Here is a 123,800-nt window from a genome sequence, read left to right as displayed (position 1 = left end):
TCACCAAAGCATTCATTGGCCATGTGGGCATATATAAACATTTAGTAGGGAGATACCTAAATAGGAAACCACAGGTTCCTAAGGCAGATTAGAATTCTGGATTGCAGGCCTTATATTTGCTACCTTCAAGGACAATTTGCACCCCCAAAGCTTCTTTTCTTCCCATCCTTACCACCTGGTTTTGGGCAAAGATGATGCTCTTGCTCTCAAGCAAACTGGGCAGTGAGAGCCCAGTACCCTAGAAGGGCACTGAAAAAAGGGGTTAGAATCTTTCCCAGATGAGAACTGCCAATCTCCATAGAGAAGCAAATATGGATTCTGTTTTGTCCTAATAGCTGCAAAACAGATTTAGAACAGGTCTGGCCTGGTCTGTTTCTCCTTCTCAAATCATAAAGTTTATTCTCCTTGGTGGTCCTAACGAGCAACTGCTCTAGTTGCCCTTCACTGGGCAGTAGGATTCATCTCTCAGTCAATGGATTTCCATCAGTTAGGCTTTCTTCAGACAATGAACAAAGCAAAGGTCAACTATCTTAACTGGAAACTTTTTATGCCTTCTGGCTCCAGCTGGCTTTGACTCCAGTGCTTAATCTTCTGTACCTTCTTTTTGCCTCATTTTATAACTTTTCCCCCAAACTTCCCTGGTTCTGGTTTTAACTGCCCTTAATCTCTCTAATCAGATCTTCCAAATGGTGACTCACCTTTATTTCATTAGGTTTTAATGCCAAAAATCCTGTCAAGTATGAACTCAATAATCCTTCTATAAATCTCTCACAGTTAGTTAATAATGTCAAAACTTTGAAGCAGAGCTCCTTGAATTTGGTCTATTTGAAATATTTTCTTAAATGTATTTCAATATAATTGATTTCCTTGTTCAGTGCTGACCCCTTTTGGGGTATTCTTGGCAAAGATACTGGAGTGGTATGCCATTCCCGTCTGCAGCTTATTTTACAGCTGAGGAAACTGAGGTATACAGAGTTAAGTGACTTGCTCAGGTGGACACAGCCAGTGTCTGAGACTATATTTGAATTTAGGAAGATGAATCTTTTTGACTCAAGAACTAGAGCTACTGCTTTCAAGAAATGTTTTCTCCAATTTATTGTCAATTTAATAAATTAACATTTAGGGACAGCTCAGAGTTACCTGATTAATAGGGCAAAATATTCGTTAAGAATTTACTGTGAAATGGCTTTCCTCAACAATGAGATGATTCAGGTCAATCAGCACCCAGAGATAGGACAGTGGGAAATGAATGTAGATCACAAAATGGTGATTTGCTTGCATTTGTTTTCTTGTTTTCCTTTTTGATGTGTTTTTTCTTGTGCAGCATATTTGTGGAAATATGTATAGAAGAATTGCACATATTTAACATATAATGAATCACTTGCCATTTAGAGGAAGAGGTAGAAAGAAGGAAGGAAAAAAATTAGAATTTTGTAAAGGGTGAATGTTGAAAATTATTCATGTATATATTTTGAAAATAAAAAGCTTTAATTAAAAAAAATTTACTGTCAAGTGCTGTGCTAAGCATTGGGAATATAAACAAAAACAAACCAGAGTGATAGATAGTACTATGTACGAATTCAGCAGCAGGATCAGTGGCGAGTTCCACAGAGCTACTTCAATTTGCACTATTGGCACAGCAAGATCAGGGTAGAGTTTAGGAAGGTGGGATTGGTAAGAGAAGGGCAAACGGGTCCTTTCAACTACTTGTTTGGAATAGCGCTCTTTTTATAAAGTTCCCAAACAAAATGGAAATTATATGGCATTTTTTTTTTTAAGAAACAACTTTTAAAAACCAATCAGTTCAATGAAACTTTTCAAAAATTAGAAGAAAACGACTGTTTACGCTGTGAAATTTGTAGGTCAAAAGACCCAAGTCTGAACTTCTCAATGTTTTATTATTTGGAAACTCAGAAAGGCCCTTATCCATTATGGCAATAAACGTGTAGAGAGGAGCGCATTATTCCCCTCTTTAGGTAAATATTGCAGTTTTATGACCCTCAGCCCGGCGATTAAAGAGGTAGAATAAATCATCGGCTATCCATGGCTGAGAGGCATAACGCAAAAAAGGAGCCCTTCACAGGAGCCAGCGCGCTTCCGTGCAACGGACTCGGGCCAGGGAGGATCGTCCGGCATCGGGGGCAAAAGCTCTGCTGGCGGCCGCCCCGCGGGGAGCCGCTCCCCGGAGCTCCTCCGAGACTTAAGCCACGCCTCCTTTATCGGGAGAAAAGCCTCGCTGTCAGAGAGGTCCGAGAACACCGAGAGAGAGAGAGAGGCCAGCGCGGCTTCAAGCGTCAATATTTGCTCGACCTCAAGCCGGGGCGGAGGTTGGACGGGCAAAGGGCGGCCGAATCGCCGGAGGGCGAAGGGCGGGTCAGCGGGGGGGCGAAGGGCGGGTCAGCGGGGGGCCGCCTCCCAGCGCTCCCAGGCCAGGGAGCGGGCGGCCGGCCGCGCGTGCGTATCGGGGGTGGAAGGTGGGGCTTGGCCTTATTCGGCGGCCTCGAGGGGAGGAGTCGACGCGCTCGGCACCGCCCCATACCGCGCTTCTCCTCCCTTCCGGGGCCTCCCGAGTGGCAGAAGCCTGTGTGGTCACAGTGCTCTGTTTCTAAGCCGGCACGGAGCGTGCGCCGTGGCCAAAGTACCCTTCCAATCCCTCTAACCCCCGCAGGGCCGGGGGCGGGTCTTCTTGGGCCCCGGGAGAGGCGGGGCTGTGGCGGGTACTCGTGGGGTTCGTTCTTTCCTCTCTCCTTTAGGGCGCGCGGAGGGGTGAGGGGCTGACTCGGGTGGGCGTTTGTAAGTAAATAGCTGTGGGCGGTGGCTATAGGTTCGGGACCGGAAGAAGCGGATCGCAGGCCACGTCATACCCCCAGGGGGGAGGGGAAAGGGGGAAATCCTCTCCTTCCGTCCTTCCAGCTCTCGGACACCGCCCCTCGCGCTTACCGGCTCCCCGCCGTGCGCGTGCGCAGCTCCGCCCCTTTCCGCCAGGCTCTACTCTAGCGGCCTCCGACCCTGGGTGCCGCACTCTTGGTTAGAGGTGGGCTCGCGCTGCTCGCTGTGCGTGTGCAAGGGGAGGAAGGCGTGAAGGAGAAAGAAAAGGAAGGAGGTAGAGACAGTGAAAAAGGGAGGGCGCGTGAGGGTGTAAGTGTGCGCGGCGGGTGCGCGTGTACGCGCGCGGCTGGGAGGGGCGGGGTCGCGGCCGCGGGCGGTTAGCGCTCGGTCCGGCGCGTGGGGCAGGGGGCGCTCTCCCACACCCGGCGCACACGCACACGCCTGGCTCACACGCACGCGCGCACATTCACGCGCAGAGCGCTCCGCGGGAGAGAGACTGAGTGGGCGGCGGCGGACCGTGCCGGGCTGTATCCGGTTCTCTGGTCGAGGCCGGGGCCGTTTGTGACCCAGGCGGGGCGAGGAAGCCGGGCGGCGGGCGGGCGGGCCTGGGCCCCGACGGGGCGGGGCGGGACCATGTCTGCTGAGAGCTCCGTCCCCCCGCCCGAGGAGCCGGCCTCAGCGGCCGAGCTGGGCCTGCCCCCGCTGCGGGAGCGGGAGCCGGGGAGAACCGGAGCCGCAGTCCCTGGCGCCCGGGGGGAGCCGCCGCCGGCACCCAACGCCGTCGCCGCGCCCGCGCCCCTGGGCCACAGCGTGCCCCAGGCGGCCGTGGCCGTGAAGCCCCTCGGACTGCCCTTGGCCCACAAGCCTCCGGAGCCGGGGAGCCCCCCGGGGCCCGAAGACGATGAAGACGACGCTGACGGCGACGAGGGCGATGAGGACGACGGCGACGGAGCCGCCGCGAGGGAGCGGCCCCGGGCCCTGCCGCCCAAGGAGAACCCTTGGACCAAGAAGCCACCTCCGCCTCCGTCTGCGTTGTTGCCGCCGGCCGTGGTCGCCGCCGCGCCCGGCCCGGCCGCGGGCCAGACCCCGGCGGCCGCTGCCGCCGCGCCGCCGCAGCTGCTGCTGCTGGCCGAACCCACCGAGCCAGGTGCGTGTACGTGTGCAGGCGGGATGGGGGGGCTTTACACGCGGGACATCTGCCTCCCAGGGAAGGGCAAGGGACGGGGCCCGGCCTTTAAAGGGAAAGGTGATCCCGGGACCGAGTAGTTCTTGGTAGCGTAGGGTTCTTGGTCTCGGACTCCTTCCGATTGACTGGCTCGCTTTACGTTGCTGACCGGGCCCGGGTCGGCGGTGCACACGGGCGCAGAGTCGGGAGCTTTAACGTGCCCGTGATCCCACGTTTGGCTGAGCGGTTCTTTTCTTTTGACGCGTTTGTCCGTGGATGGCGATGAGAGTAGGATGACTAATTCTAAGTCGTTTTTGTCCTTTTATCTCATTGCAGCAAGTGGAGATTTTAAAATTGAAGTAGTTGCATCAAAATAAGAATCGGTGGAAAACTAAACATTTTGCTTCAAATTAAAAAACCCTTTCTTTCCTAATTGAAGGCATATTCAATTAGTTGGCTAATTTAGATGTTTTTACAAGTTGTGTTGAAGGATTGAGGAAAAGAATGGAATTTTATGTATCTGAAGAGATAGTATTTAACTGTATTTTTCTGTTGAAATCTTTCTAGAAGGAAATTCAGTCGTTTACTTTTCCTACAAACCTTGAAATTCACTTTGTACTGTCACATACTTGCAAAAAGCTTCCAGGGCCTCAGATACAGCATAGCTGTCATAGTTAACTCTTACCAAGGTTGTGCTTATGTGCAGATGAAGAACTCCATCTGAAAATTTTTTTATAAATCTTATTAAATTGATGGTCTTTCATTGACCTGTGGATTTTTTAGATTTAGTCTATGCTTGATATTTGTAATTGGAGTATCAAGAAGGCAATGGATATAATTCTTTCATTATCTCTGAAGGTATTTTAAAAGTTTAACATATGGCCAATTTTTAGAAATTTTCCTTTAAGCATTCATATGATTCATAGATGATTTTAGGTAGATATTTCTAGGGAAATGTTTATTATCAACTCTTTTAAGTCCCAAATGGTTCCTGGACATTTCTTCTATGGCCTCAAAGCCCTATGAAAACCTTTTTTGGTTTTTAAAAAAATCCTTTAGCATTAGCTTAACTTGCAGCTTGTATCCTCAGTGTAACACTTTATCTTAGTTTTCTGTACAATTGCTTGACTTAATTAAAATAGCACTGGGTAAAGATTTGGCTCTTGTCTCAATAACTCGTGAACTTGGACAAACAACCTTGCTAGGTGGTCACTTATCATTTGTAAATAAAGGGATTTGTTCTTTATTACTTTGTTTCTTACGTTTTTTCACCCAGCAATCAAGGCTGCAACTGTATGTAACTCAGGTTTAGTTGACTTTCCCTTTAACTTTAGTTTGACTTTTAGTTGACTTGATCAGTCTATTAACAAATAAGAGGGAATGGAGTTGATATTCAGATATTGACTGAAAATTTCCTTCAACCTCCAGAAATGGCAGAAGTGAACCCAAGCATTGCAGCAGTTGATGTAGTAGATTGAAAACATGATAGTTTTATTAATGAAGGGATCTCTACTCACTGCCTACTTTGTTGGGAGAGTAAGGAATTGTTTCTTTGTATTTGCATTCCTGACAACTACTACTGTGTGTGGCTTATTGGTAGGGCTTATTTATACATTTAGATTGACTACAAGTATGTTTTAGAAAGTATATTTTTGGCCACACTGTGCCTTGGTAGATTTTGCCCTTTTTCCCCCCGTTTAGACCAGCCTGCTTTTAAAAAGTTCCCTAGTTTATTTTTTGTTTTTTTTTTTTGGAAGATTGTGACTCTGCCTAAGGAATGTCTTCTCCCCTTGTTAGGTGATTAGAGACTGAAACAGGCAATCTTATTAATAAAACTTCTGCAAGACCTGAAAAGCTACTCTTTGGATTTAGTCAAGTCCAAGCCCTCCCTATTCCTGGCCTACCTTCCTACGAGACTGTCTGAAATATGACTACTTGACTGCTGCTGATTCTCTGGCGATGAAGAGACCAGAACTTCAAATTCACTAGATAACTAGGGAGTATTAAAAAGAAATCTTTGAAAGATTTTTGGTGAGGTACCATCGTATACATGTAATTTGTGGTTGTGTTCTGCCTGGGCTCAGTAATATGTCATTTTGTTTGGTTGCAAAGTCCATGCTTGTTTAAAGCCAAACATGGTGGTTCTCTGTATGTAGAGGTCAATAGATGGATTGGAAAAGGTGTCCACGGTATTATATGAATCCTGAAGATAGATCTGCTTGCCACAAAACACATAGGATTTGGCGCTCTCACAAAAAGAAACCCTTACCATGAAACTGAGGAATGCTACTGCAGACAACTTCATTTTTTAAAACGTACCATTTCATTTATTTACTTTATACAGGGTAGGTTTGTAGTAATTGTTTTTAACTACAAAGTGTCGTGATTAACAATGGGCAACAGATGCATTTTGCTGCTTTTTCTTCCTTAGAATCCCTATCCCCTTACCAATGCAACCTTTTTCCTACCACCATACCCAACGGCTTTTCTCCTCTACATTGGTTGTGTTCATCAACTCCTTTGGTATCAACCTGCATTTCTATGAGGCTGGCTTCCATTTCTATATATACAGCCCTACTCTGCTGAACTCCAATATCACATCACCAACTGGACAGGTTCCATCTGACTATCTCAGGTATCTCAAATATGATATGTTCAAATCTGAGCTTGTCTTTATCTTCCAAACTTTTCCCTTTTTCTAATGTTCCTTTTTCTGACATTTCCTATTTCACCACCATCTTTACAGTAATCCAGCTTTGCAACTGGGGAACCAGCCTCAATTCTTTCTTTTTGCCTCTCATATCCAATCAGTTGCCAGGTCTTGTGGATGATTCTTCCATAAGGGCTCATATCCTTCTATCTGCATGACCACCATTCTAACCACCCTTGCTGTGGAAGTATTTTAATAGCTTCCTGATTGTCCTCAAGTTTCCCTCTCCAGTTTGTTCTCCACTGCTGTCAAACTGATATTTCAAAAACACAGATTTGACTGTGCAAGAAGTTCCAGTGAATCCCTGTTTCCTCTAAAATAACACTCTTTTGTCTTTTAAAGCCAGCTGTTTGTGACCTACCTTTCTAAGGTATTTCCTTATTAGTCTTCTTTAAACCATTTTTTATTTCAGGTCAGCTTGCTTATTCTTTTCCTTAGACATATTCCATCTGTTAGGCTCTGTAACTTTCTTAAAAACTCTTTAGTGCTATCTCCTGTTGTTCTTGTCGAACTCTTTGTGACCTTTTTGGGATTTTCCTGACAAACTGGAGCAGTTGGCAATTTTCTCCTTATTTTACAGATGAGGAAACTGAGGCAAACAGTGCCTGAGGCTTGAGTTGAAGATATGTTTTGTTGTTGTTGTTGTTTTTTTTTTTTTTTGACTCCAGACATAGCACTCTATCCACTGAGCCACCTAGCCATCCTTTATACTACCTCCTACAGGAAGTTTATGATCCCATTTGGCTAATACCCATCTTCTCCAACCAAAATAACTTTGTAGTCAATCAAGATATTTCTTAAGATCTCCTAAGCCCTGAAGATAAAAAGAAAAATAGAATTCCTGCTCTCAAGGAGTTTACTATCTACTAGGGAAGACTGAGGTCGTCTTAGAGTTGAGGGATAAGGCAGTAGTGGGCATTTGGAGAGGGGATGGGAAAGGAGGATATAGTGGGGTGAGTATTAGCTGAAGCTTTGAAAAGAGCATCTAATGGTAAGGAGAGAAGGTGACTAAAGAAGAGGCATCTCCTTTCCAGAAAGTTCTTGGGATAGGAGGTGTGGAGTCTTTGGTGAATAGACTAACACTCCATTCACAATGGCAGCTGATTTGATCTTGATTCTTGGTTCCAGAATTGGAGTGGGGCCTGATCTGACTGTGGGAGCTGGAGTGGAGGGCTTGAAGGATGAGTAGGGGGCTTACCTGAAATTGGAGTATTGGGCCCCAGAATTGGTTAATAACAAATGATTATCGAATTGAATCAAACCCTGTCATTGGTTCTCTTGCCTGGGTGTGGGGGATGAGCCCATGCTTTTCTTTCCTTAAATGGCTGTTTCTAACTCAGTTCTTGACTCATCCTCAAAATTGACATTTCCTTTTACCTTTGACCTCTTCCTTTTTCCTTTTCCATACTCCAATTTGAGGATTTGATTTCAAATAGAGGAAACTTGTTACTATTTGGTAGAAGGCTCCAATTTAAAGTGACAAATTGAAATTGGATACATTACTGAGACAATTGTTAGTATAACAGACTTTACCTTTGTGACAAAGAGCTTGAATAAAGGCTGTGGGTCAGTCAACCTGGTCACAATCTTATAATGAATACGATGGGGCCTTTCTGGGTTGTTTGGCTTTTTAGTTTTGTGAAAAATTAGGCATTTTCTCCCTCACATTGTCTATCCTTTATAACTTCTAAATTACTCTTTTCCTTTTAAATTTGAGTACCTCATAGATAAATCTATGTAGAGTTTAAAACTCAAGCATAACTTTTTTGGGGGAAATTAAGATATCAGATAATATAGAAATTTGTTATTCCTTATTCTGGGAGTTGAAAATCAGTTTTAATATAGGCTGTTAATACAGGCTGACCCTACATATAGACTTTTAAAAAAAAATTTGTGTAGTATTGTAAGAGTAAACAAATCTATGGTGATAGTGTTGAATTCTGTCTAAGTAAAATTTGGAGGTTTTGCAAGGGCAGAGTTGTCAAACTTGAGTTAAAATGTAATTTTTTTTCCCCCTGAGGTAATTGCAGTTAACAGCTAGGAAGTGTTATGTGTCTGAGGCCAAATTTGAACTCAGATCCTCCTAACTTCAGGGCTGGTGCTCTATCCATTGTGCCACCTAGCTGTCCAAAATGTAATTGTTCAACAAAGAAAATAAATTTTTTTTTTTTGTACAGTATTGATAGTGTTAATTTGTGGTTTTCTATGTCAGTATTTGGGTTTCAGAGTTTGGTTTCTATTTGAGTTTGACACGATTTATTTTGTCTAATTTGTGTCTGTATTCAATGTCTAGAACAGGGGTCCTTAAACTTTTTAAAAAGGGGGCCAGTTCACTGTCCCTCAGACTGTTGGAGGGCTGCACTATAGTAAAAACAAAAACACTGTTTTGTGGGCCTATAGTAAAGAAACTTCCTAGCCCTGGGTGAGGGGGATAAACGTCCTCAGCTGCTGCATCTGGCCCATGGCTGTAGTTTGAGGACCCTTGGTCTAGAATGTTAACATGAGTAGATGGATGTGTTCAGTGGATGAACTATTTTGTATGTCTCCTTAACTCTTAGGCTTAAATGAAAAGAATCGCTAAAAATATGGATTTTCAGTGACTTTTTCATGATTTCCTTAAGATTTTGACTAGTAAATTAAAATTTTGCACAAGTTTTAAGCACCTGTTTGATTTAATTCACTTAAATGTGACAATATGTGTGTTCCAGGTATTGGTTTAAGCATTAGGAATGCAACCCTTACTACCCTCCAAATAGTCCTCTATCCTTGAGGAACTCATACTTTATTTGGAAGAAATATGTATAGAGAGAAGTGAATATAAAATATATACAGAGGAGTTTGGGGCTAGTGGAAAAGGTAGTTTGGGGAGGACCAAGAAAGTCGTCTTCTAGTCAATAGCCACTATTAAGCTTTTATGGTGTCCACAGCACTGTTAAGTACCAGGGATACAGATCTTTCCCTCAAGGACATAGCAGTGTAATGGGGTCATGTCAAGACTACACAGAAACAATATGTACAGGATAAATTGGGTGGATTTAGACGGAAGGCATTGAGATTAAGAACTGGAGTTTTATGAAATTTGAATGATGCCAGGGAAGCGGGGAAGAGAGGAGGGAGAGCATTCCAGGTAGAGCCATTGAAAACTCTTCAGACTTGGCAGTTTGGACATGAATTGTCCAGTGGAAGAAACAGCCAAGAGAGATCACTGGATCATATATAATGAATGGGTAGGGAGGAAAGTGTAAGAAAGAGCGCAGTTTTGAAGAACTTAGTAAGATTTTATGTTGGATCCTCAGAGGATCAGGGAGGCTCAAGAAGGTGAAAGAACAGGGAGGTGATATGGTAAGAAAGACTTGAGATTCAGGAAAATCAGCTTGACAATTGAATGGCTGGGAGACCCCACTAACAGGCTAATGTTCAGGTATCAGATGAAGTGTTTAACCCGGGTGGCTTGTGGCAGTATCAGAAGAGAATGGGATTTAGATAAGTTAAAAATAGAATAATTTGGTAGTTTATTGGAAATGGGGAGTGAAGGAGCAAGCATTTAAAGATGACACTTAGGTTGGGAGCTTGAAAGGTTAGGGAGGATAGAATGGGTTCTTTGATAATTATAAGACCAGTAGGATTTACGGGAAGGATGAATTCACTTTGAAACATGTTGAAATTAAGATGTCTACAAGACATCCAATTTGAAATGTCTAGACTTGAGGTCTTGACAAATAGATTTGAGAATCATCTGATCAGAGATGGTAGTTGAATCCATGGAAGCTGATAGGGTCACCAAGTGAAGTGTATATGGAGAAAAGAAGAGAGCCCAAGGTAAAGTTTTGGGGGACCCCTGGCTTTAAGACGTGGGACTTGGATGAAGATAAAGATGACCATATAGACTATGCTATGTGTGCTATGACTTGAAAGGAGGTTGCTAGTTAGCCTACAGACTGTATTAGACATCCCTTTCCTGAGATAGGATATGGATTACTGTGCCTGGGCAGGCGTAAGTAAGCTACTTTGGCTGAAAGAGATGAACTGACTAATGTGAAATTATTCTGGGAAAACAAGGTTAAAGCCTGACTTTTTTTTTTTTTTTTTTTTTTTGAAGTGTCAGCATACAAAATTTACTTTTTATAAAATCCCTTCTAGACTTTAGCTAGTTGAATCATTAGCATTGACAACTGGTTCTCCCACTTCCTTGATTGTACCTCTTAATTTTTGAGGTCAGATTTTATAAAGCTTTAAATGTTTGTATTTTATTCCCCAACTTTATTTCAAACTTTTTGCTTCAGAAAACCTATACTAAGCTCTTGCTACATAAAATTTGATTTTATGTATTACTAATATAACAACTGTTTAAATGAATTAAGTATAATTTTTGGAAGAAAGTTTACTGAAATGTTTTTGCATATCCTTTTGATGCATTTTTCTCTTTCAAATAATTAAATTTGAAAATAAAGAACTTGAATACTTAAGTTGATTATAAGAACATAATTTCCTGTTGATTATCTCTCAGTGAAGTGTCATCAGACACAACCACCTAATATTTGTTTTTTTAACTTATGTTTTTTTTTCAAATTACAAGTGAAGATTATCTTTATTATTGTTTTTGTTATTAAGGAAGTTCTCTAAAAAATTAGTATGTGAGGTTCAAAGGAGTAAGTCGATTTAGAGTTTTGGTTTAGAAAGCTTAGGGGGAAAAAAGGTCAAACAGTAGATTTGTGATGAATCTTTTTGGGATGGGGAGAACCCATGCTTGTCTTAAAGCATTATTTTCAGTTCAAAATTCTCTTCTTACTCCATTGAGAAAGCAAAAAATATGATACTCATCATGCATATGCAAAAATATTTCCAGTTTAGCCTTATGGGGGGGGAGGGGAAGAGATAGGAAAAGTGGAAAACTTTTATTTGGCACTCAGGATTAATCAGAAGTGTGAATCTTGAAGCAAATTAGTTTTTCTTTATCATATTGCCTTGAATTTTGGAGTCTGGGTTAAGAAAACCCTTTTATAGATGTTGGAAGAAGCTTGGCTTATAGAAGTTTGAAAAACATCAGAGCTAAGGTTAGTGGACTTCTGAACTAAAAGATCAGCAGGAGTCCACAATGTCATCTGGCAGCCAAGAAAACTGTCAGTTTAGGTTTAGGTTGCTTTAAGAGAGGAAGAGGTTTAAGTCCACAGTTGGAATTTTGTGTTCAATTCTAATTGCTACATTTTAGAAACAGTAGTATTGAGAAATCGGAGCATCCTGAGAACCAGAATGTCTTTAAGTTTATGACAAAGGAGAATTCTGGAGAAGAGAACAACTTGTGGGGCATGATAACTGCTTTCAATATTTCAAAGATTGTCTTGTGAACAGAAAACATTACTCTTGCTGTGGTCTAGCAAGCCTCAGAAAGCAAAGTTAGGAGTGATAAGTAGAAATTGTATAGGCAAATTTGGGTTCAAAGTAAGCAGTTCTATCATTCTTAGAAGTTAAGCTGCCTTTGGAGCTTAAGTTTTCAGTCCTGCTACACAGTAGAGAGTACTTTGATCACAGGCACTTCTTATGATTGCTTGTTATCTGTTAGGGAAAGGATTCAATCTTGTTTTAGGTTTGACTAGGGAATTGTTGAAATTTGCCTCTTCAATATTAAAATTATCAATCTGTGAGAATGAATGGAAATTTAAGTGGTGGTATGATATTGTAGAAATGTATTGTTAGAATGATTCAGGAGAGTACATGCATTTATTTATAGGAAGTAAAAATGAAGGTTTTTTATTTCACTGAAATCAGTAAAAAAAAAAAAATAATAATTAAATTTAAATTAAAAAAAAATTGTTCAAATCTCCCAGAAACAAAAAACACACTTATAGCTATATGTATATTGAAAGGGTATACAAATACTGAGTGATGGCATTTAAAAAAAATCTTCCTTTTTTGTTTGCACAAAATCTGTACATGCTTTAACATTTCTTTATAGAGAAGCAGTATTTTTTTTTGTTTGTTTGTTTTGTTTTTTTGGCTGAGGCAATTGGAATAAAGTAACTTGTGGGGGGTAGGAGAGGCGGGGGTATGGAAGGGGTGTCACAGCTAGGAAGTGTTAAGTGTCTGAGGCCAGATTTGAATTGAGGTCCTCCTGACGTGTCAGGGTTGGTGATCTATCCACTGTACCACTTAGGTTCCCTAGATGAGCAGTATTTTTTTTTTTTTTCATTTTTATTTATTTATTTTTAAAAAAAAATTTTTTTTTAATAGCCTTTTATTTACAGGATATATACATGGGTAACTTTACAGCATTAACAATTGCCAAACCTCTTGTTCCAATTTTTCACCTCTTACCCCCCCACCCCCTCCCCTAGATGGTAGGATGACCAGTAGATGTTAAATATAAATTAGATACGCAATAAGTATACATGACCAAAACGTTATTTTGCTGTACAAAAAGAATCAGACTCTGAAATATTGTACAATTAACTTGTGAAGGAAATCAAAAATGCAGGTGTGCATAAATATAGGGATTGGGAGTTCAATGTAATGGTTTTTAGTCATCTCCCAGAGTTCTTTTTCTGGGCATAGCTAGTTCAGTTCATTACTGCTCCATTAGAAATGATTTGGTTGATCGATGAACAGTATTTTGGTAGCATCATTTGTCAAGATATTTTCTGCCTAACTCTGGTTTCACTCTGTTGCCTATTTTATAGAATAAAAAATTGAGAGTTTTTTAGAGGTGATAGTGCTAGTGAAGAAGGCATTACTGTGCATTTATGCACAGTATATATATATATATATATATATAATGATTTTATATATATATATATAATCAATTGCATAGTAGTTTTTTTTTTTCTGTTAGTGCTCAGTGCTTTTAGCTACACTTGGCCTTCCTGCCTTTAATTTCTTTTCACACAAGTTTTTAGCACAAGATAAATCTGTATAACCTTACTAGAACTCATTAGACCATTGTCCTGTTTTGCAGAATCTATATTCACAGATCTAAGTTTGTCTCATTTTGGTCCTGTAGGACCAAATCTTTGTGTGTAAAGCAGTATAACGGAATGGAAAAGTTTATTGGGGTAGAATTTAGGCTACTTACTATTGTCTTAATTCAAGAGATGACTTGCATAATTGTAGGTATAACCCATGTTGTTCAATTTGTATTTTTAGAATGTTTTTCAAGCTTTGGATCTGTTCTCCAGGTGTGTGTGTATTGTTTTCCTTACATTTATCCTTAGTGAAGCCATTTGATTACATGAAAATGTAGAAACAAACTGCATTTTGAGGACACAAACTTTATTGATGTTTTAAAACAAAAAAACCAATGTTTTTTTTGTTCTTTATATCAACTACGTCTCTCCCTATATTTTGTCCTTTTCTCCTTCCAGAGAGCTATTTCATAACAAAGATTTATTTTTTTAAAAAAAGAGGAAAAAATTATGTAAAACAAATAACCAAGTTGAAAAAGCATCTGTGTTTTGTACCAGTGGACTCTAACCTTGGTAAAGGAAAAAGAAGAGAGGGGAAAGTGCTTTTTCACATTTATCTTATATGAGACCAAACTTAGTCTTAACAATTTTGCAACATTCAGCTTCTATTTTTTGTGGGATTTATTTGTGGTGTTGTAGTTATTTATTATTTTCTTGGCTTTCATTTCAGCTTGTTTTTAACACCTTTGTTTTTCCTTATTCAAGATATATTAAATTTTATTTTAGCAAAAGTTTTTCAATAATATGTAATCAAAATTATATATTTTGTCATTGCTTCTATCTCGTTTGCATAAAATTTATCCCTTGCCCATTAGCTGTGTTGGGTGGGTATGGTCTGCTTGTCTTCTCATCTTTAATGTCATGATCTTTAATGTTTAGTGAACAGAGCCATTTTGAGTTTCTTTTTTTAAATATTCTTTTTAAACTAAGAATTAGGAAAAAAGAAAACGGTTAATCAGCTCATCTTTCAAGTTATGAAATAAATGAAATAAATCCCTCATCTCTGGGGAAAAGAGTGAAGTACAATCTTAAATTTCTTTAGCATAAAGCTTGGTCATTATATTTTTAATTAAAAAAATTATTCTTTACTTTTTGTCCTTGGCATTGTCTGTACTACTTTCCTGATTCTTTCATTTTCCATTTCTTTATATAAGCATATATAAACATATATAAAAATATATGTTGGTGTCATCATTCATAATACACAATCATCTTTGGTTACATCCAGGTCTGTAAATCACTTATTTAGCAATTCTCGAACTGATGAAGACATTTACTTGAATTGAAGTTTTTTTTGTTTCTACCAGAAATATGGCTATAAATATTTGTGTGTATGTAGGGCCTTTATTTTTATCTTTTACTTCCTTGGGGTGGGATTTCTAGGCCAAAAGATACATAAACCTTTTAGTCTCCTTTTAGAGGAGTATCAAATTGTTTTCCAGAATGATTGGATCAAATTGATCCACTTTTTACACTTAAAATGTTTAAAGTTTTTTTCTTTTGAAGTGGTTTGTATTTTTTTGGACAAATTATCCTGTACTTTATCAGTTTATAAGTGGTTTATGAATCTATTGAAAAGTTATGTTAGGTTCAGGGGGAGTAAATGCTCACTTCTTGTGGTCAGTCCTTCCTATGGATGCCGAGGCTGGTGGATGACTTGTTTTAGCTTTGGAATTTTGAGTTGCACTTAGGCTTAGGCAATTTGTTGTCTGTACCTGAGATCAGAATCAATGTGGTGAATCCCCCTGGGAGTGATTGGGTGGATGGATACTCTAAGGAAGAGTGAACCTGCCTAGGTAGGAAATCGGTAAAATTGGTCTATGAGAGCTCCTGTACTAAGAGACATTCTTATTTTGAAAGTTAATTGGTAAGAATGCTTTAGTTATTCTAGTTTTTATATATATATATATATAATATATATATATATATATATATATATATATATATTATATATATATAGTTTTATAGTCTATCAAGATACTGTTGGTTTTAATGCTTTAGAAGAAAAATTATAGTGGACCTGTTACCAGAAAATGATATTGTGAACCATGTGATTTCTTAATGGGAGAAATGAGTATAATGAGTGTTAGTGTCATGTTTTTGCATATGAAAAAATTCAAGTTAAGAGTCATAAAAGTAATAACATCCTTTTTTTTTCCCATAGAACTAAGTTCCACAAAAATTATAAAAGCAGGAAAACCCAAGACAAAGAAAACCAACAAGGTATGTCTTTTTTCAAGAAATAAATTGAAATTGATCACGTTAAGAATGTCTGGATCTAAATTTATAGTTATAAATTTAGTTATTTTTGTGATTAGTGTAGCAGTCTCCCATTCCCCCCAAATGCCATTTGATAAAACATAGTATTAATGGGTATATGGAGAGAGAAAAGATGAGATTTTTCAGTGTCCTGTTCATCTGCCTCCTAGTTTGGCTCACAACTCAACAATTATATTCAATAATTAATACTCAACAATTGTTTTGAAAGAGTTTTTTGATCTTTGGCAGCTTTTTTCCTGTTTATGTATTAAATGCTTGTATGATTGAAAATTGCTTGATTTTATTTGTCTTGGATATCTACCAGTGATAACTTTTCACACACTTTATTTACTATATGGATTTTTATAGCATTTCAGAGTAATTATTTTGTTGCTTTGCAGGCTAGTGATTTCAGTGACATCACAAATTGGCCAACACCAAGTGAATTAGTGAACAATGAAGTAAGTAATTTATATTTTGGAACTTATTAAAAAGAAAAAGGCTATTATATTAACTTAGCATGATTTTCATATTGTTTAGATAACGTCAACTTTTAAACGTCAAGTCTACCGTCATAGGATTTAGAACTAGAAGGTATATAGAAATCAAGTAGTCCTTTAACTATCTTGGCTGAGATGATAACAATATGTATATACTAAAAGTGCTTTATAGATATTTCATTTGCATCTCACAAAGTTCATATGGATAGTAGCTGTTAGGGTGAGAATTGGAACCTTTAGGTTATTAACTACTGTTAATGCAAAGTGGAATTTAATTTTGTTACAGTGTCAAAGTTTTACACCATTTATTATCACATTTACCAAGATCACAATCTGTGAATATCTGATGTCAATGTTAATAATATAAAGTTCCTTTATGTTAAAAGAAATTAAGGTTTAATATTGTCTGAATTTTAGTAAAAGATTAATACTTGTCTAGTTTCTTTCAAACAGTAGATCTGTGCTGGTAGATCTAGGATTGGGAACAAAGCATAAATCTCTTAAAAGAGATTAAATTTTCTGATAGGACATAATGTGTAATACAGACTTAAAGAATCTGATTTTTGTCAAGATGAGGAACTTGAGCCCAAACTGAGTCTGAGACAGTGACTTGCTTAGGGTTTTACTTAGTAAATATCAGAATATTTGAACACCCGAGGCTTTTTCTTCCAGCTCAACATTGTTGCACATATGTACACTTAATTTGTGTATTAACAACTCAGGTAATAGGGAAAGACTTTGTCCTAGAAGACAGCATCTGACCTGCTGTATTAGGAGGAAGCTAAGATTTTTAAGAGAATGGGACACGGATGGAAATAAAATCTAGAAATGGAGGAAAATCCACCCAATAGGTGGGAAGTAGAAAGACCTGGTAGAGGAATAGCAAGTTAGAGGCTTGTTTGACTAAAATAGAGTCCTTAAAGGGGAATAATTTGAAGTCTGAAGCTGGGCTATGAAAAGCTTTAGATATCAAATTGAGGAGTTGATAGTTAATTCTAGAAGGAATATCTCCTGTTTTCCTGTGTAAACATCAGTAATTTCTGGGAGAAAAGACCGTCCCTTACTCTTCTGATAAATATAAATAAGTAAAAACATCAGATGTAATGACTACATAAGACAATTTATCCAACATTCTCCATAGAATCCCACTTTCCCTCTGAGGAGAGAAAACTTGTACCATTATCCCTTTGCAAGGACCGTTATAGATTTTAAATATTAATCAGTTTGGTTTCATTTTAATCTTTTTGTTTACATTATCTCACTAGAGGTTATTGATTAGAATTAACAGTTCATTGTTAATGATTTTAGCATTATGACAAATGTGTGAAGTCTGCCTACCAGGTGTTCCAGGGTTTTTGCTAACTTAAATTTTTGTGTTGTAATTTGTAATTTCTAAGTATTAGGTGTTTACTTCTGTACATTCTGAACAAATGCACTGTTCTGTGACATAAATCCAAAAAAAAGTTATTCATTATAGTATTTTAACTGAAAGCCACGGATCCTGGTGGGCTGGCACCTAGCATTCTTGGGAAGGGTTATTATCTTAATGAAATTGTGCTTGATAAAGTAGAAACTTTATTTGAATCTGTAGGTTGTTACTTTCCTAAGCATTTGCCTGAGAATTAGGACAATTCTGTGGTAGGAGAGCTTTCTTTTTCCTTTTTTGGGTTCAAACCTGTGATTTCTTGAGTATAGGACATTTCTAATGTAAAACTCCCTTAACTGATAGCAGATAAGCCATTTGCATGTAAATTGGAGTCCAGCCTGTCATAAGTTTCTAAGGTCATATCATATCACTTCTAAGGTCAGATCACTTGTCATACAAAGCTCTATGCATTTGGACTTTTAAAATAAGAAGTACAGTTAGAATTGTGTTGTATAGTTTAATCTCCATATAGACTTAAGAAAACTGACCTTTATAAAAAGCCAAGGTATTTTAATCATCTAGTGAATATTTCACGTTGGCTTAGCATATGATAATTTCATCCAAATGTTTTTAAGTTGACTCTTTAGATTTTTCAAAAGCTTAAGTAACTTAGGGCATTATTATGATCTTAGCTCTTGATGGCTTTTTTTTTTATGATTTATTGATTTTCATTTTAAATATATTCTCATTTTTAATATCTAATTACAATGGTCAGTGTTATGATAATAAATCAAAAATTTTTACAGTGCCAGAATGTCACCAGTCAACCAAATAAGAAGCCCCAAAACAGAAAAGAAAAGGAAGAAAAGGTTGAAAAGAGAACCAACAGTGAAAGTAAAGAAAACCGTGAAGCAAAGCTTGATGGCCCTGGAGAAAATGTCAGTGAGGATGAGGCCCAATCAAACAATCAAAGAAAGAGAGGTTGGTCTAGATTCTTTTGATAATTTACTGAAGAATAAATGTTAATGAAGAATAAGCTGTACAATTACTGCTTAGGAGAGAATGCTTTTGAGTGAAACATGTGCAAGAGCAACTCATTTGAGATTTTCCTTGAGGCCAGCATATCCAAAATTTTGATTTCCATGACACTTATCATCATAGTATCTATTTGTGAAAAGGAAGATACTACGATGAAAATGGAAATAAAATGGAAGGAACTCATTCCTTTCTAGTCATAATTTAAAATTGAAGGGACCTTGAAAATCTAGAGCTGGTTCTTAATCTGAAATAAGTGAACTAGTTTTTTAAATATTTTGATAACTTTCAAAAAATTGGTTTCCTTTGTATTATTTTATGCATTTAAAAACATACTAAGAAATGTTGTAAGGAATGTCTTTACTGGACTGCCAAAAGGGTTCCATGAGACAAAAATGGTAAGGAATTCCCAATCTAGTCCAGTATATATCTTAATGAGAATCTCTGCCTTTCCTTGAAAACTTTCTTAGGTGAAAATCCTATCGTCTTCTGAGACACATCTCATTTCATTTTGATAGTTGTATTTAATTGTTAGGAAGTTTTATCATATCAAGCACAAATCTACTTCTGTTCCATTTTAAGCCATGTTCCTTAGATGTACCTTGTTTCTAGGTCTACCTTCTAGTGCCTGACAGAACAAGGTTAGTTCCCTTTTCAAATTTGGACTTTCAATACTTGATGACAACTACTGCATTCTACCCCTAAGTTTTCTGTTCTGCATCTTAAATTTCCGGTTTCTTCAGCTAACCTTATGGAATCTTGTTGAGGCTTTTCACTATCATAGCATTTCTTTGGTTATTCTCTAGTTATGTTCAACAAACCGAGTGCAGTATTACAGATTGTTTGACAGGAGAGGAAAAAAAAGTTAATGCTTGATTCATTCTGTTTATTCTATCTTTGGACTGGTTACCTTGTTGGGATGCCATGCCACATTGTTGAATCATTTTGAGTTTACTGAAAAATCCTGAAATCTTTTCAAAAGGATTACCCTCTAGCCATGCTTCCTCCATCATGCACTTGTGAAATAGAAATTTTGGAACTCCAGTATAAAATCTTAGGCATATAACATTTTCTCATTTGATTCAGCCCAATTTTCCAGTTTCTCAAGGCTTTGGATCCTTCTGTGGTGTTCTGTGTGTTACTTGTCATTCCCAGTATTTTTCAGCTACATGTAGCTCTTTAGACTTTGATCTAGGTTGTCTAAAACATATAGCAGAGCAAAGGACAAGCACATATCCTGGGGGCATACTATTACAAACGTCTGCTAAGCTGCTGTGGAACCATTAAATAACTTTGGGTCCATACATTAGTCGTTCTGAGCCTATTGGTCAATTCATATCCCTCCTTATTTACAAGGATAAATATGAAAATTTATCACATACTTTTCTATCATCTAGATAAAGTATATCTGTGTAACTCCTGAATCAGTTTTAATGACCCAATTAAAAAATAAAGTGTTAAGGCTGATATGAAAGCCCTGTTGACTCTTGATGATCATACTATCCTATTGTAGTTTAAATTTTTGAATATGTATCCTATTATTTTTTATAGCAATCAAATTGAGCTTGTAGTTTTCAGATTTCATTTTTTTTTATTTTATGCATTTTTTAAAAATCAAGGGCATTTGCCTTTTTTTGGTCCTGAGACATGCATCCAGTTCTACATGGTCTATCAGCACTGACAGTTGACTGGTTCTGGCAGTTAAATTGGTTAGTTTTGTATTTGAAGTAAAAATTGAATAGTAAAACTGAATATTGAAATTTAGTCCATCATTCTTTGATAGGCTATGAGGTAACTTTCTACCTTCATATTCATCTAGTCCACCTTCTAATGAACAAAAAATTCTCTGCTACATACTTAACAAGTGAGCCGTTTTTGAAGATTTCTGGAAAGGGGGAGGTGTCACTTTCCTTAAAAGTAGCTCTTTCTACTTTTGGATAACTTTAATTGTCAGCAATATTTTTTACCTTAAGCCTAAATTTGATTTTGTAATTTTCTTGTTCCCATTTCTGCCCTCTGGAGCTAAGCAGACTCTCTCTGACGATTCTTCTAGATGTTGGTCATTTACATACATACTAGGGTAGCTCTTGAGGTATCTGAATTCTCTTTTCCTCCCTTGAAGTCTTCTCTTCTCCAGATCACATTTGTCTAAATTGCCTGTTGGCTCTCCAGCTGACCAGGAATGATCCTCTTGAAGTATGATATCCAGAACATGGAGGTATTTTAGACCTGATCTGACTGGAAAATAAAATAAGAATTCATGAGACTGTTAACCTCTTTCTCCTGGCACACAAAGTTGCTTCAAATGCAGTCTCTACTCATTTTCAACTTTTTTTTTTTTTTTGGCACACTGTTAGGACTTGAACTTTTTTTTTCCTTCAGAAAAAATATTTTAGGAGTTTAAAAATCATAATGTTGTTGTTGCTATGAATATTAAAAGATAATATCCCATTGTCATGTGGTACATGGTCTAATGGACCTTAAGAGTTCTCTGTAATGTTAGGTAAATTCTGGACGTATTTTTATAGCTGAGGATTATCCTCAGCTAATGTGGTGCATAGAAGTGTCTGAGGTCACAAAGGTCATTAATGGCAGAGTCAGGAGCAGACCCAGGAATCCTGATTCTTCATCCATAGGACATCTCTGAACCATGCTCATCACCTCACTCTTTGAAAGGGGTTAGGCTTTTTAAGGGGAACTTTTGTGAAGCAAAAGCTACTCTTGGAAGTAAATGGAGATGAAAATCTAAACAAAGAAGAAAGAAATATCGGGAACATTTTCTTCTTTTCTTGGAACTCTTTAACCCCCCCCCCAAAAAAAAACAAAACAAAACAAAACAAAACAAAACAAAACCCAGACACATTGAGAATTGTCATTGATCCCATTTGTGTGTGTAAGTAATGGAAAGGGAGGTATGTAAATATACAAATGGAGGGTTGGGATAAAATTGATGGTGTCTGGTAAAGCTGGGGGTATAGATCCCAAAGTTTTTTATAATAATATACTAAGAAAGATACTTAAACAGTTGTATGGGCTTTTAAAAATTATTGAAAACATTCTTGGAAAAATAAGAGTTGAATATAGTCTAGAAAGATGCAGAAATAGTTATAGTAATAAAAATAACATTAGCTGGCAAGTCTTTTCCCTTTTCAGTTTCTCTGCTTCCTCTCCTTACTCCTCATTAAAAAAAAGAAAGTTGTTAGGAATATGCTTTTATCCAAGTCATTCCTAGGGAGAACACAACCCCTCCTCCTTCCTCCAGATTGAATTATTCCTTGTGATGAAACAATTCCAAAATGCATAAAAACAGCAATATTGTACAAATGTTTTGCCCCCAATCTGTTCTACTTGGTTAAAGGAGACTTTTCAGGGACCTTAAGGGCTTTTTACTTATTTTGGCTTTTGAATATGCTGCCCAAATTTTATTGGTAGGAAGTTGAGGTTGTGTACCCCAACCTTTCCTTCTCTAAAAAACCCAAATTCAGTTTTATTAGTAAACTAATTTGTGAGTAATATTAGTCCATAAAGGAAACTGAATAATTATCATGCACTGCAATAGTAATTTTTCCCCTTTGTAGAATTTCTAAATTTATTAGGTATTTGACAGTCCCAAAGATTACAGGTATTTGGTTAATCCTCAATTTTGGTCAGTATCAAGTAATAGATAGCACTAACCTATCTTAATAACAAATAAAGCTATACTATAACTATAAGAATAATCATTTACGATATTATAAGTTGTGTTTCAAATGTTAAAATCATTCCATTGCAGTACTGGAAAAGATCTTGAAAAGTATTTAATCTAGCCTTTAAAAAAAAAAAAGGCCTTTAAGAAATTGAGAAATGTTTCAGAGATATGTTACTGGTGCTGACACAAAAAAATGGAGCCTGTGATTCTCTGTGTAATGCTGTTTGTTATAGCACTCTTTATCCTTGATAATCTGTAAAGTGGGCACAGAAGCACCACTCATTCTTATTTATTTGCAGTCTCACTTTATTGTAAAATATTTTTCTGTGGTACTTAAAAGTTACAGTGCTACTAAATTGTAAATTTTAACTCTAAAATAGTCTAACCATAATGTGGTTATTGAATATTTAATAAGAGTTTGAAGCATTATTTGGAGACGATTTAAGGCTTCTGGCCATCTAGGACATCTGTAACAGATACATTATTATTTTTTATAAGATCCCTGCATTAAAAAGTAGTTATTTAAAAATAAATAACATTGTAGCACTTCTGCTTGATAGTATTCACAAAGACTTAAGTTTTGAGCATGTGCAGAACAAACACATTTGAATCTAGGCCTTCTGATTACTTTTGTATTCTTTGCTCTGCTCCCCTTCACCCCATAGTAGCCTTAAAGGAGAAAAATGCTGGAAAATACATACAAACATACATACAGACAGAGAGAGACAGATTGTGGAAGGAATCCAGGTAGCCCTATACTTTTAAAACTAAGGGTGTTTAAAAATTTGTCCAATCATCCTGAAGAATTTTTTTCCCCTCCCAAATGCTAAATTGCAGGAACCATTTCCTTCTTAGATTCCTTTAGAAGCTATTATCTATCTGGGGCCCTTCTATAGCTGTAGATAAATAAGTTAGTGAAGACTTTGGGAATTTTTATAATAAATTTGAATAAGTAATGATTAAAGCTTTGTGAAAAAATGGTACTACCTGAATATGGGTTGCAAGTCAGAACTTGGAGGAAAGGACTAAGTTATGAGCTTGAGTTCACTTAGTATCACCTGCCAGTTTGGAAGGTAAAGGATGGAGCTGATGTGTTCTTGGTGGCTTGCTCCACCCTACAGGAAACCTGCCATATTCTGTATCCTGTGTGAGGACTTCTTTGTCAATTTCAGGTAAATCCATTATGGTTTTGTTATTTATAATTATAAAAGTATAATAAAGCTCTACATATTCTGAGGCAAACTTCTTGATTATAGGAAGGAATTGAAAAGCCTCTTAAGTTTCTCATTTCAGAGCTCTGCCCCTTCCTCTGTTGGGGAAGTCTGAATGAGTGATCCTTCAGAACTTCCCCTGACTACTTAGATCAGAGCAGGATAGAAACAGAAGCTCCAGGAAGCAGGAATATTAAAAAGGACACCTTTGGATGGCAAGGAAAGGAAAGATTTAGGATATGTTTTAAGGGATCCTGGACAGTAATGACTAATACAGAAAGAAAAGAGGACCAGGTGAGCAAGACTCTATTATTGCTATCACCTTTATCCATTTTCATCTCCAAGTGGATGAACAGTAGAAATTAAAGCCATCGTCAAACTGAATGGGACTTGTTTATGGCAGGGGGTTTGAGTGGGACTGGAATAAGTTAGTATTTATAGTCTGATTCCAAATAGGTTCTCCTTTTCCCATCACCATTGGTAACTTTTAATACCATTAGATTAGCCATTCTAGGGTATTTAATAAAATTGGAAGGAAAAAAAAAAAACATTTTGTTTTATTCCGTGTCCCTTCTTGGACTTTTCCTCTATTTTCTGCCTTCTTTTTTCTTTACCATTCAGATAACTACCCAGTGTCTGCCTAGGACCTTAGGGCCGTTTCAGATTCCTTAGTACAGGCCAAATGCTGATCTAAGATGCCTATTCTCTTACAAAATGTACAATATATAATTCACCTGGACTCTGATAGGTTGATTAAACTGATTAGCAAGGAAGCGTTCATTTGTAGTATTTTTAGAAAGAGTTTGTTAATTCTGCTGAGATTCTTAAGTATTCCTTGCTGCTTTTACTTATGTTATATATCTGGTTTGTCAAGGAGTAGAAGGTAGGGACATAGTGGTGTTATTCCACATTTTTTTACTTAATTTTTCCCAATCTTATCTATTGCTTGTGGTGGAAATATGGGACGGCACAGAATGATGCTGATCTTGAAACTTTGTCTCAGTTTAAAGGACCTCTCTAATAATGTACCACAAGATAGTTAGTGGTCATAGTAGTCACCCAGAAGTTAAATATGATACTTAGTATGTATCCTAGGCATCAGTGTGTACACATACACGACATATATATAAATAATATAGGTGGTAGGTATGAGAAAAGAAAGAACTGTGTGATGTAATTGTGTATACTGAACTGATTTCCCTATTTTTATTCTTTGAATTATATCATACTGGTCTTTCTGTATTACTTTGTTATTAATATTAACAATATGCCTCATTTCATTCCTAGATTACAATTCTGCTATTTCTCAAACATAAGCATTAATGGTTTTTCAATATTTGTTTGATTCAGTTTTAGAAATACTCCTATAAAAATAATAATAAATAAAATAAAAATAAAAATAATCAAAATTAAAATGATAAATTAAAAAGTAATACCTCATTCTTTAATAATTCCTTGGCATAGATGAGGTATTAATATTGTATCATGATAAAGTAGTATAAAACAGACAGCATTTTGAATTTTTGGATGTTTCTTTACTTCATTTAGGATTATCATATATAGTAATAGCGAAGATGGCAGGTGTCTTCAATAGGTTGGGTGAGAGGGAAATCAGTGTTTTTAATCTTTCATAATAGTTTGTCTTTAGACCATATTTTTCTCAGGGCAACTCAGTACAAAAGAATGGAGTAATTTTATGGATCTAAAAGTAAAGTCACTGATATCCATCCTCCTTTACAAATACTTGCCTTTCTTGTGAAGATGCAAAATGTTTATTTGAATCATTAAGAGAGACCTTATTAAGCAATTCAGAACTTCATAAATACAGAAGAAAAGATAATTAAATGTCCCACAATTATGCCCTTAAGAGTAGATAACCATTGTTACTTTTGCTTTTATTCTTTTTCATGTTTCACATGTAAATAGATTTTTTATTTTCAGAATTGCTTATTCATTTTTTGTTTTGTTTTTAAATGTTGTTCAGTGATTTCAGGTGATATTGTTAACAAAAGTTAAAAATATTTTCTTTTTAAAATCTCAGCCTTATGATTAAAATATCAGCCTTATGATTTTTCAAATTTTTTTTTCAAATTTTCTTTTTAAGTATTAGGAAAACAGTAGTAATTATTATTCAAAAAGATTCTGTTTTGTATTCTTTAAGCTAATAAGCACAAGTGGGTACCACTTCATTTAGATGATGTAAGACCTGATAGCCAAGAAAGACCAGGATCTCGGAATAGCTCAAGATCTCAACCAGAAGCAAATAAGTCTGCACATAACAACCGACGAAATGATTCACGAAGTAAGTAACTGTCTCATGGTAAAAAGGGCTAAAGCCAGACTCACTGGATGTGGGAAAGGTTTTTATTAAATGTTTATCTTTTCAATAAGATAACATAATAGCTGGAGAGACGGCATCCCTTTCTGAATGGAGAGGGAAGAAAATCTGGATTTTAGAATTCTCTTGACATTGTGGCTATGGACTAGTTGGGGAAGGGCGTTTCTCAGCATTCTGGTCAGGATACTTGCTAACTACCCCTTGTTCTAGGCAACTCACTCGCCACTGAGAGATTTCTTCACATTTGAAATGCCTGTTCCAGGGAAATCATGGGTCTGGTCCCTGTCCTCTTAAGAGTAACTGATCTCCTCTTGAAGTGAAGATTTGCAAAATGCTTTACATAGATGAGGGTGTGTAAACCTCATAATATGGCTCTAGTTCTGTTGCTAAGATGAGTACTTTTTTATTGATGAGGAAACAAGTCCCACTGCAGAATTGGGACCCTTATTACACTCTTCGAAGTCTAGACATTTAATTAAGTAGTGTTCAGTAAATATTAGCAGGGATAGGATGATTTCAAGAACTCTCAATAGTCATAGTAATCAGCATTATTCTTTTTATGCTTCACTTGTAAACAAAGCAAATGAATTTATTCTAAGGGAACGAATGAAAGAAAAAGCATCTATCACATTCTTATTGTGTTGTGTGCCAAGCACTGCTAAGGGACTGCATGTCGAGGATGTTTATGGGTTTTATTTCAAGTTTTAATTACTTTTGTAATGATTGGTACAGTATATTGTGACTATTTGAAATCTCCTGTCTTCTCCCATAGTTCACACCATACAAAGAAAACTTCTTGTGTCTAGCATGGTGTTAAATAGAGTGATCACTGACTAGGCTTTTCTGGTAACTAAAATAATTGTATGTTTGGTTTAAGTCATTTAAAATATCAGTACAGATGTAATAAAATTTAAAAAAAATTTATGCTAAGTAATTGCAATAATTCCAACCTCCTCTCTGAAAAACTCTACCCTTTTCAACATTCTAATATTCATTCAATGTGACTTTATATTAGAGAATATTATAAACTCTGCAGAATAAAAAAAATCAATAGTGGGAGTTAAGTGATCAAATGCCATGCATAGAAGGCATTCTAGAGACGAGAAGATGTGCCTTGCACATAGTAAACCTAAGGGATAATACAGATAGGTTAGCTCATGGCTGCTGTTGATACCACATAATGCCAAGAGCTCTGAAGAAAACCCTTGGCATGGTAAGTGAACTCTGTAGAGAGGTGGGTTTTATAGGAAAATATACATTCAAGTCATAGGAGAAGGAAGTCTATGGCTCTCAATGCTGCCTGTCTATTACGGACTGGAATATGTGACTTTGGGGTTTGTATAAACTACCCTTTAATTAGAAAGTTCATAGGAATGACCAACTAACTGTATAAGATGAATTTTTTCTATCTTTCTGGTATATAATGGTAGTTGAAAATAGTTTGATAGTGAGGCAACAGCTAACACAATTCTCTTTATAATCTTATCCCTAAAGACCCTGTTGTTAATATTGAAATTATCCTCATTAAAAAACAGGGTTTAGGTAAGAAGTTCATTGTTTCTTAGGTTTAGAACACATTTAATCCAATGCTTCCTTATTTTATAGATGAACTGAATACTACTGCAAATGTTAAAGTCACTTTTCCCAAGTTATAAATGAAAGAACTTGGATTTTGAAGGCAGAATACTTGTCCTTCTATTGCACCAAATTGACTCCTTTAGTTGAATGAAGAAAAAGCCATACATTTTTTAAAAAGAATGAGGCCTTTTTCATGCAGCTTACCTTTTATCATTGGCCACACAATTCAGGCACATTAGGCATAAAATGGACATTTTTTATTGCCAGCAATTGATTCCTGTATAGTAGATTACAGATCTTCAATTTATGGGTATCTACTTAATACCAAATTTAAGTTAGAGTAAATGGCTAATTGTGAGACTTAATTGTCAGGTATAGAGTGTTAATTTCTTCCATAATTTAAAATAGTCTGATTGTGGTACAGGGAAAGGGGTAACAGCACCAAATTAGAGGTTTTTGAGATTATAATCTCTGGGATTATGTTTAGTTCTGTTCAAGTATATAAAGAAATACAGTGATAATGTTTATGTGATCACTGTGTCATGCTTGCTTTGCATTTTATTTTTAAAAATACATTTTTTTTAATAGACATGTCATTTGTTTTTTGTTTTATTTCTACTCATAGATCCCTGTAGAATCTCCTTTGTAACCCCCTCCAAAAAATAATTAATCAACACAATGACCTATTCTTTTGAAAGGTTGGAGACGTGATAGAGAGAAGAGAGATGATCAAGATGAAGTTTCCAGTGTGAGAAGTGAAGGTGGTAATATTCGAGGTTGCTTTAGAGGTCGAGGAAGAGGACGTGGCCGGGGAAGAGGACGTGGCAGAGGAAATCCTCGAAGTATGACTGAAGTGTTTTGTTTTCTTTAGAGTGGACTAAAATTATTTCTGACTTTTATTAAATTGTTTCTCCTCTTCTGTTTTTACCCAAAATATTTAAATGAGTATGTTTTTACTGAGTGTCATAATAGTGTAAAATTAGACATTTGTGTGTTACTTTATGAATATTTTGCATTATAATATTGAATAATTTTTCCTTTCATGTTTTTTGAAGTGAACTTTGAATATTCGTATGGTTATCGAGAACAACATGGTGAAAGAACTGATCAGCCATTTCAACCAGAACTTAACACTAGCATGATGTATTATTATGATGATGGTACAGGAGTTCAAATGTATTCTGTGGATGAAACATTGCTCAAAGAATACATTAAGCGGCAAATGTAAGTAGATTGTGCATGTAAGTAGATGGACTCATAAACTTCTATGACTTAAATGTTGGCATTTTTTGTTTTTCAAAAAATACATTGGTAAAGTTGTGAAATATAGCAACTTTCCATTTATAATTTTTTTGTTGGTGAAAGTATTTTTATTCTAATAAAGTAGACTGTGGTTGACTCAGTCTTTGTAAAATGGTCTTTTTTTCTCCCAATATTGGAATATTTTTGTACCCTGTGAAGATATGTTATATGCAAGTTAATATGAGAGGATGTCCTATTTATATTTTTAAGAAGAATTGTTAGAAATATCAGAGGAACATACTTTCAAAGCATAATTTCTCATAAGTGATTAAAGTAAGAATGTAAATTGTTTCCAACTCAGTTAAAATTGGTTAGCCCACTTTAATTTTATAAATTGAATGAAAAGTGAAAGGAAATGGTTGTGATGATCTTATGCATCTATCTGTTGAATATGAATTCTAAATCCGGTCTTGTTGACTTGTTTTTTCTCTTTTATTTTGACCTTTCGAGATTGGGTGTCTGGCTCCTGTTGGCAGCAGTGTTTGGGTTGTCTTTGTGATGTTGTCACTAGAGTGAGTTCAGTAGCTCCTTTCCCTGTTAACATTATAACTTAGAGGCTCTTTAGTCTGTTTGTATATTGAAAAAAAATAGTGGTTGTACTGTTTTTTTTTTTTTTTTTTTCTGCTTTATTTTATGGAAGAGAGATAGCACTAGGACTATGTTCCCAAAAGATCTGTATTTAATTTTCAGATATGTGAAATACTTTTTAATGCAAAAAAACATTCAGGAAGGCTATTTATGAAAGGGTTAGTAAAAAAAATTTCATCCTACTAATAAAAAGAAAAGCAGACTTTGCCTATTACTGGCAAATATTTTTCAGCACCAACTGGATGCTCTCCTGAGATGCCATCATGACAGATTTAATTTTCCTGATAATATGTGAAAGCAGCTTGTTTATTTTGTTCTTGCTTTTTTGTTTTTACAGTTGTCACAGAAAAAGGCCTTTTTATGAGCAGAAAGTGTCTGGCATTTGGCTTTTACTCTCAAACCACTTAATTTCATTTTGTTTTTTTGTAACTCTTGCTGCCAGGCCCCTTCTGAGACCTGACAGTGGACATGCAGCTCCCTGTCAGGATAATCGGCCTCCACTGTCCTCAGACAAGTGAGGGAGGAGCAGAGCCACTCCAGGGTTGGCAAAATTTCTGGTCATGCAGTGTAGAATCCAGAGCTTCTAAGGTAGGACATGATAATGTCCCCTCTGACACTCAGCACAAAGTCAGACACAGTGTTGTTCGTGATTTCTTGGACTTAATTTAATTTATATTTTGTGGTTAGCGTCAGATTTTGGCAAGTTTTAGTACAAGGCTTAAGACAGCTTGTTAACTTGATTTTATTGATCTTTGGTTGTTGGAGGACATAGAGACATAGTTTGGTGGAGTATTACTAAAGGCCTTTGCCTCCTGGAAATTTCTGCTAAGTGTTTAGATTTTTTTGCCCTAGAAACCACCAGAGATGTAATTTTAATTTCCCTCTTGCATTTGAAGGAAGGAGGAAAATGCGGTTAAATCAATCTTTAAAATTTTGTTTTAATGAGACCAAGTCAGGGAAAAATCCAGAAATGCTACAGAATAGCAAGGAATAAAAAAGTTTTAAAATAAACATAGATCAAATTCTTAATTATTTCTAGCCATGACTAGTGGTTTCAAACTATTCTCTGTAATCATTTCAAATGTGGTCATGTCATGATTCAAAACTTTATACCCATGACAGTGACTACATAGTACCCCTCTGAGAATTATCATGGTTAACCAGTTCTGTGAAGATCATTTCATGACACTAACAATTTTTAAGTGAGAATAGAATTTTTCATTGCAGAATTTTGAAACATGAATTGTTTTAGATTTTTCAAAAAAGGAGAAATCCTAAATACTTTTTGGGTTCCAGTTAAAAAGTTAAAAGCATATTCTAAAAAAAAGCATATTCTAGTGCTTTTGTTTTTGGTAGAATAGTTGGCAGATAATCAGACTATAACTACCACCAAATTGTTCTAAAGATTAAAACTTGCAAAATAACTGCTTTTCATTAAAGATTTACCAAAGGACTCCCAAACCACTGTTCTCGGGAACAAGTATCATTGTTATTTATTTTTTTTCTTTGTATTTAGAATGACTTTTTTGAAGAAATATCTCTAGACACTCAAGTGTTTTTAAGTATTCATATATATATATGCACATATGTGTGAATTTCAGGCTGTGAGCTTTGTCTGTAGCCCAACTTGGAAAATTTCTGTAATTTTAAGTTGCTGCTTGTTTCTCCCATTAGGGAAACATGCTACAGAAGACTTAATTTCAAGTCTTTTTATCAGTGAAGGGGAAATACTTGCTTTGTTGGTATTTTGAAACTTGTATTGAATTTTTTTTTCCTCCCTTCTGCCCCTTTAATTTTAAATCTTTATCTTAGGCATTTGCCTACCTTTCATATGAGGCTTGCTGTTTGAAAGGTTTCATTCTCAAAGGCTGTGGCAAATTTGTCTTTCATAATGTCTGTGTTTTCTGTTTATTCTTCTGAATATGTCTGATTCTTATCAAGAATTTATTATTGGGTGAAAGTCCTCATGGGTTCAGGGATATTTCCAGAAGATCTATTAGCCTTTAAACTGTGCCTGGTTCCTTCACTCTTGGAATGATAACCTTGAAGACCTTTGTTCTTGGCTGTTCCACTCAGTCTTGTCCTTCAGGCTTCTGCTGTACTTCATACAGAGGAGTGCGGGGGACATTGTTAGCAAATGATTTTTACTGTCTTAGATTTATGAAGTATTTTTTTGTCTTTTGCTAGATAAGAAAGGAACTTAACTTGTAGACCTTGCTTTTAGGTGGTAGAACAGTAAAGTATAACTTGTTCTTTGCTTGTTAAGTAGAATACTTCTGTTTTTATTTTGAAATAACTTAGAAAAGGTATCTACCTGAAGTTTACTTGGGAAAATGTCTAGGAAAGAGAAAGGAAGAATTCTTTTGCTGCTACTCTCAGTGCTTGAGACAGTCTTGTGAGTTTAATTCTAATAAAATGTTTAATTCATTGATAACAAATGAGAGGCTAGTTAATTATTGGTACTGGCAAGACTGATATATTCTATCACACATCTTTTTAGAAAATGCAGATTCACCCATTTCCTTCCACCTGCACAATTAATTTCATTGCAAAGTATTATTTATTTTCCTATTGAAATGTGATGGCATGGAAATTTTTATGAGATTCCTTAGATTTCATAGCCAGACTACGTGACTTTTATGATAAGCCATTTTTCTCCTGTTGTTGCAGTTTACTTAGTATTTTGCCTATAACTATTAACATATGATTTTTGTTGCTAACCATAGCTAAAATGTGTTTTGTGGCAGATGAAACATGGCAAAGAACAAACACATTGCTTTTGTTTTTTTAAATAAAAGAATTAAGCTTATGTTTACCTCCTTATTTCTTTCTTCAGTGAATATTACTTCAGTATAGAAAATTTGGAACGGGACTTCTTTCTTAGGAGGAAGATGGATGAACAGGGTTTCTTGCCTATTTCTCTGATTGCCAGTTTCCACCGTGTTCAGGCCCTGACTACAAATGTTAATCTCATTTTAGAGGTAATCATACTATTTAAAACCATTTTGTTGGATTATATGTTTGATATTTCATTTCTATTTTTATGGGAGAAACTTGAACATTTTTTTTACATGTCCAAATGATCAGTACTTTGAAATCCTTGACAGACTGCTCCTAACAGCAAAATATTTCCAGTAGACTTTACTAGTATTGAGATTCATATTTAGGAGTTGTGTTGTGTTTGCCTGCCTTCTTCTCTCCTCTCTTCCCTTCCCTCTCCCCCACAATAGGATTTTAATTCTGCTAGCAGGTCACCTGCTATAGGTGAAACACCTAATGTACAATAATTTGGCTTGTTTGGATATAGGTACCACTTGATTTTATTCATTGAGTTGCTTGCCATTGATTGTTAACAGCAAGATTTCTGATACCTCTCAAAGAGTCTGGCAAGCTTTGTTTGGAAGAAATTTTTCTTCATAGGCACTATGAACTGCTATAATAGAACATATAACATTGACCTATGGGCACATCTACTTAAAAGAACAAACAAAAAGGGAGAATACAGTAAAAGAAGAATACATGTAATAAAGATGGACAGGTCACTGAAGTGGATGGGAGGTGGGAGGCAGGTAGAGAATTACAATGGGAGCTAAGATAGTTGAGAAAGATGTTAGGTACTCGGTCAGAAAAGAGCCTGACATTAGAATTCTTACCATCTTTTTTTTTTTTTTTTTTTTTTTTTTTTTTTAACTTTGCTAAAAAAGTATTGGGAATAAAATAATAAATTTCAAATTAAATATATAATTACATTTAGATTTAACCTTGGAGTGCAGTGATGAATAAAAATTAAATTGTAAGTGCGGAATTTCATGCTTTTGTTACCTAAATTTAATTTTTTTTTTTTCAGGGAAGAAATTATGTTAAATTATGTTAAAGCCTTAACATAACACTGAACTTGGTGTAATGAAGTAATGAATTTATATTTTAGGCACACTTCCTTCAATCTTACTTCTTCTTTCCACTTTCTTTTTGAATAATCTTTGCTAGGCATTCACTTAGGATCAAGATTCTGGAATCCTTGTGACCCTTAAGAAATGATTTCAAGTTTTATATTATAAACTTTAACTGTGGCAAACGTGAACATTTTAATATACAAGAAAATGAAAAGAGGGATGTACATGAAATAATGAACTTGTGTTATTTTTCGTTTGCTTTTATAATGAAAAACTTAACATGATAGTTGGGAAAGAAATTTGCATCCCCTTCTGAACTTATGTTCTGTTACTTATATTTAAAAAAAAAAATTGATAGAAAGGATATTCTGTGACGACCTTGTTATCATTGTATACTTTAATTCTATTTCATATTTTGTAGCAAAAATTCCAAGGATCTCATTACTATTGGGGTATAGTCTAGATATTTAGAACCAAAAGTGTAATATATTCACCTGTGAAGATTTCATCAATTCTTTTTTTCCCTTTCTCTGCCTTCCCACTTCTCAAATTGATTTGTTTCCCTCCTTCCCCATATTATAGGAAGGAAGTGGTCATGTTTCATCACTTAATATTATAAAATTATTTTCCTTCAAGATTGTTTTATATAGTAAACATCAAAACTTTTCACATTTGAGATATTAGGCTGTATATAGGGAAAAACTAAATTCTGATTACTACTTATTTTATAATTTGTTTGGATACTTATGGTATGGAATGTATGGGTACATTATATGTATGGAATGCTGGGGTAAGCCTAGTGGCACAGTGAAAAGGAAACCTCAAATGGAATCACAAAGAATCAATCAGCAAGGCTGAAAACAGTACTGTTCCTGGTGTTAGGAAAACTCAGTCTTCCTGAGATTTGACACATAGGAACTCTGTGACTATGAGCAAGTCACTTGACCTTTGCCTACCTTCTCAATTGTAAAAATGGGGATAATCATAGAACCTGCCTTCTAGGGTTATTGTGAGGATCAAGTGAGAGATTTGTAAAGCACTAGCAAACATTAGCTATTACTGAAGAACTGAAGAGCATTTAGCAACATTTAAATTAAATGTCCAGGCAAAAGAGAAATTCTACATAGATGCATGAAGACCTTCAGAGTTTCCTTTTTATAGGTAACATGTTAATTATATAAACATTCAGATAAGTATACAGAGGAAAAGCTTAAGTGATAAATTATTTGGATGGACAAGTTACAGAGCTGGCATATCCATACAGTGCTCTTAGACATACTTTGCAGATGACAACAATCTGGACCTTGAATTTAAAAGTGGCAGGTGTTAGGGTGGGAGCAAAGATTGTCCTGGCTGACATTTAGGAATTGTGCAGATTCATAATAAATATAAATAAATAACTTAAATTTATATAGAAGGTTGATTTGCCAATCACTTAAACTGTGTATCTAATTAGCTGTATAGTGCAATGATAAATAAAAATTAAATTGTAAGTGCAGAATTTAAAATATTTAACAGTATCTTTTTTCAGGTGTAGCATGGATAGATGTATAGTACTTGTGGATTGACTGTTGCGCATTACCAATTTTGAATTTTGCATAACAACTTAAAAGTTACATACAAATGAATGTCAAGGAAAGGAAATGAATTCAGTCATTGAATGAGAATGAAATGTTGACACTTTATAAATAAAATCCTTGATGGTTCTGAATGAATTCTGTTTTAGGAGGAACTTGTTATGTTTAAAAGTCCTGCCTCATCAGAAGGTAGAGTTGGTGATTTGTTATATAGTTACCAACAATGTGTGATACTGTCTAGCAGACTGGGAGTAGGGGATGTAGCTTAGTGAATCTTAGCATCCTTGCCCAGTATCTTGGGTAGAATTCTGTGCTCATGGACCTTTTTTTGCACATCTAGACAATGTTAAGCACTGTGTTGGGGGATGGGAGCTCATTTCCAGGTCAATTTCATTTAGTTATTCATTCAATTCAATAGACATTTATTATATTTGCAAGGAGCTATGTCATGTAACAGGAATACCATCAAGAAGTTTACATGGTTGTGGAGAAGTGTGAAGATGGGCTGATAGGACAATATCTATGACTCATAAATTTACCAGAAGACCTGATAGCAAAAGCTATGGAAAACCCTGGAAAACAAATGGAAAACCCTGTGAAATGTGAGAAAAATACTAGGATCAGAGAAAGTTACATGGAAAATCAGGTGGTTGAACTGAGCCTTGAAGGTAAAGATAGGTTGTGAGGAGCAGAAATGACAATGTCTCTTCTAGACTTACGTGATAGCATATTAGGTTAGTCATTTTGGAATTGTAGAGAAAAACACTTCTAAGACATAAAAGTTGGGCGAGACTGTTAACATGTTAACCAACATGTTGTTTGTTAAAAAAACAAAAACTAATAACTAAAACTAATAATAAAATAATAAATAAATAAATAATAAATAAAATAATAAAAATAAAAACTAATAATAAAAACTAAAAAAACAAAACTAATAACATGTTGTACTTCCAATTTGGGAGGTAAAGGGACTTAAAAGTTGACAAGTGAATAGTTTACCAGGGCTTTTGTGCCCTTAGAAGCAGGTGTCACAAAACCTATTAAAGTTCATTTATGTCAGATGTGGGTAAGACCCTCAGTTTATTTTCACTTTGTATTTAAATGTAATAGATATTGCCAAACTGGTATCCAAGCTTACAGCCAATTAGAAATAGAGGATTTTGAACAGATAGATGGACTGGTGTATATAAGTACACAGAAATGACCACAGCAGGCTTGGCTGCAAAGTGTGAGATACATATCTATACATGCTTGTTTTTAAACTTTTAAGTGTATGGAGCATGTAGTCCAATATGTATGCCTTATGAAAATATTGTATTTTGAATACAAGCTTGAGGATATTTGGTTAAAAAAAAAAAGGCGTAATCCTTCAATTTCTGGAGTGCTCTTAAGAACAAGAAAGTAAGCAAAAAATGTTTCTTAAATAATAGCCTTAATGTTTTAAAATTGTACCTGAACTTGGTATGTGAAGGAATTAATACCCACGTTATTTTTGAAAGGGCCTAATTGTGTTTGAGTTTCCATGTAGATACTATATAAATTAGTGACAGAATGTGGTAGGGGATATTTTATCTTTTGGGGCATAGTCAAAATTATAGATGTCCCACTCATTGGATTCTCGAAGCAAATATTGGGTTTTCAGTCTGTGCAGTGAAATGTGAAGTTGGGTACATGTTCTGGCTAAGCCTGTGAAGTTAAAAGGCCTTCAGGCCTAAGTGGAAAGTGGGAGATGGTACTGTTGGTGATATAGTAACATTGACCAATTGTTAGGAATTTAGTAATGTTAAACTGATAATATACAATTTGTTTTTCATCTAGGCTTTGAAAGATAGTACAGAAGTGGAAATAGTGGACCAGAAGATGAGGAAAAAGGTGGAACCAGAAAAATGGCCCATTCCTGGCCCTCCTCCACGTAATGTGCCACAAACTGACTTCTCTCAGCTCATCGACTGCCCAGAGTTCATACCAGGCAAAGCCTTTGGCTCACATACTGGTAACGGCTTTTCTTTTTCCAGAACAGACAGTTTAGCAGTAGGAAAGGCTATGTGGCCCAATCTTCCTGTCCCTTTTTTAGTTTCTTTTTTTGGATTCAATAGAAAGAATAAAGTTCACACTATGACTTTCGATGCCCTGAATTTTATTCATGTAATTCCCATAGAGAGCTACAAACTACCAAAAGCAGGGATCTGAGAGTTAAAGTTGCAACTGTATTCTTCACTCACCTCTCATTCTTTTAGATTGTTTTCATACTTTTGTAGGCATGAAGTTTCTGCCTAATTGATTTTGATTTTGATGATTATTTAATCATATTTTTGTAAATGAATAAGGAAAACAACTAGAGGATTTTCAGATACAATATGCCACTTTTTTTCCCCCCAAGTAAATTTAATATTGGAATATTCCAGGTGTTCATCCTTGGAAAGTATTCTTTTATCCACAATACAGGTATAGTAGAGCACACGCAATTACAATGCAAGCTTCCCTTAATTTCCCTGCCAATGTGCTTCAACCTTGACTTGAAGGGACACAGACCTTGTCTACACTCTGGTTAAAGCAGAATTAGGGCCTATCTATAAGGTTATTCTCACTTTGTGGATTAAAAACTGGTTGTGACTTCCACTTCACAAACTGCTTTGTGTTAGATGGTTTCCTGGAGCATCCTTAAGGCATGCCGCCTCGGGAAAAATGTGTACTAGAACTTTTTTCAGTCAGTGGGATGATCTCCTGATGTACTTGGATGTCATGTGAACGGAATATGCAGTGGAATGGGTGACTCATTGAAAAGTCAATCTAATCACTTTTGGAGCTATGTGGTCCAGCAAATCTGAAACTGGGACTGTCCTCATCTGCACAAGAAAGCCTGCTTTCTGACTCCTATTGCAGGAGCGTGGTTCAACACTACAATGGAGAGTCTGCCTATGAGATGATGTTAAGGTGGACTAGAGGACTGCTGTTGTCTTAAAAACTCTGCCCATCAACATGGAAGTGGGCTGCATGGGCTACTCTTTCCAGGATGAGGGAAAGTCTACAACTATCATTCTGGAAATCTAGCAAGTGTGTGTGTTTTTGCTGCCAGGCTTGTGTGCATCAGCAGTGTTACAGAAATAGGTTTGAATGTGAAGGCATTTTCCAAACTATGAGGCTGTTTGATAATTGATCTACCCTTCATCAGCTGCTCACTACTGACAGAAGTTATGTATGTAATTAAATGTAGACTGATGGACTCTTGCATCTTGCATCTATTCGTGAGTGTTCATTTGCTAAAGAATGTCTTACAATTAAATTTTTAAAATACAGAAAAGGAAAAAGAAGGCACCTTTTCCACTCATGAATTGTATTATTGATGGTTTTTCAAGGTACTTGAAATACCAATGCAGTCAGCAGTGATGTTGGGCAGTCTCAAGCGTTATTTTGACTTTTCTGATCTACTTTTGATTGTCCTAGCTGTTGATTTTCACCTCTGTGCCTCTCTAATCCCAGAAAACACCCATTGTAACATTATTTTATAGGAGTTAAAATGGCCAGGTGATTTTTCAAAAATTGAAGGAAAGATGACACTGCCTCCCGACAAGTAATTAATGTATGTTGTTTGTGCATGTCAGAGATTACTTTTCCTTTATTATGTAAAAACATCATGGGATTCAAGATGGAAGTTCTAACCTGACCTAAGAATAGGAATTTCAGAGTTAATAGTCCGATAATGTTGCCATGGAAAATACATTTGCAGGGCAGATGGGAAACAGGTCAGCCAGAATGGAGATGCCATTAGTCTATTAATCATCTTTGCATTATTAATAAAAAATAAGATAATAAAAATCAGAATGCCTTGTATATTTTTTGTGTGTGTTTTTATAACTAGCACTCAGACACATGCACATATTAATTTAATGCCTCTGAAACAGTCCAAGTGTGTTCAAACACATTTTTACCATTTTCTGGTTATTTCTAAAATAAGAAATTTAATTTAATCTTAGCTTAATGAATGAATACTAGAGAAAGGAGCAGTCATGTAATTTTCTGAAGCTGTTAAGTTTCCTTGAAATTTGAGGATTAAATCCTTGATAAATAATATGTGCTATATGGCTGTTTTCATTTAAATTCCATCTTTGTTAATTTACTGCCCAATTGGGGGTTGGGGGGCAGGATTCTAATTGAAAGAACTTGATTCAGCTCCCCAGTAAGTCTTGGTCACTTGAACTTGGTCTGCTAAGGTGGTAAAAATATGCCTTTAAAAATGTAATTCTGGATCCCTGACTCTGTCTGTATAAACCTTTTTCAGATCAAACAATATGGTGGAGACTTAAAGAGCATAAAGACAAACCCTTAATTTGCCCTTTTCTGAGAAATTTGGGGGAGGGAAGGGAAAACATTTATTTCTCAAACATTTCGCTCCTCTTTTCATCACAGAAACAAATCTTTTCTTTTCCTTAAGGGAAAATCCCTGATCTTTTTTTATAGAATCTTTCTTAAATCAGGTTGACTTATCTAATGTTGATTGGCCTTTGCAACGAGCAGAGGACTTTATTGCATCAGGAAAGCTTAAAGAGCAACTTGATTAGAAGAGGAATGGTAAGATAGAATTCTTTTTCAAAAACACATACAGTGGTCACTCAGGAGGGTACTTTATGAACTCCCCCAGAACTACCATGTATATTTAAGTATGCTACATACAATATATTACATATATTTAACATTTAAGTATGCTACATATTACTTGTCAAGTAATCATAGCGATACCTGAATATCTTCTAGTAATGGACACTGTTATTCATCAGAATTAAACATTTTGAAAATGGAAGAGGGCTTGACTGCTAGAGCTTGCCTTTGGACTCTTATTGTTAGCAAGATTTTATTTCTTTTGGCACGTAGTTTACCTATTTGATAAGGTCTTTGACTGCATGTCCATTGTGAAATTATTGATATAGGTATATGTCTATAAAGACATGTATTTTGATAGGTGAATTATAGTTAGGTGCCATGTCAAAGGTTAGGTTTTTAATTATATTCAAGTTTATTCATGCCCCAAAGGCTGTGGTTCTCTTAACATGGATAAAGTCATGTCAGCAGGTGTAATGGGGAGGTGACATGATGTACTTTGGAGAACCAAGTTTATTGGTAAGTAATTTTGCCTTTTAGATACCTTTTTCTTCTCCCCAAAAATGTAGTGTGGGATATCTCCATTAAATCCTGTTTTGAAGCCTTTTTATAGCGTGAAAGTAAAGTAGGGTTTTACTAGTTATTTTGCTCCCTTGTGAGTGTGATCTGGTAGGCCTACCTAGGGGGAAAGGCTTTAAGTGTAGATAGCCATATGTGTCTGGCAGTTGACCAGTCTAGCTAGTCTCATCAACAGGTGGTGAGCAGTCACCAGGTTAGAGTTCTATTGTCCAAGGCTTCTTATGATACCTTCTAGTCTAAGCTTAGAGGGGAGGGATTGACATCTTCATTGGTGGATGAAGCACCCAAACACTGATGAAATCTCAGTTGTTTTGATAATACAGAATTAGAAAAACCTGCGCCTCTGGTATAGGGCTGCATGGCATTTGCCGGCAAAATTTTTACTGGAATTATCTGAATAAGTGTTAATTAAAATTTTAAAGTAATGAAGCATTAGTTTAAAAAAAGTCTAGGTTTTAACTTTTTTAAAGGAAGCTTTGTTTTCAGTTTAAGAAATATACCATATAGAAAGCTACCCAGAATCAATTGGGCAAATCTGTAAGTTTCCAACATTTAAATATGTAAAAATATGGTATGTCTCGTTTGAGAGAGAATTATGGGAATTATTGGGAATTATTTTTCTTAGCATTGGAACCATGGGAAAAAATGGGAAGGAAATGGTTTAAGATTTTGGGAGAAGGCAATGCCTTTTAAATATTTCATATTCTGAATTATAGTATCCAGTTATAGACTTAGAAAGATTTAAAAAATTTTTAATTTATACTGACACTTGTATTGACCTAGGAGTGTGTGTCTCCATTTAGAGTTCACATGATCTTCAATAGATAGACATCAATTTGTTCAGTGTTGGTATTGAGTATAAGAATCTTGCACTTTAAAATTTCTAAAATATAGTAATTTGTAGTAGTTTTTAAAAATTTCTGCTATATTGTATATGTCTTGTTTAAAAGCATTTCATTGCTTTTTCAGACCAAAAATGTCTTTGTACTTCCAGTATTTGTATTTTTAATTTCCAAGAATATTTGTTTCATAAAAATGAATTTGGCATCATCCGAAAAATCCCATGTAGAACTTTAAGGAATAGCCTATGTTCCATATTTTATTTTTTTCTTCAAACAATTTTACATTTCTACATAGATTTGCATTAATGGTTAAAAAAAAAAAAGTAGTTTTATATTCATAAACTTGCTGGACACAGCAAATCTGGCAAGCAGGGTATATCACCTGTTTTACAAATGAGGAAACCAAGGCCAATAGGATAATTTGCTTATAACTATTTAGTGGTAGAATTGAAATTAGAACTTGGGGCTCCTGATTGTCTATAGGATTTTTCTATTATGACTTTTCTGTTTTACTTTTATTTTTTCCCCTGCTAGAGATAATAGAGAATAGAGAAAATGGAGTCATCTCTAGCAATAGTAGTTCCTTTTATGACTTGGGATTCCATCTTTTAAAATTGATTTGCTTGTGCACTTTTATTGTTTATGTATGTCCTATAAATTATTTCATTATAAAATCATATTTCTCATTTTTAAATGTGTGGTAGTTTCTCTTCTCCACCTGCCATTTTCCTTTCAAACTTGGTGTATTTCAATTTAGTCCCACATGATTTTGTAGAGTCACAGAAATGTTTACCTTTCTAAATTAATAGCTAGATGAGTTAAAGTAGGTGATATTGTACCCTTTTAAATCTAGTAAACATACTTTGCCCAAGGTCTTATAGCTAACATGTACAGTAGATAAGACATTAAAACTTGAAGTACTCTTGACTCCAAGATGTAGTGTCTACTTACTATACTACACTGTATCCTTTATTGTGAATTTTAACTATTTAGGTATCTCACCTATTTAAAAAAATGCAATTTCTTCACCATACTTTACCAAAAATAGATGTGATATTAATTCAATGAAATATTCAGGAAAATGTGGTTATATGGATCAAGGATCAAACTGAAATATCATAACTTGAACATATTTACCAGTGCAGTTCCATAGAACTGAAGTTGCCTGCCTTATAGACGACATAGGACATGTATAGAAACCTAAAATACTTTTTAGAAGAGATAACTCACCTTTGAAAATGTCTTTTTCTAAAGGAAAGATCATTTGGAGAGATAATTAGGTAATTTGCCTTCATACTTGAGGAAAATACTCAAAATAGGATTGTTTACTTTTTGCATAATGGTAAAATCATGGAATTCTGGCAAATAACTATTCACAGATTCATTATAATATGGGCCAGGATAATGAAAGAAAGTTAATGTTCCCTCTTAGAATTTCACAAGAAATTATTTTATCTGCAGATTTCAATCCAGTTTTTCATGGACAAGTATCCCTAAATATCTCTATTCTCCTGATGTTTAATAAGTGACCCACTTCTTGACAGTTTTGTCAAAGAGGTTAAATAGTAAATGTGTGGTGGTCCTTCCAAAGCAAGATTGAAGCACATTCACAGGTCTGCACAAGGATTTGACTGTCCTTTCTGTATCTTTCCTGTGTTTAATGAAGGCTTCATTCTTTAAGACTTAATACTTAACAGTTAAAGAACACTTTGAGTTGTAAAAGCCATAAAAATTTTAGAAAACAAGTAGTATAAGTTATTAACTTAGGTTTATTGATTAATCATCATTCTTACATGGAGTAACATTTTCAACACCCAAGTTCAAGAAAATGTAAGATGTGTAATAGAAAAGTAAGCACAGTTGTTTTAACTGTAGAACTAATTTAAAATTTTAGAGTCTGCCCCAAGTTCTCCAAGAATGGGAAGTCCATTGAGTCCAAAGAAAAATATTGAAACAAGTAACCTTCAAACAATGTCTAGAGGGTTGTCTACCAGTTTGCCTGATCTGGACTCGGAGCCTTGGATAGAAGTAAAAAAGAGGCATCGTCCGTCCCCAGTTAAATTAAAGGTAAGCTATTACCATTCCCGGATAAGGGACAGTATCTATTAGAGCAGGCTTAGGATGAGTAAGAGAATGTTTACATAAAAACACACACCACAATTTCTTATGTATGTAAAGCTTGAAGGCCACAATCTGAAATTTTAAATTGAGGCAGCACTGCATTACTCAGATCATATGCACAACCTTAAAATGTATACTATTGAAGTGTACAAAGCATTTCTCAAAAGCCTTGAAATTTTCTTATATTTTTACAAAATGAGATAATGTTCTTCATGGTGCTTGGAAAGTTAATAGTTAAGAACTTTCTTGTATAGTTAATTTTTGATGTGGAACACACACTATGGGTTGATTTTTTTATTATTTTTTCAAAGATCTTTCTCTCCCACCTGTCCCCTCTGCCCCTCCCCTCAAATGAGAGTACGAAAAACAAAATTTCCTATACATAGGCATAGTCAAGTAAAGTAAATTTACACATTGCCCATTACAACATTCCTTCTTCCCCTCTCCCCCAGCCTTCCTCATAATGTTTCAGTCTGCCATCATGAGTCCATCACTTCTGCCAGCAGATGGGCAGCCTATTTGGTCATGAATCTTCCAGACTGGTTAGTCTTTGTTTTGATCAGAGTTTGTCATTATAGTGTAAAATGTTGTTTAGATTCTGCATCAGTCAGTTTGTTTTGTCTTCTTGGTTTCTTTGAAACCATCTCCCATCATTTATTACTCAGTAGTGTTCAGTTACATTCATATACTATATGAATGTAATTGAACCATTCCTCAGATGATTGTACCCCTTCAGTTTCCTTTTTTTTTTTTTTTTTTGCTATTTTAGTTGCATTCTTACCAAGAAGGGTAAGAAAAGGTCAGGATGTGCGTGTGCGTGTGTGTGTGTGTGTGTATGTGAATCTACGGCTCAGTGTCTCTTAAAAATAAAGTTGACTGTGATATGCTTTATATTTTTCTTTTAGGACAATACAAAATAAGGAGTTTCAAGAATTTAAATTTTGGCATGCAAATAAGTAAGGATTTCTTTGTCACCCTCTCAGAATGTGAAGTCTGAGTTGGTAGCTAAACAATTCCCTCCCTCCCCCCCCTCACACACAGAGTCCTAGGTAATAATTCTGTAATTAATGTCAAAGGTAACTTGTCTCTTGTGATAAATTTTTCAGGCTCATAATTCTAGGGAAAATAGGAAATTCTTGCTTTGTTTTGACTTTGAATTTTAATTACCAGGAAATTTTTTTTAAAAGACAGTTATTATAAAATCAAGGGCCATACTGAAATGTTACCAATGCCTATTTTTTTAGTCTGGGATGATCTAAAATAACTATTTCTTGGTCTTGGCCTTAGTGCTTTTTAATTGGCTTGACTGACAGAGAGAATGTTTATTAAATTTGTCAATGGAACATAAAATGGGAGTTGAAAAAATTTTGATAGTAATAGTAGTCGATGAAACGTGGAATATTGGAAATTTAAGTTGATGAAATTAAAGAGTTGATTTAAGTTTTACATAATTTAGAGTTAATCAAAAGCAGAATTTTGCTATAAATTTGACTTTAGCTCTTCAAAGATTACTTAAAATTAGGGCTTGAGAATACTTAGAAACTATCAGAAGAGGTTATGAGAGTAATTAAGGCATTTAAAATAAAAAAGTCCTGGAGTAGAGAAAATGAGAATAATTTAATTATCTTGAGTTACATTTAGATTATTAGATAGCTTGATGTCTGCTGAGACCAAAGCATGAGGAAGGCAGGATAGAGAGATTCAGGTGTGGAAATCAGTTCTCTTAAATGTTAAATTTTGAGCTGTGTTATGAAGGTGGGTTTTAGAGTCTCCTTTGCAGATTTAAAAAAAAATACATAGGATGATTTTTTATCCTTGTTGGAGTTGCTTACTTGAGTAGCAGCAGCATGATGAAATTATAGGCTTGTTCAGATTGTTGTATTCCACGTCTTAGCTTTTTATTACATTCACAAATTTCTGTGTTTTCTATATCACATATAAAAAATGTCAAGTATCCAAACCCATTGACAAAAGTTATTTGCAGGAGGGGAAGGGAAAGAAGTTACTTGCTGACAATAACTTTATTGCTTCTTTACATAAGTGAAAGGGACTTTCATTTACATTGATCAAAGAATGTCTTTTACTGAGCATAGATCAGTATTTTGAGTTGAAACCAGTAGACTATAGGGGCAGAAATGGCCCTTCCAGTAGTCTCATCCATAAAAGACAATTGAGCAATTATTAGGTAATCTCAAATTGCCAATGAGGTCTGCATATCTTGTGAAACATTAAACTCTAACATACTAGGCCTCACAATTTTAGAGAAATAATTATTTGTGTTTGCAAATCATTGTTTTAGCAACATTCATAGTTTTTAAATATTAGAGAATAGTGGTTTCCATCTTAAAATTGTTGTTTTTTGAAAATTTGAAAAATAACTAGGCGAACTTTGTTATTGACTTATTAGGCAAGGCACCTGTTTATGAAAGTATGGAGAATTTCATATATTTTGCTGAAGAAATGGTGGGGTATACAAGTACTTCATGTAATTGCAGTCTTTGAAAATAGTTTGTCAAAAATGACCATACTCATTTCTAAATTGTATTGAATTTAGATTCTTCCCATTAACTTCTTATCTAACAGAAACATGTAAATTCATGTAAAAACGTGTAAATTCACCTCAGTGCATTCATAATAATTTATTAAATTAAATTAAAGCTTTAAAAAAAATATTAACCCAAACTGCAAATGATAAATAGTAATAGCTATTTTTTCCTTTAGACTCTGATTTCATTTGTATACGGAGTTCATGTTGGCCAGATTCTCTTTATCAGTGCAAATTGGCAACTGTTGGATAATTTATACTATGAGTTTCATGAACCCTAAAAAATTAAAGTGATTTGCCCAAGGTCTTATAGCTAACATGTACAGTAGATAAGACATTAAAAAACTTGAAGTACTCTTGACTCCAAGGTGTAGTCTGTCTACTTACTATACTACACTGTATCCTTTATTGTGAATTTTAACTATTTAAGTATCTCACCTATTTCAAAAAATGCAATTTCTTCACCATACTTTACCAAAAATAGATGTGATATTAAATACATGGGGTTTAATTTTCATGTACAGCATACATATAAAATGCATTTCAAAATCTTCCTAGAAGGGACCGTGGAGTACATTTAGTTTCACTTATATAAGAGATGAGGAAGTAGCCCATGGCCAGATAATCAACCAATATTTGTAACTACTTTAAGCCATATACTGTGCTATGCGGTGAGTATGCAAAGATGAAATAAACAGTACTTCTTTTTTTTTTTTTTATATATATATATATATATTTTTGATTTAATAGCCTTTTATTTACAGGATATATACATGGGTAACTTGACAGCATTAACAATTGCCAAACCTCTTGTTCCAATTTTTCACCTCTTACCCCCCCACCCCCTCCCCTAGATGGTTAGGATGACCAGTAGATGTTAAATATATTAAAATATAAATTAGATACACAATAAGTATACATGACCAAAACATTATTTTGCTGTACAAAAAGAATCAGACTCTGAAATATTGTACAATTAGCTTGTGAAGGAAATCAAAAATGCAGGTGTGCATAAATATAGGGATTGGGAATTCAATGTAATGGTTTTTAGTCATCTCCCAGAGTTTCTTTTTCTGGGCATAGCTAGTTCAGTTCATTACTGCTCCATTAGAAATGATTTGGTTGATCTCGTTGCTGAGGATGGCCTGGTCCATCAGAACGGGTCATCATATAGTATTGTTGTTGAAGTATATAATGATCTCCTGGTCCTGCTCATTTCACTCAGCATCAGTTCGTGTAAGTCTCTCCAGGCCTTTCTGAAATTATCCATAAACAGTACTTCTTAAGGAGAGTACATTGTTCTTGGGGAAAACATGTCATATATACAAAGTAAATACAAAACTTGTGAGGAAGCTCTGTAAGACGGGATGGGAACAAGGTATAAGGAAAGATTTAGTAGGTAACATGAGCTTTAACTTTAATGGAAAGTATGATTGTTAATGATAAAGCTAACAAGCACTTAATTTGCTCTTACTATGTGCAGGACACTATAAATTCAAAGAAAAATTGATTACCTTACTTCAGGGAGCTTACATTCTTTTGGGGGGGAAAAACATGAAAAGGGGTGAAGGTAGGATAAAACTTTATACGTATGGGGATGAATTTCAACAGAGGCAAGCTGAATTAGGTAAGTACTCGTTTTGACTTTTTCACTGAAACAGAGCTGTTAGTAGGATACTTTGACGTAACCAGAGTGAGATAACATAACCAGAGTGAGATAACATAACCAGAGTGAGATAACATAACCAGAGTGAGATAACATAACCAGAGTGAGATAAGAGGACAGAATTGAGATATTCTTTAGAGGTAAAATTAGGAAGACCTGGCAGCTTTCTGGGAAAGGGGGTGGGGAGATGGGGGGGCAGGATAAAGGAGAGGAAAGAAGCAGTTAAACGCTGGTGATATGAATGAGATATGAATTAGCAAGTTAAGAAGGAGTTAGGAAAGGCGATTCTGTTCAGGGCATGAATTTGAAATGCTTGTGAAATATCCATATTTGATATGATACAGAATTGGAGCTCCGAAAGCTGGGGTATAAATATAGACTAGGGAGCCATCTGCCTAGAAATCACAGTAATAGTATATCACTAAAAAAGAGAAGAGGGCCTTGGATAAGGCTTTGGAATATACCCACATTAAGGCTAGACATGGATGATGAGCTGGCAAAGGGAGACTGAAGAAATGGCCACATAGGTAGGAAAGCCAGGAGATAGGAAGCATCATGAAGGCTCCAAGAAAAGGTTGTGGGAGAGAAGTCAAAAAGCATTGACTGGGGAAAAAGGCTTTCTACTCTTGTCCTTGAAAAATTGTTGTTGGTAACTTTGAAGGAAATAATTTTAGTTGAGTAGTAAGTTTGGAAGCTAGACCTCAGGGGGATGAGGAATGAGCTACAGGAAAAGTAGAAGCAGTGAATATAATAGTTATCTAACATTTATGTAGTGCTTTAAGGCTTTCAAAGAACTTTACAGTCTTTTGAGGTAGTGGTGTTACTCCCATTTTACAGAAAAAAAAATGGGACTGAGAAAGGTTAAAGGACTCAGATTCATTCAGCTGAGTTTCATAGATTTCATAGATTTAAATGCAGACCTTCTGGTTTTGAGTCTAGTGTTCTAGGTAGCTGCTTTTTTAGCAGAGTACAATTAGGCAGTGAAACTGAAATATGTATATATTTCTTAATTGAGGAAACCCACAGACATCTGTAGCCATCAAAGAAGGAAACATGTGCGACAATAAAGATGGAAGAGAGCATAGAAATAAAGGTCCAAGTTTTAAGGGTTTGGTCTTGGCAGAGAAGTATGACTAAGCCATAGAGTGTAACAAGGGATTAAAGTGTTCCAAGAGGACAGCCTCTGAGTATGGTTGGAGGAAAAGTCCTTTTTTTTTTTTTTTTTTTTTGAAAGAAGCAGGTATAAGTAGGAACATTGGAGGTTTCAGGTGAGAGGGAAGGTATGGAGCGGCCACTGTGAGGGAGGGCAAAGGTGGCAGCACCAGCTAATTCTTAGAATCCTACTTCAGAAACTCATGTGAAGGATTTATTTTTGATATAATTATGAAAGTTTCTCACTACTGGTGGTAGAATTATGGATATTTATTTTAAAACAGAAAAACTTCATGACTTGGGTTATCCCAGAGAACAAGTGTAATATAATTTTTCATCTTCTCTTCACAATGGTGAAGAATGGTACTGGAAAAGCACTGCTTTGTGATGTCTGCAGAAAATTTCTGCATAGGTCTTTAATATATATTTTTAGTTTTTCTCTTCCAAGCTATATTTTGAATGAAAATCCAATGACTGCCAGAGTTCTCATTGATCAGACATGTCCATCTTTAACATTGTGCAATGAAAAAGAAATAAGATTTAAAAACACAATATATCTTGTTTGTGATAACAGAGGGGATCAGTGAAAGATAGTTCCAAATATGTGCCTTTTATTTTGGAAGGTTCCTTTCTATTTTGTTTTTGAAAATGAGTCTCTTGAACTTAATTCACCAGCTTTCTTTTCTCCCCTGGTAACATCTATTTCTCTGTGCTCCCTTTTAACAAGTTAATTGCATCTTCACATTTCCCAAGATTTCCCTTAACTCTATCTTTCCTAGAGAACCATCCTTTGTAAGAAAGGGAAAAAAAAAAGGTTAGGGAAAAAAGCACATTTTTAGTTCAACAAAACCATAGCTCGCGGCAGCTAGATAGCTTAGTCGATAGAGCATCAGCCCTGAAGTCAGGAGGACCCCAGTTCAAATTTGGTCTCAGACACTTAACACTTCTGGGCTGTGTGACCCTGGGCAAGCTAAACTCAATTGCCTCAGCAAAAACAAAATAAAAAACCAAAAAAAACCCCCAAAACAATATATCTATCATTGCATACACAGTGCCCTACCTATAGTCTGCCTCTTCCCCAACCTCTTGCAAAGAAGTGATGCCTTCTTTCTGACTCCATATCAACTGTTGTCTATATTTTACACAGCATCTCAAACTATTTAGTCAGTAAACATTATGTACCTGGTATGTGCTAGGCACAGTGCTATGTGATACACGTTAAAAAAAAATATGACCATGTCTACAAGGATCTTTACATTTTAATGGGAGGGAGGGTGTCCAGCTGAAAAGTCTGGAAAGAGTGAAGGAGAAAAGGGGGTAGAGTTCTCAACATAGTCTGGCCTTAGAAAGGTGATAGAGACATTGAGAGAAGTATTAAAATGGTATAGTTGATGAGGAATGGGGAGAAAGCTGTACTGAACCCCTTCTTTAAACTGAGGCCCTGGAGCCCATGATTCTGCCCCCCAGTACAACTGAATATCTAGAAAAGTCCTCTAAACAAATTTTATAAGTAAATATAAGAGACTATTTATATAGTCTCTGACATTGACAGAACGCTGCCTTTTTAGGCAATTCTTAACACTTTCAATAGTTGTCTTATTCGAAGTTTTTCCTTTAAGCAGTCCTGACTTAGCCTCTGTGACATTTATCTATTGTCTCCAACTAAAAAACTTCTCAGGTTCTTCCAGCAGCTTTCTCCTCCATGTTCTGAGATGGCCTAGCTGGATTGCTTGGAAGATTAAATCTTAATGTTATCCCTTGGCTCTCTGTTTTCTCCTGCCTTCATCCTGTACCATGGTCCCCTCTGTATTCCTGTTCAACTGCTGTACATTTGTAGTCTTTGTTTTACTCTTCCTTCTTCTGTTAGCCCATTGTAGGTCTGGGTTTCCATGCCCATAGCAAGGAAATAATAGTGCTTTTAAATAAAATTTTAATTTCTTATTTAAAAATTTTCCCTTTTGCTGCTTGTACTTCAGTAATTTCAGCCCCCAAAATAGTGGTCACTAAGAAAAACAAGCAAGAACATCTGATACTACTTCTCACAGTGTATAAAATAGAAGTCCTTAAATTTAAAGTTAGGTGGAAACCAGCTTAGGGAGACTAATTTACTTACCCAAGGTTACAAAACCAATGTACAACTGAGGCCAAATTTGAATGTGAGTATTTAGACTCAAAGTCCTGCATTTTTACCTTTTTATGAGTAATTCCTAACTTCCTGCTCTGAGTCGGGAGGTATTTGTTATCTATGATTTTCATTAGTTTCTTAATTATTCAATTTGACTAATTTAAATTTACATTAATTTATCTCAGGTGTTTGAAACCAAAATTGAACCAGTGAAAGAAAGGAAATCTTCAAGTATTTTACAAGATATAAGCATATTTCTTTTTCTCCTTGAGGACAGAACTTAATTTAAACTAATTATCATATTCATTTATGATTTTATTCCTCCCTTTGAGTTATTGTAAAGCTTTTTTTAAAAAAGTATTGTCATAAAGAAAAATATATTTGCTGCATATTGATACTTATCAATACTTTATCCCAATTTAACTGTAGATTCCTGTCAATAAATAACAAATTTTACATTACTTTAGGGATTGCAAAGTACTTTGCTTATAACAACAATAACGGTTAGACATTTTTATCTTTTTAACAGCCCTGAGGCTGAAGGTTTCTGGCTTGTGCATATTTTTATAGCAAAGAAATGCAGGCTATAACCTACATATCCCTTTTTTCCAAGTTTGGTATCTTTTCAATTGTACCAGACTACTTTATGGACTGGGGCTTGAGGAAGTGCCTCAAGTGCTTATTTTATAATAATATAAGGACTTTGAGCTACTTGGGCTCACTGTTGAGCTCCAAATTTGGTAGTCTTGTGGTTCAATCATATCCAATTATTTGTGACTTCATGGACTACAATGTCCATGAGGTTTTCTTGGCAAAGATAGAGGAATGTTTTGCCATTTCCTTATGCACTGAACTGAGGCATTCGAGTGGATTTGAGTGACTTGCCCAGGGTCACACAGCTAATAAGTAAACTCAAGAAAATGATTTCCTTATTCCAGATCATGTGCTTTTTTCTACTGTGCCACTCAGCTGCCTCTTAAGTGATCTTGTACCTCTTAGTAAAATAGTTTTTTTTTTTCCATTAATTTTTAATACACACTGTTTTATGAATTGTTGGGAGAGAAAAATAAGAGCAAAAGGGAAAAACCATAGGAGAGATTTAAAAAAAAAAAAAAAGAATTGACCATAGCATGTGTTGATTTACATTTAGTTTCCTTAGTTCCTTTTCTGATTTCAGAATGGCATTTTCTGTCCTAAAGTAGAATAGTTCTGAGCACCACATAATGATGTGAATGTACCTATTTAAGTATGTGCGTGTATATGAGTTGAATGAATGTACTTAATGAATGTACTTATGCATGTTTGTCATATAAATGACTCAAAAAATAGAAATTCAAAAGGATACAAAATGAGACAAGAAATTTTCAAAAATAATTTAAATTTTATTAACTATACCAAAAACCTTTTTTACTCTTGCTAAAAATAATAGCTTTTTAAATGAGAAATTATTGATTATGCTTCGTTGTTTTTGAAAATCTTGTTCTTGGATACTTGGCCTTTTTTGAAAGTCTGTTCCAAGTTGACATATTGCTTGATTTTTAATAACTTGTAGTGGAAAAAAAAAAGAACTTACAAAGACATGTGTATGCAAAAGGAAGGAGGACATCATTGGGTGCACTCAGTAAATCATGATACTCAATGTTCACTGCCATCTGTCAATTTTGCAAATTTTTCGGCTAAGATTTTGCTATAAGAAATTTCCATTATTTTCATGCCAACATAGTCAACATAATGGTTGTTGTTTTTACCAAGTGGATTAAAATGAACTATTGAAATAGTTCTTTGGAAATTAAACATTATAAAATTTTTAGTTCACATATGAGAGTTTGGATAGCTGGCATATTTTTGGCAAAAAATTTAGGTTTTTGAATGTCTTGCTCATTTATACCATCATTAATTAATGAAAAGCCACTATAGACTATTTATTATTAACAAAAATTGGATATCGATAAGATGCATTTTTCAGATAACCAGATGAGTAAATGTTATTGCTGCTTCTTTGTAACGTAGCTGCTGGTGAGCCTCTTTCACAATTAGTGATTTTTCTTGTTTATTTTTGCTCAAGTCATTATTATTGTCTCCAGTCCATGACTTTTCCTAATTTTGTAAGGGTTAGCTTAATCAAAACTAGGAAATATCTATAAATCTCCTTAATCACAAAGTTGTCATTGATTGAAAAGGAGGGACAAAAGAGAACCCTGCTCATCCCCCTTCTTTTATCAGGAGAATCTGGGTGACCATTTGAGCATATCTTGGGTGAGGGCACTAATACCAAACTTCATATTAAATATTAGTAAAGCTTAATATATTTGATAAATAGAAATAAAAGTTAGGACCCCAAATGGATCTTGTTCAGTGTGGGGCACTCATGTCACATTGTACCCCTACCATGTACCCCCTGCCATTCTAACTAGTTAGATGCATAATCCTACTATAAAACTGACACAGTAACTAAGTTCTCATTCTAGGGTCTCCATATTTTAGGACTATTTTTAATGACTCCTATCATTTAAAAAATATGATAAAAGTAGCATGATAATGAGGGAAAAATACCTTTTGGCATGTGTTGACTCAATTATGCTTTCCATTTTTCAACCCTGTTCAGTTAGATTTTGGCTAAATTTTAATTGTTAAGAGTTTTCCAAACATCATTTCAGTGAAGTAGATATCTTAATATCTGTTTTGCAGAAAGAAACTGAGTCCCAAACAAAGATCCCAGTATAGCTGCTCTCCTATCTATGTGAGCTTCTGTAAACTGTCCTGTACCTTTGTTTTCCCCATCATAAAATGGAATCTTTTACACTCATTACTCAAAAGAATTGTTGTGAGCAAAGTACAATCAGTTGCAAATTTATTAAGCTATTGCATTTTAATGGGTTTTAAAATTTTTAAATGAAGACTTAAGAAGTAGAAGTGTCAGCTCTGCCATTTTTTGTTTGCTTGTGGTAAAATTATTTTTGCAATTTCTTTGTTAGGAATCTAAGACATTTAGCCATTTTATGAGGGTTAAGACACTTGTTTCATTTTAATAATGGAACATGTTAATTTAGTTCCTTGAAGGGACATTGAAGTACAATGCCGATGGTTATATTTGTGAGGTGTGCAGTGAACCCCACCAAGTTTGGGAACTGACAATCTTGCAATACTTTGAGGAGTAGGTCATCATCTGATAAAGATTTTTGTGAGGGTGCCAATGTCGGCCTACATTTCAAATATCATTTTCTTTCTGGGTCCTACTCTGGAGACTACTATTGCTGTGAAGTAGTGACAGGATCAGTTAAGGTTAAAGAATTTTCTTGATGTTCAATATCCTGGATATCTGCTCACATTAAGTTAAGCCCTTTAGTTTTAGATCCCTTTCTTCTGTAATAACAAAAGAGAGTTTTAAATTTTTTTCTTGTCTTTCAGGTGATGACTTTATATTTTAAGAATATTCCAGTGGGCAGAGGAACATGCAATTTCACCCAAACCTAATTGAATAAAAATAAGTTTTGATTGATTTAAAAAAAAACAAACAAACAAATTCAGCTAAACAGTTCTATACTTCTCCGCGAACACTTTTTTCCCCTCTTCCCTATTGCTTTAAAAAGCATTATGAACTTAACACACACCAGATAACATGAAATTAGAGATCTCACATTCAGCTTGCTTTTCTTTTTAAATCTAAAATATATTTCACATGTAATTTTCAGAGTGACATTCAGAGTGGCTGAATTTTCTGTGATCTTTTTTGAGAAAGGCTTTTTGAGCCTTTCTAAAAAAAAATAGCTAAGGTAATAACTAAGAATAGCAGCTAAGGAAAATTGTTGGATAGTGACCCTGTCTGACAGGGAGTTATTGGACATTCTTCATCCAAAAGGAGCATATTGGCTGTGCTCCATCATTTTTTGATGAGGAATAGGACTGGATTTTTAGTTTTTAGTTCTTTATTTTTAGTTTTTAGTTCTTTATTCTTTTAGGAAAAAAACCCTTTTCTGCAGATTTAAGGTCACTTAAAACTCTTATCTCAGTGTGAATGTTTTTTTAAATTTAATAGCCTTTTATTTACAGGTTATATGCATGGGTAACTTTACAGCATTAACAATTGCCAAACCTCTTGTTCCAATTTTTCACCTCTTACCCCCCCCACCCCCTCCCCTAGATGGCAGGATGACCAGTAGATGTTAAATACATTAAAATGTAAATTATATACACAATAAATATACATGACCAAAACGTTATTTTGCTGTACAAAAAGATCAGACTCTGAAATATTGTACAATTAGCTTGTGAAGGAAATCAAAAATGCAGGTGTGCATAAATATAGGGATTGGGAATTCAATGTAATGGTTTTTAGTCATCTCCCAGAGTTCTTTCTCTGGGCATAGCTGGTTCAGTTCATTACTGCTCCATTGGAAATGATTTGGTTGATCTCGTTGCTGAGGATGGCCAGGTCCATCAGAACTGGTCATCATATAGTATTGTTGTTGAAGTATATATTGATCTCCTGGTCCTGCTCATTTCACTCAGCATCAGTTCGTGTAAGTCTCTCCAGGCCTTTCTGAAATCATCCTGTTGGTCATTTCTTACAGAACAGTAATATTCCATAATATTCATATACCAAAATTTATTCAGCCATTCTCCAACTGATGGACATCCATTTAGTTTCCAGTTTCTGGCCACTACAAAAAGTGCTGCCACAAACATTCGTGCACATACAGGTCCCTTTCCCTTCTTTATAATCTCTTTGGGATATAAGCCCAGTAGTAACTTCAGTGTGAATTTTAATGAAATTGGCACTGAAACTAAATTTTTTGATAAGTGTTCACTGTAAATCAGCCTAGGATCTAATAGGCACCCCCTATTGGTACCAGCATTGTATTACATTACATACATTTTGTGAGAACTCAAAAGAATTTTAGGATGGGGTGTGTCACCTGTTTTAAAAGAATTTGCATTATAATTTGGAAGATGAAACAACTAAAAATGAAATGTTAAACCAATATGTTGGGTATAAGGAAATTAGAAGTTGAGAAAAAGCATAGATGTGAGAGACTTTAATGGAAGGTTTGCTTTGTCAAAAAAAAGGAGGGAAGCAGAAGTATGGTCAAAATAGTAAAGACACCGTGCTGACTGGAGATGAGACAAAAATGTTATAACTGGGGGAAATAAAAATATACAAGAAGGGAGGGGGTCATGAATGATTTTATAATGTGACATGATAGAGTATAAACAAGCTCTGGATTTAGAATAAGAATTGGAATAAGAACCCTCAGTTTGCCTTTTACTACCTGCCATCTTGTTTTTACCTTTATGAGCCTCAGTTTCCTTGTCTAAGCTGAGTCAGCTCCCTTCCAGGTTAGGTGTGTGAGTGCTTTGTTCACAGCAACCCCGGAAGCTATAAAAATTCTCTTCATTTCATTTGTGAAGAAGCTGGAGAATAGAGTTGAATTGGCATGCTTGACAACTAGTTCATTGTTAGAGCTGTGTTACTGTTACTGTTTAGAACTTTAAAAATCAGGCAGTCTTAAACCTTTGTGCTTCATACTGCTGATAATAGGAAGCTATCATAGGCATTTAAGAGCAATGATGTAAAAAGTTGTAGAAAGGTTTTTGACAGTGACTGCAGAGTGGTTTCAAACTTGTAAGCAAAAGGGGTGTGTGTGATAAGAGCTTGATAGTTAACAGCAATGAGGAAATGAAATTGGAATGTGAGGGCTAGACAAGATCATTTGAGGATCTTGGTGACTGGACCCCTTCTGGCTGTGCATACCACAGTCTCATTTGGACTACATCAAGGTTCTTAAGGTATAAAGGATCAACAACCTTTTAAGGAAGAATAGCTGTTTTTTGGTCCTATTAGAACTCTTTGGAAATCTCAATTTTAAACATTTTTCTTGCAGTTGAGATTTTATATTTATCTTAATAGCATCAGAGACTAGATAGAATGCCATTCTACAGAAAGGTCGACCTGGACATGGGCATCATAGCCTATTGCACCATTTGCATATGTTTGTTATAATACTGATCAAATAATGATTTTTCTGCAGAAGAATCTTCCTTAGAATTACAAGACTGCCAGGGAAACTAACTGTTGAAATAGTTGCCAAAATATAAAAAAGTTCATTGAGCCCAGGTTGAGATTTCCTGAACTCGGTAATTAAACAAATTGGCAGCCTCACTCTCTTTTAATTCTTAAATTAACATGTCTTTCTGCATTCTGTTTTAAGGTTGGTATTTAGTATGGAAGTAAACGGATTAGAGGTAAATCACTTTTTAAATCCTTTTTACAATGAACATCAGATGGAATATATTGGTAGTAAGCAAATTTTTATCTATGGGGGGAAAATTGGGTGAATAAATGATTTTGTGTATCTTTGTTTTTTTAGTCAAGCTAGATGGTGCAATGGATAAGAGTGCAGGCAGACTGGAGTTCAGATATGGTCTCAGACACTGGCTGTGTGATCCTGTTTGCCTCAGTTTCCTCCTCTATAAAATGAGCTGAAGAAGGAAATGGCAATTCACTCTATCATCTTTGATAAGAAAACTCCAAATTGGGTCATGAAGTCAGATATATTTTAACAGCAGTTTTTTAGCATCTAAAATGGAAATAAAATAAATTTGTAAATTTCTTGTTTCTAAAAATAGCCAGGCCTGCATAATTTATGTATATAATTTCTGATATAAAATATGTGATATATAGCTTCCACACACTGTAATTTTTGATAGTCCATTCTTTTGTGGGGAGAAGGAAAGAGAATAAGATTCAATATGAGTGTTTTTGAAATATTCTTTAAACATAGATTAGGTGGATAGACTATTTGATCAGGTTATCTTAATAGGTTAGCTTAAAAAAACCCCATAGATTAGTTGGAAATATTTGAAGTTAAGGGAATTTGTGGTAAGTAAACAAAGCATTTCATTAACCTTTTTTTTTCTGATTTTTTTCAAACTACCTTACTCTTCTTCTTACATGGCATCCAATTTGTGGATAGTTTTTCTTTGATGCTCCCAGTCAAAGTGCGAGTTGTTGGATGAAAACGCACACACTTCAGTTCAAATAGTTCTTTAATTTTCTCTAATAGTTCTCTAATGTTCATCCAGGAAGAATAAATCAGTTGTAGAACTCAGTTTTGTGTAACACTGTCATGAATTTTTGCTGATATGTGGGGAGTGGGCCAGCCTTCCTTTCCTGGCTCCTTTAAGTGCCTTTTCCCTTTCTCTTTGTTTACAGCTTTCTGTATCTGAGCCATTGCTTTCTCACTTCCACCTCACAGTATTTAATTTGGTAACTCAAATGTGTAGTGCCCTGTCCTAGAAATTACCTGTATTTTTGTGTTTATTTTACTGTGTTCACATTGTTCCCTACCACTAGGCTATAAGCTCCTGTTGAACAGGGACTGCTTTATATTTTTTTTGTTGGCCAGTGGTCAGCACAGTACCTAAAGCATAATAAATCTTTAGTGGCTTTTTTATTTTATACATATATATCTGCATGGACTAGTTATTTTGCTCGATAGAATATAAGCTCCCCAAGGACAGAGACTGTTTCATTTTTGTCTTTGTTTTCCTAGCACTCCATTCAGCATATAAACACTAAAGCATTTTAATGATTTGATTCACTTAGTAGATAGCATCAGAATGGTACTCTAATTTTGGTTCAAGTTCTAATTACCTTACACTGACTTTGACCAGGACAAGCCTTTAGCCTCATAGGACCTTTAGTACATTTCAGAATGGTTGATTGTAAGTTTTGGTCACAATATTTCTACACCAGTGAAACTACAGATCTGGACCAGCCCTTCCCCTTCCCCTTCTCCCTCTCCCCTCATTCCCCACGATGCACTCTTTAAGCTTTCTTAGAGGAGATCTTGAATGATCTTTCTCTGAATTTAAAAGGGTATGAGGTTGCAATGGCAAATGATCCACATTTATTGTCTTGTGATCTTGAGTAAGTCTGTCTCTTTAGAGGACTTGAGGTGTGTGTATGTGTGTGTGTACCCGCACGCACATGTGCATGCACTCGTTGAATTGAGAGAGAGATTGGTCTGAGAGCAACCTTTTCCTAGCCAATTGGTAAGATGGGAAAATGACATTCAGAGTAGATTGTATGTATTAGTAGCTCAGTTATTAGCATAACTTTAAAGAATTAAACTGTAATTTAGTGGATCTGAATGTTCTTAAATGTGAAGGGCAAATAATTTTTCTTCAGGAATCAATGGCCACATCTGAAGAAGCATCAAATCAATCCCAGCAACCTTCAGAGGAACAAGAGCAAGAGGAGCTTGACTTTTTGTTTGATGAAGAAATGGAACAAATAGAGGGACGAAAAAACACCTTTACTGATTGGTCTGATAATGATTCAGATTATGAAATTGATGACCAGGATTTAAACAAGATTTTGATTGTGACTCAGACACCACCTTATATGCGAAAGCATCCTGGTGGAGATCGTACAGGCAACCATGTGTCCCGTGCAAAAATTACATCAGAACTTGCTAAAGTTATCAATGATGGTTTATATTATTATGAACAAGATTTGTGGATGGAGGAAGATGAAAATGAACATGCAACAATGAAGGTAATTATTTTGATCATGAAATCTAGTGTTTTCTTAATTTTTTGGTAAATGTTTGAGAGAGAACTTATTTTCTCCTATTAATGTATTTTTCTTCCAAAGAGGAGCATTGTTGTTATTAAAGGTTCCCTCTTGTCATCAGACTTTTTGTGTGAATTTTGATAGTTATCAAGAGTTTTTGCCAAAATAAATTTTAAAACAGTTTCTTTAAAGCAAATATTGGTCTTGCAAGAAAAGTAATAGTTATGTTACATGTTTAAAGAATTACTTGTTTTCATATAAAATTTTTCAAGCAAGTTTAAAATGAAAAGATACTTTTTTCTTGGAAAAAAAAAGTCATCATTTTATAAAAAAGCTTCAGCCAAACTATATATTGGGAATTTATGAAGTTTGTAAGCTTTAGAAAGGTATTTTTTGACCCAGTTGTCCTAGATTTGGGGGAAACAATGAATTGCAGTGGAAATACTGCTGAATTTGGGATTATAAGAACTGAATTTGAATCCTGGGTATTTGTGTGACCTTGAGCAAGTCACTCAAAATTTCTGAGCCTAAGTTTATTTGTTCATAAAATGAGGCGGTTGGGAGTAGATGACAAACCTCTAAGGTGTCTTCTTGTTTTTAAATTTTCTATTCAGTAATCCTATAAGAACATTTTTAGAAAGAAAAAAACCTTTTAAAATATATTTATGGAAACATGACTAGTTGCAGGAAGCAACTATAGTTGCATTATAGTAGAGTACTATAATGCAATTAACATTAGGAGTAACATCAAGTGATGGAAAGACTTGATTATATTAATGTAAAGTGAAGGAAAATGAGGTTGGTTGGTATGTTTATTAACTGACTTTGTAAAAGGAAAATAAATAGTCCAGCTGCTAATGGACAAAGACTTGGGGAAAACACAAGGGTATATCTGAATTTTGTAGATACCTATATGTTGAAAGTCATTAAGGAAAGTTTAATTGTAAATGTAATGTTAATTGGTTTTGTTTAAAGTTCAAAATAGGTATTTTTTAAGCACACATTAAGATTTACAAACTATTTTTATGTAAATTTTTTTAACTTATTAATATCAAAGCATGGTTCAAAGTCCCCACTTCTGGGGAAGACTTCTTTAATTCTCTTATTCAAAGTAATAGCTCACTCCTCTGAAGCATCATAGCACTTTGTTTTTTACATGTATATATCTGTCTGCCTGCCTGTCTCTTATATGTGTGTATATGTATGTATATATGTATATTTTATATCTAGCTTATATATTTATCACATTCTTTATGATAGATTTATTTGTTTATGCATTTCATCTGTGAGAATTTAAGTTTCTTACGGACAGATATTTATATTCATCACAAAGCATCTTGCATATAGCTGGAACTTAACAAGCATTTTTTGAATAAATTAATCATCTGAATTTACTTTATTGGGGAATAATTTTAGGAATATAATTAAGTTTAAAAGTGAAATTCTTTGCTGTAGTAAGAACTAGCACATTGATTATTTTGGTGTAACTTAGAAATTTAAAAAACCTATAAGGTATTAACATTTCAGAAAATTATATTTGTTGCTATATATTTTGTAAGTTATTCAGTAAATCTGAGCCCAAAATACTAGGTGTTCTGCAGGTGGTAAAAGATGAGCATTACCATATGAGTTGAAAAGGTAAGACAAAACATATGCAGAAGAAATAATTAAAGATCAACAATAACTCAGGACTGAATGATATGATACAAAAATTAAATACTTTTGAGAAACTCAGAAGAATGGGAGGGAATTAGGATTTGACCCAGAAAGGATCAAGATAAAAACTTGAATATACTCTCCTAAAGTATATATTATGGGCAGTAAACAGACACACAAAAAAAAACTTCAGTAGGTTCAGAGGTTTGATTTGGAAAACAGGGTATGTGTATAGTAGAGGCAGCTTAAGCATAGTTTTGAAGACTAGACATGACTTGAGTAAGTCTCAGGGTAAGCTCAGATGCAGAATGCAGTTTTTAGGAAAATTAATATGTAGTGGTAAATGTTCTAAGGGAAGAAAGGAAATCAGTTGGGAAGCTATTGCAGGAATTCAGCTATGAAGTAAGGACCTATTCCTTAATTAAAATGGCAGCAGGGTGGAAAAGAGAGGAAGAAGTAAATTGAGAGATTCTTTGAGATAAGAATTTACAGTATTTCTTGAATAAAGAACATTAAAAGAGAGGAAGATTTCCAAGGCAGTCCCAAAGGCTTTAGCTTAAGAAACAATGAAAATATAATGATTTATTAAAATAAGAGTTTGTAAGAGAAGCACTGAGGAAATACTAAATTCAGTTTTGGAAATGTTGAAAGTGAGTGAACAATTTAGTTGTGTCCATGTAGAATGATCCCTATCTTTTCAAGGTCTCTATCTTTTTTTTTTTTTTTTTTCTCTTGGAAACACAGCAGTAGAGAACAGAAATTGCTGCTAGCAATGCAATATGGGGGTCCTGTAGCCTAATAGTGGTAGCTGAAGCCATGAACATAGACAGCCACCATGAGATTGACCAGGTAGAGAGATAAGAGCGGAGGCCTGCAGGATAGGGTCTGCAGTGGTGCTTGTGAAGGATAGGGAGGTGAGCCACGAGAGGGATAATTAGCAGGAAATAGCTCTTGTCTAGAAGGCACTGGGGACTTTTAGGCTAGGAGAACACTTTTGTGGGGATGGTGTCCTTGTTACCCTCTGCTAATGACTTTGGAGAAAGTGGGAATATGGGCTTGAATGTCATCTTTGTTACTTGATATTTGTGTAACCTTAGGCAGTTTGTCTAAATTTCCTACTCTTTAAAATCTGGGATTGAACTCGTTGATCTTTTGAGGCTTTCTCTCTCCAAGTTTATGTTCCTATGCTACTTCGCAGGAATATCTTTTCAAGTTGACAAAGTTAAAAAAAAAAGCTTTTGAAAAAAAAATTTGAAGTGGTAATTGTTTTGTTTTTGCACATTTTCACTTCTGAATATATTCTTTTTCTCTCTTCTACTTAGTTTTACACTTCAGCTATTTATTAAATAGCTATTATGTGCAAAGCCCTACTAGGCAGTAGAGATTTTTAAAAAAGGCAAAGAAGTCTTTGACCTCAATGAGCTTAATACATTTGGTAGGATGCAACTTGTAAACTGTTAGCTAAGTGCATAATCATTGAAGGGAGAGTTCTAATAATTGGGAGTGATCAGAAAAGACTTCTTATAGGACATGGCAGGATGCATTAAAAAGGTAAGGTAAGGAAGGGGAGTATATTAAAGGTGAGTGTGTGTGTGTGTGGGAACCAAGAGATGACTGGGAGCCGGGGGAGGGAGGGAGGAATGTATGAAAAGTCATGGAGGCTGAAAATGGAAAAATTGAATATCAAATTCGTAAAATAGCTAGCATGTTAGGTTGGGTGTGTGAAAGAGAATACTATACTATAAAATGAGTCTGTAATGGTATGTGAAAGCCTGATTACAGAGGGCTTTAAATACCTGTCTGAGGAGTTTTATTTTGACCTAGATGTGATTGCAAGCCACTGGAGATTTTTAGCACAAGTGACATAATATTAATTTTAGACAGTTATATGGAGGGTAAAAGAGAGGTGAGAAACTGGAGGTAGGGGGACAGGTGAATTAGGAAGCCAAAATATTCTAAGGAAGAGATGATGACCTGTACTATGGCATGATTATATCAAAATAAGGAGAGAGATAGGAGAAATATTGTGATAATACAATTGCAAGTACCCGAAAACTATAAAAAGTAAGAGGGAAATCTCTAAGGTTGGGGTTGATCAGAGAGATGCTGGTCCTCAATGGAAATAGGTAATCTTGATGAATAGTTTGGGATGGGGAAGAGAATGAGTTCTAGCAAGCTCTATTTTAAACATACTGATTTAAAGAAGTCTCGGTAACATCAAAGTGATTATTTTTAGCTATCAGTTGTTGACATAGGATTGGAGTTTAGGAAAGGGATTGAGCATCATTTTCATAAAAGAAGATAATTTGATAATTTGTCTTCCAAGTGCTTTTTATTTAAATTAATTTTTAAAATTAAAAATATTTAAACTTAAATACAAAATGAGAAAAGCAAAAAAAATTGCCATATATACAGTACACCATAAGAGGATTCAACAGTGCATTTCCATTTCAAGAAAATCTATGGGGGCAGCTAGATGGTGCAGTGGATAGAGCATCAGCCTTGAAGTCAGGAGGACCTGGTTTAAATGTGACCTCAGACACAACACTTCCTGGCTGTGTGACCCTGGAAAAGTCACTTAACCCCAATTGCCTCAGCAAAAAAAAAGGGGGCGGAAATCTATGTAACAAATACTACATTATTTTAAAAACATTTTTATTGTTCATTGCTGTACACTTTTTACTTTATATTTTTCTCCCTTCTCTTATCCACCCTAAAGAAGGTTACAAAGAATTGACAAAGGATGGATATATACATAGATATCTGTAAATTATATGCACATGCACATATATATATGTATATGACTGTCATGCTTATTTCTGTTTCTCTGAAAGCTGATAGCATTTTGTTTCATAAGTCCAAGTCTTCCCATATTTTTCTAAATTAGCCAGTTCATCATTTCTTGCACCACAGTAATACTTCAAACCCAGTAATCACATCCTATCTGAAAAATAGTCTATGAAAGTTTTTTCCCCAATTTTCTTCATTCCTTCTGTTCTTGGCTACATAAGCTTTATTTATCCAAGAAATAATCAAAATTATCTTTTTTATACATATATATATATATATATATATAGTATATATAATTTATATAAAATATAGTTAAAGTCTGAATACTGCTGAATTCCTTTACATCTTTTTTTTCTCTTTTAAGTTCTAGATCTTTTGGTCTTCCAAATGAACTTTTTTTGTAATTTTTTTCTAAATAATTAATAATTAAATAATTTTTAAGTAATTTAATTGCGATGACATTGAATAAATAGATTTAGATCCCCCCCCCTTAGGCATTTGTGGTTAAGTGACTTGTCCAGGGTCATACAGCCAGGAAGTGTTAAGTATCTGAGGTCAGGTTTGAACTCCGTTCCTTCTGACTACAGGCTGGTGCTCTATCCATTGTACCACCTAGCTGCCCCAGATAGTTCCTTCTTTACACCGTTCCTAATGAGAGTAAGGTTCCAGTACTACCTGTCCTCTCCTCTCTTAGCTTTTTCTTTATCAGTATTTCCTTTTATGTCTCATTTATTTGAGATAACTACTTTTTTATCTTTTCTTACTTTTACTTTTTTTTAGTATCACTCCATCATACTTGTCTCAGCCTGTGCCTCTCTTTTAAATTACCTAAATAATGGTGACAGTCATGAGCACTTCAATATTTCCATATATACAAAGTAAACAATTTGATTTTATTGAATCCCTTACAACTGGTTTTTAATGTTTACCTTTTATTTCTCCTGAATGTTGTATGTTGAATTTTCCCTTAAGTTTTGGGCTCCTAAAAGGTGTTGAGATAAAGCGAACATAGAAAAGAGAAGAGCACTTAAGACAAAGTCCATATTGAATAGCACTTCTGAGAGAAAGGATGAGGAGGTAGTTGTTAGAGGAGGATGAATCCAGGAATAGATATGGAATAGTATAAAGGTAGAGGGAAGGCCATAGATTTATCCATAAAGATCTGTAGCCTTAGAGGGAGCAAATTCAGTTAAGGTATAGAATTGTGGAACATATACTTTAAGAGATTGGAAAGTAAATGGTAGATGAGAAAATGGAAATAACAAATGGAGATAGCTTTTTGGGAACTTGACTGGGAAAGTGAAAATAATTGTATAGTGATAGCTTGAAAGGAGTGTGAAAGCTAAGCAAAAGGCTTTAAAAATGGGGGAGTTGGGCATGTTTTAGAGACTGCTGTAGCAAAGAAAGAAAGAACAGGGGACAATAGAAGAGGTTTTTCAAAGATGAGCAGAATAGGAGAGAAAAGGGAGCTCATGGTAGATAATCCTCTTATTCTTATTTTCATTAAAGTAGTTATAAGAACTTCTGCTGAGAAGAAGTAAGGAATAGAATGGTAGGAGGTAGCTGAAAGATTTGCCCCAGATGCTGAGGAACACGTAATTGAGTCATTCAGGGAAAATAAAAAGGGTTTCTTTGCGATTGGAAATGAAAGTTTATGTTGAAAAGATCGTCTTTTTAATGTACATGAGGACTCCCTTTAGTTATATTCAGCAGTGCCAGAGCAAATGCCAAATGTGGATAGTGTGGGTAAATTCAAGCTTTAGGATTGGTGATAGGATAAAGAATTAAAGAATTCAGAGATTCTTACCTGTGGAGTCAGATGAAATGGTCTTGACTTGGATCTTTACTGAGGCCAGAGCAGTGCTGGTGGATTGGGACAACTGAGAGAGAAAGAGGGTTTGAAGGTCTTAATTAGTATGGATGAAGAACAGGTTTATTGATGAAGGTCAGTTATTCAGTCAATAAGCATTGATAAGAAAGCAATCAATATCTAAGGTAAAGCAATCCCTGTATGGGATGGAGACACATTGAAGGGTATACATTAGAGTTAAGACTGGTGAAGTGGGAAATCAGAATGTTTGAGGAATAGCATTGTGTCCTAAGGTGTAAAGTGTTTGAGGTTGGTCTGGAGACATTGTAAGCCAAGTGGATCACAGCAGTGAAGGTTTGGTAATGTAGAATGATGGAATTAAATTGCAAAGTTATAGCAATAAAGAGGGATAGTTTCTTGCTGATTATGTTGTGGTAACTAAAAGAAGGAACACTCAATCTAGTTTTTACAGAAGATGGCCAATGTCTTCTAGAGGGGGCTAAGTTTTCTTGAGTTCCAGAAGTTGGAAAGAATGTTGAAGGGAAGAAATTTAGGGTAGATAGGTTGGTTAACAAGAAAGTAGGGGTTTTTTGGGCACTAGGCAACATGAAGAGACACACCTTGGACAAGTCAGTTCTTTTCTGGGCTTCCTTTCTTTAGCTGTAAAAGAAGAATTGAACTAGACCATCTCCAAGGCCTTATTCAGCTCCACTGGTCTATTTTGTGGAAGAGTAGATGAGTTGTAGATTGGAAAAGAGGCAGGTGTGGGTTGAATAGGGTCACCGATTTACAATGAAAAGGGGATTGATATTTGAGAATCTGTCTGCCATGAAGTGGAAAAAGAATCGGTAAGGCCATCTGCACTCTTTAGTAATACCCTTTCCTCTTTGCCAAATTTTGTTTGTCTTTACAGACTGCCTCTGTGTTTATTCTCTGTATTGCTGGCACTTAGCACATACAGTCTTTTCTCGTAAGCTTCTCATGTGTGTACATTTGTATGCCAGAAAATGTTCTCTACAATCCTAGGACAGCCTAGTGCTCAGTAGGTGCTGATACCTGACTGGTGTATCTTCTCTTTTAAAGTGTATGTAAGATGTGCAGCAATGCACATAATTATTTGAGGTAACTATTTCAGGCTGTGTGTAGTATATTTAAAGTACAATCATTTAAAATGTCAGTTTTATTGAATTTGTTGTAAATATTATGACTGTTTCTGTTAACAGATTCATTTTAGAAATTGTTATATACAAATTGTTTTTTATGAATTTATTATCCAATTTAGTAATTAGTAGTAATGCAGCTTCCTTATTCTAATTCAGCAAGAAGTTGAAAATTTTAAGAAGCTAAATCTTATTAGTAAAGAGCAATTTGAGACCCTAGCACCTGAACCTCCCTTTGAGCCAAATCTAGACGTTCCTGTAGGACCCTCACAGTCTCAACAAGGTATGTAAATTTGTTTTTTCTCCTCACTTTAAATGACTTGAATGATATTCCTTCTTGGGTGTTTTTTTTTTTTTTTTTTTTTTTTTTTTTTGGTTCTAGATTATAAAGACTGTAGAGTACAGTCATTTATAAATCATGTCATATAAATATAATTAGCCCACTATACAAATAAGTTTAGTTAAATAAACATATTTCTGAATGCCCAGAATTTTCCTGGGCAAGTGATTACTAAATTGGAACACCAGTTATAACTGACTAACTTTATGAATGGGAATGGAAGGGAAAGGAAGAGAATAAGCATAATAATAATAATAATAATAATATATATATATATATATATATAATATATTATTAATTATGTGCCCCAGATATCCGAGTTAAAAACTTTGCAACTATTGTCTCATTTAATCTTCAAAACTGCAAGATAGATGCTGTTATCTTCCCCATTTTATAGATGAGGAAACTGGCAGAGATTCAGTGACTTTTACAGAATCCCACAGATAAAATTTTCGGTGTCTGGATTTGAACTCAGGCCTTCTTAACTTGAGATCATTATGTCTTTTTTTCCCCCTTTCCCACATTTCTTTATTTATTCATTAAAAAAATTTTTTTTATTAAAGCTTTTTATTTACAAAGCATATGCATGGGTAATTCCAACATTGACCCTTAAATAACCTTTTATTGCAAATTTTCCCCTTCTTTCCCCCACCTCCTCCCCTATCTGGCAGGTATATGATCTTTTTTTGTGCTAATTATCACGAATAGACCCTCTAGTCAGTAAAGGCTATGGTTACCTACATAGTGTTACTTCCAGGCTGCAGGGCAAGTTTTCTGCTCTAAATAAATGAAGGGATCTCTTAGGTTGACATTTTCATGCGTGAAATTTGGTATCTAGTCTTTCTCTCACTTGAGGCAAAGGTTCCTGGGAAAGGTGTAACATGTAAGCCCTACCATTTATTGTTATTGTCATAATGATGAGAGCATTCCTTGAGAGAAGATTTTGGTAGAGAGTATGGTTTTCCCTAAACGGATAGACATAGACCAGTTGGAGGCAGGTGGTGTAGGTCAGAGGCTTAGTACAGCTTTCAGCTCTGTCATTGACTGCTGATATTGGGCAAGTCACAATTTTCTTTGTGTGTTGAATAATGTCTGCTGTACTCAATGACCCCTGACTTCTTTTCTAACTTTAGATCAGTGATTTTGTGGTCTTGTGACCACAAAATTATCAGTTTTTATAAGTCTTCTCCCCTTACCCTTTATAGGTTTACTCTTGGGGGCCATGCAAGAAGTCCCCTGGAGGTTTATAGATCCCTCTTTGAACATTGCTTTATATGATACTTAAAAGAATGGGAGCACGATGCATAGTGAGTCTGTAGCAAATTACATGGGCAGAGCTATGACATCATGGTATCTCATCATGGTAAGCTGGTTTGGGATAAGAATTTATAAAACTATATATTCATTAGAGAAATTATGATCATCAAATTTGAAATTGTTACTCTGGGGCAGTGGTAGGGCAAGGATCACCCAAAAAAAAAAAAAAAAAAAAAAAAGGGGGCGGCTCTGGAAATCAGGGTAGACTTCATGGTCTCATCATAATTTTTTTGTCCTTCCTCAGTGTACCAGTGACTCTTTATCTAGAAAAACAATTTTCTGTCATCCTTGTCACTCTATTGTGGCCTCCTAATTTTGATGCTGCCATTCTGACCATAGTGGAATGGTAAATTTGAGTAATTTATAAGACCTAGAAGGAGCTGGGAGGGAAGAAATTAAGAGGTAGCCAGCGAAGGGCATTCTCATATTTGAAAGAAAGGCATTGTAGTGAGCTAGACAGCACTCTTGTTAAAATCATTCATTCATCCCACCCACTATTGAAGATCAGTCTATCAGGCACTAATGATACATAGGTGAATATTAAGAAGGTCCTACTCTGTAGGACCTCAGCAGTGTAATAAATTCATTCAACAAGCATTTATGGAGCAGTGTAACAAGGTAGGGTGCCAATAGCTCTCACCTCTCTTATCTCATTGCCCTTTTTTTAGGGGATGGTTGTGATAGAATATGCTTATGCCCTTTCCTCAGTCTCTGGTGCAATTGTGAAAGATGTGATGATACACAAGAAGTAAAGATGAGATGAAGATAACATTTCAACCACCTTTGTTTTAAAACGTTAATATTTTTAGTGAGAGTTTGTGTGATTGAATGGGTTTCATTATTTTGGAAAATGTTGATTTAATATTATGTAGTAATTTGAAGGCCTAGTTCTAAGTTCCATTTATTTCACAGTTTGTTTTGAATGGTTGTCATGGCTGGTAAAGCTAGATCCTTCACAAAGATTACAAGATACAGATGAGAGAAATGCATTCTTTTTTGTCTTTTCCCTCCCCCTACTTCCCCCACTTAATAGTATTTTATTTTTTTCCAATTACATGTAAAGATAGTTTTTGATATTCACGGTTTAAAGATTTTTGAATTCCAAATTTTTTTCCCTTCCTCACCTTCTTCCTCCCATATAACAGTTATTTTAAATATATTTACATATTAGTCATGTTGTGAAAGAAAAAAGCAGAACAAAAGGGAAAAACCACATGAAAGAAAAAACAAAAATGAAACTATTATGTGTGCTTCAATCTGCATTCAGTCTCCATAGTTCTTTCACTGGATGCAAATGGCATTTTTCATTCCAAGGCTATTGGAGTTGTCTTGGATCGGTGCATTGCTGAGAAGAGTTAAGTTGATCATCACAAAATTTTGCTGTTACTGTGTACGGTTTTCTCTTCATTCTGCTCACTTCATTCAGCATCAGGTCATGTAAGTCTCTCCAGGCCTCTCTGAAATCATCTTGCTGATAATTTCTTATAGAATAATAGTATTCTATTACCTTTGCACATCAGATGTTATTCAGCCATTCCTCAACTGATGGACATCCATTCAATTTCCACTTACTTGCCACTATAAAAATTGCTGCCTCGAGCCTTTTTTGCACATGTGGGTCTTTTCTCTTCTTTATAATCTATTTGGGACGCAGACCCACTAGTGACACTGCTGATCCAAAGGGAGTGCACATTTTTATAATCATTTGGTCATCATTCAAAATTGTTTTAGGAGTGATTGTGTTTGCTGAATTGTGACAGGCCCAAATAGGGACTGGGGTAGAGATGAGAACTCTGGGGAAGTATTGCTTAGAGTATTAAAAAAAAAAAAAAAAAAAAAAAAAAAATTACAGAACAGACTTAGGATGTGCTAGCCAGGGGCACATCCTAGCCAGGGGCAGAATTTGAACACAAGTCTTTCTAGTTCCAAGGGTTAGATTTTTATCTATTTTGCTCTATTGCTTCACAGTGAAGTGGCAGTCATTTTAAATCACAAACCATACAGGCAGAAGTTTTTTTAAAATTCACCTATTTAGATTTCCACTTTTTCTTATGTCAGTCTTTTGCAAGCTATAATCGCAACCTGTTTCATTTTTCTATTTTTAGCAAATAAGTGGGATAAGGAGACGAAGTCATTTTCCTAATAATATCAGTTGCTTTTAGGAACCTAGATCATGGTTCTTCCTAAGGAGCTGACCCCTGAAACAAGGGAAAAGATTGGGAGCTTGCCACAATCAGGGAGGGGATGGAAGGAAAGGGCAGTCTATGGATTAAGGGATTACAAAGATGAGAGTGGTATATATGAAGACAAGGCCCCTGTTACACTGTTGCAGGGAAGGCGAAATATAAGTCTTCTCCCCTTACCCCCTTTATAGGTTTACTTTTGGGTGCCATGCAAGAAGTCCTCTGGAGGTTTATAGATCCCTCTTTGAACATTGCTTTATATGATACTTAAAAGAATGGGAGCACGATGCATAGTAAGTCTGTAGCAAATTACATGGGCAGAGCTATGACATCATGGTATCTCATCATGGTAAGCTGGTTTGGGATAAGAATTTATAAAACTATATATTCATTAGAGAAATTATGATCATCAAATTTGAAATTTTAGAATTGTGCTAACATTTTATAATTGTCTTCCTATTTTACAGACTTGACTGATGAACTGGCTCATAAATTATTTGGTATTTCAGAAGTGTCTTCAACAACAATGGCTCGTTCTTTGCCAACAGCAGTTCCAGAATCTCCAAGAGTTCATCCTGCAAGAACACCCAAAACACCCCGTACCCCTAGATTACAAGATCCAAACAAAACGCCAAGATTTTATCCTGTTGTGAAGGAACCAAAAGCCATTGATGTGAAGGTAAATTGAAGAACTCTGAATATAAAATTAGTTGTGCTTTTAAAAGTTTCTACACATTTTTCTGGCCTACTTTAGATCCTAAGAAATTCATACTAAAATGCATCTGTGACCTCACTGTTGCAAATATTTCTTCTAAATCATGTTTCTCATTAGGTCTTATGAGATTCTTGTTCATGATATTCTTTCTAGAAATCATAGGATCATTAATATTACACAAAGAATTTGCCCACTGAACTAAAATGAGTTGTTATGAGCTTTTTAAAAATATATTTCAGGTACCAAGATAACACTTGACCTGATTATTCCTCATTTCATATGGATGTGCTTCACCTCACCACTTTTCCTGATTAAATATTTCCTTGATCTCTTTCATGGTCTTGATTTTTCAAATCTTGATTAGTAAGGTACTGTTTATTTAAACTAAGCATCTAAGCTTTCCATTGTGATGTTAGACATCTATAATTTATATTCTTCAAAGATTGTGCTATTTCATGATTTCTACATTGTGAGGAGAGGTCTATTACAAGATTTGGGGGGGAGGGGTCTTAGAGTAGATTAGGACCCCTGAACTCATTGTATGATTTTCTAAATGGTCTTCAGGACACTCTTTTATAACACTAAGCTGAACTTATTCTCTGTCTGAATTATCTGTCCAGTATATTTGTTACTGATCACCTGATCCTTCACATGTGTCCAACTGTATATTATAGACTCAGCATATTGCTTTGTCTACTTGTGTTACATATATTAATAGAAGGTTCTCTTTTGAGTGGTCCCTGTGGATTTCAGTCAGTTCATTGTCATCTACAAATAGAATTTTGGAGAAGACCTCATTGTCTTTTAGCACATTCCGCTTTCCTTTCTACTCTGTGCAGAACATGGTCTGAGACAGTTGCAAATGCCTTTAGAGTTCACAAATATTTGACTTGATATATTATTGATTTAAGATATTGGAAAAAAATTATCTGTGTGGTTGCAGAGGATCATCTCTATAGCTGCACATGTTAAACAACCTTAGGAGAATGCCTTACTGGAGGAACCTCACTGCTTCAGTTTGTCCTACCAAGTCATGCTTTTTTTAAAAATAAAAAAATTAAATTACCACTTTACCTTTCACTCAGTTTTGTAACCCTGAAAGTGTCTTGTGTTTTAGGAAGTCATTAGAAAAATCTCCCTCTTCTTAAGATTTCCATCAAGAATATCCTTGTCATGAGAAGATGAGCATAGACATTGGTAGTATCTCTCCCTTCCCCCAAAATAGCTTGAAAATCCATCCTTCAGTGCTTTCAAAAACGCCACCTTCAAAGCATCATCAAGATATAGGAGTTCATAAATAAAATTACCTTAGTGATGATTCTTTTGATGAGAAGGAGATTACTTCTTTGAATTTGTGTAGTAAAGTTGAAGAGGACATAATGAAATGATGAAGCTTCCTACTGCCTTAACTCCTATGGGTAGTTTACCTACGAGCAAAACTACTTGTTTAAGTTATGAGACTTGCAATGTGTGTGAGAGAGATGTTTTGAGTTTTGTGACTTCATATGATTTCACAATGTGTTATCCATAGTATGAAAATGTTTTACCTGGTTTACTCTCAGAGGGTTTTAATTTACTTGTTAAGTTCACACTACTGAAAAGTAATTGCAATGTTTGACTTCTTTTCTTTTAGATTCCAAGAAAGAGAAAAACACGGCATAGTACAAACCCCCCTCTAGAGTGTCATGTTGGTTGGGTAATGGACTCCAGAGATCACAGGCCAAGAACGTCCTCCGTCAGGTAGCTACAGGATCTTTTGTTCTTCTTGATTGCACGTTGTTAATGGGGGGACAGAAGATACTGAGATTGAGCATTTAAAAATTGATAGGGCAGCTACCACAAGAGGGCAGAGACTATTTTCTCTTTTTTATTATGAAGCCTTCCCTTCCCTCTCTCCTGACCTTCCCTTCCCCCTCAGCTTCTAACACAGCATCTTGCACGTAGGAGGCATTCAGTGAATATTTGATGAATGAATGGAAAATGTTTTAGGATATAAGAACCTAGAGACTGGAAAAATAGAATTATGAAAAGAGGAACAAAGGACGAAAAGTAGAAATCAGTAGTAAATATGATAATAGGTTACTATTTGGGTTTTAGAACCTAAATTCTTCTTTCCCTCTTTTAAGTGAATACAGATTTTCCTTCTAAAAAAAAAAAAAACAGTTCTTAATCTTAATTTGCATGTTGTTCAGAACAATAAAGATTCTCCTTTACAGAAGGATCACTTTAACACAAATCATCCATTTTTAAATGAGCTAAGTATCACTAGGTCATATTGTTTGTTTTGAAGGGGTCCCAGGACAAGGAGGCACATTAGTGAAATCTTTAAATGGAAGCTGTCTGCCTACCTCCCTGTCAGGAGTATTAGAGAGGGGTTTTCTCAGTATTCAGGTTTGGGGATCTAACCAAGGTCTCTAATTCCTGGTGCTTAGCAAGAGTTTTTTTTTTTGTTGTTGTTTTGTTTTGTTATAGCTTTTTATATACAAAACATATGCATGGGTAATTTTTCTACATTGACCCTTGCAAAAAAACTTCTGTTTCAACTTTTTCCCTCCTTCCCTCCTTCCCCTCCCCTAGAAGGTAGTCTCATACATGTTAAATATGTTAAAATATATGTTAAAAATAATATATGTATAAATATTTATACAGTTATCTTATTGCACAAGAAAGATCAGATTTAGAAAGAAGGTAAAAATTAACCTGAGAAGAAAAAACAAAAATGCAAGCAAATAATAACAGAAAGAGTGGAAATATTATGTTGTGTTCCACACTCATTTCCCATAGTTAGCTCTCTCTGGGTGTAGCTATGATTCTCTTCTTTACTGAACAATTGGAACTGATTTGGAGATTCTCATTGTTGAAAAAAGCCATGTCCATCAGAATTTATCATGTAGTATTGTTGTTGAAGTGTATAATGACCTCCTGGTTCTGTTCATTTCATTCAGCATCAGTTCATGTATGTTTCTCCAGGCTTTTCTGAAATCATCCTGCTGATTGTTTCTTACAGAACAATAATATTCCATAACATTCATATACCACAGTTTATTCAGCCATTCTTCAACTGATGGGCATCCCTTCAATTTCCAGTATTTTGTTACTACAAAAAAGGTTGCCACAAACATTTTTGCACATACAGGTCCCTTTCCTTTCTTTAAGATCTCTTTGGGATACAAGCCCACTAATAACACTGTTGGATCAAAGCATATGCACAGTTTGATAACTTTTTAAGTATAGTTTCAAATTGTTCTCCAGAATGATTGGATCCATTCACAACTCTACCAATAGTACATCAGTGTCTCAGTTTTCCCACATCCTCTCCAACATTTGTCGTTATCTTTTCCTGTCATCTTAGCCAATCTGGACAAGTGTGTAGTGTTAACTCAGTTATCTTAATGTGCATTTCTCTGATCAATAATGATTTGGAGCACCTTTTCATGCGACAAGAAATAGTTTCAATTTCTTCATCTGAAAATTGTTCATATCCTTTGACCATTTATGAAATGGAAAATGGCTTTGCTTTCTTATAAATTAAAGTCACTTCTCTATATATTTTGGAAATGAGGCCTTTATCAGAAACTTTTGCTTGTAAAAATGTTTTCCCAGTTTATTGCTTCCTTTTTAATCCTGTCCAAATTAGTTTTATTTGTACAAAAGCTTTTTAACTTAATATAATCAAAATTTCCTATTTTGTGATCAATAATGATCTCTAGTTCTTATTTGGTCACAAATTCCTCCTTCACAAGTCTGAGAGGTAAACTATCCTATGTTCTTCTAATTTATTTATAAGCTCATTCTTCATGCCTAGATCATGAACCCATTTAAACCTGATCTTGGTATAGTGCTAGGTGTGGGTCACTGCCTGGTTGCTGCCATACTAATTTCCAATTTTCCCAGTAATTTTTGTCAAATAATGAATTCTTATCCCAAAAGCTGGGGTCTTTGGGTTTGTCAAACACAAGATTTTTAAAATTATTGACTATTTTGTCCTGTGAACCTAACCAATTCCACTGATCAAATAGTCTATTTCTTAGCCAAAATCAAGTGGTTTTGGTGACCGCTGCTTTATAATAAAGTTTTAGATCAGGTACAGCTAGGCTACCTTCATTTGATTTTTTTTTTTAACTAATGAGTTACCTTGAAATTCTTGACCTTTTATTCTTCCAGATGAATTTTGTTATTTTTTTCTAGGTTATTAAAATCGTTTCAGTCTGATTGGTATAGCACTAAATAAATACATTAGTTTAGGTAGTATTGTCATCTTTATTATATTTGCTCAACCTATCCAGGAGCACTTAATATTTTTCCAGTTGTTTAGATCTGACTATTTGTGTGGAAAGCGTTTTGTAGTTTTGCTCTTATAGTTCCTGACTTTCCCTTGGCAGATAGATTCCCAAATATTTTATACTATTGACAGTTATTTTAAATGGAAGTTGCTCTTCTTCACTCATCATCACATTTTTTTAGTATATATGTAAAATTAAGAAAGTTCATTAGCATTAATGTAAAAAGGACTGAATAATTTTTATATATAATGTAGATTTTGTAGTGTTTGATGATAAGGCCTTCTAGTCCTTTTTTCTTCTTGTTTTTTTTTATTAGTTTTTAATTGATGTTTTCCATTTCTTACATCTCATCATAATCCATGTTCTTATCCTTTTCTACAAATAATTTCCTCTTTCTGATTAGCTTTGGTACTTATACTGCTTTCCCTGGGTTAGAGAAAAGCACTTCTTAGAACTTTCTTAGTTTTCAACAGTGACTTTCAGATATATACATATTAGTGACTTCAAAATATCCTTATTGAGTTCAGCTTAGCATTGTTGAGTATGTTGTGAGAACTTTTCTGTGTGGATTGAGGTTCACTTAATTGATATAGAGAATTGATAGAGAAAGAAAGTCTCTACTCTCAAGGAGGAATTTAAATAGCTAGACAAAATATAAATAGTAAAAATGTTAAAAAAAAAATGTAAGTAGTAAATACAAAATGCATTTAACTCAGTGGGGGAAGGGATCGGCAAGGGTGATGTGACATGTACTGGGGAATCTTGTCAGTATTCTTTAGAAGCAACCAAGAGGCAGCCTGTTTTAGTGATAGGCCCCATACAGAGGTGTGGAAGCCAGAGATGGATTGATACACATAAGGGAGAGGAGAAGCCATCTTTGTAGATCGTAGAAGGGAAGAAGAGTGTAATTAGGCACAGGTCAGGTTTTGAGGAGTTTCTATTCAAAGCCAAAGAGCAGTTTACATTCTCTTTTAGAGGCATAAAGACCTCTGGTGATTTGTTGAAAAAACATGTTTGGTAGCTGTGTGAAGGATAATTTGGAATAGGCAGATTTCATAAAAGTACAATATATGTGAGTTCAGAAGGACCTCAGCAGTCCACCAGTCCAATCCACACACAAAAAAAGTAATCTACACATAATGGCTCTAAAAGTTATCATCTAGCCTTTGCTTGAAGACTTCCCAAGAGAGAAGAGAGAGAGTATATTTTTCATATCTCTATTCATTCATCCATCTATCTATTTATTTATTTCATGTTATAGTCCAAGAAGGCTCCTGATACCTTTGGCCTCTTCCCCTCCCTCCCCCTGGAATATCCCTGGCTCGTGACTCCTTCCTTTCTCCAAATATGTTCATCCTTAAGAAACAAAAAATGAAAAAATGCCCTTTTTCTGAGTTCCAGTTCTCTATTTCTAGCTCCCATGTATGTTCTAAACAGAACTCATTAAACTGGTCCTCCCAAAACATGGCTTTTTCCTGCTAACCTATTGTTGATGAAGAAACCATCCTGCTCTACATCAGCCATCATTGCAAATATCTCTTTTTCTCCTGGAGCCCCTCATTTCCTTTGTGGTTCAGGTCTTTTTTTCAGGGTCTTTGCTAATCCTACTTAGCTCCTAAGGCTATCACCCCATGAACTTCCATATCGTCTTGATGCAAATGATCACACTTTTGTGTACACAGATTCTTTTGATCTCAGTCTTGCGCTCCCTCCCTTTCTCCTTTCTGCTAAAATATAGACTTGCAGGAGATGGTATGGCTTGTATCATTTCATATTTTCAGCTCCTAAAACAAAGTACCTGTCATAATGATAAGTAGTTATTTAAAAACCTGCCTCTGCTCAGAGAACTCTAGTGAGCTTCCTTCATTAGCTTCTAGGGCAGGACAGGACTCAGCTTTTAAAGGGCTTTTCTTCAAAGTGCTTCTTCAGCCTCTCCAGACTGCACACTCCTTTCCTTCTGTAGATGGAAATTGTGAATAAGCTGACCTTCTTGCTGCTTCCCGTCCATGACATTTTAGCACCCATCCCACAATGCTCTCTTTAGCAATTCCTAGTTCCCTCCAGGCCCATAATACTGACCCTTCTGATCTTATTGCTGCTGCTGACTCCCCCTCTCTCATGAAATCACTTCAGTTATACTTTGTGTACAGATCATATTCACATATCTGTGCACATGGTGCATCTCCTCACAATCTAAGTACATTGAGAGCAGGAGTCTATATCATTTTTGTCTTTGTATTCTTGACACTTAGCCCATCTGGGAGCACAGCTTCATAATGCCTGCTGACCAATCGATTAGTTGTTAGAACTTGTCAGATGCTTTTTCAGAATGGCTTTAACAAGTTTTCCATTTAAAGACTGAACTCTGGGAAAATACATTTTGGTATTCTTTTGGAGGAACTAAGTACTTGGATGATTCCAAGAATCTGAATATTCTTCTAAGATATTTAGGAATATATTAGTAAAAAATGCTTCAATTTTTAGTCTTTAAAAATTAAATTTTCTGATTAACAGGGTTTCATGATTTTTTTTTCTTTTTTTTAATCAATTACATATCTCAACAGATTTTTGACATTCATTTTTAAAAGTTTTGAGTCCCAAATTCTTCTACTCATTCCACAACCCTCTCATTGAAGGGGCAAATAATTTAGTAATAGATTTTACATGGGCATTCATTCAAAGCATTTCCATATTAGCCATGTTTCAAAAGAAAAAAAGTTTAAAAAATATGTACTTCAGTCTGCATTCAAAGTCTATCAAGTCTTTAAGGTGGATAGCATTTTTCATTATAAATCTTTCAGAATTTTCTTGGATTATTATATTGCTGAAAATTGCTAAGTCATTCACAGTTGATTATTGTACAATATTTATTATTTTGTATGGTGTTTTCTTTAGTCTCCTCTCTTCACTCTGTATCAGCTCAGGTTTTTCAGAAACCATCCTGCATGTCATTTCTTATAGCACAGTACTATTCCATCACAATCATATACCTACCACAACTTGTTCACCCATTCCTCACTTGATGGGCATCCCCTTGATTTCCAATTCTTTGCTTCCACAAAAAGCTGCTATATTTTTGTATAGCTATGTCCTTTTCTTTGATCTCTTTGGGCTACAGATCTATCAGTATTATGTCATATATTTTTAAAGTACATTTTTATTGCTGTCTTTTGCTTTTTACATTATCTGCATTACTCTTATAATCTCATGCATCTGTGTCCTGGAAAGCTGTCCTGTATAACAGTATTCTCATATTTAAAAAAAAAAAAAAAAAGTTTTTTGACATTTCAATCGCAGTAATCTTGACTGATGCATGTGTGTCTCAGTGTGTACACACATGTATACATCTTGGGTAGGTATACATTATGTATCACATATATATGAAAAATATATAAAATGCATTGTTAATTGATAATACATTCATATTTTAGTTTCTCAGAGCAGATCTCTTAGCATCTCAGAATTTTAGACTTTCTTTGTTGGCTCATGAGAAAACATTAAGCTCAGGAGTTCTGTATCTTGTGTCCTGAACACCCTTTGCAGGCTGTTGAGTTAATTCTCTGAATACTATTTTAAATTTATCCAGTAAAACAATTAGGATTTAAAAGAAAACCAATTATATTGAAATATGTTTATCAAAACTTTTTTGAAAACGCCCTCACAGACTCCAGGTTAAAACTCTCTCCCTACTTCTCCATTCCCTTTCCCCCATTTCAATCCAATACTTTCTTTTTGTAAGAACCAAGTGAAATTTACCTACTGCTTACTATAATGATAATGAATTATGATTTATGTGGCCTTTTAAGTAAATTTATGTGATTTGTGGAACATGAAGACATATTCTTATAAAGAAGTAAATGTGTGATGAATTACAATATGATTTCTTTCCTTGGCCATGCACATGATATATACACCTATATATGATTTTAACATCTCAAATGCAGAGTGGTGTCCCAAAAGTCTTAGTGCCATTGATAGCTTAAAAGTTCACTCAGACTTTTGGATGTGCTTGGAGTAATGAATGTCTTCTGTCCTTTGCTAGTGGGCTAGACTTGCTGGTCTCTGAGATGGCCTTTATGTTTAAAGTCAGTGATTGAAAGAATGGAGCTCTGAGTCACAGATGTTCAGGCTGTACCTAAAATTTTCCTGTGCAACATAAGCATGTTACTCCAGATATTAATGCAGGTTTTTTTTATTGGGTTCCTAACAGGACAATCCTATGCATATTTCATTGAATTAGCAGAAAGCCAGTGCTTGCTGCTTTTGATCCCTCTTCATTTTATAATAAAAGTGATTTTTTTGTAAATATGACAAGACTCCAGGGGTAGAGGACAGATCTGATCACAGCCAGCAAAACTTGGGTTGAAGCATCCTGCCTTTGAAAACCCCTAGTGGCTTGTGAGAGAGAGGCAAGTCAATTTAATCTCTCAGTATTAATGTAATTAGCTTTCTAGGACTGTGAATTGCAAAGAAAGTGCTCAGTCTGTGAATAGAGGACATAATCCTTACTTGAAGCTGCATATGCCATTTACTTCTGATTATTTTAATCAGTACTTCAGTTTTTAATTTATAACTTTTAATTTTCTGGTTTTTATGTTTTGATTATATATAATACAGGTTTCAACTGCTACAAATTTTTTATGGCATAGTAAATTAATTTTTTTTTTTTAAATTAAGGTTGTTTTAGAAGAATTCTAACAGTGATAAGACAGTACAGCTTGGTTTTGCCTGCTTCTTTGTGCAGCATGTGGTGGGAGAGAAACCCCTTAAGACTAAAACCTAACCCTTTTTCTACACTGATATTCCAATTAAGTTTGTTTTTGTTTTTGTTTTTTTTCCCCAAACAGTAGTTCAAATGCTTCACCCTCAGAAGGTGCACCACTGGTAGGAAGCTATGGATGTACCCCTCATTCTCTCCCAAAATTCCAGCATCCTTCTCATGAACTTTTGAAGGAAAATGGCTTTACTCAACAAGTATATCATAAATATCGTCGAAGGTGCCTAAATGGTAAGGTTCCTATTAGTTGCCTATAGTTTAAGATTGTTAAATGAAAATTTATTCCTATTAATTAGCATTTTAAAAACTATGAAATTTCTATTGTTAGAATTCTTTCTTTCATTTTAATAAAATTATATCATGCTAGCACTTTAGGTCTTAGAGGTCAGCTACTAATAATTATAGCTCATAATTATTAATTCTTTCTGTAAAAATCTAAACTTTTTATTTGAGGCAATAAAAAACTAATTTTATTTATCTTAAGTTTTTTTATTTATCTTTAAGTTTCTATATAGCATTTGAAAGTTAAAATCTTTAATCAAATAGACCTTTTTTCATTCTTAAGCTTAAATTTTAGCAATAAAATTGAAGAGTTCTGGAAAAGTTTTTTGGATTTCTTCAATAGTTTGAAGTGTTTTTTTTTTTAAAAATTGGTTAAGGTTTATGATTTAACCCTTTTGACTTAAGTAATTTTTAAAACATTAGTTTTCTTGATTTAAGTTAATGGATTGTACACACACACACACACACACACACACACACTTATGTAAACTCATTTTGTCATTTAAATTTTTCCAGAGAGAAAACGCTTGGGAATTGGCCAGTCCCAAGAAATGAATACCCTCTTTCGTTTCTGGTCCTTTTTTCTCAGAGACCACTTCAATAAGAAAATGTACGAGGAATTTAGACAACTTGCTTGGGATGATGCAAAAGAAAACTACAGGTCAGATGGTTTCCACAAAATGTTGTTTTGAATTTTTCATTTCATGTAGAAGATGACTTCTTCAGATAATGCTGATGTGTTCTGAATAAACTAACATCATTCTTAAAAGAGGCGTTATTGAAGCATCTTCATTCCCAGATGCCTTCTTTAATAATGGCTAGTGTTTTATTTAAAACTTGTCAGGAAAAATCAAGTAGATTTAATTGTAGTTAGATGGAGGGAAAGGAAGGGAATAATATGCATTTATCTAGTATCTGCCTGTTGTGTGCCTGGCATGGTGTTAAGTGCTATCCAGATATTATCTCAGTTGTTTCTCTCAACCACCTTGGAGGGAAGATGTGTTATTTTGATCCTCACCTTACAATCAAGAAAACTGAATCTGGCAGCAATGAACCAACTTGTCGTGGCAGGTCTTTGTGCCTTTATGCTTTGCCTTCTCTCCATCCCATACTTTTCTTTGCTACTTACAATAGGGTTTAGCCTGATACGGGAGAAGAACAATACCTTAATTTATACCAGCCTGGTTCTTCCATTACTTCCCAAGATTCTTGGATCCAGGCTTGCATGCACCGGGATAAGCCAGAATCTAACTTGCCTGACATCCTCCTGATAACAGTCACTCTCAGAGTCTGAACCAAGGGTGGGAATAAGAACTCTATTCTGAACACAGTGGCTTTGTCCCATCTCATCCTCAGACTGTGGTGCACCTAAGCCCATTGGCTGACCTGCAGAAAAGTTAGAGCAGAGATACTAGATGAGTCTTCACATACCCAGTGAGGTGGGCAATGATGTTGGAACATTGTGCACACACAGAAACAAATATCATTTCACCTTGTTTCATTCCTCGTCATACTTCACTTCCTAAATAATGCCATGATGGATGTTTCTATGTTGCTGTATTTTAGACTAAGGCTTTTTAAACTTTTCCCACTCGTGATCCCTTTTCACCAGATGATCCCAGGTATCTAGATATACAAATCAAAAATTTACTGATAAAAAATTATAATTGTGCAATCCTTACATTCAGTTATACGACCCCATGTTGGTTCATGACCTACGGTTTAAGAAGCTTTGTTTTAGACTCATTTAGGAGTGATATATACTAGTTATAGTAGATCAGATATATTCATTCATATTACTCTAATGCCACTACCTGAAGTAGGTTGGTCCAATCAGCCTTTGTGAAAGACAAACCCCAAATAACAATAGTGCTTGAATCCATCCAATAGCTTCAGTCAACATCTAATGTGAAGAATTTAATTGTGTAATTATAGAAAGTAAACTAGTATGCAAAGTCCTAGGTCATATGGCTCCACAGTGTTCCTAGAACATGAAAAAGACATGGGCATTTCCTGTTGTCAACTTTTGCCTTCTCTTCCTAGGGAAGAAGCATGACTTTCTCATTTCTTTTCAGGAAGGAGGGGCTACTTGGAGTTCAGTGACAGAGTATGCAGGATAATGTATGCAAGAGTGTATAGGCAGGGCATATAGCTTCTCATTACCTAGAAGAAAAGAGACAGCTGCCCCCACACACCTTGTATTTCAGTATAATGCTGAGTTACAAATTAAATAACAAAATTAAGTAGAAACTAATTTTAGATTTCATGATAGTCAGTAGCCTCAAATCATATTTTTCATTCTCCTGTTGAAAAATCCAGCTATGCCTACCTATTCTTGGTGACTTTTGTCCTTGTCCTCCCTTTAGTTCACCTGGCATCTGGAGGAGTACAGGGGAGTACTTGAGCTGTTCACACAACTACCATGAAACTATATAATAAGACTTAGTTACAAATACAAAGGAAAATATTGTATAAAAATTTACATTCCAAAAATCAGCTATGCTAATAGTTGCTTCATCCTTTTACTTGGATTGTTATTATTAGTGCTCCTCTTCATTTGTTGTAAGTTAGTGAGTTGATTATATTATCATTGAAAAAAGCAAATTCAACAATTGAATGTTTATCTCTCACCTTCCTCATCCCCTTTCAGATATGGGTTAGAATGTCTGTTCAGGTTTTATAGTTATGGACTGGAAAAAAAATTCAGACAAGAGATCTTCAAGGATTTCCAAGAAGAAACCAAAAAAGATTATGAATCAGGTATGAAAGATTACTTTCTCATGTTTGAAATTTGGGGGCTGATCCTAGTAATGAATAGAGTAATAGTTAAAATTTTTAGGAGCATGAAAATCCAGGGCTTCTTGGGTTGAGCTTGATAAAGGATAGAAATGCCATGTGAAGGTCTTTCTCATGTAATTGCCTTCCTGAACTGCTGGAAAATGACAGATGCTGTTGATAATGAGGCAGGGTTATGTTGGTTGGAATGTTAGAGCCACTCTTTGAGTGAAGCACATGGACATTTTTGAAGTTGTGTTATCAAGATGTTATTAATATGTTCAATATGTTAATTATAGCATCTGGTCCAGTATAGTAAGTGTGATTTTTGTATGTATTGTTCTGTTAACAGGTCAGCTGTATGGACTAGAAAAGTTTTGGGCTTATCTAAAATATTCCCAATCTAAGACTCAGTCTATTGACCCAAAACTTCAGGAATACCTCTGTAGTTTTAAGAGGTTAGAAGACTTCCGAGTTGATGTAAGTTTTAAAATCCTTCTCTGTAATCTTTTATTACATTTGTTTTTTGGTTTGGTGAGGATTGTCAGCAACTTCCTTAAACTTTTACGTTATCCTCAATTTCCTGAATGAAGTTGTGATGGGGCTGTCCTTTTATATGAAGATGGTGGGTGGCTACTGTACTCTGGGCTCTGCTCAAAAACAGAAGCCATTAAGAGATCCTAAAGCAAAATGTTTTAAAACTATAGTATGCCATGCTTTCTATTTTTACTTAATCAGTAATATTTTACATGTTTGAAAACATGTCTATTTTTGGTTATCTTGAGCACCAATAGGAAACCATTTTTAAAATTTTAATCTTATTGAATCCTCTCCCAAGGGCTGTCTAGCTAGTGGTTCTTAAACTTTATGGTGGAAATCTTTTTGGGTTTCCATAATATCTGTTCTTTTTTTTATCCTTCCAAAAGTCCACCAAACAGTTATTTAGAAACTGACAGTTGTGATGTCCATTATTACCTCTTTGGAGCTCTCTCCAGACTTCCCCAAGATACTTGAGACTCCCAAGTTTGAAACACTTTTGTGATGGTCCATGTCATGATTGGGGGGGAAACAAAGCTCCTTATCTAAAGCTTTGTGGGCATGCTGGAAGTCAGTGGCATGACTCCATTGGATAGAGGAGGGATGTGGAAGAATTATAGGATAAGCAAAAGAGAAGGCAGAGAGATGAAACTTGAGGTATCCCGTGCTCCAAGAGATTTGGAAAGAAGGGGAAAGAGAAGGCAAACTTTTGGGTCTCTTTTTTTTTTTTTATGAAACTGTACTTAATGGCCCTGAGGTGGAATTGTTTGGCAGGTCCCTCCATGACTGTGTTCCTTGGGGAGTGCCCTTCTCTGGGAGGTGGTAAAGCCAATTTTCTCAAGTAGCCAGTCAGCCAGTGTTTTTGCAAAGCTGTAGTCCTGGCAATTCCTGTTAAATGTGAGTCAGGAACTTAACGGCTTCTCTTAAACATTATTGTTAGAGAAGAGGGAAGGGAGGCAGGGTGTGACTTAAGCCAAAATAAATTGTTAGCCTCACAGTCCAAATTCCAGGAACCCTTAAAAAAAATTGTTAGCCAGAATCATTGGGATTTTGATTGTTTTATAGAGGTCTGGAGTCCTAAGAAGGCAAAGAGAGTTGTTAGGACCACAAACAAATTACTAGTGAATATAGTCTAGCCTGATTTAGAAATCATATTCCTCTTGCCCCCAGACCATGATTCTTTGACCTTTTTAGGTTGCCAGAATCCACATCTCTGGTTATTTAAACCATATTCCCTTTGTTCATACACAGCCTCCTATTAGTGAGGAATTTGGGAGGAAAAGACATTCTTCAGCTTCTACTGGTGAGGAAAGTAGTCGCCGTAGACCTCCGTCCAATTCTTCTTCAAAGCCACTCAATGCTGCCAAATCTCCTGCTACCCACCAGCCTCAGGTCCCAATAAACTCTCCCCGAAGGAACGCTTCACAGGAGTCCATTGACAATTTACCCCAGAATGGCGCTGCCTCAGAATCAACAGACGGCGAGATGCCCGAGAAATAGACTCTTGTGAAAGCTGTTTGCCCTTGAAATCAGCATTTACATCAGTATTTTATTTCAAGGATCTTTGGGGAAAATGTTTTCATGCTTGATTGTGGGGGTTGGAACAAAGAAAGGGGAGACAAAGGGTAGCATCTCCTAACACGAGAAATTCCAAACTTTTCCCCTAATTTCTAGTGAAATAGGTTAGGTTTGGGGACCTTCAATAGAGATCCTCTAGTAATGTCTTTTGGTTTCAGTATTTCTGTCTTAGAGCTATTGTTTACAAAAACTGCATTCCCTTATTACATGCAACAAAAAAAATTGGAATGCCTTACATTTCAGCTCATGCTTCTTAAAGAAGAGAGAGTTTGTTTTATTCACCTCAGCCATAGAGCTTTCTTCACCCATTTTCCCCATTATCAACTAATATTTGTACTTATCAGAGACAAAGGAAGATTACGTGTGTATATTTTAAATTCAGAAAGAGGATCTGAAGCAATATGTTCACTCCCAGATATATAAATATTAAAGGAAACCTTTTTTACACAAGTGACAGTACATGGGAGGACCTGCAGTTACATTGAAGTGTACGCACTTTGGGTGCTGGGCTTTTGCTTTTTGGTGTGTATGTTTTTGGGGGTGGGGGTGGGAAACTCATATTCAGGATCTCCATAGTTAGTGTTGTGTTGGGTATGAAGTTGACATCTATCTGCTGGTTAAGTTTTAGGAGAGATTTGCTTTTTAAATTGATTCTTATATATGAACTTGAGCAAGTAATTGAAAACTGGGTTAGGGCTGATTTGAGTATTGTCCTAAATTCATTAAATCTTGCACTACTTTATAAATACATCTGCTGTTTATACATTTGCAGGTGGGTAATACGACAGTCAGATTATCCTCAATTTAAGAGGTATTTTGTTTTTCCATTTTGTTTCTTTTAATCCTTATTTTGTGCTCATAAAGTGTTTACAAGAGAGTTATAGCAGATTGATTTCTAATTTTTTTCTTTTTTTTTCTTTTTTTTTTTTTTTTTTTTTTTTTTTTGCCATTTCAACTGATGTAAATGATAGTTTCAGTTTATTTTGTGGGAAATTAAAAAATAAAGCACTCATTCTGAATTGATTCCGAATTGATTTTTAATTTTTTTTTCTGTTAAGAGATATATTTATTTGAAAGCTGGAATTTAAAATTTTTGTTAAGGGGATAACTTTTCATTCTGTGAGAGTTAAATCTTAATGGCAACCTTGTGATAAATCCATTTTTACATTTAACAGTTTGATTCAAATACATTTTGGTGTTTTACAAGCAACTGGATGTCTAACACTGAATTCTTTATTGTCTTATGGGGTGTGGATTTTGTCTTTTTCTTGTCAGACAACACTGAAATGTGTTACACTCCCTTTGGGTGGTAGGTAAATAAGGGGGTGATTCATTAATGAATGTCCCTTAACTTAGTGTCCATTTTCAAAGATGACTTCAGTGTGCTACCTTTCAGGGGCTAATTTTTGTAAATTGGTGCCTTTAAATAGGGGGAGGTTGTCTTTAACTTGTTTTTTCTAACCTTTCAAAGAACAAGTTATACCAGGAAATGGGTATCATACCATGCAGTTTTAGTGGGTTAGAATAATTCTCTCTTCCCCTCTGCAACCCAGTAGTATGTAAGCTCCTTGAGGGCAAGGACTGTCATTTTAAAATCTTTTGTACTCCAGCTCCTAGCACGTAGCTGGCACTTAATAAATGTTGGTTGAATCACACTGAATAGAATTATGAATGTATTTTTACTTTTGAAGTAGATGTGAAATTCTGGCTTAAAAAAAAAAAACAACAAAAAATTGACGCAAAATTGTATGCAGCTAATTTGAAAAGTGGCCTATTTTTAATACCAAAAATGGACTGACATTTTAAAAAAATCATTACTCTTCATCTTTTGGTAAATAGATTTTTAAAGCCCACGTAAAATCTGAGATTATGCATGGAAATAACAAAACTTGCAGTTAGAGTGTTTATATACATATACATATATGCGTATATATACATACAAAAGATTTAAAATGCTCATTATTCGATGAAATGTATTCATATTTAGTTTATATCATTTAAGGTATAACTTATCAGAATTTTATAAAATTCATGTTTTGTTAGAAACAGTGATTAGGAACTCTTGAACACATCCAGAGAAGTTTTTTCAAATTAAGCTCAGGTTATATCAATATTTATAAAAATTAAAATGTTTTTCTATTATTATGAAAATAGTTTTGACCTCAAGAGCCTCCCCCAGAAAGATGAACAGCTTTGGGAGAAGTCTTCTAGTTGACACAGTTATATAACTTCTTTTTGTAGTATTAAATTTGTTCTTAAATTATCTAGAAAATTTTCCATATTGACCCATGTCCCCTCAAATATCTAGCCAACTGAGATATTGGTCTAAATCAGGTTGTCAAGATATATTTGGGGACAAGTAATGTCAACTAATTTTTAAAAAATACTGTGAAACTCTTCAGTGCCTTTTGTAAATTATCCAATTAGATCCAAAGAGGAATACTTTTGTGAGGCAGGGGTACTCTGTAGCAGCTGCCTCTTAACCATCTGCCAAATCTCAGCATTAAAAATCAGTGGCTGTGATGTCTGCTTCACTAAAGTGTTAACACTAAAGCACTGGCACTTTTGGCAATTAAAATAATTTGCCATATTATTGAAATATTTTAAAATTGTAGATAGGGGATTTTGGCTAGAACTTTAGCTCTAAACTTCTTGAGAGACTTGGAGAAAATGGGGAACTCCTAGAATCCCTTTCCTTGGATACTTTAAAAGGTAAGGTTGCTTATCTAGTTTCAGAAAAATAAACAAATTGCTATAAAGGAACTACCAAAGACAAATATGGGGAAGGAACTAACAAAAATCTTTGATTCACATGGATTATTTATAGGTGAATTTTCCTAAAACTTTTAAAGAACTAGTACCCATATTCTGTATGGGAATATTCCTTAATAAACTACTTATATAAATCAGAAAATCAGCACAGCATAAAGCAAAAACAGTAATAGACTAATATTTGTGAAAGGAAATTTCATTGGTTTTAAATCCTGGCATAAAGGCCATAGTGATATATCCAAAACATTTCTCACTGTGGTCCAGTTGGATTTATATCAGCAATGGATGGCAAGTAGATAGTTCATCATTAAGTAATCATGTTAAAAAAAAGCAAAAACAAAAGCCCCATGAGCAGGTGTAGAAAATGATCTTTTGAAAAAGTATACAATACTCAGAATAAAGTCAAAGTTTAGTTATAGAAAGAATTGGTAACCAATTTAAAAACAAATCCAGTGGGGGTGGGATGTGTTTGGGAAAAGGTGATATAAAGACAAAAGACACTTTAAAGAAAAAAGTACTAAGGGAAAAACAAGGAAGGGTGTCATAGGATGTTGAGAGTTTTCACACTTTTGATTTCAAACTTTAAAATGACCTTTAATTTAATTTAAAGCAGTCTTTAGGTTTGTAGTAGTCCACATATGAAACGGAAACTTCCATACAAGACTTGTTCAGTACTAGGTATTTTGCACATATTTCCCTTTATTGGTTTTCATTTTCCTGTCCTTCAGTTTTGAAAAAGAATGGTCAACTTCTGAAAGTCAATTTTCTTGATTTCTTGCACAAATGCATATATGTAATATCTTAAAAGTTTTAGTGTGATTTTACACTACAGCTTACACAAATCTTATGCTCAGATTTTTCAAGCATCCTGTATTTTGAGAACTGAATATTAAAAAAAATATTAAAAATTTTAATATTTTTTATATTCACTTTTAATGAAAACATTTCTCTACCTGCAAAATCTAAGGTAAAGTAGTAGAATTGCTCTCCTCACAGTGGCTTTTCAACCTCAAGTTGATGCCCAGGTTTGGGTCCAGGTAACCTGAATACTTCTGAAAGCACCATGTTGGGGTTAGAATGGAAGGACCTTGTTGATTGCCATGGCCTGAATGCCCAGGGACTCAGAAAGGGGTGCTGAGCTCCGGTGGCTGGAGGAAACATCAGATTCCAGTTTTGAGAGGAGCTGAATATTGACATTCTGTTCCAGCTGAGAAGAGGGATAGGAGTACTGCAAATAGGAAACAAAAATAGAGGCTGCATCAGTACAATACTCTAAGAAATGCAGAATGGAGAAGCCTAAGCAATTACGGGAGCTGCTTGCTGTGGGGGCAAAACTGATAAAAGGCACTGAATCTGTGACTGTATTGTAATTGGGAAGAGCAATCCCACACCAAAAAGTTGTCAGTGTTTCAGAAATTTCACAGAATCAACATGGTCCTGTGAGAAGACACTCATTTGTAGGGCACACTACACATATTTTCAGATTTTTCTTTTGAAATATTATAGAATGCCTATGGGAGGGAAATTTTAATGATGTTTAAAAAAAAAAAAAAAGCTAAAAATAAATTAAACTATTTTAAAATAAACTGGATAACACACATGGCACGTTGGCCCCAGAAGCAAGTTACTTCTTTCTGGAACTTAGATGAACCCATTATCTTAGATGTGATTGTACCTGTAAGATTGGAGGAGAATTGTAGATTTTACTACTACCTCCTTCCTTTTTTTCCCCCCTTCTTGCCCCATATTATGTAGGTTTTGAGAGAAAATGGGAGATGCCAAGGGTTGGCACAAGAAATACATTAAATTGGTTAGAAGACTGAGTGATCAGTCTTTAAATTTGGTCTGTGGCCTCCAAGCTGTATTGATTCTTAACTACAAATTCCATGAAATGGCTAAGGGATTCCGGTGGACCTTGAGGGCTGATGATCCTAAATTAGAATCCACTGTTTGCTATAATCAAGTCCATTTAAATGCATTAGGTAAAAAATGGAAATCTGCCTTTCTGGAGGAATAAATGGATTGAGAGAATAGTCAAAGAAAGGCTAGCCTTACTGTTTTTGCAGTTGGAAGATGTGATAGCTTCTTGATCTCTGCCATTTAGGTTAAGGGCCAAGCCAAACCATCTCCCACATGAGGCCTTGCTTGAACTAATTCCAGCTCCCCCATTCAAAATTACCCCGTGCATATTTTATACCTGCTTTTCTGCATATGTTCCCAGGACCTAGCACAGTGCCTGGTGCGTAGTAGGCATTGAAGAAATTAGTGATGGTGCAGGGGGCACTGAGCCAAGATGCTGAGCCAAGGTAGGAACTCACTCGAGAACTCCCACACAACTTTAATGCCTCAAAACAGATTCTGGAGCAGCAGAACCCACAAAAGGACGGCATGAGATATTTTCCAGCCCGAGACAGCTTGGGTCAGCAGGAGAGGTCTTTTGCACCAGGATGAGAGTGGTGTGCTGGCTATGTCCCAGCAGCCTTGGGAGTGACTGAATCAATGGCGGCGGCAGCTGCTTCCAGAACTCGGCCCACAAGGGGGAGGGAAACCTGGCCAGAAGAAGAATCCCTTTGCTGGCACTGGGCACTGGACTCTGTTGCATTGCCCATCCTTGGATCTGGGTTGCAGCTCCAATGCAAGGAGGAACACAGCACTGCAGAGCTTGTGGCTTCAGGGGAGTGGGAACCCTGGTGACAGTTCCAGGGCAGAAATGAGTGCTTGTGGTCACACAGACTAGGAGAGTGGTTAAATATGCCTCAGAACTCGAGTCCCAGGACTAGCTCGGTAAACAGCTGCACAGAAAATCTAAAGCTTGAGGAGCAGCCCACCTTTATTTTATTTTCATTTTTGTTGAAGGCCCATCTTTTTTATTGAAGCTTTTTATTTTTGAAAACATGCATGGATAATTCTTCGACATTATCCCTTGCAAAACCTTGTGTTCCAATTTTTTCTTCTTTTCCCCTATTCCCTCCCCTAGATGAGCCCAACTTTAATATAAAATGAAGTCAAGAAATAGGTGGGGGAAACGGGCAAACAGCACCACCAGCCAAAAGATTCTGGTTATAGAAAGTTATTGTGGGGACAAGAAAGATCAAAACAAATTCAGAAATTCTAAGACAGCAAAGTCAAAACAGCTGCATTTAAAGCTTCAAAGAAAAATGTGAATTGGTCTTGGGCCCAAAAGGAATTCCTAGAAGAGAGAAACAAGGATTTTAAAAATCAGTAAGAGGTAGAAAAAAAACTGGGGGGAAAAATGATTGAGAAAAGAAAAGCATGAAAAAAGTCAACTCGATTAGGAAGGCACAAAATACTGAAGAAAACACCGTAAAAGCCCCAGAATAGGCCAGATGTTTAAAAAGAAAAAAATCCAAATGAAAAGAACAACTTGAAAAGCCACATGGAAAAAGATGCACAACAATTGAAGAAAAAAACTTAAAAAACAGAATTGGCCACATGAATAAGGAGGTATAAAAGCTCACTGAAGAAAATAATTCCTTAAAAATTAGAATTGAGAAGGAAATGTGAAATATCTTATTGGAAAAATAATTGACCTGGAGATCAAAGAGAAATGAGAATTACTGGACACCTGAATGCCATGATCAAAAAAAAGGAGCCTAGACATCATCCTTCAAGAAATAATTAAGTAAAACTGCCTTGATATTCTAGAACCAAATAAAATAGAAATTGAAAAAGAATCCATTGATGACTTCCTGAAAAGAGGTCCCCAAATGAAAACTTCCAGAAGTATTATAGCCAAATCTCATAGCTTTCCAAGTCAAGGAGAAAAATGCTGTAAGCAGCTTAAAAAAAAAAAAAAAAAAAAAACCCAAAATCAAAATTAATATATGGAACCAAAATCACAATAACAAGTTCAGCAGCTTTGAAGGATCAGAGGGCATGGAATATGATACTCTAGATATGATAGATATAGATATCCATATAACTAAGATTCTCATACCCAACAAAACAGTATAATGCATAGAGAGGGGGGAATGGGGGAGCCAGAGGGAAGAATGAATATTCAATGAAATAGACTTTAAAGCTTTCCTGATGAAAAGACCAGGCTAAATAGAAAAATTTAACTTTCAAATGCAAGACTTAAGAAAAGCATAAAAAGGTAAATAGGAGAGAGAAATCTTAAGGGATTAAAAATTAAACTATTTTCTGACATAGGTTTTAAGAATTACAAGTAAAATTTTCCTTTCTCATTATTAGAGCAGTTAGGTTATAAAACTGTGCATACCCTTTGACCAAGCAATACCACTACTAGGTTTACATCCTAAAGAAATAAAAAAGGGAAAGCACTTATATATACAAAATTATTTTTAGTAGTTTTTGTGGTAGGAAAGAATTGGAAATTAAGGGAAGGCCCATCAATTGCAAAATGGCTGGATAAATTATAGTACAAGATTGTGATGGGATACTGTTGTGCAATAAGAAATAAGCAAGGTATTCTCCGAAAAACCTGGGAAAACATGAACTGATGCAAAGTGAAATGAACAGAACCAGGAGAACATTGCATACAGTAACAATGTTGTATAGATGATTAATTGTGAAAGACTTAAGCTACTCTGATCAATATAATGATCCGCGACAATTCTGAAAGCTAATATGAAAAATTATATACATCTCCAAAGAAAGAACTGATAAAATCTGAATGCAGATTGAAATATACTTTTTTTAAAAACTATCTTCTTTTTATATTTTTGATATAAAAGTACATTTTGCATGACTGCACATATATACTTATCAAATTGCCTTCTCAATGAGAGGGGAAGAAAGAAAGAGGTAAAAACTTGAACTCAAAGTTTTTTTTTTTTTTTTTAATGTTAAACATTGTTTTTACATGAAATTGAGGGGAATTGAAATACTAAATAAACCTCCCAAAATTGTTAATTGATTGAGAGTAAAAATAAAACATTTTGGTATATTTTTGTACCATTTTCATGAAATTAATGGATCTTGTGGCTAGTCTCCTTTCTTCTCTGCTCTCAAGATTATTTTTCATTTTTATTTCTTCATGTTGCCTTGTAACATTTGGCACAATGCTTTAACGTGTTTCAGACATTTACTGATTGATCTTTGCCAGAGGTGTCAAACTCATGGGGTTTGCAAAACTATTGAACCATATTAAAAATTAATAATAATAAATAATAATAAAAAACTTTAAAACCATAAAAAATAAAAGTGGGAAATGTTAAATAAAATGAATAAAAATACAACAAAATGCACATAATATTAATCTGTGGTACTTCTAAGGCAAAATATGGGTTTCAATTTAAATTTGACATCTTTCCTATAACCCTTTGAGATGCTGCTGTGGTTCCTCTTTTATGAATGAAGAAACTGAGACTTCACAGAAGTTCACAGGGAGGGTCTTTAAGTAGGATTTGTACCCCCTTGATGTTTGGCTCAAAAATCCTGGAAGCTAGGTAGTTCAGTGACGGGGAGCTGCTCTTGGACTTGGGAAGACACCTGCTAACTGTGTGACCACTTGATCTCTGCCTCAGTTTCCTCCTCTGTAAAATGGGGATAATATTAACTTCCATTTCTCAGGATTGATAGGAATGTCAAAAGGAAACACTTTGCCAGCCTTAAAGTGCAAACATTAACTATAATTTTTTTAAATTTCCCATACAATATGCTTTTCTTTTCATTGATTACACACTGTTATCTCATCCCATAGAGTAAGAGCAGAAAGGGACCCAGGAGAGCATCTTGTACGCCATCTTTATTTTACAGGTGAAGGAACAATGTCATTAAATGAATTACCCAAAATCATAAAGATAAATGGGAGAGGTTGGATTTTTTTAAACTGATTCCAAATCGAGCAACCCTACTACTCCATCATTTCCTGAAACTCTTCTCAAGCTGTTATTTCATTGCATATTATAAAATTCCACAATGCTTTGCATGAAGTGTAGGGTTGTTTTTTTTTTTTTAATGTTTATTAAATTAAATATAATTTCTGATTAGGATGACAGTGGTGAGGATGTAACATGTCATACAGCCACTAGATGGCAGAAAGAACCAGACAACTGTTGCTTAGTGAAAACAGTATTTTTATGATTGATGGATATGACGCCATCTTGTGATGGTTACACTGAGTGCCTATGGGATGTTCGTGAGTCACATGAGAAGAGGTTGTGGAAGGGCAAGATTGATTTAAACATTCTTTATCCACCAGCCAACTTGAAGCCTAGTTTATGTATTTATTAAATCATTTGATGAATTGATTAAAAAACACAAAAATGTAAATAATCTGGAAATAAAAGAATATATACACATCCAAATGAAACAGTACTCTCAACCCAAGGATGCTAGAATATGTTTATCATCCTTGTGCATACAACTAAAATTATAAATAATCTAGCCAGCTTATTCCTGTTTAGACTTCTGCTTTGTCACTTTAAGAATGAATGTCGTTAACAGTATCCACTGTATTTTGTATGTGACTGACCCCTAAGTTAGTCACCCTCCTCCACCCCACTTCCACATTTATATTTCCTTGGGATCTTAGAAGCAACTTCTATCTTGTTACTGGTTAGGACTATTAGTAAATGGCACTAGTCTTTAAAACATGCATTTTTCTATGCTTCGTTTTATATTTGTTTCAAATGTTCATAGTTAATTTTTGCTTTCAGGGTAATCTCATGAATTCCTGGCTGTTTTCTGCCATGGGGCATCTTTTTACTTAATTTCAAAGCATTTCACAAACATGAACTTTCCTAAGAACAGGCAAGGCAAGGAGTTACTAAAGACATGTTTAATTAGCTTGCTCAAACCAGGTTACTAAGTTTAAGCAAATGGCTAAATCATATAAGAAGCTTAGACCAAGACCATTTTTCTAGTTTGTGTTAAAACCAGAATCCCTAAGGGCCTATAAAAACTACTAAAGAGACTCAGTTATCATGGCTTGTCTGGCATTACAAAATTTGTCGGCAAAAGTATGTCACAAAGATCTAGTTCATGTGTTCGTAACCTATGGCGTTCTGGTGAAGACTTTCTTAGAAAAATGTTTTAAAAATCATAAATGAAGGAAATGCAAAATTTCATTTAAAGGTTAGTGAAAATAAAAGATGTCATTCTTTAACCATCCAAGTTCATAGATACCCCCTGAAATTCAGCATTTGTGGAGTCCATGTTAACCTCTGTTCCTGATACAATTTTTGAATCTGTAAGAACCAAATGAAATAGTGAAAAAAGGTCCTGGTACTTTTAAAAATCATTGAAAAATGTCTTTTTTTGAGGTGTTTCTCTCTATGGAATCAGGAAGAGAAGGGGTATGTGTTTTGTCTCTGACTGAGGATTCTATAGAGAAGGAGGGGGAGAAGATGAGGTGAATCTTTGTTATCAGAGCTATCTTACATGTTATGTATAAAGATACATTTTAGAATTCTGTGAAGTTTCTGTGAAAAATAGCAAGAGCAGTGTGTTTTAGAAAGATTGTTTCTGTGATTGTTGAAGAAAGGACCAAGAAAAAAGACTAGTTTGTTTCCTGGGATACTGAACTGAACTTTTTTTTCATTTGTACAGGTAGTTACCTAACTGGGAAGTTTCTTAAACCAGTGAAATCACTGCTCCAATCTTTTGAACTCTATCCCTTGAAGAGAAACATAAAGACTCTTTAAGAAACTTTCATCAGTATTGGGAGTAAATTAATTTCTGTGGGATGATGTGAATTATTATTGTTCTGAGGACTTTTTTGTGTGTGAAATTTTATATAGGCAAAAATACAATAAGTAGTTATTATTATTGCTTTTGTTAATAAATTGTATATAAGTCTGGATATTGTTGGGAAGCAAGGCTTCTCCAGTTCATATGATCATTTATTTAATATTTAATGACTTGGAATTTTGATTGATAAATTATTGTAAAAGACTACATTTTTATTAATGAGAAAGCAAATATCAGATCATATCTCTGGATCACTAGACTCATTCAAAAAGTCAGTAGAGGGCTGAATTATAAGACTAGCCACACCTTCATCCATTAATTTCCCTACAAGTGAGGGTTTGGTCCCTGAAAAATTCCCTCAGATTATCTTTTTGACTTTCTGTAGAGTCATAAGCTTGTATTTTAAAGCTTAGCATTCCCATTTTTTTGTTTTGAATCAATCAGGGAAGATGCAGAGTAGAAACTATTTATCTAATGGTGTGTGGAAAGTGAAGAGCTGGAGGAATGGGGGCTACATTAGCAGGGCTATCACCTTGGGGAGAAGGAAGAAATCACAGTGGGAGAAGAAAGTGGCATTTCTATCATAGCAAGCTAGGGCTGGAGCCCCTGTTGGAAAAAGGCTGTTCTCCAGAGAGACAGAGACAGAGGAGGGGAGGGAGAAAAAGAGGAAGGGAGGGAGGGAGACAGATACAGAGAGAGACAGAAAGGGCAAAAGAGAGAAAAAGAGATAGAAGGAGAGGGGGGAGAGTCAGAGAGAGACAGACAGAAAGGGGGAAAGGGAAAGTAAGAGGGAGAGAGGAGAGAAAGAGGGATGAAGGGAGAGAGAAGGGAGGAAGGGGGAAAGAGACAGACAGAGACAGAGACACCCACAGAGAGAGAGGAAGGAGAGAAAGAGAGGGATGAAGGGAGAGAGAAGAAGGGAGGAAGGGGAAGAGAGGGAGGGAGACAGAGATGTAAATCTGTTTTTCCAAACATTGTTCATTAAGAATTTGCTTTTTAGGGGAGGCTTTCATCACTTCACAAACTCCATTTCCTTAGGACCAAGCATAAGATTCTTGGTTTGATTTTTTTTAAGCCCTCATAGCTGGGCCCCTTCCTACCTTCCCAGTCTTCTAGCACAGCCCCCCTACAGTGAGGTCCAGCAATGTCGGCCTTCCTTAGGCTGTTCCTCTCATACTCTCCTCACCAGCATTCTGTTCCTTTCCACTTGGTGTCCACTCTGCCTGGGAATTGTATGGAATATTCTGCCTGCTGACTTCCCACCTTCCATAAAAGGCTTTTCCTTGATCCCTCCTTCTGCCTCCTGATTTCCATCTCAGAAACCTCCTATTTAGCCTTTATGTAGAAGGTACACAATGAGGAAGAGACTTAGTGGCTAGAACACTGGGTCTGGAATCCCACCTTACTCTTTATACTAGTATATGACTTTGGGCAAGTAGTTACTTACACTTGCCTCAGTTTCCTCAACTGTAAAATTACCTTTACGTGCCAATAGTACCTGCCTTGCAGAGTTATTGTGAGGGGTCACATGAGATAATATTTTTAAAGTGCTTCGCTCAGCGCCTGACACATAGTAAGCATCATATAAATCATCATTATTGTGAGGAGATGGGTAGCATGTCTCATCATGAGTCCTCTGGGATTGTGGTTGGCCATTAGATGATGATCAGAGTTTCTAAATCTTCCAAATTTGTCTCGACAATATTGTTGTCATTGAATAAATCGAAGCAGCCCTGCATTCCTAGTGTAAATCCAACCTGGGCATTGTGTATAATCTTTATAACAAATATTTAAAAAACTTTTTTGCATCAATATTCATTGAGGATATTAGTCGACAGCTTTCTTTCTCTGTTTTCACTCTTCTTGGTATAATTGTTGAGACCTCATTTTTTTAATAGAAGGAATTTAATCCCTTTTTTATTTTTTCAAACTTTATATAATATTGAAATCAATTTTTAAATGTTTGATAGAATTTTTTTCTCCATCTGGTCTTGGGGTTTTTCTTTCGGGAGTTTACTTGAGATTTGTTCAATTTCTTTTTCAGAGATTGGGTTATTTAAATCAATTAATCAGTTCAGTCAATAAACACCTATTATGAGCAATATGAGGTGATTGGTGATACAATAGATACAGCATTGGGTCTAGAGTCAGGAAAACCTGAGTTCAAATTCAGCCTCAGACATTATTAATTAGTTTTGTGATTCTGGGCAAACCACTCCTATATCTTTTCCCAGAAAACCTCATAGATAACATTGATGTGGTGTCTTCCATAGGATCATGAAGTGTCGAACAGAATTCAACCACATGTAGCAGAAATCCTGTAGTTCTTGTTCTGTTAATCTGAGCATTTTATTATTATTATTTTTTTAATAAATCTTCATCCATTTGATTTAGATTGTCAGTCTGATTGACATATGATTGGGTGAAATATTTCAAACAATTTATTTGTTTAATTTTTATCCTTAGTTTCATTTTTATTTCTGATGCTGGTAATTTTTAAAAATCAAATTAATTAAAGATTTACCTATTTAAAAAATTAACCAGCTCCTAGTTTTATTTGTAACTGAATTTTTGTTTTTGTTCTTTTGCTTTCTATTTTGTTCATCTCTTTGATTTTCAGAATTTCTGTTTTGGTTTTTAATTGGGGTTTTAAAACTTTTTTAGTTCCATATTCAATTCATGGAGCTGTTTTTTTTTCCTTTTTTATCGATGAAAATTTTTAGAGAGAAACATTTCCTACTAAGGACTGTTTTGGTTGCGTATCCACAATTTTGGTCTATTGCCTCGTCATTATCTATAATGTGGAAACTACAGATTTATTTCCATGATTTGACCTCTATTTTTTAAAGATTAAATTATCTAATCTATAATTCATTTTTAGTTATTTCTTTGTAGCCTAATAAAAAACCATTTTTGTATTTGCAATTTGTAATGTTTTTGAATTTTGTAATGTTTTTGTACCCTAATAGAACAGTTTTCAAAGAATGGTCGTAGGACCCCTAAACGTTCCTAACATACTTTTAGGGATTCTGCAGAGTCAAAAAACTGTTTTCACAATTATACTAACTTGTTTTTTTGTTTGTTTTTTGCCATTTTCGATTATTCTCCCAAGAGTGGCTAACAGATTTCCAGAGGCTACAAAATCCAGTGAATTGAAGATTTAATTGTAAACATGAAGACTGAGTTAATACCTCTTCTGTAAAATCGTACTTGTAGCTTAATAGATGAAGTTAACTGATATGGCTGGACTTTCTGTTTTGCTTGTATTTCTGTGGTATCAACATCAACTCAGCAGTGCTTGGTCATAAGCACAAGTGGTGTTGAAATATTCAGTGTTGGATTTTTTTTATTAAAATAATTTATTCTGGAAAAACTACATTGCCATCCCCGAGGGTGCAAAAACAGTGGTGGGTAAAATAGCTGATGCCTTAGTAGGAGTCAAGGAGATCACAACAAACTTACTGTATTTTTCACTTGCATTCACAGCAAAAAAAAGAAAGTGGAAAAGGAAAAAAAAAGCCTTAACTAACTAACTATAAAATTAAAAATAAACATTTTTAACATTAAGAAAAACACTTAAAATGTTCTTAAGTCATTAAAATTACTAATTTTATTAAATCTTGACCCTTAATCCATGTCTTGTTAATATTTTGGGTGATAAAATGGGAAATATATATAAAACACTTGTTGGTCCTTCGTTCTCATGGTTTCCATGGACCATGACATCAGAAAAGACATGCTATGACTTGGAAATGAATTGGATTTAAGTGAGGAGGTGTGCAAAGTCACCAGCTCTCCTCTGGAGCCATGAGGGTCTGGTGACAAGATAGAGATCAGGATGCTCAGGATAAGATAACCCCAGATGCAGTGGGACATGTTGGTCTTTTTAAACTAAGATCTTTTCCCAGGTCTCAGTTTGTTTGAGACAATGACTTACACTGCCTAGAAAGATTGTAGAGTTGTCTTGAGAAAAATGCCCTAGTAACATGATGTTTGTGGAAATATGTATAGAAGAATTGCACATGTTTAACATATATTAGATTACTTGCTGGCTAAGGGAGAGAAAAAAATTAGAACACAAGGTCTTGTAAGGGTGAATGTTGAAAATTATTCATGTATATATTTTGAAAATTAAAGTTTTAATTTAAAAAAGAAGAAAGAAAATTGTATAAAATGACCATATTAATGATAATGAATGAAAGCACTAAAAGGAGAAAAATATCAGAATTTGTACAAATCATTCCAAAAAATAATTTGTAATTGTGCCCAGATGTTGAATAAAAATACCAAGTTCTTTAAAAAAAAAAAAAAGAAAAGAAAAAGAAAAATGCACTGGTGGAACTTAAAGCTCAAGTAGTCACTATTTTCATGGAATGTCATCTTTATTTGGAAGAATAATCCCTACTGTCCATAGACCTCTGTATTTTCCTGTTGTTGACAAGGGCTGGAAAAATAACTCAAGATGATTTTTTTTCTTTAATTTCCCAATCAGAATTTAGTCTAGTGCATTTTCTAGGTCCTTGTAGAAGAGTTGTGAAGGAGTACCCTTCTGTGCTTTCTCCTGATACTAGTAGCTCCTTTAATCTGTAAATTAATGTGTATAGTTTTATAATTTCTATTATATTAGTATAGATCAGGGATTTTTTTTGAGCTTTCTCCACTCATAAATCACAATTTCACAACTCCCACATTCAGTTATTCGACCCCCATATGGGATGACCCCATCTATAATTTAAGAAGCTTTAGAATAGACAACAATAACCCATTTATTCTTCTCCAGTTATTTGTCTTTCATTTGTAATGGGGTTGTTCAGACCCCATTATAGATCCCTATAAGTGGATCCAGTGGAAGACATTATAGAACTGCTTCCAGGTGAATCCTGAAGACCCAAGCATGAATTGACATTTTGTCCCAGTTTTCTGTTGGGCTGGAGATGGAACTTTCAGAGGCTTCTTGAGTTAGCTCTGGCTGTAATTTGCTTCCAAGGGAAGGAGAGGATTCTTTTATTTCCAATAAATGAGTCCATGTATGCTTCCCATGCTTCCTCCGAAGACTATTTGACCCCAAGAAAGGGCATTTGGGTCCCTGACCTTTTATTACATTCTTTTGTATTCTAATACAGGATGTGGAGTCTTTGATCTGGGCCATGAAAGTGGACCATGGAGATTGGGGAATCCTAGAATCCTAGAATCTGGGTCAAATATTGTGACACAATAAGCAAAGATCTAAAAGTCCAGCCAAAAAGAATATGGGCCATTCTTGAATAATGTAGTAATGCTGACTTTAGAACTGATATTGTTTGGGATGAATACAATGTAGAAACTGAGCTAAGGATCATGGCCCCAGGTGCTGAGGCAAATGTCTGTAGGTATGTTCTTGCTATATCTGTTAAGTAAATAGCCTTTGTCAAAGTCAGTCAAAGTTAAATGATTAAATGTAACTGGAATGCCAGTCACTGCCCCCCCAAATCATAAAGAACATGGTGGAGATTCCAGTCAAAGCCTAGAAAAGAGAGACCCTCAACCCTGTAGGATTTTTGAGAAACTCTCAGAGAAAGAGGTAATAGGTAAAAACCACATTATACCTTATTTATATAAAAAGTAATTTGTAGTCATAGTCTCACAATTCTCAAGAATATCTTGATATTTTATAACATCTTTAGTAATTTTAATGAAATTTCTTTTTCATTTTTCTGCTGTTTTGACTGCAATGTACAATGTATGATTTCTGTAGTTTTATTTCATATCTGTAGTGTTCTTATTTTCTAAAATATAATCATTCTCTGGGAGCAGATTTCTTGCGGGCTTCTGGAGGCAGCCTTAGTTTCAATTCAGTGTAATAATCACCTCAAATGCAGTCAGCTGTTAAAAGTTCAGTCCTTTATTGTCTCCTTCAAAATAGCCCAGTTAGCTTTCCTTGGTTCCGAGAGCTCTTGCTGTTAGTCCTTTTGTCTCTTCCAGCTTCAGTTTCAGCCTCCAGCTCCCTTTGAATCCTGGCTCTGAATCTCCTGACTGAATTCTGGCTCTCTCAATCTTCCCCAATGATTCTGCTTTCTCAAGCTCTCAAAAGTCTTTAGTGCTTGTCCTTTTATATGCTCTTTTAGAGGTGTGAACTCTAAGGTTGACTCCTCCTCTGAGAGTGGGATTGTGGGAGCTGTGATTTGTGAATCTCCTCTACTGAACTTGTGAATCTCATACTGAATCCTGACTTGTGAATCTCGAATGCTAATGTGTGAATTAATATGTAAACTCTTAAAGGTGTGAAAGGTGTGAACTCTGAACTAGAGAACTGCTAAGCACGATGCTAAAATTAGACAATTGACTTATCACTTTGTAAGAATCCTAACACATATCCTGCTATTTTATTAAAGATATTGTTTCTACTCATTTTAGTTGCATCTCTAAAGTTCAAGCAAACCATTGTATCATTTGCTAAAAGCAATGATGCTGTTTCTTCCTTGCCTATGTTTATTTCCTCAATTTCTATTTCTCATTTTATTGCTATGGCTTGCATATGTTAAATAACAGTAATGGCAATGTAAATCTTTGCTTTAAACTGATCTTATTGGAAAGGTCTCTAGTGCTTCTCTATTATAGATGCTCTTGGTTTTTTGGGTTACTATTTTCCATAATAAGGAAAGGTAATTTTATTTCTAATATTTTCTAGTGTTGTTTAAAACAAAACAAAACAGGGGCAGCTAGATGGCAGTGGGTAGAGCGCTGACCCTGAAGTCAGGAGAAACTGAGTTCAAATGTGATCTCAGACACTTAACACTTCCTAGCTGTGTGACCCTGAGCAAGTTACTTAACCTCAATTGCCTCAGCAAAAAAAAAGAAAAAACAAACCCATGAACAAATGTTATATTTTGTTGATAAACTACTGATATAACTACTGATATAACCCTAGATCTTCATTTTCTTTGTTATTAGTATGATGTGTTATGTTTATGATTTTTGAATCCCCACCTCTAATTTTCAAAAAAGTTGACTGAATGTTATTTACAGAAATAAGAGTGACCAATTTTTAAAATGCTATTTTGATAATGGTAATGTGTGGTTATGATAATTGATAATGGTAAAGATGATAAATGATGAAGATTGATGGATGTTGATCTATGATGATCATTATCCATCAACATCTATTATTTATTGTTAATACTCCTAGAAGAATTGTAAAAATTACAAAATTGGGACTAGAAACTATTTTACACAGTCTTCTAATATTCCTATGCATTTAATTAAAATTTGCTACTCTAAGTCTATCCTTTTCATCTCAATCTTCATATATCGAACACTAAACATAACTCATTGCTTAATACTTACATCTCCTTTGTTCCCTCTCAATTTTGTGTTTATTAACTGCCAACATATGAATTTTAAGTTTAAAAACACCTCAATTCCCCAAACTACTTTTTTAGGGATGTTTTTATTTTTTCAGTTATATGTTCTAATCACCTAACTCACTCACATTTGTTGAAGTTTTATGACACATCAATCCTTCTGTCCATCATTTATCTATCTGTCTATTTATGTATCTACTTATGTATTGGTCTATCTATATGCATCAGTCTGTCTTTCTATCTATCTATCTCTCATCTAACTGTCCATCTTTTTATTTCTTTCTCTACTATGTATCTATCCATTCATCATTTCTCTATCATCTATCTATCTATCTGTCTACCTATGTATTGGTCTTTCTATGTATCAGTTTATCTGTCTATCTTTCTACCTGTCTCTCATCTGTCTATCAATTTGTCTGTCTAAATATCTGTCTATCTACTCATCCATCTATCTATTTATCTGTCAATGTATCTTTTTGTTTATCTATCTCTATCAATCATCTATGTATTGACCTATTTATCTATCATCTACCTATGTTTTGGTCTATCTATCTATCTATCTATCATCTATCTCTATCTCTCCGTTACCTATTAATCTCTCTACCATCTACCAGGATAGCTAGGTAGTGCAGTGGAAGGCCTGAAGATAGGAAGTCTCATCTTCCTGAGTTCAAATCCAGCCTCAGACACTTACTGGCCATGGGACCCTGCAAAAGTCACTTAAACCTGTTTGCCTCAGTTTTCTCATCTGTAAAATAAGCTGGAGAAGGACATAGCAAACTAGTCCAGCATCTTTGCCAAGAAAATCCCAAATGGGGGTCATGAAAAGTTGTTTACGACTGAAAACAATTGAACAACCACCACCACAAAAGCCATCTATCTGCCTCTCTAACAATTATCTATTTATCTATCTCTTTATTATCTATTAAACTATCTATCTCCCTGTTAATCATCTATCCATCTTTTTTTTTTCCACATGAAATGTTTTTCCTGTGATATGCCTACCACAAAGTGAGAAATTAGCAATTGCTTGTTTAATTGAACTGAATAGCAAGCAAACCAAAACCAGAACCATTAGTTCATAAAATAAATTCTTGTTTATTGTATTTATTAACATACAAGAAGCCCAAAATGCCAAATAAAGCTATCCAGGTTGAAAAGCAAGTTTCTGGAAAGTGCCTTTATTATCCAAATGAATCTTCCTCCTATCACTTTAACCTTCCACTTCCTAAGATTGCCTGATCTCCAACCTATTTTCTCAACTTTCCTTGAGTCCTGTCATCCCATACCTGGATTCCTGCTTACTTCCACTTTTAATGGCCCCCTTGATTTATTTTCATTTATAAAATAGAAATATAAGATAAAGGGGATAGATTAGTATGGCAGAAGTATACAGTGTTACAGAGAACTGGTCCATTGCTCTAGATTTTGGATTCTAGACTTCCAAGGGTCGAATGGGACTCATATGCCAAGACCTTCATCCTATTGATGAATAATTAATGAACAAGCCCTGGGGTTTCCTCCTATCTCACTAGTTATAAGCTTCAGAGGAGGTGCTAACCTATAATAGTGGAGAGAGTTTCCATACCTGGAAATTCCTTATACCAGTGAAATCACAGGTCTGATCTCATCACTTTGTGGTTATTGGTTATCGCAGTGGTCTTTTGGCTAATGTTTAACAATCAGCTCTCTGGGGGAAAATATATTCTCCATCACTTAAATCTAGCCAGAAAGCAAAAATATATAAATAAATAAAATCCTGGTTTGGTTCATTTGTCTATTTCCAAGGTGCAAATGCTCACATTGAAAATTTAACAATTGACTCTAGCCACACATCCCTATTCCCTAAGATAAAGTTGCTCTCTCAGCTTTCCATTAAGCCAGTATCAAGTGATCATTTCTCAGGGTGCATGCTTAAATCAATTGTTTTTAATAGCAAGCTGAATTTTTTGCTTGGGAGGAGGAAAGAGAAGGGAGAGATAGGAAAGGAGGATTTAGGTAAATAATTTCTTCCCTCCGGCTGCTGTCTCTTGATCTGTAAAATGAAAGAGTCAGATTAGATCCTCTCTATAGCTTTAAATACTATGATCTTATTATTTTGGAGCAGGCTGGCCAGGCCTTTCTGGGCATTAGCCCTGAGTTTGAGGAGTGTGGAGAGTCAGGGACCACAGGAATAATGATGTGAGCAGAGGTGAAAGGAGGGGAGGGACATCCCTAAAGAAACATCTCCTGTGTACCATGACTTTTCCTAAAGGTGCCCAGTGCGCTATTAGAACTGTGACAACTGTATTTTCTCAAAATTGGAAGTTGTTCTATATGAGCAAAATTACAAAACACTTTCTACACAAATAAAGTCATATCTAAACAATTGGAAAACTATCAAGGGTTCTTGGGTAGGCTGAGCGAATATAATAAAGATGACAATACTCCCTAAACTCATCTATTTATTTAGTGCTATTACCAATCAGACTCCCAAAATACTATTTTAATGACCTAGAAAAAATAATAAAATTCATCTGGAAGAAAAAAAAGTCAAGAATTTCAAGTATATGAATGAAAAAAATCAAATGAAGGTAGCCTAGCTGTATCAGATCTAAAATTATATTATAAAGCAGCAGTCATCAAAAACATTTGGTATTGGCTAAGAAATAGACTAGTTGATCAGTGAAATAAGTTAGGTTCACAGGACAAAATAGTCAATAACTATAGCAATCTATTGTTTGACAAACCCAAAGACCCAGCTTTTGGGATAAAAATTCATTATTTGATAAAAACTTCTGGGAAAATTGGAAATTAGGCATTGACCCACATTGACACCGTATAGCAAGATCACGTTGAAATAGGTTCATCATTTAGACATAAAGAATGAGATTATGCTTGCCATCTGGGGGAGGGGGTAGAGAGAGGGAGGGGAAAAATCGGAACAGAAGTGAGTGCAAGGAATAATGTTGTAAAAAATTACCCTGGCATGGGTTCTATCAATAAAAAGTTATTTAAAAAAAAAAGAATGAGATTTATAAACAAATTAGAAGAACATAGGATAGTTTACCTCTTAGATTTGTGGAGGAAGGAATTTGTGACCAAAGAAGAACTAGAGATCATTATTGATCATAAAATAGATAATTTTGATTGTTAAGTTAAAAAGTTTTTATACAAACAAAACTAATGCAGACAAGATTGGAAGGGAAGCAATAAACTGGGAAAACATTTTTACATCCAAAGGATCTGATAAAGGCCTCGTTTCTAAAATATGTAAAAAATTAACTCAAATTTATAACAGTTCAAGCCATTCTCCAATTGATAAATGGTCAAAGGATATGAACAATTTTCAGATGAAGAAATTGAAACTATTTCTAGTCACATGAAAAGGTGCTCCAAATCACTACTGATCAGAGAATTGCAAATTAAGACAACTCTGAGATACCACTACATACCTGTCAGATTGGCTAAGATGCAGGAAAAAATAATGATGAATGTTTGAGGGGATGTGGGAAAACTGGGACACTGATGCATTCTGTGGAGTTCTGAACTGATCCAGCCATTCTAGAGAACAATTTGGAAGCAAAGGACCAAAAAACTGCATTCCCTTTGACTCACCTAGGACTGCATCCCAAAGAGATCAAAGAAAAAGAAAAATAATTCATATATACAACAATATTTATAGCAGCTTCCTTTCTTGTAGCAAAGAATTAGAAATGGAAAGGATGGCCCTCCATTGGGCTGATGGTATGTGATTATGATGGAATACTACTGTGCTGTAAGAAATGATGAACAGGATGCTGAACAAATTGAAGCAAAGTGAAGTAAGGAGAACCAGGAGAACCTTGTATATCATAATTCTTTGATGACCAACTATGAATAACTTAACTATACTTAGCAATACAGTGAACTAAAATGATCCTGAAGGTCTGATGTTGAAAAATGCTACCATAACCAGAGGAAGATTTTATGAAAGTCTGAGTGCAGATCAAAGCCTGCTATTTTTTTATTTTCTTTGTTTTTCTTTTTTTTTGTCTGTGTTTTCTTTCACAACATGACTAATATGGAAATGTGCTTTGCATGACTCCAGATGTATAATCTTTATCATATTGTTTGCTTTCTCAATGAAATGGGAAGGAAGGAGGAGAAGAATGTTTTTTAAATGAATGTTTTAAATGGTTTTTACACATAACTGAAAAAAATAAAATGAAAAAATAGAGTTCATCAGCTCTCTCTCTCTGAAGGTGGATAATACTTTTCATTCTGGGTCCCTTTTAATTGTCTTGCATCATTGTCTTGATCAGAGTAGCTAAATCTTTCAGAGTTGATCATCCTACAATATTGGTGTGACTATGTATAATGATCTGGCTCTGCTCCCTTCACTCTGCATGAGTTCATTTAAATCTTCTCAGATTTTTCTAAGAGCGTTCTGCTTGTCATGTAGCACAGAAATATTCCATCACAATCATATAGGAGTTGTTCAGCCATTTCCCAACTGATACTTACCCCTCAATTTCCAATTTTTTGCTGTCACTAAAAGCTGCTATCAATACTTTTGTACATGTAGGTCCTTTTCCTAGCCATTTTAAAAATTCTTTTATTTATTCCAAGTTGTTACTGCTGGGACAAGGAGATGCACAGTTTTTAGCCCTTTGAGCAGAGTTTCAAATTGCCCTCCAGGACAGTAAAAGCAGTTCACAATATGCATTAGTGTCCCAATTTTTCCACATCTCACAGCTGACAGTTGTTACCTACAAACCCCATGCTAAATATTGAGGGGACCCTGAAATGATAAGAGAAATGCAGAATGAGTCCTGCCCTGGTGGAATTTCTGGGTAAAGGGGAGAGACGATACACAGATAGACGTGGGTCAGATACATACACAGCAAGCGGGAGGTAGCCCTGGAGGGCACAGCCCTAAGCAGGAAAAGGGCCCGGAGAGAGAAGGTTCCTCCCAGCTATGTCTGGATGGGATTTAGGAAAGCTAAGAGAGAGCCCCTCAAGAATGAGTAACAGGGGCGGCGGGGTGGGGGTGGCGCAGTGGGAGGGTCTGAGTTCATTTTTTTTTTTTTTTTTTTTTTGCTTTTTTCTGAGGCAATTGAGGTTAAGTGACTTGCCCAGGTCACACAGCTAGGAAGTGTTAAGTGTCTGACACCAGATTTGAGCCCAGGTCCTCCTGACCCCAGGGCTGGTGCTCTATTCACCATACCACCTAGCTGTCCCGAGGGTCTGAGTTCAAATCCAACCTCAGACACTTAACACTTCCTGGCTGTGTGACCCTGGGCAAGTCACTTCACCCCCATTGCCTCAGCAAAAATTAAATAAATAAAAGAACAGCCCAAGAGATGGAAAGGAAGGGAACAGGAGCTGGAACCGGTGAGGGAGGCCCAGAGGGGAGAGGAGGGGTTACAGGAACGCCCGCCGGGACAGCTTTAGGCAGAATTTCTCTTTGCTCCTGGAGGTCAGAGGGAGCCCCCGGAGTTTGGTGTCTGGGGGTGCCTGAGTGTTGGGTCCGAGCTCAGCGTTGGAGAAAAGCTTTCTGGCCGCCGGGGGAAGGAGGAGTCAGAATGGGGGGGCTGAGTTTGGGGGCGCCTCTGGAGTCTGCTGCCACAGCTCAGCCCAGGGGGGCACTGAGGGCCGAGCTCACAGATAACCTGAGAAAGACGGCTTCCGTCCCCTCCATGGCGTCCCACGCTCACTCTGAGGAGACGCTAAGTGAGGGACACTGGGGTTCACGTTCCCTTAGCTAAGGTGGCCAGCGCCGTCCTCGTGGAGTTGGCCCGAACCCAAGCCGCGTCCCAAAGCAGAGTATTCTCACTTTTTTGTTTGTTTTTTCCTTCCTCCTGTTTTTTTTTCCCTTTTGATTTGATTTTTCTTGCACAACATGATAAATATGAAAATGTTAAAAAAAAAAAAAAAGACAAGCGGGCCCATTTGGACAAGCCCTGCAACCACTTACTAAATGAGCAATTTGGGGAAGTAAATGTTGATTATGGTTTCCCCTAGAGACTGGGGAAGGGATGTAGGCAGCCCATAAAACCCAGGCAATGCAATAAATCATGGCGGGATATGGTGAGGGTGGTGGGGAAAAGTCCCCGGATGGGCTCAAACCCTTAGTGATTTGAGACCTCCTTGAGGTGTCTGTTTCAGCCTGACCCCTCTTCCCTTCTCAGTCTCCTTCACCTTTGTTCCCTACGCACCTTCCCACTCTTATTCATATTCTGGGATCCAGTGAAGGGGGTCTCCTGGCTGCCCCCTGAGAAAGAGCTCTGTCTCCGGCCCCCAGGTACCTGCCCCTTCGGCCTGAAAGGTTCTCCCTGCTCGTTTCTGCCTCCTGGCTTCCCTCAGATCTCAGCTCACAAGCCCCCTCCTACGAGAGCCCTTTCCCCTGGGATTATCTCCCATTTATCCTGTCTGCATGCTTGTAGTTAGACTGGGTCCTTGGGATCGGAGTCTCTTCTTTGTTTTTTTTTGCTTAGCAAAGTGCATGGAGCACATGGTTGTTGACTCCTTTGGAAAAATGAAGGGTAAGGACTTGATCCTTGTGGTGAAATCCAAATGAGGAGGGAGGGAGGCACTAAATCTCAAGGCTCCTTGCTAGCTGGATTTTGTCTTAGTAAACCATTAATTGACATTACCTATGTTTTATTGTTCTTGTATTTATTTTGCTAAATATTTCCCAATCACACTTGGGCACTTGGGGGAGGACTGACTCTTTGACCCTTTCAGTCTGCCGAGCCCTTTATCTTTCCCAAAAACCTGAGAGGATCGCCAAAAGGATGTTTTCACACCACAAATATTTTTATTCTCCTCAAGAAGCAGTTACATTGTGTCAGTTGCAGTTCAGAATTCTTTCTGGGCAGACATGGTGTAGACATGGGCAATCCCAGACTTCAAATAATAGTAGCTAATATTTATACAGTGATAACTATGTGCTGAGGTTTATAATTATCTCCTTTGATGCTCATAACAATCCTGGGAGGTAGGTGCTATTATATCCCCATTTTATAGATGAGAAAATTGAAGCAATCCATTGTGCCTGTATCTGAACTTAGATCTTTCTGACTTTATTCAGTATTATTCCATTGTATCACCTAGTTGCAAATCGGAGAGAGATGGTTCAAATCTCACCTTAGCTAGTTACCAACTGTATGACTCTTCCAAGCCTCAGTTTCCTATTCTGTCAGATGAGGAAGGTTGGGACTCTGTATAAATCAATCAAGTTCTTCCAACCCTCCATTTCCTGTTCTGTCAGATGGGAAGGTTGGCTTTGATGGTCTCTAAGGTCACTCCTCACTCTAAGGCTATGGCCTCATGATCCAGGTAAATCCCCAGCTTCTCAACCTGTCATTTCTGGTCCTCCCTAATTGGCTCAATTAACCTTTCCAACCTTACCTTATGCTGTTCCTTTATGGGTCAACATTGCATAAGACACAAACTAAGTCATTAGAATGAAATCCATGGGGCCAAAGAAGTGACCCGTGGACACAGTAGAGGGAGAAGTCGGCTTAGGACTGGCGTGGAGATTTTTTGGGATGCCTTTTTGTGGCAGATGAGTCAGTTCTGCATGTTAGACAGAGTTCCAAGTTCAAATCCTGTTTTTTGTGCCTTTCCAACAAGTCATTATCCTCCCGTGGACCATGTTTCATTCTTTGCATGCAAGGATTGAATTTGGGGCACAGGCCTTGAAGTAAAGAGTGAGTTCAAATGTGGCCCCAGACATTTATTAGTTTGTCTTGCCTAAAAATTTTTTTTAAAAGATTGAATTTGATGATTTCTGAGGTCCTTTCATCTTACATTGATTCATCAGTATTGGTAGGAGAAAGGAAGGAAGGAGAGTGAAGAAACTTTTATTAAGCATTTGCCGTATGTCAAACACTGCTAAGCAAACCTTGAGGGTACCATACGAAAAGAACATTTCTATCTTTAACCTTCTAATATAATGTAATATAATAATGAGTCTAACATCAACTCTCTTTGTTCAGTTTTGATTTGGAGCTTCCAAAAATGAAAGGGTTAAAGAACATTGCAGCAGGCAATGGAGGTAATCAGGTGTCAGTGATTCACACATACACAAATACTAAGTGAGTGATCAATAGAGGAAGCAGTGAACCCGGAATAGCTAAGCACATAGCCCTGAGGCATGTATGGACTTCCATGTTAGGAAGGCCCCTCCCAGGCTTGGGATTTCTCGCTCCTCTCTCACCGCCCCAACATACACCCTTCTAGTTTCCCAGGATACCCTGTTAACTGTTTGCTCCAAGTGGGCCATAAATTGTTAAGATGCTTATTAATTAATTAGTCTTGACCTACATATGCCAGAATAATCACAGGGCCATCTGTCCCCCTTAATTAAAATGCAGAGACGAGGAGATTTTCTTTGTGTCTCTTCTGTACAGAGAATTTATACCAATTCCATCCAGAGGACTGACCCCCTTGTGGAGCATGAGCCAGCAATAGGAGGGGCTGATATGGTCTGACAAGACCCGCAGAGAGGCCTCTCCCAGTCAGCCAGAGGCCCATGGAGGAGCCAGCACTAGCTGGACGATTTGCTTTTAGTTGGAGGTGAAAACTAGGTTTGAGTGAGAATCACAGACCATAGATTTGGAATAAGAGAGAAACTCAGTGGGCACCTATTACTGTCTCTTAATTTTATAGAAGAGAAAGAGCAGACCATTGTATTGCCCAAAGCCACACAGGGCAGCCATGAAGAGGGAATGGGATGGAAGGAAGGAAATGAGCATTTATTAATTACCTTCTCTGTTCCAGGCACTGCCCTGGGTGCCGTATAATTTGATCCTCACAAAAACCCTGAGAAGAAGGTGCTATTTATTATTATCCCCATGTTACTGATTAGGAAACTGCGGCAGAGAGTAGTTAAGTGACTTCCAGAGGCACAGAGGCACATACAGATAGTGCATGTCCGAAGTGGGATCTGAATTAGGCCTTCCTAAGTTTAGACTCAGTCCTCTGCATATCCTGTTGCCCTGTGCTGAGAAACAGCCTTTGTTAATAAAGAATAAGAAAAGAGGGGGAAAGCAATGCAGCAAAACTCTCCAACATTTCATTTGAATCTGGCAATCTATTTAATTTTTCACACCTGGAGTCCCCCACCTCTGCAAAGAAGTGAAGGAATCTAATTTTTTCAACTCTTCTCTGGAGTGGAATATTAGCAAACATCGATGAAATGTCTATTTAATAGGTGTGCCTGGGTATCCAAGGACAAAAATTAAATGGTCCTGCCCTCAAGGAGTTTATGTTCTACTAAGGAAAACATAAATAAATAAAAAAATACAAGGCGACTTGTATCCTTTAACCAAAAGCAGAGGTCCAAGGCTGAAGTGCTCTGTAGTGAGTCTTCCCCCCCCCCAGTTCTTTCCCTGACCCCCATTGACTCCCCAGGCTATTCCTCCTAAGGGGTCTGCTGGAAAATCTCACATGCTCCAGTTTCTGGAATCAACCCTTTCTCAACCCAATTGCTAATTTATCCCTGAGGGATGCTCAGATTTTCCCATATTGTGCAACTCCATGCTATTCAAAGTCCTTTTAGCACTTGATCCTGACCCATGATTAAATATTGACTAAGACATGCTGTCACCTACTTATGGTATTAAGGCCAAAATGAGGAAGGAGTATGATCCTCCCTTAGTATCATTCCTCCAGATCATCCACCCACGAGTCACGGGAAAAGATAGAAAAGGCACAATCTCCCTATAAATCTAGGGCTTATTCTCTCACTAATACATGCAAGGTCCATGCAAAGAGTGGACATAGAGTTTGAATGCAGTGTTATTGAGATACTATAAGGACCCTAGTATTCTTTTTTTCTGCATCAGATTCCAGATGTCTCCCGGAAACAGAACATATTTTTATATGGTTTATTTTATCTATCTATTTATTCATTCATCCATTTATTTATTTTTTGCTGAGGTAATTGGGGTTAAGTGATTTGTCCAGGGTCACACACAGCCAGGAAGTGTTAAGTGTCTAAGTCCAGATTTGAACTCAGGTCCTTCTGATTTCAGGGCTGGTGCTCTATCCACTGAGCCACCTAGCTGCCCCTTTATTTTATTAAAAAAAAATTTTTAGCATGTTTTTAATTTAAAAATTTTTAATATGTCTCTTAGTACAGCTGTGAGTCATGAAATGTGACATTCTCCACAGATTTGAGAGTGAGTATTCCCCAGAAGGCATGTGGCAGGTATGTGCAGGTAGCAATAAATAAAAATAATGGCAGAAGTGGAATAAAGAATGCCAGTAAGACATTACTGAATGAAGAAGATGGTTGGTCATGGGACAGGAATGAATATAACTCCTGAGCATACTTCATGGGCTCTCAATGGTATCCTCAGTGTTAGGAAAAGAGGAGGAAGGGCCCCGGGAGGGAGGGCGGATGCTCTGTAGTGAGTCTATGTTAAGGTACAGACAAGAATTCCACAGGTTGGAAGGTTCAGTCTTGAGTCAGGAATAACTCAGTCCAGTCAACTGGGGACTAGATGAAATATTGCAATGAAATACTCATGGACCATAACATGCAATAAAAATAACTTTAGTTATTTTATTTTATTTTATTTTTTTATTTTTTTAAAATTAAATAACTTTTTATTGACAGAACCCATGCCAGAGTAATTTTTTACAACATTATCCCTTGCACTCACTTCTGTTCCGATTTTTCCCCTCCCTCCCTCCACCCTCTCCCCAAGATGGCAAGCAGTCCTATGCATGTTAAATAGATTACAGTAGATCTTGGATACAATATATGTGTGCAGAACCGAACAGTTTTCTTGTTGCTCAGCGAGAATTAACTTGGGAAGAAGAACAAAAATGCAAGCAGTTTACATTCATTTCCTGGTGTTCTTTCTTTGGGTGTAGCTGCTTCTGTCCATCCTTGATCAATTGAAACTAAGTTAGATCTTGTCTTTGTTGAAGAAATCTACTTCCATCAGAATACATCCTCATACAGTATCGTTGTTGAGGTATATAATGATTTCCTGGTTATGCTCATTTCGCTTATCATCAGTTCATGTAGGTCTCACCAATCCTCTCTGTATTCGTCCTGCTGGTCATTTCTTACAGAACAATAATATTCCATAACATTCATATACCACAATTTACCCAACCATTCTCCAATTGATGGGCATCCATTCATTTTCCAGTTTCTAGCCACTACAAACAGGGCTGCCACAAACATTTTGGCACATACAGGTCCCTTTCCCTTTTTTAGTATCTCTTTGGGGTATAAGCCCAGTAGAGACACTGCTAGATCAAAGGGTATGCAGTTTGATAACTTTTTGAGCATAGTTCCAAATTTCTCTCCAGAATGGCTGGATGTATTCACAATTCCACCAACAATGTATCAGTGTCCCTGTTTTCCCACATCCCCTCCAACAATCATCATCATTTTTTCCTGTCATCTTAGCCAATCTGACGGGTGTGTAGTGGTATCTCAGAGTTGTCTTAATTTGCATTTCTCTGATCAATAGTGATTTGGAACACTCTTTCATATGAGTAGTAATAGTTTTAATTTCATCATCTGAAAATTGTCTGTTCATATCCTTTGACCATTTATCAATTGGAGAATGGCTTGATTTCTTATAAATTAGAGTCAATTCTCTATATATTTTGGAAATGAGTCCTTTATCAGAACCTTTGACTGTAAAAATGTTTTCCCAGTTTATTGTTTCCCTTCTAACTTGCCTGCAACTTTAGTTATTTTAGAGGATTAAAAAGACATAATCGCTAAAAGCAAATGTTCCTGTCTGCCTCTGAATTTGCCAGAGCAACAGCACTGCATTGGAAGGGCAATGGGAACTCTGCCAGACCTCCAGAACACCAGTTCCTCATAGGCTGGGTTTTTTATATCTCTGGTCTTCTAGACAACCGAAATCCTGAGGAAGGATTCCTTGCCCTTTTAAAGGGAAAGCATTTCAGCTAAATAAAAGGAAGGATATTTCTACCACTTTGGAGGAAATGGCCAAAATCCCTGAGCTCGTAAATCCATTTGAATATTAAAAGCTTTTATCATATTAGAGAAAGATAATTTCATTCCAATGCTTTTAACATTTTTAACATAACTAAGTGCTAAATTTGTCGAAGGCATTTCTTATTTATATAATCATGTGGTTTAGGCTTTTTAAAAATATGATTAATAATGCTAATAGTTTTTCCAATGTTGAATCATTCTTGTACTCCTGATATGAATCCAACTTGGTCATAAATGAGGTTTTTTTTTTTTTTTTTTTTGAAATGTAGCCCCTTTGGTAATATTTTACACATTGTTTCCTACATCTCTTTCTCTGCTTTATCCCTTCATGGTTTGAACATCAGAACCATATTTGTGTGGGTGTTTCCTCTACAAAATAACAACCCAACTATACTTTCGTAGACAACCTTATGAAGTGACTGTGGCTTAAATATTCATCACCTTGCCATTTTTTTTTTTTTTTTTACTTTGGTAAGACTTGCCAACATTTGTGCTCTACTGCAATAGACTTTTGAGAATCCCAGATAACCTCTTCACTTTTAGAGAAGGATTTTGGAGGAGGTGCACATGTAGAACTCATTAATAAATAATTTGTGATTGGTTCATGCAGAGGAGGAAGAAGAGACAGGTTGTAAAGTGATTTTACCTTCTTGAGCTTGAGAAATCAAAAGACTGAAACTGAGTGAATTCTTTGAATTCAAAAGTGAATTTCAAAGTGAAGGCTTTGAAAAATGTCTTAAAGAAAAAAAAACTTTTTCGATGTTGTGCTATTTTAGGCCTTTAAACTCTAAAATACCATTAAGTGTTCAGATGCAAGGACAAACAACTCTACTTGACATTCTCTGGCCCAATTCAAGGTAAGTCATTTTTTTGAAATATGAAATACTACAAATAAGTAAAAGAATATTTGGTAAGATGAAGACATTTTGGGTCTAGTAAAAAATTATTAGAGGGGGGGATAAAAGCCATAATTTATTTTACACCCATATCTTCTCAGGAACTGTTGATAAATTAAATCTTTGACATTACTTTTCATCTGCTAGAGAGTGAATTCTCTACATGATAAGATGGATGGGTGGGTGGGTGTACAGAGGAAGTCTAACTACTTTTCCCTAATGTAGAACCTGAAAATTGATACAACTGGGCTACTCCTGAATGGGGAAAAATCCCTGTTCTGAGAATTTTGAGGCCCCAAAGGAGTTTAGTAATACTTGTACAATGTATGTGCATGTACACACATGTATATACACATATATATGTATATTTTTGCATATAAATGTGTACGTGTTACCATATATTTCTCTTTATAGCAGCTTGAAAGACTCAGTGCCATCATGTGTAACAAGATGTCATGGGGATTATTTCAATAAATATTAGTTGAATCTTTAGGGTTTCTCTAAGTAAACTTTATTATATCATTTACCAAAACTATAATTTTGTTTTCTCTTTGTCTATGCTTAATCTTTTATTTTTTTGGTCTTATTACTATATTCAGCATTTTAAAAATTGTTAAATTAACATAATAAAAACAATTAAATAATTGTAATAACAGAGGGCATTTTTATTTAAGCTTTTGTTCTGAGATCCATCTCAATAATAGTTTAAGTTCCATATTGGAACAATACAAGACACTCATAATTTAATGAGCAGTTAACAAAAAGAAATTTACTTGGCCATAGGAGGAAGAGAATTTTCAATAAGGATAGATTTTAAGGACACTTAGTTTTGACTGATTTGAAAGAAGTTCTCTTGCATGTGGGAGTCTCTTTCAGGAACCTAGTTCAGTAGTAGCAAAAAACGAAAGGTCATGTGACAGCTATTACCATATCTGGAACTTGGTGGAACTAATCTTATTTTATAACAGTTAAGTTTCAAGCCCAATTCTCCAGTTTTTAGTCTAGTAATCTGAGTATGCTACATTTTATAAATATCCATCCATTTTCTTTAAGTAATGCAATTTAACTTTTAAGTAATTAAATGCAATGCCATTTAGCTTCTATATTTTAAATATTGATATTACTTCACTAGCTATAGTGTCTCTAAACATAATGTAGTTCCCTGATTATTTCCTTTAAATATGTCTAGTCTTCTTGTTACCTTGTCTAAGAGCCTAATTGCAACCACCTGCTCTTTCAAAATTCTACTGAAGCATAATTTCTGCTGCAGCCTCTCATTTTAATTCTGTGGTAAATAAATTTCAAATGTGTTTCTAATAAACGGCATATTGTTGGACTCTTCTTCTTAGTCCATTCTCCTGCCCTCCTCCGCTTTATGAGTGAGTCTCATATTTATATTCATGGTTATGATCAGTAATTGGGTGTTTCCCTCAATCACATCATCTTTTATAAAGAAGGAGGTATAGAAAGAGGAAGCTGATCAGCACTATAATTAAAGCGGTCTGTTCTTAATTCCCTGCCCTTCTCTCTTCACCGAGTCCAGATGTAGATCTTCAGTTTTTCCACTGTCTTTTTCTCTTTTTAATTGTCCCTTTATGATCCAGTCTCTGAAAATGAAATTTGTATTGCTTGTTTGTATTGCACTCCCCGTTTTCTATGCTCTTTCTTAAGCTCCTTTTCCCCTCTACTTCTCATTTGTTTCCCAATGAAGTTTAATATCTCTTTATACTAAACTCTGTTTTATCTGCTTCAAATGAGAATGAAGTTCATAAAATGTCTGCTCTCCCTATCCAAGCTTCCAATGTTTTCAGACTCTTTTTCTTGAGTATAACTGCTATGGGAAATCAATTTTTCCTCTTTTTGTCCCTGTTTTCCCTTTTCTCTCCCTTTGCTTTTTTCTCTCTTGGAAAAAAAAAAAAAACACCAGGCAAAAACAAGGCACATTGTATTTTTTTACCTCCTGCTGGGACCTCTAAATCTGGGAATCTGAAGGGATACCCTTTCACCTTCCCTCAGTGGATCATGATTTAGCCCTTTCTATTTGCTCAAATGTATCTCTCTCTAGATTTCTCTTGACTCCAATGTTTGTATTTTAAAGTTTCTTCTCAACTCTGATCTTTTCTTTATGAATGTTTTTAAGTTCTCTATTGTCTTTCTCTTTGTGACCCCATTATATTGTTTTTTTTACAAAGATAGTGGAGAATGCTATTAGAGAAAGGCAAATTAAAACTTCTCTGAGGCACTACTTTACAACCATTAGATTGATTAAAATAATAGAAAAGGAAAATAAATGTTGGAGAGGATGTGAGGAAATTGGGACACTAACACACTGTGAACTCATTTAATCATTTGGGAGAGTAATTTGGAACTATGTCAAAGGGTTATAAAAACGTGTATGTATATATATATATATATATATATATATATATATATATATATATATATATATATATAACCACGCTGGCCCTTTGGCCCAGCAATACTGCTACTAGGTCTGTATTCCAAAGAGATCAAAGAAAAAGGAAAGGATCTATATGTTTGAATGTATTTAAAGAAGCTTGTATATATATATATATATCTTGGCAAAAATGCTAGAGTGACTTGTTATGTTCTTCTACAATCTATTTTACAGCCAAGGAAACTGAGGCAAACAGGGTAAGTGACTAGCCCAGAGACATAGAGTTAGTAAGTGTCTGAAGCATAATTTGAACTTAGGTTTTCCTGACTCCAAGACTGGTGCTCTATTTGTGGCCACCTAGTTGCCCTTTTTCATGCTTAGAAATGTAAATCCTAGAAGGCAATCTTTAAATCTTTAAAATGTTGTGGATCATCGCATATGCCTTCTTTAATTACTTTTTCCAAAACCTCAGGATGTTAACCTGCCACATTTTCATTTGCAGTATCTGTCTCTAAGTAATTTTACCATCATGCAGATGAAGTTATTTTATTTTTAAAGTGATCAAGCCCACCAAGCCTTGAAGTAAAAGTAAAAACCTACTTATCTTCTTTCATTATCTAAATAAACTTGATATTTTATAGGCTTTGCTAAGAAGAATGTGTTTTTGATTGCAATCTTCCATCCATGTAGCTAAAAGATGCACCATTTCTCTCAGAAAGTATTATTTCTGTGTATAGCTGTATGGGGCAATGGAGTCGGGAAAACCTGAATTCAGCTTACTAGCTGTGAGACCTAGACAAGTCACTTAGTTTCGGTTTGCCTCGGTTTCCTCATATTAAAAATGGGAATAATTGCAGCATTGACCTCCCAGGATTATTGTGAGTATTAAATGAAAAAAATTTGCAAAGTGCTTGTTAGCAGTGTCTGGCACATAGTGGTGCTATATAAATGTTAAGTATTATTATTTTCATTCCTTGTAGTTGTTTATGAACCACAAAAAGCTATTGTTTTCTTTTAACTTATTTACATAATTTTATAATATTCTGCATTATAGATTCAGGTCTTCTGACTAAATCTTATCCTCTCGGAGTTACTATGATCATGTTTATATCATTCAATTACATAAAATTTTTGTTCTAATGTAATAACAAACTTTTTCTTTTCTGAGCTGGCAATGCTTCTATCTGAAGCATTCTTCCTTTTGTCTATTATGTAAAAGGATCTTATAAAAAAACCCAAAACAATTGTTAGGAATATGGTACCCAGTAGTACATCACAACCATATGCAGTGATGTATAGATAATGAAGCAGCAAGTTAAAACTCTGAGCTAGTATTACTAAAATTTGGACTTACTCAAAATTATGTTCTTCCATGCTGCGTGAATTAGTTGTATGCTGTATGTACTTAATTCTTTAAATACTATTTCTCCACCAAAATAAAGGCTCTTGGAGCAGCGCCAGCACATAGTAAGGACTCATTAAGTGCTTGCTTGATTGGTTAATTAGTGTATTTTTTTTTATTTGGAAATTCCTTATTTATGATGTTCCTGGATGTTTTTATTTTGGAGTTTCTTTCTGGAAGTGATTGGTAAACTATTTTTAATTTGTTTCCTGGGACTAATAGATAGAGGTAGTTTTACCTTATGATTTTTTAGAAAGATGGTGTCCATGAGACCAGCCAGGATGGCAGAATATTTGGAAGTAGCTTCCGTGATTCTCCAGTGAGTTCCAGACCAAGAGGAAATTAGAAATCTAAGAAGAAACTACAGTGGTTCATCTTTTCAGCATAAGATCAGAGATTTGATGCACAGGCAAGTGACTAAGGTAGGAACTGTGGGATGAGGTAGGCTGGGGTCCCAGAGCCAGATCCCAGGAGCAGAAGAATATAGCACTATTATCTGACCCCCAGGTTTTTGAAGAATCTCTAGATTTGCAGGGAGTAAAGTGTAAAAAGTCTGGAAAGGTATTTTGTATTTCATCTTGGAGACAATCTGGTCTCCAGAGCCACTGTTGGTTATTAAGTGTGACTGTGTCTTGAGGGGGAATTGGGGGTAATGGTGACATGACCAAACCTGCATTTTAGGGAAATCACTTTAATTTTTAAAAATCTTTTTTCTTTGTCCAGAGGGTAAAATAGTTACATATGGACAATAATTAGTGGAAAGAGAAGGTGAAGCAAGGAATTCTTTTTTTAGACTAAGGAAGACATGGGTAGAGATGCAGAGATAGAAAATAAGTGATAAAATGGCGATGATGTAGGGGGTGATCTGTTGGAAGAGATAAGGATGGAAAAAGGCTTTTCTCCATCTTTCACCATTTCAAAGATCCAATTGCGGTGTTTAGGCTGGCCCCATAATTGTGACATGACTGGTCCTCCTCCACAATATCTTTTATGTAACTTCTTCTTCATCACCTCCTGCTTCTTGGGTCAAGGGCAATGTTGGTGCAGCTGACCTCGTGATACTCAATGGCTCGGAGCCTGTGTCATCACTGGGACAATGGGTTGAAGTTGTTATTTTGAAATTATTCCCTAATTCTATTTAGAAAGGATGTTTTTCAAGATCTCACAGAAATATTGTTTTTCTCCTGATCTGACATATGGTCACACTCCTACAGAGAGGGACAGCCTCATACAACTGTTCTGCAAGTTTATTGTTAAAACCTTTGCTAAGTAAATAAATAATGAATAATGTGGTTGATTGCAAGATAAAATCTTCATAAACTTTTCTCTTACAGCTTTTGAAATACAATTGCATGAGCATGTCATGAGACTGGGAGCGAATAATACTGTACATGTCATTGGAAGAGAAATTAAAAGTTACTTTCCAACTGATGAATGACATAGAACAGATTCCCAATGAAATCTTCCATACATTCTCACCTGCATTTAGTTCAATATTTGACCTCATTACAAGTCTATTTCCCCATTTCTTCTTCCTCCCACCTATTCTCTCTCTTTTTTTCATAATTGGAAGAGACTTTCTTGGCTTTTTAAATTCAATCTGTGTTTGAATAATAATATATTCCTCTTATAATTCCCCTAATAAGTGGCTATTCAGTTACCATTCGAAGTGATTCATAGTTAGTCATCCCAGTATGTTGCTATTACTTTGGATAAAGTGCATTTCATTTTGCTTGAGTTCATGGAAGATTTTCCATGTTTTTTTTTTCTGAGAGCATCCTGATCATCATTTCTCATAGAACAATAATAGTTCATCACAAACACACACCACAGTTTATTGAACCATTCCCCAATTGATGGATATCTCCTCAATTTCCAATTTTTTTGGCCTGAGAAGAGAGTAGAATAGCATTATTTTTCAAAATACGTGCAAAATCTTGTGTTCCAAATTTTTCTTCCTCCCTTCCCCCAACTCCTTCCTTAGATAACAAATAATTCAATATAGGTTAAACATGTACTATTCTTCCAAACGTATTTCCACATTTATCATGTTGCACAAGAAAAATCAGACCAAAAGGGGAAAAAATAAGAAGAAAAAAACAAGCAAACAAAAAAAAAAAACAACCAAAAAGAGGTGAATACCACCCAGTCTCCACAGTCCTCTCTCTATGTGTAGATGGCTCTCTCCATCCCAAGTCTATTGGAATTGGCCTGAGTCACCTCATTGTTGAAAAGAGCCATGTCCATCAGATTTGATCATCACATAATGTTGCTGTTGTGTCCAGTGTTCTTTTGGTTCTGCTTGTTTCACTTAGCATCAGTTCATGTAAGTCTTTTGAGGTTTTTCTGAAATCAGCCTGCTCAGCATTTCTTATAGAACAATAATAATATTCCATAACATTCATATGCCATAAGTTGAATAATCATTCTCCATCTGATGGTCATCCACCCAATTTCCAGTTCCCTATTACTACAAAAAGTTCCCTATTGCAAAAAAGCCACAAACATTTTTTGCACACACCCCCAGCTATTCTTTATACTGCTGCTAGAATTATATTTGTTGTATATGAATCTGGATTTGTCATTTTTCTGCCCAAAAATTCTTCAGGAAGGAAAGAAGGCAAAACAAGAGAAGGAAAGGGAAGGGAAGGCAAGGAAAAGGAATAAAGACTAAAAAAAGAAAGGAGAAGAAAGAGAAGGAAATGAGGAAGCATTTATTAAGCACCCACTGTATGCCAGGTACTGTGTTGTACTTCATTTGAGCCTCCCAACAACCTCAGGAGGTAGGTTCAGGACTCTTTTTTTGCCTCTTGAATAAAGTTTAAATTTCTCTGTCTGGCATTTGTGACTGGCTTCCCCCTGGATCTTTCCATTCTTGTTACTCCTTTTTTTGCTCTAGCTAATACACCTGTCAGATGGACACTAATCTTGTATCTCTGCCTTGCCCAGATCCATCAAATTGAAGTGCATCTCCCATCTCCGTGCCTTTGCCCAGGTTTTAGGGTGTCCCCCCTGTCAGGTCTGCATTCTCTCTTCATACCCCTTCTTCTTGTCCTAGGATAATTAATAGTTCTGTTTGCTTTATTTATCATTAGCACCTCATGGTCATATACCCGAAATAAAGGCAATTTCAGGGGGAAACGAGTTGTCAGGGTATTAAGGAAGGTTTCATTTCAGAGCTGACTTTTAAGCTGAATTTTGAAGGAAGTTAGGCTTTCCAAGAAGTGGGTGCATCTGAGAAATCTGCTCTCTCTGCACAGACGGAGCTCCCCCAGCAGCTCACTCCCTTCTGGGGATGGCATTTTCCCCCCAGAAATTCATTCCCCCCAATTTCATGGAGGATGGCAGAATGGAACTGGGATGTCTGTCACTGGTGGCTAGCAGTGTATGTGTGGGGGACCCCAGCAGAATGGGGCGGTACACAGATAGTACTGGAGAAAGGCATCCTGGGCCCCTCAGTGTACCCCTAGAGTCTGGAGGGTGGAGGAACCAGCTTGGCCGTGAGATATGAGGCTGTAATACTGCACTTTGGTTTTAATCCTGTTTCAGATGTATAACAGGAAAACTCTAAAATGCATCTTCGGAGGTAACGGGGTCAAAGCTGGCCACTCAGTATGCCTCTGGGAAGGGCTCACTCTCCCTTTTCTGTTCTGTGTCACATCTAGTCAAAAAGCAGGAAGTAGGTGATGGGAGAATGAAGGGCAGCAGATGTCCAGGGACTGATGTTGCTGTGCTAGGCAGATGGAAGCAGAGCCTAAGAGGCTGCCAAGAATTGAGACTCATGGTTGCTGCGTACTCCTTCCAAAACATGTTCCTTTGTTTCTGCCTCTGTATTGGGAAAGGAAGAAACTCCCATTAATTGTCCAACTCCTCTGAGATTTGTCACTCTAGAACAAGTCAATTTTTTCTCTATTTTAAATACTCAATAAGCATTTATTAAGTCCCTACTCT

At 35.8% G+C, this 123,800-nt stretch overlaps 1 protein-coding gene and 1 long non-coding RNA gene across 7 annotated transcripts; one reads left to right on the top strand and one right to left on the bottom strand.

The window, feature by feature from the left end:
* The first annotated feature begins 3,389 nt into the window (after positions 1-3,389).
* Positions 3,390-99,090, top strand: LARP1B (La ribonucleoprotein 1B). 6 transcript variants are annotated; one of them, XR_004230266.1, is made up of 20 exons: positions 3,390-3,976; positions 15,825-15,883; positions 16,321-16,380; positions 18,592-18,766; positions 23,630-23,680; positions 25,881-26,021; positions 28,334-28,477; positions 28,691-28,859; positions 32,362-32,506; positions 36,814-36,988; positions 42,907-43,079; positions 58,813-59,181; positions 66,775-66,898; positions 70,923-71,134; positions 72,804-72,910; positions 80,301-80,461; positions 81,102-81,173; positions 83,163-83,272; positions 83,640-83,767; positions 85,076-85,251. XR_004230266.1 is itself a non-coding variant. In XM_031942670.1 (20 exons), exons 1-20 carry the CDS (start codon positions 3,463-3,465, stop codon positions 98,970-98,972), a joined length of 3,171 nt encoding a protein of 1,056 aa, XP_031798530.1. In that variant the 5' UTR covers positions 3,391-3,462; the 3' UTR covers positions 98,973-99,090. The 6 variants fall into 6 exon arrangements, 5 of the variants coding, with proteins under 5 accessions (XP_031798531.1, XP_031798530.1, XP_031798532.1 ...); XM_031942670.1 differs by lacking the exon at positions 85,076-85,251 and adding an exon at positions 98,964-99,090 and having other exon boundaries at positions 3,391-3,976; positions 81,029-81,173; XM_031942668.1 differs by having other exon boundaries at positions 3,463-3,976; positions 81,029-81,173; positions 85,076-87,058.
* On the bottom strand, positions 64,541-66,117 carry LOC116419940. Its single transcript, XR_004230267.1, has 3 exons — positions 66,076-66,117; positions 65,453-65,525; positions 64,541-64,627 (listed from the first exon to the last, which is right to left on the bottom strand). It is a non-coding gene; the product is annotated as an uncharacterized LOC116419940 (long non-coding RNA).
* Positions 99,091-123,800: the final 24,710 nt, after the last annotated feature.

The sequence above is a fragment of the Sarcophilus harrisii genome, chromosome 6 (genome assembly GCF_902635505.1).
Source record: "Sarcophilus harrisii chromosome 6, mSarHar1.11, whole genome shotgun sequence".
NCBI lineage: Eukaryota > Metazoa > Chordata > Mammalia > Dasyuromorphia > Dasyuridae > Sarcophilus > Sarcophilus harrisii.
The sequence above is the reverse complement of the archived record's forward strand: the minus strand, read 5'-3'. Positions and strand labels throughout refer to the sequence as shown.

Bases quoted from the DNA above. Each gene is read 5' to 3' on its own strand.
- LARP1B (XM_031942668.1), top strand. From the start codon at position 3,463: ATGTCTGCTGAGAGCTCCGTCCCCCCGCCCGAGGAGCCGGCCTCAGCG. The intron at 3,977-15,824 runs GTGCGTGTACGT...TTTTTCCCATAG, and splicing joins GGCCGAACCCACCGAGCCAG to AACTAAGTTCCACAAAAATT. The intron at 26,022-28,333 runs GTAAGTAACTGT...TTCTTTTGAAAG, and splicing joins CCGACGAAATGATTCACGAA to GTTGGAGACGTGATAGAGAG.